The 144,179-nt window shown below is 38.1% G+C and overlaps 5 protein-coding genes, 1 long non-coding RNA gene and 1 other non-coding gene across 8 annotated transcripts; 5 read left to right on the top strand and 2 right to left on the bottom strand.

Moving 5' to 3' along the window:
• The first annotated feature begins 2,572 nt into the window (after positions 1-2,572).
• On the top strand, positions 2,573-28,822 carry LOC104594386 (ras-related protein RABB1c-like). Its single transcript, XM_010254681.3, has 6 exons — positions 2,573-2,856; positions 22,841-22,980; positions 26,565-26,647; positions 27,977-28,181; positions 28,302-28,370; positions 28,489-28,822. Exons 1-6 carry the CDS (start codon positions 2,811-2,813, stop codon positions 28,579-28,581), a joined length of 636 nt encoding a protein of 211 aa, XP_010252983.1. The 5' UTR covers positions 2,573-2,810; the 3' UTR covers positions 28,582-28,822.
• Positions 28,823-33,356: 4,534 nt separating this feature from the next.
• On the top strand, positions 33,357-55,289 carry VCS (Transducin/WD40 repeat-like superfamily protein). The gene is made up of 12 exons (XM_010254679.3): positions 33,357-34,318; positions 37,808-37,857; positions 37,932-38,088; positions 38,272-38,490; positions 41,160-41,288; positions 41,413-43,059; positions 43,331-43,690; positions 44,857-44,976; positions 45,185-45,355; positions 51,675-51,839; positions 51,952-52,077; positions 54,672-55,289. Exons 1-12 carry the CDS (start codon positions 33,536-33,538, stop codon positions 54,978-54,980), a joined length of 4,236 nt encoding a protein of 1,411 aa, XP_010252981.1. The 5' UTR covers positions 33,357-33,535; the 3' UTR covers positions 54,981-55,289.
• Positions 55,290-56,660: 1,371 nt separating this feature from the next.
• LOC104594457 (chaperone protein dnaJ 11, chloroplastic-like) lies at positions 56,661-57,083 on the bottom strand. The gene has a single exon (XM_010254731.3). The coding sequence runs from the start codon at positions 57,081-57,083 to the stop codon at positions 56,661-56,663; it is 423 nt and encodes a 140-aa protein (XP_010253033.1).
• Positions 57,084-66,058: 8,975 nt separating this feature from the next.
• On the top strand, positions 66,059-66,131 carry TRNAA-CGC (transfer RNA alanine (anticodon CGC)). The gene has a single exon. It is a non-coding gene; the product is annotated as a tRNA-Ala (tRNA).
• Positions 66,132-86,951: 20,820 nt separating this feature from the next.
• Positions 86,952-90,934, bottom strand: LOC104594384 (small nuclear ribonucleoprotein SmD1a-like). The gene is made up of 4 exons (XM_010254678.3): positions 90,777-90,934; positions 90,596-90,672; positions 87,380-87,571; positions 86,952-87,248 (listed from the first exon to the last, which is right to left on the bottom strand). Exons 1-4 carry the CDS (start codon positions 90,788-90,790, stop codon positions 87,187-87,189), a joined length of 345 nt encoding a protein of 114 aa, XP_010252980.1. The 5' UTR covers positions 90,791-90,934; the 3' UTR covers positions 86,952-87,186.
• Positions 90,935-116,085: 25,151 nt separating this feature from the next.
• Positions 116,086-117,793, top strand: LOC104594382 (uncharacterized). The gene is made up of 4 exons (XR_734729.2): positions 116,086-116,261; positions 116,354-116,737; positions 116,843-116,901; positions 117,222-117,793. It is a non-coding gene; the product is annotated as an uncharacterized LOC104594382 (long non-coding RNA).
• Positions 117,794-121,870: 4,077 nt separating this feature from the next.
• LOC109113865 (DNA binding / transcription factor) lies at positions 121,871-123,283 on the top strand. 2 transcript variants are annotated; one of them, XR_016081324.1, is made up of 2 exons: positions 121,871-122,479; positions 122,660-123,283. XR_016081324.1 is itself a non-coding variant. In XM_010254675.3 (2 exons), the coding sequence occupies exons 1-2, from the start codon at positions 122,471-122,473 to the stop codon at positions 123,129-123,131; spliced, it is 474 nt and encodes a 157-aa protein (XP_010252977.1). In that variant the 5' UTR covers positions 122,246-122,470; the 3' UTR covers positions 123,132-123,283. The 2 variants fall into 2 exon arrangements, 1 of the variants encoding a protein (XP_010252977.1); XM_010254675.3 differs by having other exon boundaries at positions 122,246-122,479; positions 122,667-123,283.
• The last annotated feature ends 20,896 nt before the right edge of the window (positions 123,284-144,179 follow it).

Below are 144,179 nucleotides of genomic sequence, written 5' to 3' on the forward strand. Positions count from 1 at the left end.
TTACCCACCACCTAGATGAAAAATATGATTTCATTTCTATGTTTATTTAAAAAAATATAAAATTTTATTCTATTAATAATTATTGTGTATGGATTTATTAGTGGAATTTAATGATGATAAACAAAAGTATAAATGTTGGATTCAATGAGAGAGAATGTGATTTATTTAATGACTTAAATATAAGACTTAATGAGTGGTAATTGAATGTACTTAATGGTATTCTTTTAATTACATTTTCTGCCATTTCAATGGAGATGAACTAAATTCAAGATGAGGGGTATTTTAGTAAAGAAAATTCCAGAAGCCAATACCTCCTCATTCACACTTTTATAAGTAGTATAGATTATCCTATTTTTTGAAATAATTAATTATGCTTTTTATGCTTATGACCATTTTGAACCCCGTGTGGACCCCACCTATTGTACCTGGGAGAGGGGTGCCTAACCCCTTTCCCTCTCCTATCTGAGACTTGCCCATACTAGTTTGGCCTGTGCCTCAGGCTATTAGAGTCGCCATTAAAACAAAACGGTTTTGAAAATCATTATCGGATGTCTCATAACTTCCATTTTCGTACTGATGGGTAGGGTTGCTCAAATTCGATTGATGAACTGAAAACTGAACCGAACTAGACCAAATACAAGTTCGGTTCAGTTAATTTGGATATCAATTTGGTTCATTTTTTGTTTTTTTTTTAAATCGATTTTTGGTTTCAGTTTTGTTTGGTTGAGATTTTCAACTGAATCGAATTGAAAACCGAATTAGTGTTTATTTAATGAAGTATATTAATTTTTTAATGTGATCCATCTATTTAATACTTTATGCTAATTAATTATTATATTTCCCAATGACCAATTTGGAAATTTCTCATTAGGCTTTAATTGATTGTGAACAACTTTTAATTAAGAATTGTTAATTCTTAATTGTTTTTGAAAAGTGCCTAATTCGCGAATTCCCCATCGGCATAGGGCTTTGGGCACAACCCTAGTTCTGTTCAGTTGGGCATTGGGGCATTCTAGCTTTTAATTAATAATAACAGTCAATTAATTAAAACCACTGGGTTATGGACTATTTTAACTTTTAATTAATAACATTTATTAATTATAAATTATTTATTACTTGTTGATCAATGTTTGTCATTTATGTGGAATTAGGGCCTAACCAAACCAAATCGAACCGAATTTGGTTAGGGTCAGTTCAGCTTTGAACTCTAGTTCAGTTCAGTTCGGTTTGAGAAAATGGTCAAATCGAATAGTCGGTTAGGTCCTCGGTTCTAACCAAATCAACCGGTTGTACACTCATACTGGTGGGTGGCAACTCCAAATTCAACCCAAGTGAACCATTTTCTGACATTCACAAATAGTCATCATGATTCATGACTAATCCACCTTGAGTTATGAAATGTATATTATTTATAAAAAAGGAAAATAACACTTTGAGAGTTAGAAAGAAACATGGCCACATTCTTGACTTGAAGTTGAGTTTGGAATGATATTAGTCATGCCATAAGCCATTTGGATGAGAGAACATCCAAGACAATCCTTAATCAGAACTCTATCAAGACATGATCTTAGGCTCCTTTTGAAGATCCTGCCATAACGGCCAATGCTGGTTAAGAAGTTGACCCTTTTTTAAAGCACTAATGAGTATGCATGTGGCAATTTTTAATGATGATGATAGTAAATAATATCTTTCCAAAAGTTTTTATATTTTTTCATATTTCTATGTCTATAAAATTTATTATTATTTATCATGCTATTTTTGTTTAATATTTTTAATATATGATATTAGAGAAGTGCCCAAATATTTTGTACATTTTTTTTTGTATTTTGTATACGTTTGTGTGTTTTCATATTTTTAATTGTTGTTGTTGTTGTTATTGTTTAAGTATGTCATTAATAGTTCATACATTTTGACCCAAAGGGTTGGATTATTGACTCACCACTAAATAGGAAAACAACTCCATTTTTAGGTTGATTTTAAATTTGTATTTTATTTATATCAATACTAAAAACAATTATTCTTTGTCACACTCATTTTTCTTTAATATGGTTAATTATTAATATAAGATTCAATGAAGGAATGGGAGTTGATACACTAAATATAAGACTTAATAGATAGAATTGAACTGTAGTTCAAATTATATTTGATGACCTCAAAATTAGAGAGTAAATTCAAAAAATAAGGATATTTTAATCAATAACAATATTTAATAAATGTTTATAATTATATTTCTATCCCTATAATTACAAAGATACCAAACTCAAAATTTGGGATATTTCAATGAAAAAAAGTTCGACACTCTTGTTCACCCTCTTAATAATAGTAATCTATTTTTTTTTAATTAATTCCACAGTTTCAGGTTTGTTGGATTTATGATTGGACCGGTCTTCTCTCTTTACTTTATTTACTTCTCTCATTGGTCAAAATAATTGGACCGGATGAACCGGATTCATCTACTTGGCGCATGCGCTTACAACCTGACCCGATCCACTTGGCGCATGTGCTTACAACCTGGATTTGCACGTGCCACCGCCTCATTATTTACTTTAGAAGTTTCTTCACTGTTGGGGTTAATAACAGGCAATAGCTACGCATCCTTGAAGGAAATACTTTTTTCATGAAACGGCTTTGACTTCAATCAATTAATTAATTTATTTATTTATACAGATAACAGATTCCTATATTATTGCTACATATAACTTGAATTCTATGACCTGTTTAATGTTTAAATTAATTATCATCATACTCTCGTTTTCTGTTCTTCGTGTTTGTTCACACCTTCCTCTGAGCATCTCATTTCATTCTCCAGAATGTCGTACGCATACCTCTTCAAATACATAATCATCGGAGACACAGGTGATTTGCTTCCATCAATTCCTATTTCCTTTTTTTTTTCCATAAAGTAAACACGTTTGAATCATGATTTGTTCTGTTTTATGGGCATATGTTTGATTTCGGCGTGGAACATTGTTCGGGGTTTGGGAACGCCTTAATAAAAATATTTTATTCGTACTCCGTTTGTATGTTTTCTTGTATATGATAGAATTGGCCAGATTTATGAATCTATGATAATTTCATATTCAAAAAATATTTCATGGGTTTAAATGTTCTGTTTTTTTTTCATGAAATTTAGGATCAGTTTTCTGTGTAATCCTAATTCGTGGAATGCTTGCAAGTTCCGTTCATAGTTGGGGATCTTTTTGTTTCAAATATAGAGAACTTTTTTAGTTTATTGTTGTCTTGTAAACCTATCCGTTTTTAATTGAACGTTTTACGGGTTTATTTTGTTACTAGTTGTTTCTTTTCTGTCAATATTGTTAAGTATTGAACTCTGTAAAACTTTGGCACTTTGCACGTTTTCTTCTCAATTTTCTACTCCACTGTCTAGAAACCTTGGTCCTCTGCTTTAGCTTTACCCCTTGTTAATTTCCATAGCCAATTTCCCATACCCTACCATAAATTGGATCTTCTCTCAAAGTGTTCTCAATTTCTGAAACATTTGTTTCTAACTTTATCAGTTCAATTCAATGAAACCACACAAGAGGTACTGGTGTTCTTTTTAATCCACGATAAAATTGTATTCACGATCAAATGAAGATAGAAGTATAAGACTATCAAGTCAAAGAAATGGAGGCAGCGAAAGATCTTAGAGAGGCCAACAATTCAAGAGATGACCAACAAAGATAACCTGGTAAGAATGATCCTCAATCTGGCAACATTGTCAGCCATCAAGTTCGCTACTTGGGGATCAATCTGCGGCAGAAGTGTATTCTTGATGCCTAGGCTTTAGCTTTTCTAATAAGTTGTCTCAGACTCGAGGAATCCTCAAAGCCATCTAGCAATGAGCAAATCACAACCTGAAAGTTCACTTATACACCTCTAAAAACATAATGTATAAACAACTAATTTCTAATAGCACCTAAAGCCAAATTGATGACTTCAATTTCAGAAGTTGCTGTGTGCTCAAAAATTCTATTGTTCCTCTCGTTCCATATGGCCCACAGGATTGCCAAAGGAATGGAAGACCAGCAAACTTCCCCTTTCTTGGTTAATCCAGAAATGTGTCATTCCTCCAACAAAGCTTTCACTGAAACGGGCATGTATCAGCTCAGGTTTAGGACCTTCAAAAAGTGATTCCAAACTGATGTACTGAACTTGCAATGGAAGAATGGATGTCTTGAAGACTTGACCTCCACATTGCAAAGACAACATCTCATGTACCCTTCTTCAATAACATTTCTTTGGTAAGTCATCTCTCCCAAGTTGTCACCCAAACAAAAGACTTGACTTTTGAAGGAGCCACTGTCCCCCAAATGGCCTTACTAGGAAAAGGTTCTTCTTGCTCTCCCATTAGATAATTGTAAAAAAATTTAACAGAGAACTCTCCTGACTTATTCCACTTCCAAGTTCTTGCATCATGTTCTTTACCGAATCTCCCAATCATTAAAGCCCCTTCTAAAGGAAGGAGTCCTGCAAATACCGTCATCAGCCATCAAAAAAGAAAAGGCTACCAAGGCTTCCTTGTCTACTACCACATTGAATGAGGCTGGAAACAAATCTTTAAGAGTGCTGTCACCAGTCCAAGGATCTAACCAGAATCTTAGCCTTCTACCATCTCCAATCTTGTAGCTTATTCCTCTGCTGAAATGTGTGAAAGCTTTATAGATTCCTTTCCAAACACCTCAGCCTTATGTCATTGGGGGAATTCCGGCATCCCAACCATTCTTCCTAGACCATATTTCTTGTCTATGATCTTCCTCCATAGGTTATCTGGTTCAGCAGAAAACCTGCAGAACCATCTTCCCAGTAACCCAAAGTTGAAAATCTTTATATATCTGATCCCCAAACCACCTTGGGACAGGGGCTTATAATCCTGGTTCCAACTCACTTGATGGTACTTGGGAGAGTCTTTCCATCCCAACCATAGAAAATCTCCCATCTTCTTTTTCCATTTTATCTGCAACCTCTAAAGGAACTGGAAACAAGGACATGTAACAGCCCGGAAGGCTTGCCAAGACACTTTTGATGAGGGTTACCTTACCACCTTTAGGTACCTTGCTTTCCAAGTAGCCAGATTTTGGTCCATCCTTTCTAGGATTGGATTCCAAATGACTTTGGAAGTGCAAACCCAAACATTTGGAAGTCTTCCAACTTTGCATCCCAACAAGTCAGCCAGCACCTGAATGTTGGGAACCTCCCCAACAACTATCATTTCACTCTTTGATTAGTTCACCTTCAAACCTGAGACTATCTCAAACCAAAAGAGAAGATATCTTAGGTTGAGAACTGTTTTCTTGGTAAAAAACACAGAAAGGATTCAGAGCAGTGAGAGGAGAGAAGAGAGAAGAGATTTGAAGTCAAAACTGTCATTGGTGGTGCCAGTCTTTTTAGTATTTATATTAGGGCGACCCACTCTAAAAATAAAAGGATAAAATTACATATGTGCCCCTTCAGCACCAAAATAAAGAAAAAGCTGACAGATTCAACACTCCCCCTCAAGTTGGGACATAGATATCAATCATGCCCAACTTGTCACATAAGTCATTGTGCTGTAAGTGATGTAAGCCCTTTGTAAAAATGTCTGTGAGTTGCTCCTTAGAACTAACATATGGAGTACACACTTCCCCATTAACAATTTTCTCTCTAATAAAGTGTTTGTCTACCTCAATATGTTTAGTTCTATCATGAAGAACTGGGTTGGTTGCAATGTTGATGGCAGCCTTGCTTTCACAATACAAGGACATGGGGCTATCAACTGGAAAACCCAGCTCGCTCAACAAGTTCTTTATCCACGTAGCTTCAGCCACTCCATGGGACATTGCTCTATACTTGGCTTTAGCACTAGACCTAGCCACAACACTTTGTTTCTTCTTGCTTCTCCATGTGACTAGGTTTCCTCCCACCAAAGTACAGTACCCACTAGCGGACTTTTTGTCATCAATTGATACAGCCCAGTCAGCATCTGTATATACTTCAACCTTCAAATGCCCGTTCTTTTGAAATAGTAAACCAACTCCTGGAAACTTCTTTAGATACCCGAGGATTCTCTTAGCTGCCTCTAAGTGTGTGGTCTTAGGAGCATGCATGAATTGACTAAGTACACCCAAAGCATAAGCAATGTCTAGCCGGGTCATGGACAAATACAAGAGCCTGCCCACAAGTCTCTGGAATTGCTTTACATCCTCGATAATCTCACCACAACAATCACCCAGTCTATAATTTGGATCCATAGGAGAGTCAGCTGGCTTAACTCCTAGTTTTCCTGAACCCTGTAACAGATCTAGGATATATTCCCTTTGAGAAATGAAGATCCCCTTTTGTGAGCGGGCCACTTCAATTCCAAGGAAATGCTATAATGGACCTAGATCCTTCACCTCAAATTTAGTGGCCAAGAGGTCCTTTAGCCTTTGAATTTCAACTTTCCAATCACCTATGATCACTATGTCATCAACATACATTATCAATGTTGCAATCTTTCCTTCTCCTCTTTTCACAAATAATGTATGGTCAGTTTGACATTGTTTGTAGCCAATTTGCTGCATAGCCAGATGCAACTTGCTGAACCAAGTTCTTGGTGATTGTTTTAGTCCATACATGGACTTCTTTAACCTACACACTTTTTTGTTCTTTGCCTTGGGCACTAAAGCCAGGGGTTGTACCATGTACACCTCTTCTTCAAGGCCATCATTCAGGAAGGCATTTTTAATATCTAGCTGATGAAGATCCCTATCAAGATTTGTAGCAAGAGAGAAAAGAACTTTGATGGAATTCATCTTAGCTATTGGAGCAAAAGTCTTTGCATAATCTACTCCATACACTTAAATAAACCCCTTTTGCCACCAAGCTGACCTTGTACCTTTCTACTCTGCCATTAGGCCTATGCTTCACTATGAACACCCACTTACACCCTATCGGTTCCTTACCCTTAGGAAGATCCACTAACTCCTATGTACCATTTTTATGTAAGGCATTTATCTCTTCTTTCATTGCATCTGTCCATTTAGGTACTGAGAGGGCCTCTGCCACTTTTTTAGGGATAGGGACACTGCCAATGGAAGAAAGGAAAGCACGAAAAGAGGATGAGATGTTCTCATAGAAGATAAAATGGGAGATAGGATGCTTGGTGATACAAGACCTAACTCCCTTCCTTTGAGCAATAGGGATGTATAGGTCATTAGCAGATGAAGTATCAATAGCAAGAGGGTCATAAACATCAATAGGAATAAGAGTACCTGGTTGGATAGGATTTGTCCTCGATGAGTCTGATGATGTTGGTGGTACAACTTCAAGTTGCTCCACAGCTCTTAAACTTGGTTGGCCCTTGCAGCGACGAAGAAAACCACGGAATGGAGGAGGGTGGGGCAAAGGAGGAAGAACCTAGACTCCTTTCTCCTCCACCTTACTCTCCCCCTGAGGAGAAGGGAAAAAAGGATCACTCTCAAAGAAAGATACATCCATAGAAACATAATATTTTTTGGAAACGGGGCCAAAACACCAATAACCCTTTTGAGAAGAGGGGTAACCCAAGAACACACAGGGGATAGTACGAGAATCAAGTTTACCACGAGTAACCCGCAAGATGGCATACGGTTGACAATTAAACACACATATAGGAATGGAGAAGAAGGGAGCTTTGGGAAATAGGAGTTGATGAGGGTCCTTGTACCCTAACAAGCGAGATGGCATACGGTCGATAAGGTAGGTAGCACATAACACAGAGTCCAGTAAAAAATGTTTAGGAACATTCATGTGTATGAATAACCCACGGGCAACTTCAAGGAGATGGCTGTTTTTTCTTTCGGCAACACCATTCTATTGGGGGGTTCTAGCACAAGAGCTATGATGGATGGATCGGATCCACACGAAGCAAAAAACTCCGTGAGATTACTATGAAAATACTCTTTGGCATTGTCTGATTGGAAAATTTGGATCTCTGTTTGAAATTGAGTAAATATCAAGTGTTGGAAATTTTTAATAATTTTGGATAATTCATCTCTAGACCGCATAAGGTACACCCATGTATATCTTGAGTAGTCATCAATAAGTGTAATGAAATATTTATAGCCAGTCTCAGATGGTAAAGTAATAGGACCCCAAACATCAGAATAAACAATATGAAAAGGAAAAATCAAATTTATTATTCCTTGAAGCAAAATGATTTCTACAATGTTTGCTCAACTGACAAGTTTGACATGTGAGCTCAAACACTAACACTGACTTAAACAAGTCTGGAAACAAAACTTTTAACGGCTTAAAAGATAAATGGCCTAAAAGACTATGCCATTAATAGACTTGACTCTTACTAGATGGACTCTTGGACTCAATAACCGTAAGACTAGATTTATTCTCCAGCATGTAGAGACCATCCACCATATGACCTCTACCAATCATCTTCCCCGAGGTCAAATCCTGTATCACACAAGAATAAGGGGAAAATGTTACTGAACAGTTTAATGAATTTGTTATACTATTAAAAGAGAACAAATTTATAGGTAGTTTTAGAACATGTACATTAGAAAGGGTGAGTCCAAGAGGAAGGGAGATGGTTCCTTTTTTTTTTATCAGCAAAAGACAATTTTATTTGAAATTAGGGTTAAAATAAGGTTTTACAACTGAAGGGAGATGGTTCCTTGACCAGCAATGGTGGAGAAAGAGCCATCAACTAGTCTCACCTTGTCCCTACCAGATAAAAGATGATAAGTTTGAAAACAATTTGACTTACCAATCATATGGTTCGAGGCTCCAAAATCTATTATCCAAGGGGAGTTTGAGGGATGAGAGGACACATGGAAAGCTGCGGCAAAATTACCACTGATGTAGACATAAAGGAAGTCGAGGGGGGAGGAGCTGAGTCCATTTGGCGGATTGCCCTCCCATACAGTTCCAAGTGGTCAAGGGAAGAGTTAATGATATCTTCCTTGGGATCAGTCATGGAAGGGAGGTCCTGGCTCAAGGTAGTGGTAGATGATTGAAACTCCTAAGAGGCCAAGTTTGCTACATTAAACTTCTTCTGGCCTTGTTGTCTTGGTTTCATATTTTGGTATGATTTTTTACTCAGCTTCTAGGCTCACTTTGGCTTCCCATGAAGTTCCCAACATGTATCCCGAGTGTGTCTAGACTTCTGAAAATGAGTTCACCATAGTTTATCCTTGTCATCAACTTTCTTCTGGAAATCACTCTTTTTAAAGGAATTACCACCTCCTGTAACTATACTCCCTTTAGCTACTAATGAAATCTGTTCCCCTTTAGAATTATTCATCACATTTCGTCTGCTCTCTTCTGACTGTACTAGGGCATACACTTCTTGCACTGATGGGAGATCTTTACTCCCCAATATCTGAACCCTGATAGACTCATATGTAGATTTCAGCCCCAAGAGGAAGGCAAAAACCCATTGTTGGGAAACCAGAAACTTGTAGGCTTTAGCATCTGCATCTAGGGTTTCCATGAAAAACCGAAAAGCCGAACCGAACTGGAAAATGTGGTTAACCGAACCAATTGATTCGGTTTCAGTTTGGTATTTTTGAAAAACTGAAGGACCGGTTCGGTTTTCGGTTAACCTACAAAAAACCAGCCTTTAACCAAACCGACCGGTATATATATTTATATGTATATTTTATATATATTTTTAATATGTCACATATTTTCTATACATTATATATAAATATATATATTCATTATATAATTTATCAAAAAATAATCTATTTATAAATATATTATATATAATATATATCATTTATTATTTATAAGATAATATCATACATATATTTATATAATATGTATTATAAATATAAAAAACCGAAAAACCGAACCAGTCAAAAACCAAAACCGGTGGAGCGGTTAATCAGTGGTACCGGTTTGGTTTTGGTTTCGGTTTGGAGAAATGGAAAAACCGGTGATACCGGTTTGGTTTGCAAAAAGTGCCCATGGTTCGGTTAACCGAACCCTGGACACCCCTATCTGCATCACATTTCGAGTCTATGTTTTGATAATGGTCAAGTTCTTTTCAAATAGTGGTCAAATCTGAATAGTAGACAGAGAGACTCCTCTCCCCCTGCTTACAAGTTGAGGAGGCAGCTTGCAATTGATAGATTTTGGCATAATGCTGTTGTTCTGAATATGTAGATTTAGCCTGCTCCCAAATCTCATGAGCTGCTTCTGCCCACATGAAGGTCTTTCTCACTTGTGGCAGCATGGACAATAACAGCCATGACATCACCATGTTGTTTTCCTCGTCCCACCTATCATGTTGTACACCTCCAGATTAAGGTTCTTTGACTTTACCATTAATATACCCCACTTTTCCCCTTGGAGTTATGTAAAGCTTGATTCCCCTTGACCATTCTAGGTAATTAAGACCATCAAAGGGGATCACAGCCAGGGGAAAACTCAAGTCAAATCCTCCATTCATTCCACTTTGACTAGAGGTCACACTAGAATCCTCAGAAGACCTGGTATTTGCTCTCAGTTCAGTCACAATTCAGTCAAGGTACTTGTTCTCAGTTCAGTCACAGTCTCACAGTTCAGTCAATATGCTTATTCTTAGTTCAGTCACAGTTCTTAGTCCAGTAACAGTTTAGGCACAAATCAGTTCTTGTTCTCACACAGCAGAGTTATCTCTGACCACACAACAGTACTTTTTCTCAGACTACCACCACACTACAGAACCAGTTTCAGAGGCAAAACAGATCAAGTTTAGGTCTGAACAGTCCAGTCCCTACAAGTAACAATTCACCAGATTTTTACCCCACAATTCACCAGATTTTTTGCCACACAACTACTGCAGTTTTAAAAAATAACAATGAAAAAAAAAACTGCTGTCACAGCAGTTACAGAGCATTCATACCTCAACAGCCCACCTTTCGGGGCACAAAGAAGGATCACTTGATCCACACAGGCTGAGAAAACACAACCTCACAGCAGCCACTGGTCATCAGACCTACATATCGCACTTACCTGGGTACAGAAGGATCATTCGATCCACAAAGATGAGAGAAAAAACAGGGGACCACCTTCACAGCATTTGGCTTCCCTTCCTTTGGTGTTTTCTTGGCACACGACCAAGAGGAAAAGGGAATAAATACACGAGAAGGCTTCTTAGGTCAACCCGTTGCACCCTTTCTTGGATTCAATCCACAGTAGACAAAAAAAATCTGGAGAGAAAAAAGCTGATCGAACTGCTCCTAATCACAGATCTGTCACTCTGATACCACGTTTTCTTGGTAAAAAAGTAAAAAACACAGAAAGGATTCAGAGCAGTGAGAGGAGAGAGGAGAGAGGAGAGAGGAGAGAGGAGAGAGGAGAGAGGAGAGAGGAGAGAGGAGAGAGGAGAGAGGAGAGAGGAGAGAGGAGAGAGGAGAGAGGAGAGAGGAGAGAGGAGAGAGGAGAGAGGAGAGAAGAGAGAAGAGAGAAGAGAGGAGAGATTTGAAGTCAAAACTTCACTGGCAGCACCAGTCTTTTTAGTATTTATATTAGGGCGACCCACTCTAATAATAAGAGGATAAAATTACATATGTGCCCCTGTGGCACTAAAATAAGGATAAAGCTGACAGATTCAACAAGAACCTGGTCTGCCGAGGCATTATTGAAGAAGAGGGTATCATTTGCAAACTGCAAGATAGGAACCCTTGTGCTGTTAGTGCTTACTTTAAAACCTCCCAAACAGTCCAAATCCGAGGCCCTTGCTACCATTTTACTAAGACCGTCCATCACAATTAGAAAGAGCAAGGGTGATAGAGGGTTCCCTTGCCTCAAGCCTCTTGAACTTTTGAAATTGCCTCTTGCTGGCCCATTAAATAAGATCGAGAATCTTGGGGTGGTTATGTAGACTTTCATCCAACTTCTCCATTTTGATCTGAAATGCTTTCTTTCCAACATGTAGTGCAGAAAAGCCCAATTAACATGGTCATAGGCCTTTTCTGGGTCTATTTTACACACAAGCCCATTCCTCCCACTTCTCCTTCTTGAGTCAATAAGCTCATTGGCTATAAGAACACCATCATGGATGTGTTTGTTGTGGATGAAAGCTCCTTGATATATAGAGATCAGCGGGTCCAACACATTCCTTGGTCTTGTAGCCAGAATTTTAGCCAAGATTTTGTAGACACTACCAATCAAATTGATTAGCCTAAAGTTCTTCAACTCTGTAGTTCCAATCTTCTTGGGCATAAGTGAGATTAAAGTTGCATTCAGACTTCTTTCCAGGGCTACAAAGTTATGAAATTCCTCAAGCACTTTTAACAGATCATCTTTGATTAACTCCCAAAATTTCTTGTAAAATAAGATGGTAAAACCATCAGGGCCTAGGGCCTTTTTCCGTTCCACATCATCTCAAGCCTTCTTTACCTCTTCCTTAGAAAAAGGGTTATTCTAAACTTGTTGCTTGCTGCTCAGAGAGGAACCCAAATTGTAACCCATCCAAATTTGGTCTTTGCTTGTAGGGGTCACTAAAAAGCTGTTTATAGATACTTATGAAAGTATCTGCTATTTCCTTTTCTTGCTCCACTATCCATCCTCCATTTTCCATCTTCTTTATGGAATTGACCCTTCTTGCATTAGCTAGCTTGTGGAAGAAAGTAGTATTATTTTCTTCTGCTTTCAGCCACATTGCTATTGATTTGTGTCTCCATTAGCTAGCTTGTGAAAGGAAGTTCCCTTTTACCTGAATTAGTTAAAGCCTAAGAAGAACATGGAAACTTGAAGTAAGGTCATAACTTTCAAGAAGTCAATGTCATCAATACCATTGCTGGAAAATGCTACAAGTGTTAGACAATGTATGCCTTCAACTCCAACCAGATTGATGTAATATGATATTTATTATTGAATGAAATCAGAGCATTGCTATTTCATGTGTGTTTCTGTGTTCTACCCCTTAAGCTAGACATTTATGAGACTCATGTTAACTTAAAATTTTCTTTGCCATTTGATAAGCTCTCTGAGTTTATCATGTCAAGGCTGACACATACTACTGAAATGGTTGAGCAGTTTGTCTCAACTGTTAGGGTTAGACTTAAGGTACAATGAGTGGGTGTTTAGTGAAACATTAAACAGGGACCATTTCCAGTTACGCCCTGGACTTTGGCAAAATTGGAAAGTTGCACTTGATCCCAAACTTGATAGTGATACTTCACTAAATGTTGGATTGAGTTGCTTTTGATATGACAACCAATGAGATCACTTAGGGTCAAATACTTGGGGTATGCTGGAGTAGTTTAGAATAACATTTGAGTGGGTTATCATTTGATAGGATTAGCCACTTTGTCAGACAAAGAGAATATATTGGTTTACACCCTCTCTAATGGAAACCTAAAACTGCCAATAGTGGATTTCAACTTGTTTTGAAATCAGTTTGCAAAATGTCTTTGTATCTATAAATAGTTATTTTATTAAATGTTTGTAAAAAGTTTTAATCCTAGGATCCATCTAACTAGAGGGTGTGACACTACATCTTCCAGTTAGGGAAGAGGTCCTTCCTTGTGGGCAGTGTACTGATATTATGGGCTGAGAGGTTGAGAGCAAGTGTCTACTTGGGTTAAAACCTGATGGGCACTTTTCTCAGCATTGCCCCTTCCCATCAATGCCAATGCTGGAAAATGCTACAATGACATTGCCCTTTGCTTTAACCCACACCAGAAGTCCTTAGGGTTTGTTGGTTCGGCTGATATTTTGTTATCCTCTTGTCTGGGTTGGGTATTAAGTCTTTAGTTAATGGGCCTATTTTTATTTAGTGTCTTATTTGACTGGGTGTCCCATCACTAATCAGGGGCATCCTGGTCCTTTTATGTAACTTTATGTACCATTATTATATAAGTGAACAGGGCCGGCTGATGAACAGTGCCCATTCGAACATTTTTATTTAGTGTCTTCTTCTTCCTCTTCTTCTTCTCTGCTCACTTGACAGGTTCAGTTAGGCAAACATGGTATCAGAGCACTAAAACTCGCCTGGTTACAGCAGCTGCCTCGCACCTCTCTCTCTCTCTCACCTTTCTCTCTATCTTGGTACTGCAAAGAAACCCTAGGTCTGGTCATAGAACCCAGCAGAACCTATATCTAGGGTTTCCCTTGGTTGTAGGGCCCAAGGGGAGTTAGTCCCAGTAGCTGATGCCCTAAGAGACACACACAGCAAGTTGTAGCCATTCGGCTAAGTGAGATCTGTGTAGAACAGATCTGGAAGAGAAGACTGATCTCAGCAGTCCTAGAACAGTTTGTGGGTGAGGGTTCAGCCTGCGATAGCAGTGGTTAGCGCGTGGTAGAAGCCACAACAGCAAGGTCCAGGCTGCGGCAACAGTGGCTAAACACAGCAGAAGGGTTTCAGCAGTTTGGTGGCAGCTTGCAACAGCAGTAGTTAGAGCAGTACAGCAGAGTCGAACTTGGTATTTCAGCCCTGATACGGACCCTCCGGTCTGAGTTTACAGTGCTGCAAGCTCCGTAAGTCTGAAGTGGTTTCATATAACTTGTGTGACAGTTTTTTGGTACTCTTGCAAGTCGGAGAAGATGTCTTCCATATCTGGGGAAGTGTCTTCTAGAGATGTTAGGGCTAGTGGGAGGTCTCCTAATCTGGAGAACCCAAATCTGCACAGCCTACAAATAACAAATGTGTTGCTAGACGAATACAACTTTAGGGAACGGTCTGTTTCAGCCATGCTCTTTATCACATCTCGGGATCTTACCGGCTACTTGGACGGGCAGAAGAAAGAACCCGAAATAGGGAGTGCTGAATATGCTATTTGGAGAAGAGAGAATGCTACGGTCATGTCTTGGCTACTTGCTTCAATGACTCCAAGGGTAGCTAGGACTATTCAACACTTCTCCACAGCTGCCAAGATATGGGAAAAGGTGTCTAAGACCTATGGGCAGAAAAAAAAATAATGCCCGAATCTATAGACTGAATCAAGATATTGCTGCCCTGAGGCAAGGAGATATGAGTGTTGCAACATACTTTGCTACATTAGAAGAACTATGGGAAAAGCTGGATCACCACCTCATCATTGACTAGGAGAATGCTAGAGACAAGGAGAAACATGACAAACAAGTTGAAGAGGGTAGAAAATTCAAATTTTTGGCTGGCCTAGATCCAATATATGAGAACATAAGTTCCCAAATTCTGGGAAGAGATGAGATGCCCGACTTACATCATGTCTACTATCTTGTGAGAAATGAAGAGGTGAGAAGAAAAGAGATGCAAGTTGATGCTCAGACTAAACTAGCTGAACAGTCTATAGAACATTCAGCCCTAATTTCTACAAATCAAAGGGGGAACAAGTTCTCTGACAAGAGACACCTGAAGTGTACTCACTGTGGGGGAGAAAAGCATGTGAAAGAGACCTATTGGGTTCTCTATCCTCATCTGAAACCAGCTGCATTGAGGAAAGATAAGAAGCACCAGAAGGGCCAATCTGCAAGTGGGAACCTAGCAGCAAGTCACAGTGATGGAGGTTCCAAACACTCATCCACAGTTGCTTCCTCTTCCATGGGACAGACTACTAGTTCCCAAGGACATGGGTCTATGGATTTCACAGCTGATGAGGTGGAGGTACTTAGCCGGGCACTGGCCCGCCTAAGGACAAATTCCCTTGCTTCCACCTCCCTTGCCAGATCAGGTATTGTCTCCGCCTTTAGTGCAACTAGTTCCATTGATCCAGCCCCTTGGATTATTGATTCCGGTGCGACTGACCACATGACTCACATGCCTTCTTTATTTTCTTCCTATCATTTAATGTCTGGACAAGACAAGATGAAGGTTGTTGATGGTTCCCTCTCTACCATATCTGGGAAAGGAGTGGTTGACCTAAGCAAGGACATCTCACTCAAATCTGTCTCGCATGTTCCCAATCTCTCTTCAAACCTTTTATCTGTTTCAAAACTTACCAAGAACTTGAACTGTAGCAAAACCTTTTTTCCTACTCATTGTGTTTTTCAAGACAGTTTGACGAAGAGAACGATTGGGAGCGGTCATGAGCGTGGAGGCCTCTACTACCTTGATGCAGACATCAGTTCGGCCCTACAAACATCTACTACTAGTGGTCAATCTAATGTGGAGTCATTAACTAAGCTACACCTGTGGCATGCTAGGCTAGGTCATTTACAGTTTTCGTCATTGGAAATGTTGTTTCCGGAATTGTTCCAAGGTGTTTCAAGTCAAAAGTTAGTCTGTGAAGTCTATCAATTATCAAAACAGTGTAGAACTGTGTATTCAACTTCTAGTAATGAAATTCAAGCACCTTTTGACTTAGTCCACTCTGATGTTTGGGGTCCTCCCATTGTTTCTATTGATGGCTATCGATACTTTATCAGTTTTATTGATCACTATTCTCGATGCACATGGATCTACTTATTAAAGACACGAGATGAAGTGTCGCGGGTAACCATGGCATTTTGCAAAATGATTTAAATACAATTTGGCAAGAAAATCAAGCAATTCAGGTCAGATAATGCTGCTGAATATTTTGAAAGGTCCTTAAACTTGTTTATGGAGGATGCGGGAATGATCCATCAGTCATCTTGTGCTAGTACCCGCCAACAGAATGGGGTTGCTGAGCGCAAGAATAGACACTTATTGGAGACTGCACGAGCTTTACTATTTTAGCACAAGGTTCCAAAAGCCTATTGGTCTCAAGCAATCCTTACTGCATCATATCTGATAAACCGAATGCCATCTAAGGTCTTGGGGATGAAGACTCATTTTCTATTCTTTGCCCTCACCTTCCTGTTTTTTCTCTTCCACCGAGGGTCTTTGGGTGTGTATGTTTCATACATGTCAAGGATCCGAAGAAGACCAAATTGGATCCTCGAGCTACGAAGGGAATTTTCTTGGGATACTCTCCTACTCAGAAGGGATACAAGTATTACGATCCAGTCACCAAGAAAAAATATGTCACAAAAGATGTGGTGTTCTTTGAGTGTCAATCCTACTTTCAATCTTTCCCTGGATCCTCTTCAGGGGGTGACTAGTGGGATGGAAGAGGACCCTCCTATTGATCCTTCTATTCCCTCCTTCTTTGTGCCCCTTTCTGCCTCAAATCGGATCTTCCATCCTCTCCTAGTTGTGGTATCCCAGGTGAATCTAGTGAGGCTTCTATTGGCCCAGCTACTACTAGTGATGTTGCAAATGTTACTAAAGACTCCAGCAGGCAGCAAAAAGATATCAGAATCACCTACAATAGAAGGAAGAAGAGTCCTCCAACTCATGACAACAACCAATTGGATTCGGATCAACCTGTCTCAGTAACTCAAGGTAATCCTATCAATTCCTCTGACTTGGATCTTCCGATTGCCCTTCGTAAGTCTACCCGTTCTTGTACTATCAGACACCCCATTGCTAATTTTGTGTCTTACTCACATTTGTTCCCTCGTTATTGTTCTTTTGTGTCTGCTCTCTCTTCTGTGCATGTTCCTACTAGGTACTCAGAGGCAGTGTCTGACCCAAAGTGGAAAGAGGCTATGAATGAAGAAATGAAGGCCTTAATGAAAGCAGGGACTTGGGAATTAGTAGATCTACCAGAAGGGAAAGGCACTATTGGATGCAAGTGGGTGTTCACTGTGAAGCATAAGGAGGATGAGTCCATTGAAAGATACAAGGCTAGACTCGTAGCAAAGGGATTTACTCAAAAGGAAGGAATTGACTACAAAGAAACATTTGCTCCGGTAGCAAAACTCAACACTATCAGAGTTCTACTATCATTAGCTGCAAATTTCTCGTGGGAGCTTCATCAGCTGGATGTGAAGAATGCCTTTTTAAATGGTGATCTACATGAGGAGGTATTCATGGATCCTCCACTAGGTTATGAATTTGGCAGGAAAGTGTGTAGACTGAGAAAAGCACTATATGGCCTTAAACAGTCCCCTCGAGCTTGGTTTGAGAAGCTATGTGGAGCCATGAAGAAAGGTGGTTATACTCAAAGTGGGGCAGATCATACCCTATTCTTAAGGAAGAGAAATGGGAAACTTACAACTCTTATCGTCTATGTAGATGATATGGTAATTACTGGGGATGATAAGGAAGAGATTAAAAGGCTGAAGGAGGTCCTAGCTGCTGAATTTGAAATCAAAGACCTGGGTCAACTGAGATACTTTCTAGGGATTGAAGTTGCTAGATCCAAAGAGGGCATCTATATATGTCAACGGAAATACATCATTGACCTTCTACAAGAGACAGGCATGTTGGGGTGCAGGCCAACAGATACTCCAATAGAACCAAACCATGGTCTACAGGAGTCGGTAGGAGAGGACTACCCTAATAAGGAAAGATACCAAAAGCTAGTGGGGAAGTTAATTTACCTGTCCCTCACTCGTCCTGACATTGCTTATGTTCATGTTGTCAGTCAGTTCATGCACAATCCAAAAATTCCTCACATGAAAGCTGTAGAAAGGATTCTCAAATATTTGAAGTCTTGCCCTGGGAAAGGGATTCTGTTCAGAAAAAACAATAAAATTGAAGTTGAAGGATATACTGATGCAGATTGGGCTGGTTCTGTGGGTGACAGAAAGTTGACTTCAGGATACTGCACCTTTGTTGGAGGAAATTTAGTTACATGGAGAAGTAAAAAACAGAATGTGGTTGCCAGGTCTAGCGCAGAGGCTGAATATCGAGCTATGGCTCATGGTGTTGCGGAACTGTTGTGGCTTAAGATTCTTCTTGGTGAACTGGGAGTGAAGATTGAGTGTCCTCTCAAGTTGTACTGCGACAACAAGGCTGCCATCAACATTGCAAATAACCCAGTGCAACATGATAGAACAAAACATATTGAGATAGACCGTCACTTTGTTAGAGAAAGAATAGTCTCAGGAGAACTCTGCATTCCTTACACTCCCTCAGAGATGCAGATTGCAGATGTCTTAACTAAATGGCTAACCACAGTGAAATTCTTGGACTTATTTGGCAAGCTAAACATGATTGACATCCATGCTTAGCTTGAGGGGGAGTGTTGGTTCGGCTGATATTTTGTTATCCTCTTGTCTGGGTTGGGTATTAAGTCTTTAGTTAATGGGCCTTAGTTACTGGGCCTATTTTTATTTAGTGTCTTATTTGACTGGGTGTCCCATCACTAATCAGGGGCATCCTGGTCCTTTTATGTAACTTTATGTACTGTTATTATATAAGTGAACATGGCCTGCTGATGAACAGTGCCCATTCGAACATTTCTTCCTTTCTCCTCTTCTCTTCCTCTTTTTCTTCCTCTTCTTCTTCTCTGCTCACTTGACAGGTTCAGTTCGGAAAACAGGGTTATTAACAAACATCCATCAAATTTGAGCTCACTAGTCCCTTGTGTTAGAAGGGATCAGTTCTGCACAGGACACTACCTCCTGTAATGATGTTTATGGATTTGTCTATTTTAAGATCTAAAAGGCTACTCTAATCATGACAAGATTAATAATTTTCTATGAATACTATACTCCGTTGGAGAAAATTTGAGAACTTCTTTCCTCCCAAATGCTCCAAAAAGTAGTATCACCGTGTTTTCTTCCAGTGTGAGGTGATACAAGACCATGCCAGAATTGGCTGGGGTTATTTGCATGGAGTTTCCACCATGAGTGAGCTGAAGAAAGGTATGATATTAACTTCTGGTAGTGAATTCACCGTGAATACTGAGGTGATTAATTGACTCCCTATTTTCTTTTACAAAATGCTAATATGAGAGATGATTTCGAAGTTTTTTATTTATGCTTGTGTGCACCACTTCTCAAAATGAAGCTATATTTGTTGGAACTCTGGTGCTTGAGTTGCTCGACCAAATAGCTTCTACCCAGTCTTTCAAAGGATTAAAATATTTCAAAAATCTTAGTTGCTCAATTGGTTAGTGTATCATCTCATTAAAATGAAAGTTCTAACCTCGTACATTCAAGTCCTACATAGGAGAAACTGTTTAAACTCTGTAAATCATAGGTAGTTAAGTACACCCTGCAAGCTACAATATACTAAATTATGGTTCCAACATTGACTTCAAGGTTAGTTCATCTGAATGTAGCAACAAGTTAGGTAAGGTGCACACTATAAGATATAGGCCTTGATTGTGAGCCTGGGTGCACCCAAGGGACACCCTTTTGAAACACTACTTCTACCAAACACAGAGGACATGGAGAACCTAGAAGAAAGAGGAGAAATATAGGAAACTTTTAGGTTTAGGAGACAGTGGGACATTTTTTAGCTCACTGGGTGGAATTGGAACAAAGTTGTCTTGGTTTGGACAATACAGTGGCAGGGGTTTTCAGCTAAAATTTATGTCATGCATAAAAGCTGATGGAATGAAGAGTTTGGACTGACAACTGAAGTGCCATGTTTAAGATTATTAGGTCAGATTTGTATTATAAATATTAAACAATAAACCTCTACCCTTAGAAGTGGTAAGATGCTGGAAGTGGTGCAGATTCTTCATCAGAAGGGACTATCTGGATTGGCCATGTTACCTTCACATGCCATGTCAACCCATACCCAGCATTGTGTTGGAGCTTTCCTCTAGTGATATTAATGGTCCAAATGTAATTGGTAATTAAAAATACCAAAAAAAGGTCAAAGTTTTTAAGATTTTAATACATGAAAACCAATGAGAAGGGTATATGTTGGACAAGTGTCAAGGACTTGCAGGCTGAAACTTGCCCCCAGAGTGGGTGATGGAGAGTGCAGACAAGCAGGGGTGATAAATCATGCTGCCACATGGAGTACTCCTGTATTTTTATACATTTCTCTGCTCTCTCTCTCTCTCTCATTTATATGGCAATTTTCTAGTTGAATTGCTTAGGGAATTCCAAAGGGCTCCAAATTCTTTGTTTTGCTGCCCTTTATTCATGGGGAAAATTTATGCTCCAAAGCACTTCCCATGTGTTCATGCTAGGTCCTTGTTGGGCAAGTTTCTTTGAATGGCTAATATTTATTAAGGAACTACTAATATAAGTTGGGGTATGGTGCTGATGTGGACCAGAGGACTGGACACTTCCAATCCGGAGGATACCTTACCTATTGGACAGTTATGATCTGCCACACCATTTCTCCTAATGGCAGCAATAGGGTAGGTCAGAGGGAAACTCCCTAGTTGACCTGATTAAGGAGTTGTTTTCACATGTACATAGTTGTTGCATGGTTAATAAGTCATAGTTGTCTCTGTTATTATGTATAACATTCGGTCAACTTCTCAGTTTTGCATTCTCTATGCATTCCTTCTATTCTCACTTTGGCTTCTGGGTTCCATTCTAACCCTGCTGTCATGTTATTTTTCTTTCCTTTTATTATATACTAGAGAATGACCCCTGTACTAAGTGCGGGGTAACTAAATGTGTTTATAATTTAGTTTGAAGTTTATTATTTAGTTATCAAAAATTAAATTAGAAAAACTAATATGGGTCTTACATCTTTGTAATTGACAATTTATTCTGACCTATTTTATTTGAAACCCACTATTAATTTATGCTTTTTTTAATTTGATTTAAGATATTAAATGAGATCTTATTGATAAACAATAACCCACTTTATTTGGTATTTACTATTTATCTAATAGATGTATTTTGAATTATTTATTTTTAAAAGTTAAATTAGGTTGCGTCCTAAAAGTTAAATCAAGTTTGTAATTAATAAAGTATTTTCTTTTTGAAAAAAAACATTTAAAAATAAATGTGGGTTTACGGTAATCTTTTAATGGGTCCTACCATTTGTATTTAATAGACTATGGATAAACATGTGTTAAGCTAATAAATAATTGTCTACGTGAAACTACCCACTTTTTGAATCCTATTTCTTGAATTAATAGGATGCCACGCATCTGAATGGTGGTAGTGGGTTGTGGGCTTTAGCAGCAACTTCTCAGAAAATGCCATGTGTCTAGCTTTCTAGAAAAATGAGAAGGTCACATGTTTGAATGGTGGGGGGCTGTAGGCTGGTAGTGGGCTGTGGGCTTTAGCAGGAATTTCTTAGAAATTGCCACGTGTCTAGCTTTCCATAAAATGAGAAGGCCACTTATCTGAATGGTGGTAGTGGGTTGTGGGCTTTAACAGCAACTTCTTAGAAAATGCCACGTGTCTAGATTTCTAGAAAAATGAGAAGGCCATGTGTCTGAATGGTGGGGAGCTGTAGCCTGAAAACCTTCCTTTAATACATATATATATATATATATATATATATATAATTCTATGCACCCCAACAAAAACATATACCAAACTCAAATTCTCTTTCTCCAGGCTGATATGTCAGTGTCTGGACTTGTACTATCTACCTGAGCATTATCTCAAGCTGTCTTCTTCATGTGTTTATTGTTCATCTTAGATTAGGAATTTATTTGTTTAAGTTATGATGAGAGGAAGAGGCAGTTCAATTATATATGTTTTTGTAGAGATAATGGGTCGAATGGGCCTTAGTTTCTTTGTTTTTCTGTAAGTTAGGTTTATGACTTGTGTTAGTAGGTAGTGGGCCTTAGTTATGGGTCTTATTTGTTTAAGTTATGATGAGAGGAAGAGGCAGTTCATTCATATAGGTTTTTGTAGAGATAATGGGTCGAATGGGCCTTAGTTTCTTTGTTTTTCTGTAAGTTAGGTTTATGACTTGTGTTAGTAGGTAGTGGGCCTTAGTTATGGGTCTGTTATCTCTTTTATTATTGTTTTTTATTGCTGTCTTTAGTGATGGACGCCCTACTAAGTGCATTCATGTAATTGTCCTTATTTTTAACAACAAAAGAATAAACGAGATCATTGGGGGTTGAAGAGAGGTTTTGAACTACTCTCTTCTTCCTTTTCTTCCATCTTCTTCATCCATCACTTCTCTCTCTTCAATCTCCTTCTTTTCTCCTGTTTCTTTTCTTTTAATTCAAATTATTGCAGGTGTGATTTACAACTGTTTTCTTTTCTTTTTGTTTTACAGGAGTTGGCAAATCATGTCTTCTTTTACAGTTCACAGACAAGCGGTTCCAACCAGTGCATGATTTAACTATTGGGGTTGAATTTGGTGCTAGAATGATCACAATTGATAATAAGTCAATAAAGCTGCAAATATGGGACACGGTTTGTTTTCTTGTTTCTTTTTTTTTTGGCTTTTTTTACATACAGAAGCTAGTTGGACTCAGAGACTGATATGTTGAGATGAATTTGTTCATATTGCTAGTTCAATGGTTATTAACTTAAAGCAACACTAACGGGATGGCTGAAGGAACCTGAAACTGTAATTTGGAAATACAAAGAATATATGAAAAGATTTAAGTGGCTGGTCAGAGATATGACAATTTCAGTCCAATGGGAAAGGCGGCCAGCTAACGGGATAGTTGATTTCTTTGCAAAACAGGGGGTGCATAAGTCTGAATTATTCTGGGTTCAGTTGTAATCTGTTTATATGGCCGGGGCTGCATCTTGCACCTCTGCTGGATGTACTCTGTAATCATGTGATACTTAATTATGCTCTAATAAAATTTCTATTATTTATTAAAAAAAACTTAAAGCAACACTAATGTTGGCTGTTGCTTCTCACAATTGATTTTGAGTTTCGCCCTTTTAGTAGAATGTTTTATTTTCTGCTAGTCTGTAATCTCTAGATATATGGTGCTCTTCATTGCGATTATATTTTTGCATCACCATCACCACCATCATCATACTCTTCATTCTGTATTTGGCTAGACCTAATACTTTGTCTGTCTGAATTTGTTCTAATTTGGTCCTCAAGATGTTTTAATTATTTAGGTTCTGATGACAAAAGTTTGTTTGACATGACACTATAGTTATTTCTCAATAATTCATGAATTATATTTAGTCACTTGACAGGCAAACGCTTATTTTGGTTTGCTTAAAGGGCAACATAAATTGATGAAATCTAAAGTGCTTATTTCCACCTTCATCATTTTTTATGCATGTGATATCTCTTGGTCAACATTCTTAGTTGAGTGTTGAGCCTCTTCCAGGGTCCTTTGCTCCTACTACTAAATACTAATATGCTTGGTTGATTCTTCATGAACTAACATTAAGTCAATAGGTTTTGGTAAGGCAGCCATTATTTGGCATGAAATATTATATTTTATAAAGAGCAGTCAGAGTAGTAGTATTTTTCCAGAGCTTGCATTGATAGTTTTGTTGCTTGATAACATGGGGTTTTCATGTAATAAAAGTACTGCATTAGAGCTTGTGATAATGATATCCTCAGAAAATAATACTCTATAAGAAAACAAATTAATTTTCTATCTTCTTGGTGTTTCTTCTTAATTTGAAAGGCAAACCTGGATGGTTGAGATTTGGGAAATATATAGGTGTTGCTAGATACTGTTAGGAAAATGGCATGTGGAAAATAATAAGGAATTCTGTTTTTCCTACAAATACCATGCACTTTTTGGAGAAGGTTTGTTTTCCATGGTCATTTTATATCCAGCCAGGCATGTTAAAATAGCATTTTCTGCAGAAATGATTTATTTACCTCCATATTACATGCAACCAAATGGAGCCTGAATGGAAAATCCAAAAGTTATTCAATATTGTATGGTTTCTTTCTTTCTTTTTTGAAAAGGTAATGTATTGAAGATTGTAGGGATTATTTAAAACCTTATATCTTTCTTTGGTCAATAAGGCAAATGATAATGATGGTTGCTCTTCCTTCCATTATTTCTCCAAATCAAGGTGCTCTTTGTAAGAGGTAGACAAATAATTGATCAAATCCTAATTGCCAATGAGTTCGTGGGGGACTTCAAGAGAAAAGGAAAGGAAGGCTTTGTGTGTTAACTGGATTTGGAAAAAGGTTATGATATGGTGGACTATTCTTTCTTGTTGGAAGTTTTGAGGAGCTTTGGGTTTAGGGAGAGATGGTGCAAGTGGATAAAGCAGTGTTTTAAAAGAGCAAGGCGCAAAGCGATACATGCGCCTTTTTGAAGCAAGCTGCAAAAATACAAAAAAAAGAGCTAAAAAAAAGTCAGAAAAAAGGCAAAAAAATAAAAAAAAATGCAAAAAAAATATTAAACATAGTGTTAATAAAAAAAATATAAACTTAAAATTTTAAAATAAATGTTTTAGAAAACCTATTATCTAAACATTTAAATAATAGTGGTACTGGTAGACATTCATGGGCTTGCAGCTGACAATTGAGATGTTGGAGTATTTGCTAGGGCTACTAGCCTCCCCTTGGAAGGGCATCCATGCTGTCCTTCCCTCTTTCTTGCCTTTGTTAGGGATACAAACAGATTGGATCAGATTCGAATAGGGTATATCCGAATTCGATCCAACATTGTTCATGTCAGATCCGATCTGATCCAAAGATCCGATTGGATCTGATAGTAAGGTTGCAACTTCAGCTGGGTTGGCCCGAACCCAACCCAAAAAAGTTGGGTTGGGTTGGGTTAGGTCAATGCTCGGGTTAGGGTTAGGGTTGAAATTCATGAACCTGACTTTACTTTGGGTTGTGTTAGGGTTAACCCCTCGGGCAACCTGATTCAACCCGAACCCCACTCTATAGTACATGTCATATATAAATATATGTTATATGTAATATATCATACATTGATTTGTTTAGATGCATAATAGTTGTATAGCCCCCACCACATAGTATCATGTATTTCTTTTACGATAATCACTTCACTTAATCCTAATCGGAAAGGCTAAAACCTTAATAACATATTTTATGTTTTTTGAATATTTTATTTGCCACCCATAAAAGATCTATCATAAGTCATTGCTCATAATAAACTATAGTAATTTTAAACACTTATTTTTCTGAATTTTGTACCAAAAGAACCAATAAAAATGTCAACAAACAAATACTAATGAAACATAGGATTAATATATGTAGTGAAAGTTGAGTTAAGATCTGAAATTGAAAAGTTCTACGAGGTTTTAAGGGATGGGAAGAAGGTTGGGTTGGGCCCAACCCAAGCCCAGCCCAAATTGAGACTTCGAGTTGGGTTAGGGTTGAAAGAATTTAGTTTGGGTTAGGATTAGGTCTGGTAGGTCGGGTTGGGTTAGGGTTGGCCTTAAACCTGGCCTAACAAGTTAAAAGTCAATTCCTCCTATATGTCTTGCTCTGAAGATGAGATTAGAATTTTTTAGGCTGTAGGAGTTTTGGGGGAGGGGGGGAGAGGCTTTTTCTCCATCAATAAACCTCACTATGGGAAGCCAAATGTATATTTTCAAGGTCAACCTAATAAACTTATATCACCTTGTTTGAGTATCTGTAATTGGATTGCATTGTATTAACATTGTTAATCATAATTGAGTATCTGTTAGGTATGTAACTAAAAACTGAAGTATTCAACATGATACAACACCCTTGGACAGAGTTTATCTTTGCTCTTTGAATGATGGATGCAAGCATCCTTCTGTGCATTTTACTGACACACAAGTAATCAGGTTGAACATCAGCCTGAAAAAAAAAAACCTTAGTTCAATGCTGGTTAACCTGTCCACTTAGCTGCTCAGAAAGACACTTGCGTCCTTCATTCAAGGAGCAAATTATTTTTTTTTATTGTACAGGTATCTGGGTATGATAGGTTGTGACAATGTAATTGTACTTCTAGAATTGCATAAAACCTTGGTACAATAATTCTGAACTGAGGTTAATTTGTTTCTTATCCACCAAAATTAGAATTTTATGAATGCTGAAGTTCCTATGAATATATCAGGCTGGTCAAGAATCTTTCAGATCAATTACAAGGTCATATTACAGAGGGGCTGCAGGTGCTTTGCTAGTCTACGATATAACCAGGTAACTTTCCTACTTGAATTGTGAAACTATGTCATAGGAGCATCCTATCCTTTGGAAACACAGTTGATATGCATGGATGAATCAAATGGGAAACCAATTGTCTAAGTATTTGTTGTCAGTCAAACTTGTATTGATTGGTCCATTTATCTACTAGCTATTCTATAAGTGGGAGTTTCATCCCCTTCTCATCAACTTTCTCCCTTCTTTATTCCTTTTCTGCTCCAACACTTTTTTTTGGGATTATAGCTGATAAGGGCAACTTTTAGGCCCTAATATCAATAAAAGTAATTCTTTTAATATAATTTCTAAAATAGGTTAACTTTTTAAAAAATATATCAAATAAGGGCAGAAACACTGCTCATCTTCTTCCTCCTCCAAACCACTTCCATCACAGCCCAATGAACCTCAATGACCACCATCCATCAGCGCCACCACCGCCTTTGGCAACCTCCGGCAACGCCTCCGCCTGCACCCACCTCCAGTAACGCCGCCTCTTCCCACCTCTGCCCCAACCCTACAAATCTCAATGACTATCATCCACCAGCGCCGCCGCCGCCGCCTCTGCCCACCTCCGCCCCAGCCCTGCAAATCTCAATGACTACCATCCACCAGCGCCGCTGCCACCACTTCCTTCTCCGCCCACCTCTGGCAACACCAATCTGATGACATGAGGTGGGCGGAGGCGTTGCTGGAGGTTGCCAGAGGCGGCGCTGGTGGATGGTGGTCATTGAGGTTTGCAGGGCTGGGCTGGGGTGGAAGTGGTTTGGAAGAGGAAGAAGATGAACAGTGTTTTTGCTCCTATTTGATATATTTTTTAAAAAGTTAACCTATTTTAGAAATTATATTAAAAGGGTTTCTTTTATTGATATTAGGGCCTAAAAGTTGTCCTTATCAGTTATAATCCCCTTTTTTTTCCTCCAGTTTAGTCCACATTTCACATTAATTTTGAATTCCAGATTCCAATCTTCTACTTTCTATTACCTGTTGTAAAGGGGACAAATATGGGTTCTCCCCAATTTACACCTGCAATGCATGTGGCATGTGGCTACTTAATCTAATTATAGAAACCAATAATTTTTTTTTTAATTTCAAATAGCTAGGATAATAAGATAATTTTAATTTAAAATTTCTAGTTCTGTAGTCTGCAGAATTGTCCTATTGGTAAATTATGGCATGAAAGGAGAGCTGGTTTTGCTCCAAAGACATGCATGGGATATGATTAAATTAAATAGGTGTAGATTACATCCTGATCGTGCCTTAATATTATATATTCTTAAGTGTATATTTTTCTAGTTATATGCATTTTATTTATTGCTCACATTTTTCCAGGAGGGAAACTTTTAATCATTTGGCTAGCTGGCTTGAAGATGCAAGGCAGCATGCAAATGCAAACATGACAATTATGCTTATTGGTAACAAGTGTGACCTTGCTCATAGAAGGGCAGTGAGTACAGAAGAAGGTGAACAATTTGCCAAGGAGAATGGGTTGATATTCATGGAAGCCTCTGCAAAAACTGCTCAGAATGTTGAAGAGGTAGTGGACCTTACTACGTACTGTGAGAGCTACCCGAAGCTTGGTGGTTTTATAATGGTCATTGTAATTTGAGGTTTGCTATTTTCCTTATTTCTGAAGCTGGCAAGTAATTCATTTCAGGCGTTCATAAGCACAGCTGCTACAATTTATAAGAAGATTCAGGAAGGGGTCTTTGATGTTTCAAATGAGGTTTGCTTCCTTAAATCTTTTCAAGTTACAATATAGAATATAAAGATATGATTGAATATTATAGCAGCTTGATGGAAGATGGACCTTCTGATGATCTGGTTGTCCTTTTTCTCTGCAGTCTTATGGAATAAAAGTTGGATATGGAGGAATCCCTGGCCCATCAGGAGGCAGAGATGGCTCTGCTTCTCAAGCAGGAGGCTGTTGCAGTTGAGATTTGAAAACCCACTTACCAAGTCAGATAGCTCTTACTTTTTCCATTCTGATAGTATATTCTCTGTTTGTTGAATCTTATTAGTTGTTTCGACTATAGGAACCAAATCAACGAATTAATCCAATATGGAAATGTGATATAGTTGTATAATTCCCTTTGGTTTGTTCTTGTTAATTGTTACTTGGCTTGTAAATCTGGTATTCCATTTAGTGATATAGTGAAGCTTGTTCTTGTTAGTGAAGTTGTATCTTAATGTCAACGAACTTGATTTTGATGCACACTCAGTTTAATTTGAACCATGAACCTACTTGCTTATGCGGGACAGATTGTGAAGCAAAGAGTCCTGGTTAATGGTTATAATACCATTTATACAGTGCACTCCATTCCAATCTTGATCTATAAGTGGAGCAAATCTCTTGTAGGTTATAGGACCATCGACTCTAATCGAGGCCAAAGTTAGAATGGTTATGAATCAACTGCCAGATTATAATATTTGACTTGGGTTCTTGGGTAGACACCCAGTTCCAGTTCAGCCAAGTTCATTCAAGGAGCCCACAAACATGCAATAAATGAAACATGATAAAATAACTAAGACGAATGCAGTGCAAACCATGCTTGTTGGTCAAACCCGTTTTTGGTGCTTGGTGCTTGAACACAGTGGATCGTAGTATTGAAACAAGTGTAAGATGGGTTGGATTCATGTATTCAATCCTATATTCAAAAGTGGTTTTGATTAACATGTGTGGCTAGGGGTCATTGCATCAGTAATAGCAAATAATTTTTCAGAGTAGGAATCATAACCATTTCTTTGGTAACAGTGGTAGAACAAATCCTTGGGTTAGGTTCAAATCCACTCCTTTCCTGAGACTACCCACTCGAGTCCTTTGTGTTTGGTTGGGATCGTTGGGTGAAAAGTTCTATTTTGTGCCACGTTGAAACGGACATATATTAGTTTCCCTGTCTAAAGTCTAAAGTCTAAAATCAAAAGTTGTCACCATCTCCAAAAACAAGCAAAGGAATTGAAGCAAGCTCGTTGCATCAAAAAAATACATATCTAAAGTTTTACAAAACCCAGATGGCTCAATGCCTCAATCCATTGAGAGCATCAAATGCTGAGTCGAAGGAGTGAAATGCTGCAAGCTTGACCACCTTCCCGAACCGATTTAGAATTTTAGATCCACGACAAAACTCAAAATTGCTTCAGTATTTTGTATCATCTCATCAAATGTTGTGTGCCAAGAGTAATTGTAAGGAAATTAGGTTGTGTTTGGCTTATGGGGTGGAAAGGAAAAAAAATGAATATTCTCGAATATTCTTCTTTTTATATGTTTGCTTTGCAGGATATAGGATTGCAGTTTTCAAATTCTGGAAGTGGAATGACACCATTTTTTTAGTGTGAAAAAAGAGTGGGAAGCTTGTTTAACATAACAAAAAAGTACCTTATGGTATTTTTAATTCCAATCCAGAATGGAACCACTATTCTGTTCAGGTGGGTCATTAGCTCAATCATTTGGGTCAAATGAATTAATCTCATAATTAAGTAAGAAAATATATAATTAATAAATAAATAAAATACAAACAAAAATTATAGGGAAACACAAAATATTGTGGCAAAATTTAGCATATATTTGATAGTATATTAATATGTATCCATTATATTAGACAAAAACAAGTATGATGTATAAGAAATAAGAGTTAATATTAGACCTATGACCTATAAATAAAATGAGTAATCATTTAACAAAATTTAATAATTAATAAATAGAGTAATAATTAATTAATAAAATATTAAATAATAGTAATAATCACTGTTAATTAATTAATTAATTGATTGATTAATGATTGTTATTGGGCTGTTGTTCCCACTATTTTTCCATTTGCAATCAAATAATGGAATGCGAAAATTTTCCTCCAATTTCCCCTTTTTCATCTCACCCCATCCCATCCCACCAAAATATTTTCCCTTGGGGGTGTCCGGGTCTTGATGTTTGTTTCAGGAGTCTTAATAAATCATCTTAAATTCTTAATTAACTACAAAAAATTACAAATTATAATTTGAAGTTTCATAATATTTGCTAGTAATCTCCAAGACCAGCACTTTTAGAAGGCTCTTTGGCTGTATTTGTTTTAAGAAATGCCACAAAATTACCTAAGCATAAGGCCATTGTCACAATGAGCAAAAGTGAAGAGCTCAAGAGGAAAATGGAAGATGAGTTATTCTTTTTTTCATGAAACCCTACGTAGCAAGTTTGTAAACATGAAATTGCTCCTCCACGATGATCATAGTTCAAAACAAAAGTGTGTGAAATGACTTATAGATCCCTAATTTTTTTGGGTATTTTTCTTAATCTATAAAATACATCCGGCTAGTTGTTAAATATATGAATATTGCATGATTTTGAATCAAAGAGGACCAACATTTATTTGGAAATAACATATTAAAAATTAGGGCAAATAGCTAAAACTTCCCCCGAAGTTTTTTATTGTTTCTGAAACCTCCCTTGAAGTTAATTGCAATTACCTCCCCTAAACTTTTTGACACAATTGCAACTAGACATTCTCAATTAGAATCCATTAACAAGAGGCACACAAATGTCCAAAGTACCCATGCATTTTAATTTTGACCAAAATGTTTATTTTTCGAATTTTCTCTTCATATCAATTGCCTATCCCAAGTCCTTACAATATCTTCTACAAAATTAATTTGTTTTTCAAATTTGCCCTTTATATCAATCACTTAAAGGTAAAACTGCAGCTTTAAAAACTCTTTTCTTTTGTTGCTCATAAAGTATGTATTTATTTTTTCTGTATAAAGTAGAGACCAACCTCAATGGAAGATGCATAGGATAACAAAAGGGATCTACTTGCAATTGTATTAGAAAGTTTAGGGGGGAGGTGATTGCAATTACCAAGCTTTGGGAGAGGGTTCAGCAATGGTGAGACCTCAGTGGAGGTTTCAACAATTTACCCTAAAAATTAGATGGAATGTAACATTAATATTTACTTTCCTTTGAAAATGTTCAGGCCATGTTTGGTTCACTGTTATGGGTCTCATTCTTTTAATTCTTACTCATTTTGGGTAAGAATGAATAACATTAGAGTGTTTGGTTACAAAATTCTTGCCATGAACTACATTCCTTTTTAAAATGAAAAATGAACCCATAGCACAACAGTTGAGGTAGCCTACAACATGAAAAATAATCATGCCTTGCTCATTTTCATTCTTTGAGGAAACTCTACCTACAAAACTTTTGCCATAGATGTTTACTAGTGGACTACTGTGGAAGTACTTTTGCGAAAACACTTTTGTAAAAGTATTTTTACATGAAAGCACTTTCTCATTCTGCCTATTTTTACCTATTCTTATCTATTTTAGAATTTTATCTTTGATAAAAATGAGAATTGAACCAAACATGGCCTCACTTCCCACAAGCAATTTACAGGCAAAGAAACATTGTGAAGTAATAATATTTAGGAAAACTTTTGTTTGTTTCCATATTACACACAAGACATTACAGCTAGACATTTAGAACATTCCACCATGAATAACAACAAAAAAAGTACAGTAAATGCTTGTGATGTGTAACTGTAAGGTCTTGTTGTCAACAGACTTAAATTCAACAAATGGAACCCTGAGAGAAGGATGTGGGATTTAAGAAAGGAAAGAATTATGAGAAACATCCACAGTAGTGCAATTATTATTTTTTTGGTATTTGAGTTAGTGGGGCATTGGACAACATGATTAGTTTTGTTTTTGTAAAACAAAAAACAACTGATACATTAGCAAAATTATATTATTTTTATTGATTATTTATAAAATAAACCAACAGTTTTATCTAACACCCCCATTAGCCCTTGCGTCCGTGCATTGGGAACATCTTCATGCTTATATTATCTTTATTTATGGGGAGAAGATATTTGAATGCATAGCTGTAAGGACTGTGAGAATGGTGTGAGGACGAAATCCCAATTACATAACAAGTGGATTAGTGGAATTAATTGGTCACCTCTTTTATGATACCTATTGATTGATTATAAGTTTATTTTTTTCTAGTATCATGTTTTTCCGGTATCATAGTCCAACCCTTGAATTAGATGGAAAAAGAAAATGCCATATAAATAATTAACGACAAATGATCTACCCATCATCACATCTTTTGCCAAGTGGCCCACATCAAAGGTGCATGATGGGGGGAGCCATAAGCATTCTTGATCTTGATGGATCATCATTCTATCGTTTACACGCTTACATGGGCCCTGCACGTGCAATGCTCATCCTAAAACAAAAAGCTAAAAAAAGGAAAAAAACTTGCCATTTGTCTAGATTTTAGGGCCACCAAAAGATAGATGGGCTCAAAAGCAATGCCCAAATCAGATGAAATACTTGATCTACCCTTATTAAACATGGGCCATGTGGAGTGTGGACGTGTTGGGTTTGTGTCATAGGGGGCCTCAAATTTAATCCTCTTCACGGGTTTTGCGGTTTCAGATCCAACACACTGCCTTTTGCTTCCTGAATTTGTCAAGTTCTTATTTTTATAATAGTTTGTTTGACCACTCCATTCAATCATTCATCGTCAATAGCAATTAAACCGGACTTTTGGGTTGGATAAAGGAAAAAACTTAAACCGGGTTCGTGGCTTCTTTAGATTAGTGCTGTATCCTGTATTAATGGCAATGGGAATATTGAACATGGGATGGACCTTGTGAAGGGCATTTTTGTTATTTAAATCACAACTTAGGGTATTAATTAAATTGCCACTCCCTACTCTTTCGTCCCGATTTCCAGCATTTCTCCTTCTCCTCCTTCTCCTTCTCCTTCTCCTCCATTCTTCACTCAAAGTAGATCAGGCCTTAGTGTGCGCTTTGATGCTTAAAATTTACCAGATCTCCACCTGCATACCACCGGCACACGATTACGTCTTGTTCTTCTGACCTTTCATCCCTCCCTCCGATGGCTTCCTCCGGGAATCCAAATCAATCCGCACCCTTCGATATGCACAAGTTCTTCAAACCCTCCTCAAACCCTACACCAGCAAACCCTAACACCTCAACTCCCCCACCGTTCCCTCCGTCTTCTTACCCTGCACCTCCTTCTTCATCCTATCCTCTGCCCACCGGCGCATTCTCGTACCCACCCCCAACTCCTCCATTTCAGCACCATTACCTCCACTACCCACAAGACCAGTTCTCTAACGTGCACCACCAGAGGCCCATCTCTTATCCCACACCCCCTCTACAGCCTCCTCATCTCCCTTCCCCAAACCCTAACCCTGGAGCCAGACTCATGGCCCTACTGGGCACTAACCCACCCAGCAACATCGAATTGCCGCCTCCGGCGGTACCTTCTCCCTCGGCGGCATTGCCGTCTTCGGGCATTTCCGAATTTCCAATGTCCATGAATCCGCCAATCTTGCCTGTGATTCCCTCAGCGCCACCCTTGAATCCGGCGATGTCCCCATCGACGCCTATGCGGTTGCCGAGCAGCAAGCTCCCTAAGGGGCGTCATTTAATTGGCGACCATGTGGTGTATGACGTGGACGTTAGGTTGCAGGGCGAGGTTCAGCCTCAGCTCGAAGTTACACCAATCACCAAGTATGTTTCTGATCCGGGACTGGTTGTGGGTCGTCAGATTGCGGTTAATAGGACTTATATATGTTATGGGTTGAAGTTGGGGGCGATTCGGGTCCTTAACATCAATACTGCATTGAGATCTTTGCTTCGAGGTCACACTCAGGTTTGGTTCTTGTTAAGAATTTCTCAAGCCCTATCTTTCGTGGGTTGAATGAATTTCTAAAGGCTAGTTTGGATTATCTTGCGTTTTAATTAAGTTGCTTATATTTAATGGTGGGTTATGTGCTTTTATGGCTGTGTTACTATTGTCTTGCATAGTTAGTCTGCTACGTGATGATGTTGCATTTGTTGCCATGTAGTTTAAGATGCGAACTTGTGGTCTGACACTGCTGAGGTAATAAGCATTAAAATTGAAAACCTGCCACTTGTGATAACTTAAGAGTCCATAAACACATGTCCCGCCTAAGGAAGAACAGAAATTACTTTTGGACTCACTGACCACAAAAGAGAAGTTAATTTTATCTTATGGAGAGGAGTAAGATAAAATATGATAGCTCATATTGATACTTATACAACATCTGACTTTCATTTAGAGCAGGCATTTTCTTTCCTTTTTTTCCCTCATATGTAGTTGTTAGATGCATTATTTAGAATCTTAGATGCAGAAATGAGGAGGCTCAAACACTTGAGATGCAACTGAGTTTCATTTTGGAATGAAAAGAAGGATCATATGTTAGCAATACTGTACCATGTTTATATTCTCATGGTGTCGGTGTATATGAAAACACAAGTTTGTGCTTGTTAAATTTTACTGTTGTAAGGTGAATATAATTGATCAAATTGAACGTTAACATTATTGCTGAATACTTCAAACTCTTACTTCTGAACATCACTTGGACTGATTTATACAAAGTGATTGCTGATTCTCTTACTCCTGATTGCTCTTCATTTTAATTTCTTTGTCTTTGTAAATTGAACGTTAACATTATTGCTGAATACTTCAAACTCTTACTTCTGAACATCACTTGGACTGATTTATACAAAGTGATTGCTGATTCTCTTACTCCTGATTGCTCTTCATTTTAATTTCTTTGTCTTTGTAAATTGAACGTTAACATTATTGCTGAATACTTCAAACTCTTACTTCTGAACATCACTTGGACTGATTTATACAAAGTGATTGCTGATTCTCTTACTCCTGATTGCTCTTCATTTTAATTTCTTTGTCTTTGTAAATTGAACGTTAACATTATTGCTGAATACTTCAAACTCTTACTTCTGAACATCACTTGGACTGATTTATACAAAGTGATTGCTGATTCTCTTACTCCTGATTGCTCTTCATTTTAATTTCTTTGTCTTTGTAAATTGAACGTTAACATTATTGCTGAATACTTCAAACTCTTACTTCTGAACATCACTTGGACTGATTTATACAAAGTGATTGCTGATTCTCTTACTCCTGATTGCTCTTCATTTTAATTTCTTTGTCTTTGTAAATTGAACGTTAACATTATTGCTGAATACTTCAAACTCTTACTTCTGAACATCACTTGGACTGATTTATACAAAGTGATTGCTGATTCTCTTACTCCTGATTGCTCTTCATTTTAATTTCTTTGTCTTTGTAAATGCTTGGGTGTCAATTGGTTCACCCATCTCAAATATATAATGTGGCATACTATCATGGTCAAGTTTCACATGTTGGCAATTCAGTAGATCTTTGGGGAGCAACTGATTAAGGACATTAAGGAGAACCTGGAAGGGAGTCTTGCTGCACTGTGTCACTGGAAGAAGCTAATGGGGGTTTATGTGTTCATAAAGTGGAGCTGATGGATATTAAACCTCTTGTCAAGAAGGATTTTGACAAAAAGGATGAGGTAAGCTTGTGTAGAGATGGCTTGCCAAAGGTTTACTGGTGTGCAGGGGTGGGTGGTGTTGAAGGCGGCGAATCTTCATAAGCTTTACTGCTTCAGTTGATGGTCTGGGAGGCGATTTGGTCTGATTGTTGCCCATGTTGGCATGGATTCATTGGATGCCCACACTAAATTGGAGCAGACCTCCAGTGCTCATGATGGATCTGGTGAGTTGTGAAAGGAAGTGGAGGGTTTGATGTGAGATTCAGTGGTCGACTCTGGTGAGAAGGGTGGTATATAGGAAACAAATTTGTTTCTAGGAGATATTGGTTTGGGAGTCTTGTCAATGTTTTAAAAGGCATTTGAGGCATACACCTCCAAGTGAGGCACACTTAAAATGCTCTGAGGCTATATGCCTCCTCATCCTCCTCTGAGGTTTATGCTTCTTATGTTCTTAACTACGCCTCATGCCTTTGGGTAGTGGAATGCCTCTGCATTTTAAAGAATTTGTCTGGCTCTTGGGGAACAAATTCATCAAAGAACAAAGAGTTGATAATGATGAGGGGATAGCTTTGGACGATGATACATGTGTTGTATACGGGGGAAGTTAGTCATGGACCAGAAAAGTATGCTTGGATTTGTTTGTAAAATTGAGAAAAGTTCCCCTTTTGTTGGTTTTGAGTGCAAGTTTTCAAGCCTACAAAAATTTTAGAAGTTTGGATGAAAGCAACTGAATCCTTAAGGTGGTTGGATTGCCTGTGGAGGGTGGACTTTGTAGGGCTAAGGTAGATTGAGGTAGATGACGTGCATCTTGATGTAAGGGTAGGGTTTGGAGAAGGATGACTCAACTCAATATCTTTCCGTTGCATTGATTGGTTTTGCCTTGATGGATGTGGGTCAGTGATGGTGTTTCACATATGTCTTTTGTTTTAACAATTCAGTGGAATTTTTTGGATCCCTTCTTGGATGTCTGGTTGTGTTGGAATTGGTGTCTATGTCCTTTCATTTTTGTATTTTCCTTTTGTTTATTTTGTGAGGTTACCAACTATTTGTCTTTTACATTCCTCATATGCCCTGTTAACTTTCTTCTCCATTAATATATTTAATTGCATTGAGAATGTTTATATTGAACTCATCCTTGTGATTAGGTGGACAATTGCTATGACATCACCTTATTTTTCTGGTGTTTTCTAGGATTTTTTTTTCTCATCATTAATTCTGTTTGAAGTGTAGTTATTTATGTCATTTGTGACCTATAGGATTCTACTGCAACAGTTACATCCATCTGGTTCTCTGGTTCTTCATGTTAAAGTTTGTAACTGTTTGGCTTCATGTTACTGCTCCTACTTCTTGGATGGATTTGTCAAATAAAACCTGGATCCCGTGTATAAAAAAGATCCTTTTTTATTGTGGAATTTTTCTATGTTGCCTATATAATGCTAACATTTCTGGTTCTTTAAGTTGGTTAAGGGTTCATTTTTTTTTCTTCGCTGAGTTAAACCCGGTGGTATTGTTGATTGAAAGTGGTTCATTTTTTTTTGGCACGATATTTGCTAATTCACGAAGCAATTCTCTCATTTCCCTTGCTTGCTTCAATGTGATTGATTTATTTAATTCTTTCTGGGCAATTTCCCATATGTGTGAAATCGTTTTTTTCCTGAATTCATGTGAAGTAATGTGTGCACTTTATGTCCTGCACTTTCTTTAAAAATGCTTTTTTTTTCCTATCTTTTTTTCCAAGACCCTATTTTCCTGAACCTTCTCATGGATAAATTTTGTATTGTCCTTTCTATCAGAGGGTCACGGACATGGCTTTCTTTGCTGAGGATGTTCATCTTTTGGCCAGGTTACTCTTTGTTTGTACTCTTAATCTCCTTGATCTGGTTATTATTACAGATATTCTTACTTGCTTTTCTGCAGTGCGAGCATAGATGGCAGAGTTTTTGTGTGGAAGATTAATGAAGGTCCAGATGAAGAAGATAAGCCACAAATTACAGGAAAAATTATTGTTGCAATTCAGATAGTTGGGGAGGGGGAACCAGTACATCCACGAATCTGTTGGCACTGTCACAAACAGGTAAGAATGGGCTCTTAGTATGAACTTTTGAGAAAGAGATTTATAATTTACTATTGGGGTTTCCTTTCAAGGCTTGAAATGGCTGATGTTGTATATCTCTTGATAATAAACTTTCATACTTCATTGAGCTTCTAGTGAACTTATGGAATCTCCTAACATATTATCTACAAACTATGATTGCAGGAAGTATTGGTAGTTGGTATTGGAAAACGTGTGCTGAGAATTGATACAACAAAAGTTGGAAAAGGAGAAGTGTTCTCTGCGGAGGAACCTCTTAGATGTCCTGTTGATAAGCTGATTGATGGAGTCCAGTTGGTTGGTAAACATGATGGAGAGGTTACCGAGTTATCGATGTGCCAATGGATGACCACCCGTTTAGCTTCAGCATCAACAGATGGCACGGTCTGTATACATTGCTCTTGATATTTACTAGTTGTTTTTTGTGGTATGCTTTCGGTTTCTTCCTAGAGCAGTAGCCTGTATTGAGTTGCAAGCTGTATTTACTTCTAATTTAGAAATCATGTGATTAATCAACATCTGATTGATAGAATGGATTAACTGTTAGGCATATTCTATTTGAAAATCTTGTATCATTTTTGTGACCAGGGATGAGGTGAGAAAAGTTACAGAAGGATGTGATAAAATCTGGTTTTGTGAAAATTTCTGTGGGAGGTCTATCATTAGTTTTTGCCATTAATTAAGTTTTGGCATGGGCCATGTCAGTGATTTAATAGGTATCCCTCAAGTGTGCCTTCGCATACAGACGAGGTGCATTTTAGGGTCTGTGCCTTGCCGAGATCCTAGGTGCAGCATTTTCAAAAGGAGCGCACCTGATGTGTCTGGTGCGCCTTGCCCATCAGCCCAGATGTGTGCCTTTTGAAAATCTGTGCATTTTTTTTTCTGTTTTATTTTTGTGCTTAGCAGTTGAGCCCCCGGACCCCCGACCGCCGGACAACAGAGAACCCCATATTTGTTAATGTTGCTAATCCATTCATCCTAATAAGAGATATTTTTAAAAGACACTTAAAATTATAAAACCTTTTTTTATAGGGGTTAAGAATTTAAGACCTTGATATGGATTTGTTTGGTCTTGCCTTGGGGGACTTGTACAATTTTTTTTTAATTTTCATTTTGAATATGTTTTACATGTTTATGCATTTTAGTTCGAGATAATAGTTTTTTTAATATTTATTTTGAAATTTAAGCTTATGTTTTTAATTAATAATGCGTTTAATATTTTTAATATTTTGCATTTTGAAAAATTTTGTTTTTTTTTGAAATTTTAGCATTTTTGTGCCTTGCTTCAAAAGGCATGTAGTTCGCCTTGTGCCTCATGTCTCCCGCAAAATGGCCCTTTTAGAACACTGGGTATCTTAATGATTGTGTTTGAGTTGTAAGCTATTGCTTGAATAATGTTGGATACAAATGAAATGGTGAATTCCATAATGGCAGGTTTTTGCTTTTCTGTTTTTTCTTTTTTTTTTGTGCACCACCCGTAATCTTTGTTAATCTACTAGTAAGGTTGCATGTGTTTTGATGTTGATAGTAAATAATATGTTTCCAAAATTTTCTACAAATTTTTTATATTTCTATGTCTATAATAACTATTCTTATTTGTCACACTTATTTTTGTTTAATATGATGAATAGATATTAGAGATGCACCCAACCCAAATGTTTTCTATATTTTTTTTTTGTGTTTTTTACACTTTTGTGTGTTTTCATCTTCTTTTTTTTTTTAATTTTAGTTATTAACTATGGCATCAAGGGTTGACACGTTTTGACCCAAAAGATTGATTTGTTGACTTGCCATCAAACAGGAAAATAATTCCAATTTGGGGTTGGTTTCAAAATTTGTATTTTATTTCTGTTATCTATTATTAATAAAAAATTCTTTGTCACACTTATTTTTCTTTAATATGGTTATTTAATATATATGATTCAATGAAAGAATTGGAGTTGATAAAACCTAAATATAAGATTTAATGAATGGGAATTGAATGAAGAGAAATGTAGTAGTTCAAATTACATTTTGTGCTGCCCTCACAATTAGAGAAAGACCAAATTCAAAAACAGGGGTATTTAGTCAAGACTTAGGCTTAACGAGAGTTAAAAATTCAAAAATAGGGGTACTAGTGAGAGTTAATGCCTTAGATATTAGACTTAGGCCAAGTTTGAGAGTGCTTATTTGAAAAATAAGTGCTTATTCTAATAAGCACTTACGAGTGTTTGGTGAAAAAGTAGTTATTTTAATTTATCAAAAAAAAGTCGCTATTTTAAGTAGGGATAGTAAAGGTATTTTTAAGATGACATGGTGGGCCAAGATAGGCCAAAAAAGAAATAAGCACTTAAAAATAGCCCAAAATTTGGGCTTTTTAAATGAGTGCTTATTTTCACTTATTTTGGGCTTATTTTCCAAACACAAATAAGTGTTTATTGGTGCGGTTCTGGCCCAAAATAAGTGCTTATTCAAATAAGCACTTGTTTTTAAGCACTCCCAAACTTAGCCTTAATGAGAGGAATTTGAATGAGGAGAAAAGTGGTTGTTCAAATTGCATTTTTGTCCTTACAATTAGAGTGGGACCAAGTTTAAAAGTTGGGGTATTTTAGTCAAACAAAAGTTCCACACTCTCATTTACACTTTTAATAGTAGTATTTATTGATAGATATCAAGGGGTTGTATTGGTTGCATTTAAATATGAAAGTTTAAATGAAGCTGTGAAGCAATGCTGGCCAGAAAATTTCTGTTGTGTCCATTGAAAATATTTAAGAATATGTTCTTTTAATCTAATATAGATGCTCAACTAACTTTTACTTTTTGGGGAAAGTTAGCCTGGAATTTCTGGTACTGTTGTTGAGAAATGCAGTCTTCCTTGGTTTACAGAAGCTTGTCCTGCTAAAAGAAATGTTAAGATTTCTTTATTGGTATTGATAAATTATCTTCTTGACATTTCTTTTTTTTTTTTTCTTTTAAAGCTTTCCATTTATTTCTTTTTTATTTCCTGTGTTTCAGAACCACACAAGCTCTTGATTTTTTTTATTTTGCCTTATGATACCTATCTTGTGTAACAGGTAAAGATATGGGAAGACCGTAAGACATTACCCCTTGTGGTACTAAGGCCACATGATGGGCAACCAGTTAACTCGGTTACATTCGTAACTGCCCCTCACCGGCCAGATCACATTATTCTCATCACAGCGGTACATTCTCATTTCATCTTTTATTTGTTAATGTAGTTCTTAATATTAAGTTTCATACTTTACACTTTGCCTAATTAATATTGATTCACAAATTTTTTTTTTTTTTCTATCTTGTTTTTTGCAGGGACCACTGAACCGGGAAGTCAAGATGTGGGCATCAGCAAGTGAAGAAGGCTGGCTGTTGCCTAGTGATTCTGAATCATGGAAGTGTACTCAGACTCTTGACTTAAAGAGTTCTGACGAACCTAGACTTGAGGAGGCATTCTTTAATCAAGTAGTAGCATTGCCACGTGCAGGGCTTCTTTTACTTGCAAATGCTAAGAAGAATGCTATATATGCTGTACACATAGAATATGGTCCATGCCCTTCAGCTTCCCGCATGGATTATATTGCTGAGTTTACTGTCACCATGCCTATTCTCAGTCTTACTGGAACAAGTGATTGCTTACCTGATGGAGAACAAGTTGTTCAGGTTTACTGTGTTCAAACGCAGGCTATTCAACAGTATGCTCTGGACTTGTCCCAGTGCTTACCACCACCATTGGAGAATATTGGGTTAGAAAAGACAGATTCAGGTGTTTCTCGTGCTCTAGAAGCACCTGCTTCAGATGGGTTCACACTGGAGCCATCGCTTGGGAGTACATCTGTTGAATCAACTGTAGAAGGAAGCACAGGCCCCAAACCTGCCACACTGGTAAGCAGTACTGAGAGTGCACCTGCTTCTAAGTATCCTGTGACTCCAGATTCTACTGAAGTTCATAGCTTGCATGAACTGACTACTCCGAGTATGGAATCTAAGCCAACTTCCTTACTGGCAACAACTTCTGATGCTGATCACATCCGTGTTGCCTCACCACCACTTCCTTTGAGTCCTAGGCTGTCTGGAAAACTGTCTGGTTTTAGAGGTCCATCTAATAACTATGAGCCTGGTCCCTCTCTTGGTGATCGTAGTGGAGACCAGTCAGTTCTTGATTATTCAGTTGATAGGAGAGTGGATAATGTTCTTCCAAGTTTGGCCGATGTTCCTTCCTTGGATGACACTACCAGGAAGGACGAAAATAAAGTTGCACAAAATGATATTTCTATGGTACCTAATCCTCCAATGATGTTCAAACATCCTACCCATTTGATTACTCCTTCTGAGATTCTATCAATGGCTGTTTCATCTTCTGAGAGTACACAGGTCAGTCAAGGCATGAAAAGGGGAGAGTCAAAGGTTCAAGACGTGGTTGTCAACAATGATGTGGAGAGTGTTGAGGTGGAGGTTAAAGTTGTTGGTGAAACTGGACCTAGTCAGAACGACGATTTTAACCCTCAGAGAGAAACCCACATTATTGTTGCAGAGAAAAGGGAGAAGTCCTTTTGCTCCCAGGCTTCTGATATTGGTGTTGAAATGGCTAGAGAGTGTCATGCTTTGTCCACTGAAACTTTTAACTTGGAGGAAACTCGACAAGTTGATGATGCTAGTGTTACTGAAGCCTTGGACCGAAGTTCAAATGCTGGTGAGGAAGAGGCCCAAGATTCCACAAAGGATGTGCATGGAAAAGTTGCTGAATCGGCTGCAGCTACAATCGTTCCACAGTCCCCAGCACCGGCTACAAAAGGCAAAAAACAGAAGGGAAAAAGCTCTCAAGTTTCTGGTCCATCTTCCCCATCTCCAAGTCCTTTCAATTCTACAGATTCTTCTAATGAACCTGGTAGCAGTTCAAGCGTTCCTTCTACAGAGGCTGCCTTTTCTCAGATTCTGGCTATGCAGGATATGCTGAACCAGGTGATTGTTTTGATGTTTCCTTGTGTATTTTGTTCTGCATGCATTATTTTCTAGAAGATTGCATCGTCAAGACTTGTGAAAGCAAATGTTTCTTAAAATTTTCATGGCAAGGACTCTGGTCATCCTGTTAAGTAATGAAGTGATACTTGGTGTACTTGCAGTATGCAAAGCATTGTTTCCCATGTTCGATTTGTATTATTTAATGGGGATTTTTAATGCATTCCATCTTTTCCTTCTACTGTTAACTCTTTACTTTGTTTTTCGTTCACAGCTAATGGCCATGCAGAAGGAAATGCAGAAACAGCTCCCGGTGGTGGTGGCTGTGCCAATTACTAAAGAAGGCAGAAGACTTGAGGCAGCCCTTGGCAGGAGTTTGGAGAAAGTTATTAAAGCCAACACTGATGCTCTATGGGCTCGTTTCCAGGAGGAGAATGCAAAACATGAGAAGCTAGAACGGGAGCATCTACAGCAGATAACCAATTTGATCACCAACTCTATGAACAAAGATTTGCCAGTTCTTCTAGAAAGAACATTGAAGAAGGAAATAACTTCAATAGGACCAGCTGTAGCTCGTGCTATTACCCCAGTTGTGGAGAAAGCAATTTCTTCAGCTATAACCGAGTCATTCCAGGTTATTACTCTTGAAAGAAATAGCTTTTTTACCCAATCCTGTGAAAGCCTTAGAGCAGTGGTCCTGGCTGGTTTCTTAGGTGCTTGCAATGTGGGTTATTAGGAGGCTGGATATTAGGAATTTACTTTGACTCAAAACAAAGTCTATAGTAGTTAAACTTTACTTGCTGCATTAGCTATTTTTTATCAGAAACTTAAAATTTATTTATACTGTTTAAGAAAATACACATGTGCTACAGAGTGAGTCCCAGTGCAGTACATCCCTTGGATCCTAAACCTAGCTATGGAGTCAGCAATTTGATTGGATATGATCTTCTAATCCATTGCAATAGGTAGCTGTTATCTGATTGTGCTTCCCTTAGGGACGCCTTTATATCTGTGGACCTTCATCATACCCCCAAAGGTAACTACTGACACCAAATTTTCCCAGGTTACCATAACAACCATCAAAGTTTCATTTGATGTTCCTGGAAGGGGAGCCCATTGCTGTATCGGAGTGTCCAATTGTTCCAATGATGATGCAACCATCACCCAATTCCTTACTATATCATCAGTGAATAATCTGAGTTCCCTTCTTTGTGCATACCCAGTGAGCTACTCAAACTTTGACAAAGTCAGTCAATGTTTCACTGTCTATTGATTTCCAGAAAAAAATTGGTATTTCATTCTTCCCAAGTAGTGCACAACACCCTTGCCATCTAGCACCTCCATAATATCTTACCCAAGCCAATTTGAATCAAATGATCCAGAAACATATTGTGGTAAGGTACACCCATCTCCAAATAATTGCACATATTTTGCATCTAATGTTATATGATGACTTGATCCATGCAATAATTATACCCTACAAAGTAAATAGTTTGAAAATACTATAATTAGAATGTATGTGTATTATGTAGGTTTGTATGCTGTGCCTGCGTGAATCCATAAGCTTATGTAGGTTTGTATGGGAAAACCATAACAAACTACTTGGTTTCCAGATTTCCCACCTTGACAGCTTTGGTTTTAGGGCCTGGGCTCCGTATCCTAGGTGCTAGGCACTATGTGGTTTATGATCACCCTTTTACTTCTCTCTCTCTCTCTCCATCTAGTTCTCCGTGCATGTTTATGTGTGGTTTTAGTTGGTCGTGTCTGTCTTGAATCTGATAATTGCTCGTTGTTGTGCAGAGAGGGGTAGGAGATAAGGCAGTGAATCAGCTAGAAAAGTCATTTAGTTCAAAACTTGAAGCTACATTGGCCAGACAGATCCAATCACAATTTCAAACTTCGGGCAAGCAAGCTCTTCAGGTAGGTGAAAGTTCACATGGCTGAAGTATTTTCTTTGATTGTACTGGTATACAACAAGTACCATTTTAGGTTCTTGAATGCAGTTTTTAACGTCAGCTTTTTGAATGATAAAATAGTCAGTAGCATTCTATGCACCTAGAGAAAGAGTAAACTGCTATTCTATTTAATTATTTTTACTAGTTCTTAGTCCTTTCTTGTTATTCTGCAGGATGCATTAAGGTCTAATTTGGAAACTTCAGTTATTCCAGCTTTTGAGATGTCTTGCAAAGCCATGTTTGAGCAAGTTGATGCTGCATTCCAGAAAGGAATGGGTGAACATACAACTGCAGCTCAAAAGCAGTTTGAGTCTGCACATTCCTCATTGGCACTTACTTTGAGGGTATGTCGTACTATACAATTTCATGTCTGTTCTATACAACATATTAATATATTATAGATATTTTTCAAATCTAACCTTGTTCTTTCTAGGAGGCTATTAACCTTTTCATAGATTTTTTTCCCCTTGAAACTGATAATGCTTCTTTGTCATGGCAGAAAGCTTCCATGAAAAATTATAGATATTGCAAGAAAGTGAAATTGTAGGTGTATAAAAATAAGAAATGTCTTTCCTAGCATATTTTCTAACAGTGTCATTAACCGTGTACTATGCTAGAGAACTGGCTTCTCGCCTTGCCTAATTGCCAAACAGTTTTATAATTGTGTTATAAAAAACTTTTATATTCTTAATTTTGTTGAGATTATAATTATAAAATAGACATTATTAATCTAAAATATTCATTTTGTGTGTTTATATACTAATTTCTTTTTATTATTTTCTTATTTGTTAGTGTTTAATCAACACAGACATTGCTAAATGCTGTATTGAGCCCTCAAAGACTTCAAAACCTGAACCAGCACAGGCATTTTGTCTAATCAACACATTTTCTTCTTCCACATCTTCTTCTTCTTCTTCCACCTTTTCTTTTCTTCTTTTCCTATAACAAAAATAGGGGTTCAACCCCCATATTTTTTGAATTTTCTTTTCTTTCTTTCTTTCTTCTTCTCATGAATATGTTGATTTTCTACACTTAAACATGAAGTTTATACTTTTCTTATGAAAATTATGGATAATTATTAAGGAAATATGAAACACAGAGAAATTCCATAAATATATTAATAATACCAAATTTAAAATCAAATAACCGCAAATAATGTATAAATACCTAGTAAATGTATATTTTAATGGTATGTATGAAAAAAATATATTACAATTAATATGTCAAGATGCATAAATATTATACAATTTTATAGATAATGCATCAATCAAGAGTTGAAGACACATAAAATATGTACATATTTTATTTTATTTATTATATCAATTATTTTCTATTTTACTATTTGTTACTTTTTTACATTAAAAAAAGTCAACAAATATTAAATTCTCAAATGTAAATTAAAATATCAATTAATAATTTATAAAAATATATAATCTCAATTTAAAATATTAAATATATCAAATTTGTTAAAATTTCTAAGATATATATAGCACTTAAAAATTAAAAATTATATATTATATATAAGTTGTAGATTCTTAATTGCTAATATAATTATTACATTATTAGTATTTTTGTTTTATAGTTTTTCTAAAATTAAAAACCACATTTGGTATAAATTTTAATTGGTAGAATTGATAGATTCTATTTAAATAATATATTCCCAAATATTTTGTAAACATTTTTTTTGTAAATATTTAATATGTTGTTATTTAATGTGAGGTAAATTAAAATATTAATTAATAATTTATATAAATGTTAATTTTAAGTATTAAAATAATTATTCTATTATTAATAATTTTATTTGCATACATTTCTTGAGATCAAAATCATTTCTTGATTTTAATGTGAATTTGATAGTTTATTTATTTGGTTGTTGCATTAGTTTATAAAATAACAATTTTTAATATTATTCTTTTAATTTTTAGTAGGAATTGTTAAACATAAATATGTGTTATTTAATAGGATTACATGTAGTATGTACATGCATTATTTAATAAAATTAATTGTAATTCAATAATTAACTTGAGAGCCAAGTTGGACTAATGGTTTAGGGGTGAATTAGAATTGCATAACGTGCAGTGAGACTCAGGTTCGAATCGCCCCTTCCTAAGGTTCAAAGTATCGATACGCCCCTGTGTATCAGTAGGGGCGTATCGGTACTAAAAACTAACTGCTTAATTTTTTTTAGTTTTTTTTTTCAAAACTTGATTTTTGGAAATGTTTTTTAAGTCTTTTTATTGAAATAAATGGGGGTCCCAAAACACCTGTAAATAGGTGTATCGAGACCAAAATATACGATACGATACGCTCGTATCAGGGTGTATCATATCGATACTTTGAACCTTGGCTTCCTCAAAATCTGCTTTTAATAAAAAGGCACGGCCGTGCGGCGTATCGGTCCGTATTGCATTGTATCGGACCGATACACATCGATATGGGCCGATATGCACCCGTATCGACCCGATACGCATGACCGGAGGAATACACTTACAGTTGTGACGTACCGGGTAGGGTCGATAGCAATAAGATACGCCTCGTATCGGGCGTATCAGATCAATATTTAAATCCTTTGTCCATTCATTTTGGGCTTGTTTGTAATTGCTTTTTCTATTATTATGCTTATCCTTGGGAAGGGTTAAGAGAGTTTACCCCTTCTCTAGGAGGCTGTAATTGATGTACTTTGTTTCATTAATAAAATTTCTGTTACTGATCAAGGAAAAAAGTCCAGTGCCTAGACAACTAGGTGACAAGGCACCCCCTTGTCGCGTAGCTTCACCTTGGTGTCTTGAAAACTATGCCTATGAACATATAAATTAATCAATTTTAGGGTTATACGAATTCTGGTTCTAGATGGGAAAATTGAGTAAAGGTGTGCTTGTATGGTACTAAGGAATGGTGTGGGAATGGAGAATTTGCTAGTTCAAGGGGTGAATGTCACAAAGGGCCATGTCTGATGATTTGTTAGAGGGTTTCATGGTGGGGGAATGGAGAATTTGAATCTGAGGCCATGGCAGTGGGAGAGGTGGAGAATTTGAATCAATGGGCTGAAGAATGTGGCATACGACCAAAATACTTGGGAATGCCTTTGGGGTCCAAGTGCTACAGCAAGTCTGTTTTGGGAACCAGTGGGAGAGTGTATGGAAAAGAAACTAGAAGCATGGTAATCAAGATATTTGTATAAAGGGGGAAAGCTAGCTTTGGTGAAATAATCTTTGTCTTCTCTGCCAATGTATCTTCTCTCACTAAAGCATGGTAATCAAGACTTTTCAAGATATTTGAAAAGTCTTCTTTCACTAAAATATGGATCTGGAAAGTTTATATCTGATTAATAGATTTTCTACTTTTGCTTTTTCTACTACTTTCAGCAAACCCTTGCTTTGCATAAAAGTGGGCTACTGTACAATATCAAATTCAATGATTTTAACACTTTTTTGAGATTGCTTTCAATTGACAGAATTCCATAAACTTGATTTTACATCTGCTGGGTGATTGAGATAGGCTCCTGGGTGATTCGATTGGCCCTTTGTATTCATATGTTTTTTCTTGGCACAAGTTCCATTATTTTACCACCCTCTAAACATGTTTTATTTCTTTTGTTTTTTTCTAAAAACATTCCTTTTATTGTAATTTTGTATCTTTACTGTTTTAGGGTCCTAGTTTGATTAAGAAGTGTCCTTTCATTAAAATATGGCATCTTGGAAAGTTAAGTCTGATTAAGTGATCTACTATTTTTAGTAAATCTACTATTTTCAGCAAAGCCTTGCTTTGCATAAAAATGGATCACTGTACAATATCAAATTCAATGAATTGAATACAGTTTTCTTTGGATTTCATTACTTTCTCTATGAGAATATTTTGGCAAGAGGACAGTGATCTTTCATTGTCTCCTTGCATTACTTGCACCAAAGGGCAATTATCAGATATTATCTTGTGAATTCTTCAAAAGGCTCAGTGCTACATTAACTATCCAGTCAATATAAAGAACATCTTTCTTAACCATAAGGGCCGAAATCAAGGAAGACTATAAGAGCCACCTGTAATTACCCCATGGTTGTGTAGATTTGCAATGAACTTAAGAAATAACAAAAAAAAAAAAAACGAGACAAGAATATGGGGAGTTGCAATCAAATCCCAAAGCTTTTAACAGACTGTGCTTAATGGACATGTGCTTTAGTGCTACTTAGACATCTGCTGGGTGATTTAGTAGCCAGCCCTTAGGGTATTTGAGTTGCAGGTTTGGATTCATTTGCATTTTTTCAGGCCAAAATTTCATTTTCTCGGAAGTCACTTTTCATTGAAATATCATTCTCTAGATAGTTTAAGAAGAATAAAGATGCATAACATTAGTTGAAAGCGGGGGTCTTGTCGAAAAGGGGGCGAAGCCCCCCAACCGAAGGGGTAGGGGGCAAATCACTTTCTTTCCCCTTATCTTTTCTTCCCTTCCCTTCCCTTTTCTTTTCTTTCCTTTTCTCTTTTTTTCTTCTCTTTCTTTTTCTTTCCCTTCCCTTTCTTTTGCTTTCCTTTCCTTTTTTTTTCTTTTTTCTTTTTTTGTCTTTTTATATAAGATGTGCATGAGGCGTGCACCTCTTACACCTGAGGCATATGCCTCAGAGGCATAGTTGTCAAGGCGACTAGGCGACAAGGCGCCCTTGGAGGCTCACCTCGCCCAGTCACCTAGCAGTTTTGTATACTGTCTTATAAAATACTTTTATATTGTTACTTCTTTGAGATTATAATTATTTAATAGACATTATTAAACAAAAATATTCATTTTTTTGTGTTTATAAACTAATTTCTTTTTATTATTTTCTTATTTGTTAGGGTTTAATCAACACAAGCATTGCTAATTGCTGTATTGAACCCTCAAAGACTTCAGAATTTGAACCAATAAGTAAGGGAAAGACTTAAAAAGTTCTGTCTAATCAACACATTTCTTCCTCCACATCTTCTTCTTCTTCTTCTTTTTCTTTTTCTTCCACCTTTTCTTTTCTTCTTTACATATAACAGAAATAGGGGTTCAGTCCCCATATTTTTTGAATTTTCTTTTCTTTTTTCTTTTTCTTATAAATATGTTGATTTTCTAGACATAAACATGAAGTTTATAATTTTCTTATGAAAATTACAGATAGTTATTAAGGAAAGATGGTTATGGAACCTAGGGAACTACCTAGGATATGTATTTTTCACTTAAAAAAATCCATCGCTGTCACCTAGGCGCCCGCCTAGGTGACTAGGCGACAAGGCGCCCCCTGTCGCCTAGCCTCGCCTTGGTGCCTTGAAAACTATGGTCAGAGGTGTCAGCGCCTCTGGCATACGCCTCAGGGCATTTTGGGAGCACCTTGACTAGGCGACAAGGCGCCCCCCTGTCGCCTAGCCTCGCCTTGGCGCCTTGAAAACTATGCTCAGAGGTGTCAGTGCCTCTGGCATACGCCTCAGGGCATTTTGGGAGCGCCTCGCCTGGAGGTGCGCCTCCAGGTGTATGCCTCCCACGCCTTTTAAAACACTGCTTATAACCAACCAAACAAAGAGAAATCAAATAAAACCACTGATTAACATTCTCAATAACTACACACACTGAAACAACCTTTTAAACAAAAAGGCCAAATAAAACAACACAAGTAGGATGCGGAGTACTTGATAATGTACAAAAGATCTCTTAAAAAGGCTCCCTTCATTGACTTATTCGTGCTGTTTGATGAGAAACCAATGGCTGGCTAGCCTCCATTGGACCTCAATATGGCGGGTTCAGTATCCATGGTGAAGATTTGACATTTCTCAATCCTAACCTGATTATTCTCATACCATACCCATCCCAATAGGGGCGTTACGGGATACCTGATTAGCCTACCTTATTGGACTTAGTGCCTCTATCAAAATTTAACTGGAATTAGAAACTAAGAAATGAGTACCTGAGGAGCAAGCTCCCACAACACTGAACTGATGGAGCAAGGTCCTGCAAGTCCATTTACTAAAGTTAACTTTTCAAATTAACTATGAGAGGTCTCTACCTATTAATAACACTATAAGAGGATCGTATTTGTGGACTTAAAATTGGGGTCCGGACCTAAACTTAGGCTCCTAAGTTGTTCCCAAGCAACTGTAAATTACGAAATAAGTCTAATTTATTAACCAAAAAAAAATAAATTACGAAATAAGTATAGGACAAAAAGCTGACCCAAACTATACTAACCAAATATTATGAATCTGCCACTGACTTGGAATAAATGGGCATAATTTGTTTCTTCTCTCAAGGTCTCTTTCCCTTTCTTCACATCTGCATTGGTGTACCTTATTACCTGAATGGTTTTCTGGCCTATCTTATAAAAGGCCATTACTCTATGTTGGTCCCAGCTATCTGGGGTAGTGGTAGTGGGAGTGGTGGACTGGATATAAACCTAACCCCCGAGTCCCTGACATTTTTTTTGGAGCAAAGTGGTTGGTTTTAGACTCAAACCTGCATTCTCATGCTTGTCAGCCCTAGATTCTTCCATCATATGAAGCAATGGTAGGTTCTGCTTATAGATTTACCTAAAATCAAGTTGTTGGTCACTTCCTTATGATAGGTTCTGTTTGTTTGTATGTTTTGTTTTGGAGGTGCCAGGGTCGTTTGATGTGTGTAATGGTGCATTAACTTCATCTTGTATTGTTGATGGTGTTTTGCAGGATGCTATTAATTCAGCTTCATCAATCACCCAAACCCTAAGTGGGGAATTTGCTGATGGCCAGCGCAAGCTCTTAGCTCTTGCAGCTGCGGGGGCTAACTCAAAAGCTGTAAATCCTTTGGTTACGCAATTAAGCAATGGACCTTTGGGTGGTCTGCACGAGATGGTATTTTACTATTTTGGTCCATCAAATAGATGCCTACTTATAGAATTTTGTAAGATTCTGGAAAGCCATCTTATGGCATTTCTGACTTGAACATGCAATGCCTGTGCAACAGGTTGAAGTGCCATTGGATCCAACCAAAGAACTCTCAAGGTTGCTATCTGAGCGCAAATATGAGGAAGCTTTCACTGCAGCACTGCAAAGAAGTGATGTCTCTATAGTGTCCTGGTTATGTTCTCAGGTATGCTTTATATCCACAAACATATTGCATGCACATTTCTTCATAAATTATCCATTTATGCATGCGAAGGATGAGCTAAAAAGCTATTGAGGATGGGGTCAGAAATGAAGACATTAGCAGGAACCTAGGAGTAGCATGTGTTTTCATTTATGCATGAGAAGCATGAGTTGAAATACTTCAAATGATAGGGTCAGAAATGAAGTCATTTGGAGGAATCTATGAATAACTCCAATAGGTGATAAAATGAGAGGAAGTAGACTGAGATGGTTTGATCATGTATGTGGATATAAAGGACCATTGAGAGCACCTATAAGAAGTGATTTGTTGCAAGTAAGAAATGATGGAAATTTAAATGCTCATAATGCAAGGTGTCAACCAGCTGGGTTGGTAAGGTCTCTTGCTGGTTGTAGTGGAGACTTGGGATTGAATCCTGCCTGCACCTGGGTTGGGGGATGGGCTACCCTCCGTTGTATAGCCCTTCAGAAGATATAAAAAAAAATAATAAATGCTCATAATTTAACAATGGATATGACATCAAAACAGAATGGAATGGTGAAACAGGATTCATGGAACCTACCCATGGTTGGGATAAGGCTTGGATGATAATGATGATCCATTTATGCATGAGTTCATGTACACATGCATACAGATCCTAATTGTATTACCACCATGATTTCTTCCATAGATTTGTTGATATAAGATGCTAAGATGAAAGAAGGAAAATTTCAAATGGTCATGGATCCTTGAACAGAATGAACTTTTTGGTGGGTCACTCGAGGATTTGTTAAATCTCCATAGTAGCAGGTAGTGGCGTGTAGCAACATGGCTCTTACCACAATCTTGTTACATTACTTTTCATGTGCATACCTGTAAATTACCTTTAGTTTCCTTTGCACGTGTATTAATATCTGTATGTCCTAGTTGCTAAGGCATCTAGGCAGGCAACAGTGGAGTTTCTAGTCACCTAGGTGCCTAGGTGGGCACCTAGGTCATAAAAGTTTACAAAGAAGAAACTGGGTGTTGAGTTAGTTCCCTAATATCGCATACCAATGAAAAAGTGGCAATGCTATTTCTAATAAGATTAGTTTTCCTCTCAAAACAGAACAAACCGTTTTATCTTAGAGACTGGCATTGTAATGTAGGAGAGAGCAAACTTCTATGTTTTATTTTAAAATTCTTAAATAAAGCATAAATAATATATAATATGTGATAGGATATATTAATATACATGGTAATGAATAATAATGTGTAGCCATAATAATAATTTAGCCATTTATCTGTCTGCATTGTCTCCATGTTTATAACCTCACTGAACAGCTTGGCTGTTTAATAATGCACTCTCCACAGCATCTCCAATCCTAAAGCCCTACGTGCCTCCATCTTTTCTAAAGCCACTTTTTAATCAGTAACTGGACTCCTTGATACTTGCATCCGCTCCTGCACTCACAGCATCTCCAAACCTTGATACTTTCTTTTGGATAACACTATGACTTAGCATCAATGAGATGACACTAATAACCGTCTCTCAAGATTTTTTTGTTAGGGTTTCTTTTAATTTTAACAATCAGATTCAGATATACCTGATTGCTTTTTCTAATAAATAAACTAACTCATGGACAAGCTATAGATGTCAAGGTATCCCCTAGGTGATAAAAATGCACAAGTTGGGCTGATGGGCTCCTTTATTTATTTATTTCTTTTGAAGGGCTACACAACAGGGCTTAGCCCATCCCAAAACCCAGGTGCAGGCGGGATTCAATCCCAAGCCTCCGCTACGCCCAGCAGGAGACCTTACAAATCATGTAAATTTTTGGGAGGTCTATCTGATGAATTGTCGTCAAAGGGAAAAACTTGTGATTTGTATTCTAGAGGAAGTCGGATTGGTGTTTGCTTGACATTGCTGATAAGATCTAAATATATAACCATGACCATCGTTCATATTTTGAGAGTTTCAAGTTTTTCTTTTTTGAATGGTATATTTTTAGATCCCTTGCATGTAATTTTAATCTCACTTCAGAGGAATATGAAGTTGTAGAGTAATAGAGGGATGTATAATTTCAAGACAAGGTGGAAAAGACATTTGGAATATATTTTAGGCAAAGACAAGTAAAAAGGGAAGGGGAGGGAGGGGGCGTGAGATTTATGGTCAGGAAGTTCCTTGTAAGGACCTTTTTGCTCTATTGTCTGAGCACAACAGAACTTATCAAATTAACTGAGGTAATGCTTTATACAAAAGTTGTAGAGCAGTTGCAGTTTAACATAAGAAGCCTTGGATGGAGGGAAATGACAAAATGAACTGTGTTGCTGTTCGGACAGTTCTTGAATATCTTTTTTCAGCATTTTCATTTATTTAGTTTTTTACAGATCAAAAGATGTCTATTAATATGACTCCCACCACTTAACCATGAGCTTCCTTGATAAACATTTTAAATTACTTTTAACCACCGAAGTCCATGCTGCGTGAATAGTTGGTCAAAACAATGCTGCTTTGATGCCTTCCTCGTTACAGTGTTTTTCATTTTTTTTTTTTAAATTTTTATATCAGAATTGCCTATTATAGCATTCATCTATTTTAACGATTTCTGTGTTGTCAGGTTGATTTTAAGAGTATATTGTCGATTGTGCCTCGTCCTTTGAGCCAAGGAGTTCTGCTTTCTCTTGTTCAGCAGTTGGCCTGTGATATCAGCAAAGAGACCCCTCGGAAGCTGACATGGATGACGGATGCGGTTATTGCCATCAACCCAACGGATTCAATGATCGCAATGCATGTAAGGCCCATCTTCGAGCAGGTCTATCAGATACTAGCCCATCACTGCACCATGCCCACTGTAAATGCTGCCGATGCTGCAAGCATTAGAGTTGTCATGCACGTCATCAACTCCATGTTGATGAGCTGTAAATGATTGGTTTTCTTTCTCGGCGTCATTACTCGTACAACGTTGGTTGTGTAGTGGCCTAGTGGGGGGGACTGTAAGAGGGTTGTATAGACACTATAGAGAAGTAGGAATTTCTGAATGGGATAATTTTTACTGCATAGGATTATAAATGTGATTATGTAAAGTAGATTAGTTTAAGATGTGCGTCTCATCTTTTCCTTTTTTCCCCTCTTCTTTTTTTTTTTTTGTTTTTTCCTTCTTTTTCTGTCCGATGTTTGTATTACTTTTCCTATTGAAAGAAATGAATTCCACCAGAACTGGGATTTTCTCTCCCCATCTCTTGTTAATTGTGTATTTTCTCTTTCTTTCTTAGTTTATGAATATCCATAGAATAAGATGATTCATTTCATTTGCAGCCTTCTCATACTGTTGGTAACTTGGTCTGTCACCATTTTAATTTTGATGAAACAAACTAATCAGTTGTAGAAGTTTTCATAAACCTTCATCTGTGAGTGTTATGGGTTATTGTCAAATAGGAATGACCAACGGGGCAGGGCCTGGTTTTGCCTGCTCCATCCCGGCCCGCCCCGTCCCTGCTCTAAACCCGACTGGGGTTAGAAATTCTAGCCCCATCTCCAATCCCGTGGGGAATGGGGATTCTCAAAATTTCCCCACCTTTCCCCAGTAATTCCTACTGTATACTTAAATTTTTTTTTTTAATTTTTTAAAAATTATTTCTCCCATCCATGTCAGATGCCACATCATTCAAAAATAATCGAAATTGGCCTGAAGAAAATCATCAAATTTGCTGATGTCTATTTTTAACTCGACTTTAATAATCGTTTTCTAACTAATTTGAAAAATCTACCAACCAAACACTAAAATAACCAGCTACTTTTGAATCATAAAAACAATTGCTGACATGGCTATGATGTGGTGTCGATTTTTGAATTGACATTGGTCCTGTACTGGTCCTTATTTGAAGAGAAAATTCCTGATCAGTGCCCAGTATTTTGGCTCAAGTGACAATTTAGTTTTCCAACTTTTAAAATGTGATAATTTAGTACCCAAATTTTCAAAATGGGACAATTCAATACCTGACGTTAACAAATCCGTTTACCAGTTGTTAAGTGATATTTGAAAAGTCAAAAATGCACTTCGAGTGCCATCTAATTCTCTTTATCAATCATCTAAACATTGACAATAGAATAAATAGTCCCAAATTCTAAATTCTTCCAAACAATCACCAACTATTTTGAATATAAGATAAGAGACTAGGATTTGGGACTGTTCAGAACATTTAGATGGTTGATATAAAAAATTAGATGGTACTCAAGGGACATTTTTGACTTTTCAAATATTACTTAATGATTGATTAACGACTTATTAAAATTGTCCATTTTGAAAATTCGAGTGCTGGATTGTCACTAGAGTCAATCCAATATTGAATTATCGCATTTTAAATTTCGAGAATTAAATTATCACTAGAGTCAAAGTATAGGATACTGATTGAGAATTTTCCCTTATTTGAGGTAGGACTAATGTTAATCTTGTACAAAAATTTGTCAATTTTCCAAGTGTGGTTGGCAAGACTGTTAATAGTAATATATTTGTACAATAAAATGTAGGGACTAGGGATATGCAAGCATACACGACCACGTGAGCTCACGTGGCTTGGTCCAGGGCCAGGGGTACAAGTGAAAGTACCTACCAGCACTGATCGGTTTCCCACCTTCTTGTGGTGGACATGGTCCGCCCACGCCCACTACCCAAAACACAGGCGGCCTTATACCGTCGTCCTTTCGTTATTGTGAGATCGTAGCAAGCCCTAGTCATGGGATCCGACAACGTGGCGTAGGCGTTTTGAATCTCCATAAAACCCCTTCCCTCGTCGTCGTCGTCGTCGAATCCCGACATCACGTCCGGGTGATACCGCTTTGCTAACCTACGGTACGCGGCCTTGATCTCAACCGGCGATGCGGTTTCCTTGACACGCAGTATCTGGTACAGGTTGACCGCATCTACCGTTCTTGTCCTTGTGGTGGTGTGCTGCGCCAGGGCACGAATCGGACGATGCTGACATCTGATTCGGAGAACGGTGCCGACGGTAAAAGTTAGGGCTCCGGACATCGATTCTATATGGAAAAAGATATTAGTTTTCTTCTAGGGTTGGTAGGGATAGGGAGGGAGATTAGGATTGAAGAAATGGAAGGGAAGACGGGGTTGTAGGAAAGAGGAAGCGGAGAGTCACGAAATTTATAATGAAGAGTGTGGAGAGAGGAGAAAGGAGTGAGACTTTGCCCGCTGATCGTAGACTGGAGGGCGATGAGAGAGAGAGAGAAGTGGTAGCTGTTGTTGAAGACGTTGACACGTCTGTCTGTCTATGGGAGTAGAATCGTTGGGTAATGGCTAATTAATGGGCCTTCTAGAAGCATTTGTCCAATTCTCCTGCATTCAAGTGGTTGTTATTAAATGAATTTGGGTGGGCCAAAATTTGTTTGTGCTAGATATGGCTTTAAATACAACAGACCGGCCAAAGGATTCATGTAGCCCATCTACTTTTAGTTGTGATAAGGCATGGATGATGATGATGGCAAAAATTTGTTTAGATTAATACGTAATTTATTATTTTTCAGTAATTATAAAGACCCATTATAGTTAGCGATAAATACCCTCTTAACCTTCATTTGCGAAAAGAACCTCGTAACTTTTTCTTTGCAATAAATAATTTATGGCTGTTAAGCTGGAATGCGTTAAATTACCAAAATAATTGAACTTTTCTTATTTTTTTTTTCACTTTCATAGTTTGAAAGAGAACACATATAAATATGTATAGTATAAATACATACAAAATAATACAAAAATACAAGGTTTTGCATTCTATATATTTGCATTTGTACTCCTTTCAAATCGAGCCTTTAGGAAAATTTTCCATTAATACCCTGCTGTACTTTGGGCCTAGTGTTGCTTTTGTCTTTGACCTTTAAAATGCAATAATTCAATATCCGAATTTTCAAAATGTACTGTTAACGAGCCATTAACCAATCGTTAAGTGACATTTGAAAAGACATCCTTCGATTGTTATTTAATTTTCTTTATCAACCATCTAAACGTTGATAAAAGATGAATAATCCCAAATCCTTGTCTCTTTTATTCATGAAAGTTGGGGTCACCAGAATGTCCACTAAGATGTGACCCAAATTTTCTTAAATAAAAGAGAAAAGGATTTGGGACTGTTCATTTTTTATCAACCCTTGGATGGTTGATAAAGAAAATTAGATGACACTTGAAGGGCATTTATGTCTTTTCAAATGCTACTTAACAGTTGGTTAACGATCAGTTTGAAAGTTTGGGTACTGAATTGTCATGTTTTAAAGTTCAAGGACCAAAGCGGCACTAGGTCCAAAGTGTAGGGTACTAATTGACTCAAAACTACTTTCATTGTGAAACCAACTAAAATAACAAGAATCATTTCATTGGCATAGAAAAACAAGTTTCTTTAAATTCTTCTTTGGTTTCACTCATATGAATGTCTCTTCATCTTAGAATATAAAAACTATCCACTCCTTTCTCCAATAAATTGAGAAAAGCCAAACTAAACCTTATATTTATATCTATTAATAGGGGTCGATTCGAGCTGAGCTGAGTTGAATATTTGGCTATTTGAGCTTTGCTCGCTAATAAACTATTAGGTTCGAGCTCGGTTCAAGATAGAGACTTGAGCTTGAGCTTGGCTCTAGTCAAAAGCTTAGAAGTTCGAGCTTGGCTCGGCTGCCTCTAGTTGCAAGTCTCCCTCAGCTGCCGAGGTCTTCCTCAACTCTTGAGGTGATGAGCGGAGGCCTCACTCAACTGCTGAGGTGCCAAGCCGATGTCCCCCTTGGCAGTTGAGGTGTTGAGTCGAGGTGACACCCTATTAAATATATACATATGTATATATGTAAAAACTTGATTAAGCTCGCGAGCCTCACAAGCTGAGCTTTGCTAGGTTTAATCTTGGCTCGATGAGCAAACAAACCCATATCTTAATCTTGAATTCGGCTTGAAACTTAATTTAGACTGAAATAAGCTTGAACATCTCATAAAAAACTCAGCTTATGGTCGCCCCTATATTAGAAAGAAGCCTATGCTATTTCATTTGAATATTGAATCCAAATAGGAATTTACATAAATCTATTAGAGCAATCAAATAAATAAAAAATGGTAATTTAAAGATTTTATAAAAATTAAACAGGTGAATGAAAAAATATATATTTTTTTAAAGTTAACTGACGAGGTCTTTGTCGCAAATGAAAGTTGAGGGGACCATACTATAAAATATCTTTGTAATTTATCAATTAGTTTTTACAAGGATTGTCTTTGTCTTTGTTGCGTGTACTGTAGTCGACATAGACGGAGAAGAAAGGTTAGCGCGTGGGATGGCTTCCAGAAAACTAGAACAAATAGCAAACCCATGTATTAGCTGTGGGATGGCTTCTAGAAGACTTAGAACAAACGACAAACCCATGTATTGACAGTTAGCTACACTTGAGAGAATTTAATGCTCTTTGAATTTATTTATTTATGAAAACTGAAAACAGGCGCATGCGGCATGCCTTGCCTCAATTTTGAACTCCAACAAAAATCAGAAATGAGAAACCTTTTACATACGGACATCACCAAAATCTTAAAATCACAATTCCCACTAGTTTCAGGTCCCATTTGGTTTGCAGGATTAAGGGTTCAGAATCGGATTCCAACAGATTGGTTGGGTGAAATCGGAATTTAATTTTCATTCCTGGTGGAATGACATTCCCTTATTTGAAAGAATGGTCATTCCCTCTCTTTCTATGAGATTGAAATTCTATCTTGTTGATTTTAATTTTAATTTTCATTCTGTCTGAACCAAACAGACTATGGGAATAAACCATTCTGATTTCAACGGACCACTAGACTTTTCCAAATATTGTATTATTTATATTTTTCTAATAATCTCTAGTCCAATTGATTGATTTCTTAACAACCCTATAACCTTTACTTCCATTGATTAATTCACATATGGAACCCAATTAGCAATTAGACGACACATGGTATCATGGGGTCCAAACCATGTCCTTTTGCTACTTCCAGTCTTATCCAGCGTGTCTAAACAAGTGGACAAACTGAGAGGAAGACAACAAGTCATTGCGAGAGGTCTAAAATCTATGAATAGGGATTTATTTGCTCCTCAAAGCGCTTTCACACCAACCTTACAGTACATCCCACCCTATATTAAGAACATCTCTATATGAATAACAACAAATAAAGACGAGAAAGATTTCCAATGTGAGATTGGTGTAAGGAGCGCTAGTTCTGTGAGGAATAGATTGGTACTCAAAGTCTAAATTCTTCAACCTTGGCCTGAGGGAAGGGAAAGTTTCAAACACATCCTTACATTAATTAAGGGGCTAGGCTCAAAAGCAGGCTAATAGTTTGTATGGACATAAAAGTACATAATAGTGGGGTGAATGGGTTTGAATCAGCTACCAAAACATCGTTCCAACAATGTCCCAATCAACAATTACAACCGTATATATCTAGAATCATCTCCCATGATGATAAGGGAGAATTTTCCAATGTGAGACTACAGTGGTCCATTGGTACAGTGTTGTGAGTGTTTTATAGTAGTAGACCCCTACTTGGGTGGATGGGTCTGGTGGATTGACCTAACCTAGCCTAGAATTGGAAGGGTCTTATACACCACCCCAACGGCCCATCCATGATGCATCATATTATCAATTCAACATTTCAACATCTACCTTCGGTCTCACGTCTTTCAATTTGCACGTCCCACGAGAAAAAAGTCTAATGGACCTAATTCAATTATCTATATATATATATATATATTTCATCAATAAATAATGTATAATTATATTTTATATGTAATATATGAAATATGTTATATTCAATTTATGTTTTTAATTCAGTTTTAAAATTTTTATTTGTAAAAAATTATTAAAATTTGTAAATTGAGGCCAAAAAAATTTTTTTTTTTGAAAAAAAAAATGGATCAAGGTGCGTATGGTGTCTTGGGACATATAGATCTGAAATAGTTATCCAAAAAAAAAAAAAACAAAATATCTCAATCTGACATCGGAGTACAAAGTTATGGCCCCATGAAATTTGTATACATAGTTAGTATGCAACTTGCGACCCGATCGCTGGGTTGAACGGGTCAATGATCCAACCATCCAGGTCAGACGGTTTTTGACCAAGTCCACGGTCTTTTAACATTCTCTAGGTTTTACTCAAATTGGACCCAAAATCTTAACTGAAGGGTGGTTCTAACGATTCAACTGATCGGATCAATGGTGGGTTGAAAAGACTGGGTCTAACTATACCAAGCCCAACGTAGCATCATATTTATTGCCTATCCATGCTATGTTCCGAAGGCAAGAATTCATTTATAAATAGGATTGCAAATAAGTTGGATCATATTCGATTGGAATCCGAATTTGATCTGATAAGAGTTAGATTTGGATACCTCCCTTTATCCTAATAAATCGGATCCAATTGAAAAAAGTTGATCTGTTTAGTTAATGGATTGAATTCAGAAATACCCCAATCTGATCCATCACGACCCGATTCAATCTGTTAGTTATGAAATATTATATATTGTATATGTATATTTTATGTATTATTTATATAATTATATATTATAATAAATTATTATATGATATAAATATATTATATTATAAAATTTTTTTATTACAATTCTAATTGAATCGGATATCCGATAAGATATTCAAATTCGAATTCGAATCATACTCTTCAAAATTCGAAGAATTCTTATCGAATCCGGATATGTTGGATTTCTTATTGAATCGGGTCAGATATACCTTCCATCGATCCTCAAATTACATTGTCATAATAGAATAAATATAAAAAAAGAGTGAAAAATACAGCTTAAAAATTAGACTAATCTTTTGTTTTTGCTCCATAAGGCTACACAACGGAGTAGTCCATCGCTATCCCCAAACCCTGGTGCAGGTGCAGGTGGGATTTGATCACAAGCCTCCCCAGCAACCAGCGGAAGGCCTTACTAACCAACCAGTTGGTACCTTCCAAAAATTTAATTAAACTTATTATGACCCCTAAGACACGTAAATTGACATGAACAGACTATCATAAGAAACTTCTGCAAATGACTCAAAATCATAAAATGCAAAAAAAAAGAAAAAAAGATAAAAAGATAAAAAGAAAAGGAGTGCATTGCCTCCAACAGAAATCATTCAGAAAGTGAATGACATCCAAACAAAGCCTTCAAAAAGGGGTTAAACAGAATGCAATATTGCCAAGTGGACGGCACCGGATGTGGGAATGGGATCTGATCCTCACACATGGGCGCCTCACAAGCACATCCATGCATTGGGGAACATTTTTCATGAATAATAACTTATAAGCATGGTTGTTAAAACCGACTCGGACATTGAACTAGTCAGGGATTCGGTTACTGGGTCAAATGGTCTGACCGTTTGAACTGAACAATCAGCTTGTTCTGACAAAAAAATAAAAAATTTAAAAACATTAAAAACGATCAAAACCGTTCGGACAGTTAACTACTCGGGTCCGGTTTGCTGACCAAAATCAATGATTTTTTGAGAAATCTTGATTTTGGGGAAAAACGAAATTGGTCACTTGACTGATTCCCAATTTTTCTGGTCCGAACGTCCAATCCGATCCGGTTTTAAAAACCATGCTTATAAGTATGAGAGATGTTACTAATGCATGGTAGATGTGCGTGTAAAGTCGGTGTGAGGCGCCATGAGTGAAGAGCAGATCCAGTCTCCCAGATGTGATGAGGGAATAGCAATGGGACAAAAAACATGATTGTCAATATATAGCTGTCGCCAAAACATCCTTTGGCTGCTGCTAAAATGGCAGGATAACATTCCAAATATATATATATATATATATATATATATATATATATATTTTTTTTTTTTATCTGCTAGAATAACATTTTAGTTTATTTTTTTCACCTACCAGAACTTGGACTTTGTTCCAAATAACCTGAATTTTCTTTCAAATAAATTGTTTTCCCTTCCATCATCTAAACCAAAGCACTTCATTTACAAAAAAACTTCTTCTGCTTGTTGCAATGACCGGTCAATGGTTTGAATCTGTTTGTATTCATATGGAATTTGATTATTGAATTGAAGCATGGAGATTCAATTGGTTGATGGTTTAGAGAAGAAAAGGGAGTAAGAGAGAAACAAGAAAAAAAACCAAATATAGAAATATTTGTAAGATGAAAATATAGAAATATCCATGACAATTAGAATAACTATGGGGGTGTTCTGTAGTGTGGAGGAGAAATTGGTGGGTGTGGATTGGTCAACACTACACCCTATGGTAGGAACCAATCCACATTATACCATAGTCTATAGTTGTTCTGAATTGTGGACAAATTGTGTAGATTGGACCAATCCACACTCATAGTGGCGTTCTATAGGCATGGTGTGGATCAATTCACACCATACTTTTTGATTCCATGTATTTCATATACATTTATGAATGATGTACACCAACATTTTAAAAAATGACTCGGAAATGGAACTGTTTTGGCCACCGTTTCCGGATCGACGGTCCGATTCGAACGGATGGCCCGTTCTAACAAACAAATTAAAAATAAAAACGGTAAAAAATCGTTGAACTGGTCAATGGTTTGACTACTTGGGTCAACAAGTTGTTGACTTTTTCAACAATCTTTGGCCAAAAACCGGGTTTGGGGTAAAACGGAACCGCTTGCTTGGACGGTTCCCAGGTTGAACGATTTGACCGTCCGGGTCAATGACGATTCGAAAACCTTGATCTACACAGTTAATCATAAATATCTAATTTTTTCATTTTATATGATAAATATATTGAAAAATGCATCAATAAATTAATATTAACCAATAAATATTAATTTTTTTATAAAAACAATAGTAAAATAATTAAAAATTTTAAAAATATATTTTAAATATAATTTTATTGATAAAACAATAAAATTAAAAAAAATAAGTAAAAGAATTAATATTTTATTGACAAAAATATTAAAATGTGAAACAAACAATAGGGTAGCCTTTCAAGGAGAGTGTGAAGTAGGGGATAAAAAATCAAGTATGGATGGTCCCCAACCACGAGATTTTATTGTGGATGAGAAATTGGGGTGTGGACGGGACCGGTCCTATCCACACTCAGCCGAACACAACCAAATCCCGTGGACGGGACTGAAATGGTCCTGTACACGAGATTCATGCGATTCCGAACACCGCCTACATTACCCCTATCAGTGATGGAAATAATTTTTCTCAACAGGTAGAATGATTAAATATAAGGCTCCGTTCGCTGTTTGATAAGTTACCTAGGTAAATGCACTAATAACCCGGGTATATGTTTCCTGGGAAAGACTTACCTGGGTAAGTGTATTTACCCATGGTCATTTATTTTCCATGTAAATAAGGCAATGACCATTTTAGCCATAAAAATCCATTATTAAAAGGGGCATTTTTGTCCCATAAACATGTCTACTCCTTTATGATGGCTTAAAATTGGTTGATCGCTAAATTTTTCTACATTAGATTTAATATATTTGAGATAACAACTTGTAAAAATCATAACTTTTAGTCCAAAGTCCAAATGAGGAATTCTACCTATCGTTTTGAAGATCTCGTTAAGAATTATAACTTAGAACAAAAAACCGGACAAAAAAGTTTCTATGAGGCCAATTTCCAATGGCCTAAAGTTGTTGATTTTATTATGCCATAATCTAAAATTTATCCTCACACTCTACCATGCATTAGCTACAAGTTACAATTCAGATTGTAAAATGTGAATTCCTTGGGTACTAGACACCCAAAAAGGCTATTGTTGCTCACAATTTTCCAATGGGGTTACATGTTCTTCTCTCCACATGTTCAATTTGATAAAACTTGCTTTCCATTCTCTAAAGCTACTACTCATCAACCGATCACTTTGCTTGGCCCACCATTGCTGGTCTCATCTCCTTTTAATTACCCAATAAGTGCCACAACACCAATAGTTGCACTTGTTCTTTCTGAAGCATCGGATTATCTTTTACTTCAGGCCTTCTCTGATGTCGATTAGACTGGTTGTCCAGATGAGCGTAAGCCATAAAGGGCTTTCTATGTATTTCTTGGGCCTCCCGCAAGCAAAAACACCGTGTCTCAGTCCAGCACCAAGTCAGAGTATAGGAGCAGGACCATTGCTTGTGTCGCCTCTGAAGTACTTTGCCTATGCTCTCTTCTTCTTGAACTTGGTTTTGCCCCCACTCTTCCATTCTTGGATGAAACATATTGCCATTGACTTTCATTTTGTTCATGAACTGGTTACCAATAGAACTCTTCACATCAGCTTCATTTTCTCTAGAGATCAGCTAGTTGATGCATTAACCAAGCCACAGAGGGACTACCTCATTTTTCTCTTCTCTACAACAAGTTGTGATTATGGTTGCTCACCATTCACTTGAGGAGGTGTTAAGGATAAAGACTTTGAGACCACGTCGTCAGGGCCTCAACAACATGATACACCTCCAATCTAGAAACAACTCTTAGGCTGTATTTCGAAATGATGAAAATGAAGTGTAAATCCCGGTTCAGGGTAAATTTACACTCTGGTTCACTTTTGCTTGTATTTGGTAATATTATATTTATGCATTGACAAATGATAGACCAATGCATATGCTTTATTGGAATTCATGTTTACATCCATTATAACTAAAAAGCCTGTTTGGTAAGAAGGTAAATTTATCAGTGCAAAACTAACCCAATTTTATAATTTATATAAATCGTTTTATTCTCTACATATTTGCATTGTTTTCAAACACAGCCTAAGGAATCATTGAATGTAAACGGCACATTTCAATGAATCCTTTACTGACATGAAGGACTAAGTACTGTGGAACAATTTGTGAAGTGAATTAGGATTTATAAACAAAGACTAGGTAGTATAATTTAGAAACACTAGATTTTCTTCTTTAACAACTTAAAAATGATTGGTTCTAGTTTTAAAATTGTAAGATTTTAAGACTTGGATTGGAGAGATTATGTGATTATGAAGTCAGAGATAACTTTAGGAAACGTTGTGGGGGTGTAGCTCATATGGTAGAGCGCTCGCTTCGCATGCGAGAGGCACGGGGTTCGATTCCCCGCACCTCCAATTTTATTTTCCTTGAAATTTAATGACTTACAAACAAAAACCAAGTGACCAGCCCGACTCCGACACCCAATCAATCAAGCAGAAGAGATAACCCGCCATGCCGGCCCTAAATCAAACTGAACTAAAAAATCTAGGCTCTGTTTGGTACGACTTTCTGCGCGGTCTGCTAGCTATTTATAAGCCTGGCAGACCATAATTCGGTCTTTTCTCATTTGATTCGCGGTAGATTTAGCTGCCAAAAGTTGATGATGCACGGAAAAGATGCAACAAACCTAAAACAGGCGATTTTGAAAAGCTTCAAATGAAGCTTGCTTTTTTTTTTTTTTTTTCATTTGTCTTTGTGTAGAAAAATGTACGGAAAGACATGTCTTAACCAAACGAGCTTCAGGCTGCTCAGATCTTAATGCAAAAGCTCAATGCATCTTTTGACTATCAGAGCTACCAAAAGATTTTCCCAAAAAGATTTATCCAAATGACCCCCTAGTTAGTCTAGTTGATCCCAAAAACTTAATTGAACCGACTGACATACCACACGTGCTTTGTTTAAACGATTTCAAGCAATAGAGCTAGGAAACAAGTTGGGTGTACCTAATTTAAACCCGACCCGATTCAATCAAAGCTTTTGCACAGGTTGGGTTTGAGTTTTTGAAATTTATCACAAAAATACAATAAATATAAATTTTAGTATATATAAATATATAATAAATATAGACAGTTTAAAATTATTATTAATAAATATCAATTTTCTGAGAGCTATTTTCTAGAATTATTAATTGATATAAGTGAAATAATGTTTTTATTATTAGTATGTTAACAATTACAATTATTATTATATTTTTTTATATTTTTAATATTTATTAAAAACAGTTTTTTTGAAATTTATTACCTATTTTTGTTTATTTGAAAGCTTCAATACCTCGAAATTATTTAATCTATTTTTAATTATTTCAATAATATTTAAAAATTTTGAATTTATTTATATTTCATATTCTTATCATCAAATATTATTAAATCTATAATAATTATTTTGCGTTTCTGATAGAATTTTTAAGGTTATTACATAATTTATTTATTTTTAAATAATATTTAAAAATATGATTTAGTTAATAATTTTTTAATATTTAAAATTGCTTATTTACAATATTATTTATATATTTATTGAATTTCATAATCCATAAAATTATAAGTTATACTATTATTACATAATTCGTTATTAATTTTATAAAATATAAAATTAATATTAATTCAAATATTATGAAATCTATTATAATGATTTTCTACTTTTAATAAAATTTTTAAGTTTATTATGTAATTTCGTTTTTTTAACTATTTAAAATTTAGTTATGTTAAATATTTTTTTATTTAAAATAATCAGTTATTTAAATATTTAAATAAAATATAAAATATTTATATTTAATTTTTATTTATTATAAATTAAATAAACTTTATTTGTTTTAAATTTAAGAAACTTTATTTATTTCAAATTAAATAAATTTTATTTATTTTAAATTAAATAAATTTTATTTATTTTAAAATATTTCTGCTTTGGTTCAACAATTTCCCAACCCAAATAAGTTAAGTCAGTTTCGATTTGGGCATTTGTAAACCGACAAAATTAAACTGACCCGACCATAGATATATATATTAATATATATAAAATGGGAAATTTCCCATATTTCTTAGTCTAAAATATTTTATATCATAAATTTAATTTTTAAGTTTTAATCTTTTGAACAGACAAACCAAATCGAAAATAGGTCCAAACTGATACAACCCGAGTTGATAGGTTTTCACTAATGGTTTGTCGGTTTCGGGTGACAAACTCCCGACCTGATCCATCCTACAACCGATCTAAACCAATCCTTGAACACTCTTAATTTCAGCTAAGTTAATTGTCCAATCGCTAATGGATAACAATAGTTTAATCTCCAATACTTATTGAAAATCTATATCAAAAACACACAATTATTAAAAATAAATTTATAATGAAAATATAATAGATATCTAATAAAAATACAATAATTGTAAAAGTACAATAAATACTGAAAACATATTAAATTAGTTAATAAATAGTGTAATCTCTTATAAATATTAATCAATAAATTATAAAAAAGACATAATTACTAAAAATAAATTTATAACAAAAATACAATAAATTAAATTTCAAAAGTTAAATAATAGTTTTTAATCTCCAATAATTATTGATACTTTTGGGTTAAATAACAAAACAAAAAAAGATTTATGAATAATTATTTAAAACATATTTATCAAAAAATACAAAAAATAATTACTGAAAATATAATAAATATTAATTTTAGTATATATATATATATATATATATATATATATATATATATATATTGAAAGTATTACTAATAAATATTATTTTTTTGAAAGTTATTTTCTATAATTATTAATTGATATAACTTAAATTAGTTATTTACAATATTATTTAGTCATTTAAAATTTTAAAATATTAATTATTTATTCAATTTAATAATCCGTAAAATTATAATTAGTACTATTATTACATAATTCGTTATTAATTTTGTAAAATATTAAATTATTATTAATATGAATACTATGATATTTATTATAATTATTTTTCTACTTTTAAGAAATTTTTTAAATTTATTACATAATTTCGTTATTTTAACTATTTAAAGTTTAGTCATGTTAAATATTTCATTATTTAAATATTTAAATAATATGTAAAATATTCAAAAGTTTTCATTATTTGAATTTTAGTTATTTTAAAGTTATTACATAGTATTAAATATTTTGTGATATAATTATTTAAATATTTTTAATGTTTTGTTATTTATGATATTTAGTTATTGAAATATTTAAATAATGCTTTATTTTTAATTTTTATTATTTGAATATAATTTAAATTGAATAATTCGTAAAATTATAATATATATTGTTACGACATAATTCCATGATGAATTTTAGGAATTAGGGAGAGGATAAATAGGAATTAGGGATAGTTTAGGAGAGAATCTTTCTACTAATTTAGAGATAATTTAAGAGAAAAATAGGAGTTAGACATAATTTAGGAGATAAATAGGAATTAGAGACAATTTAGAATAAAGTGGGGGAAATTGGTGCATGGCTAAACATTAGAAAATCAAAACCCCCTTTCTTTATGGTTGTTAGAAATAGTTAAGCCTATATTATTACCTTATTGGTTTAATGGGTAATTATGTAGAATTAAAAAATAAAAATTAAAAAAATCACGAAATTAGGAATGGGGGTTTGGAGCAAGGAGAGGCATGCATATGTGGACTGTTTATATAATATATTAGCAAGGCCCCGTGTGATGCACTGGATGGTGCACTCCTCCCTGTCCCTTGCCCCTATAGTCAAGACACTCTATCCCATCCCCGCCCATCCGCGGTGGTGGGGCGGGTTCAAGGCGAGGCACCCATTCTCTATCGGTGATGGGGGAATCCCCAAATTTTCCCCACCCCGAGGCAATCACCAAAAAATAATATAATTTGTGAATATTTTACAAATAGGATTATGAGAATTTGGGTGTATTTTAGGATTTGGATTATGACAATTTGGGGGTATTTTATAAATGGAATTGTGGGATCTTAGGATTACAAGAATATGAGGAAAACTTAGAGATATTTTAAAATCAATATTAAATCTATTGATATTTTACAAATTTACCATCGGGTTTGGGGAATTATATGCAAACCCCGTCCTTGATTTGGAGAAAAAATATTTTCGTTGTCTCCACCTAGTCTCTTCACCATCCCTATTTAAAATTTGAGAAAACTTGCTCCGTTCGGGGTGGGGCAAGATAAGGCCCTAGTTTTACAAGGAAAATTGCCATCCCTACAATTCTAATAATTTTTTATAACTAATAACTAACAATAAATTACAATATTTTATGATAAATATTTCCAAAAATTAATAAAATTGTTGTTGATTACTTGATTAGCAAAAACATAAATTAATGCGAAGTAAATTATTTACAATAAACTAACACTAAATTAATGCGAACTAATGTAAATTGTTTACTTTTTAAGCCTAAATTATTTACTATTAATCAATGTGATGTAATTATAGTAAATTAATGTAATCATGGTAAATTACATTAATTTTAATTAGAAGTAAATCATTTGTTGTTAATTAATGTAAAACCAAGAGTGGTTGAAGTCAACCAAGTGGTCTAGACCGATGTGGATAGATTTAATAATTTTCCTAAATTATTTCATAATTATTTATTAAAATAATAATAATGGATTTTTATTTAAATAAATATGAAACAATTTTTGATAGATTAATTTCCTAATTTAATTTTCAAATTTTTTTAATAATTATTTAGTTTAATAATAATAAGTGACTATTATTTAAATAGTTTTGGAGAATATTTGTTTGTAAATTAATTTCCTAATTTTTTAATTATTATTTGTTTAAAAAATTATGGATTATTATTTAAAGAGTTTCCTTGAATTATTTGATAATTGTTAACTATAATTATTGATTTTATAGAAATTAGTAAATTACACCAATTAGTAATTTCTTTTATGAATAAATAATTGTTGTAAAAATTTAATGAGAAGTTATTAAATTACAACGATTTATATAAATTTCGCCAAACATTAAAAATTTGAACATTTATTAATTAACCAATGGTTAGTTTTCACTAATGGTTGGTCGGTTTCGAGTGACCAACTCCCTAACTCGACTAGATCAGTTTGGCTAGCCAAATAATCTCCAACTGAACTGAATTGCTTAGTGAACACTCCTAATTTCAGCTAAATTAATAGTCTAATCTCTAACAAATAACAATAGTTTAATCTCTAATAATTATTGAAAATTTATAGCGAAAATACACAATTGCTTACAATATATTTATAACGAAAATACAATAAATAACTAATAAAAATCTTTAATACCTCTCAATTATTTAATCTACTTCCACTATTTCAATAATATTTATTTTTTCATTTTTTATATTTTATATTCTTATTAAAGTTACTACAAAATTTCATTATTTAATATACTTTTTTTGTTTTTTAAACAAAGTTTAAAATATGATTTAGCATTCAATTTTTTATATCAAAAACATTTAAAATTTATTTAAAATAGTACATAAAACATAAATATTTTTTAAAAAATAGTATATAAAACATAAATAATACCCTACCCAACTCGAACGGGGCAAGTTTTCTCGAATCTTAAATAGGGACGGGGAAATTATTTTTTCTCCAAATCAGGGATAGGGAAGGGACGGTGTTTGCAAATAATTCCCCAAACTCGGTGGTAAATTAGTAAAATATCAATAAATTTAATATTGACTTTTAAAATATCTCTATGTTTTCCTCGTATTCTTATAATCCTATGATTCCTTAATTCTATTTATAAAACACCCCCAATTTGTCATAGTCCAATTCCTAAAATACCCCAAATTCCCATAATCCTATTTATAAAATATCCACAAATTAGATTATTTTTAGGTGGTTGCCTCGGGGTGGGGAAAATTTGGGGATTCCCCATCCCTGACGGGGAATAGGTGCCTTGTCTCCAACCTGCTCCACTACCAGGGATGGGGTAGCGATGGAGTAGAGTGTCTTGACTACGGAGGTGAGGAACAGAGAGGGGTGCCACATCCCATGCATCATATGGGGCCCCATTAGTTATAATTACTTTTGTGCTTTTGATAATTTTTTTAAAGTTATAAAATGATTTTGTTAATCTATTTTTTTTTTTGTTTTTGAAATAATATATAAGACATGATTTAGTTATTAATATTATTTAATTATTTAAATAATACCATGATTTAAAATTTTAAAATATTAGTTATTTATTAAATTTAATAATCAATGAAATTATAATTTATACTGTTATTGCATAATTTCATTATTAATTTCGTAAAATATGAAATCATTATTAATTAGAAAGTATGAAATATATTATAATTATTATTCTACTCTTAAGAAATATTTTTTTTAATTTATTACATTATTTTGTTATTTTAACTATTTAAAATTTAATTATTTTAAATAATTCATTATTTAAAAATTTAAATAATATGTAAAATATTTAATATTTTTTTGTTATTTAAATTTTATTCCTTTAAAGTTATTATTTAATTTTAAATATTTTTTACATAATTATTTAGATATTTTTAATATTTTGTTATTTAAATAATTTATTTATTTATGTTTTTTAAATATTATTTAGTTATTAAATTGAATAATCGATAAAATTATAATTTATATTATTATTACATAATTTCATTATGAATTTCATAAAAGTATAAAATTATTAATAATGTAAATATTATTAAACCTATTATAATTATTTTTTATGTTTTTAATAAATATTTTAAAGTTATTAACATAATATCATTATAATATTTTAAATAATTGTTAAATGTTTTAATTGAAACTTTCTTTAGATAGATATAGATGAAAAGTGGGGGAGAGGATAAATAGGAATTAGAGATAATTTAGAAGATAAATAAGAATTAGGTAGAGATATAGATAATTTAGAAGAAAGTGGGGTTAGTTAGTTTCCTAATAAAAAGGAGAGGAATAAAAGGAAATAAGCCATATTAGGTGGCAACTCCCAATGCTTCTAGAGGGAATCTTGCACCCCTCTAGTGAGCCCTTGTGCGATGCACGGAATGGGACTTAAAACTTATTGTTTTATGGAGCTACACAACCTAGGGGTAGGGATGGCAATTTTCTCCATCCGCACCAAGTACCTAGCCTCACCGATTAGGCGGGGATGGGATAGAGATTGCCTTAACGGGGACAAGGTGGGGATGGGATTAATTGGAATACCTGGTCAGGGGCGGGGAGTGAAGTCCACACCCCGCGCCAAACCCGATTATATATATTAAATATATGTGTATATATATTATATTAAATATATAAAATTATTTATGTTATTTATAATATTATGTATATTATATTATATATCAAAATATATTTAAAATATTATTTGCATTTTAATTTTTTCTTTATTTTAAATAAATACCTTTCTAAAAATAAACTTTTAATTAAAAAATTCAGGGATTCAGGTCCCCGATGGGGAAGCCCTCTCTGTTGAGGACCGGGGATGCAAGCTAAAATTTTTGACAGGTATTAACTTAAAACTCGAGGTCGGGATGGGGAGTATGATCTCTACCCCGAACCAACCCATTGTCATTCCTACCTTGGGGGTCATCCCCTAAACCCATAAGTATAGTTCCATTAATTATGGTAATTATAAATGTAGTATCCAATACTTAATGCATTTATTAAAATTTTCCAATTATTTATTTGAAAAATCGGAAGCTTTATAATTTAACTTTCACTAAATTAACAAAATCACTAATTATTGCTAAAAAAATATAGTAAATATCAAAATTACTGAAAATATAAAAAATAAATTTATATTTATTGAAATTAATTTTTCGCTAAAAAATTACTGAGAATTTATTATTATCATTTGATAATATCATTAAATATTAATAATTTGACCAAAATTACTGAAAATATCAATAACTACTTATTGCTAAAAATTACTGATAATTTTTAATTACTAAATTTGTATTTATTAATATTTTAATTATTTATTAATTTTTTAGTAATTATTGATTTCAATAATTAATTTTCAAAATATTGGGAAATTAAATCACCAAAATCAGTAATTTTTAGCAAGTAATTCTTAGTAATTAAAATTTTCAATTTACCAAAATTACGAAAAATTATAGTTTAGATGTTGATATTTACTAAATAATATTCAATAGTATCAATAATTATTGAAAATATAAAAAATATTTCACAAATTAATTTAACCACACTTTTAGATTTTAGATGGTTTGTAATACAGTTCGGGTTTCCTACTAACTCAATTCTACAATCCTCTTTACTAAAACAATGCCACCTGTCTCTATACATGTTTTAGAGTCCTAACTTCTGCAAATAATTAACAACTATTATTGTCCTTCTGTTAGACATCTTTTCCTAAAAAATTCTTTCTTTTTTTTTTCTTGTGCACGGTTTCTTTGTAATTTCTCTCACCCTCTCCTTTCTAGTGTTGCCGGAATTTGCTCTATTCATCGGACAACAAATTTTTGTCCCCTAACGTCATAATTAATTTTTCTCACTGCAATCATTAATATAAGTCAATCTCTTATTCAAGATGTATGGAAATCCCATTGAGTGAATCTTGGAATGCCATTGTGAGCTCACAATTAGTTCAAGAACACCCATCTTCACTTCATTTTTATCCTTGTAGTTAGGTATGGCAATTTCCCCCGTAAAACCGGGGCCTCGCCTCGCCTTGCCCCGAACGGGGCGGGTTTTCCCCAACCTTAAAACAAGGACAGGGCAGGGATGGGGAAAATAATTTTTCCCCGAACCGAGTACGGGGCGGGGACGGGTTTTGTATATAATTCCTCGAACCTGAAGGTAAATTTGTAAAATATCTCTAGGTTTAATATTGATATTTAAAATATCTCTAAGTTTTCCCTAAATTTTTAAAACCCTAGGATCCCATAGTTTTATTTTTGAAATACCCCTAAAGTATTATAATTCAATTCTAAAATACCCTCAAATTCCTATATCCTATGTATAAATTGTACATAAAATAGATAATTTTTAAGTAATTGTCTTGAAACGGGGAAAATTCGGAGATTCCCCGTCCTCGATAGGGAATGAATTCCTTGGCCCGAACCCGCCCTGTCCCTATCGTGACTTCGGGGCGGAGATGGGGAGGGTGTGCCTCGCCCCAAACCCGCCCCGTTGCAATTCCTACTTGTAATCATACCATGGGCCGAAGATAACATCAAGAAGAGAAGAGAGGTAGAATCATGCATATATATATATATATATATATATATATATATATATATATATATATTTAAGGAATATGATGTAGTGCAATCCGGCTGCTCCCAACTGGAGGTGATCTGGCTTCCAGTAGACAACGGACTCAGTTGATCTGCAAAAAGCGAATAAGAGAACCTGGGTTGCTTACCCGACGAGGTCGCTCCGATGCTTAAGTTAGTACTTTGTTGCGAGTTGATGATAGCTTAGAATGCAAGAGGGCTAGAGAACAGAGATTACGCGTACCTTGCACCCCCGGGGGGTGAAGCCTTTATATAGTGGAGTCCTCGCGGGTTTCGCGGAGCATTTCCGGGATCCTTGTTATAATGAGGTCCGTTTCCGCGTTAATTGGGGATAATGCTGCCAACTAGTAAGATTCATCACTTTCGCCCGAATCGGACGGGGGAGATAATGCTAGCTGTTACGGGGCGTGATCCCGTATGGCGTGGAATCTGGTGGCGAGATCTTCGGGGTTTCCATGCAGTGGTCGGTCAGTATTACCCGAGCTAGAGCCCTTTGGATCTGACCTGGTACGAATGCCAAGGTGGACTTGCCCCGAGGTGGTTTGGTTATCCGAGCTCGATTCGTTGTAGACTTGGTGTGTCGGACTAAGTTGTCATCCTGCTAGTTAAGTCATGTCCACATGTCCCCCTATTTCTAGGTCAGGCCAAATCACCCTACATCAATTGCCCCCTACTCCCCGAGCCAGGGGTCCTGACCCGGTGCGGGGAGTTCATGACGAGCCAAGTGGATTTGGTCCGAGGTCCGGGCAGCTAGCCAGATGAATCACGTGTCGGATTTGTTCAGCCACCCAGCTCAACCAAGAAAAACCCAGGTCGCGTTTGGCCTACGTGCGGACGTCACACGATCTATAAATTCCGCGGACGTCGAAATATGCGCTAAACCGATTTTATCCTCGGGGGTCACGCAACTGGTTTTCCTAGGAGTCGTTGGATTGCTTTGATCTCGACCGTTAATTTTCAGACATAGTGGCTATAAATAGGGGGTCCATGACTCGTTTTTCTTGCCACAAATTCCGTGATTGAGCTCTCCCGAGGTCGCGTCGGAGTCTTTCAACTCGCTCTTCTCTTTGTTTTCCGAGGTCGTCTTTCTTTTTGGTGAGTTTGTGTTTTCCTTCGTTTGCTTCTCCTTTGCTTTTTAATCATGTCTAGCTTTAGCGTAGATAGGCTTTTAGGTAGCTCTAGTGAGGTTGAGGGTGAGGGTGCCGTGGTGCAATCCGCGGCCCCTGCAAGTGAGGTCAGCTCGCCGCTGGGTGAGTCCCCTCTTCAGCCTTTAGAGGAAACTTCTGTTCCCGAAGTTGAGCCATTTCGGCTCGGGGAGACCGAGGTTCGGGTGGAGGGTCCGTCCTCTAGAACGGAGGCCCCGTCTTCTTCCCGAGTTCGGGATCCAGATGACTTTGGTCCTTCTACTTTGACCTCAGATAGGCTAATGTACCTAGTAGCTCACTATCGTCTTCCTGATAGCTTAGTCTTTAGTCTTCCTCTAGGTCAATATCTTTGGGCTCATGATCACCATGAGCTCGCGGTCTTTGAGGAGCATCTCGCAGCCGGGCTGCGTTTCCCGCTTCACCCCTTCATCATAGAGGTAGTCAAGTTTTTTAATATCACCATCGGCCAACTACACCCGAACTCTATTCGGAATATAGTTGGTACTATCTCCTTGTTCCACACACATAATCGGCCTCTGTCCCTAGATACCTTCAGCTCGATCTGTGTGATTAAGCGAAATCCTTCTTGTCTGCGCGGGGACGTAAGACAAAGCTATTACATCTCACCTTGGCCTGGGTTCAAAATCCTGTTCGACTGCCCGAACAAGGTTCCAGCCTAGAAGAGAAGGTATTTCATTCCTGAAGGGTGGTCTTTTACAACTCATTGGAGGGTAGCTATCAAGGATCCCGGGGTGAGCTTAGATGCAGAAACTAGGGCAGTTATCAACTCATGGAGGGACCTCGGCCTCGAGATGAAAGATTTCTTTGCTGAGGAGAAGCTTGTGCGAGCTGGTCTGAGCCCTCCTGGTAGGTTTCCACCTTGGTTTTTTACTTTAAGGTTCTTTTTAGTTCGCAGCTAACCTTTTGCTCTTACAGTTACCATGCCGAAGGTCGATTCTGAGAACCTTTTCAAGAGCTCTCAGAGAGGGAAGAAGAGGAAGGCTTCGAAGAAGCTTCGCCGGGAGGCCGGTCCTTCAGCCCTTGCCCCATCCAAAGTCCTCGCCGTGGAGCCGATCTCTGCCAAGCTCCTCGAGGAGGAGGTTCGTCCTCAACCCCCCGTAGTGGACCTGGATGACGACCAGGAAGAGGATGCTTGGCCTCATGAACCGGGGAGCACTTTTGTACCCGAGCAGGAAAGCATCCAACCTCACAGGCTGGAGAGCGCTTCTGCACCGAGGCCCAAGTCCTCCAAGGAGAGCATAATGACTCTTCGGCTCGGAATGCGCAAGAGCAAGGATGCCATCTTTCTTGACGAAGTCGCGGAGTGGGCTGACATGTCTACAGCCATGCTCGGAAGTCGAGCTGCTGGTTTTTGCGTGGTGGTAAGTATCTTACTTTACATTTTATTTCTTTGTCAAATTCAAATGTACTTACCTCGGTTTTATTTGCTAGGTGAACTCTGTCATTCGTTCATTGATGTGTCAGTCCAAGATCCGCCTGAAGCAGGCTCGGGATGCCGAGGAAAAGGCATGACAGCTTCATCGTGAACTCGACATAGCTCGGGGCGAGATACTTCGGGCCAAGAACGGAGCTCGAAGCCAGTAGGAGCTGATCTTGGCCATGACTGAGGAGAAGGAGAAGCAATAGGAACTAATCTCCGCACTGACCGAGGAAAAAATGAAGCAACAGGAGAAAATCTCAACGTTGACCGAGGAGAAGTTAAAGCTTCAACGAGAGATCGAGAATCTCGAAGCGACGATCCAGGAGCGGACTAAGATCTTCGAGACCACCATCCAAGAGGTGCGAGCTGAAGAAAGAAGCCACGCCATCGAACGCTTCAAGGAATCCTTGGAGTTCCACGATCTCTAGGTCGAATATGGATCGAGCTCCTATCGTTCTGGTTTCAAGCTGTGTAGGTACTTGGTGCGGCAGAAGTTCCCCGATCTTGATCTCGGAGTCGTCTCTATGTCGGGCCTTACCCCCGAGGTGGCGAAGGTGGCGAACGAAGAGCCCAGCTCATCAGAGGAGGAAAGTGACGATGAAGTCAAAGAGGAGGGCCCCTCGGGTCAAGTGGACGTGGAAGAGCACATGGAGACCTAACCGGCTGACAGTCCTCATGAGTGATTCTAGCTTTTTCTTCTTTCTATGTTTTGGATGTACCCCGCGAGGCCACCAAGCTCGGGTTACAATGAAATCATTGTACCTACACTCTTTTTATTAATGAAAGACAAACTTTTTTGAGCAATCCTTGTACAAAAAATATTCTAAGTGTAAATGACTCCTGATCTGGGCAACAAGTGTATAGGTTACCCGAATTGTCGAGCAACCGAGCTGGGCAACAAGCAAGGATAACCAAAGTGAAAATTTATCTAAGTGTTTGTTACCCCGAACTGTCTACTTGGACTATTAGTAAGGGCAACTTTACATAATGAACGCCGAGGTGGGAGACATTGCAGGGTATATACCCGAGCTGTCCGCGCACGGGCTACTCATTTAAATGTTGGTTGTCCCTAACGGGCCCAACCTGTTGATATATGCCGAAGTGGGCTAGACATCGTAGGGCTCACACCCGAGCTATCTACGCCTTAGGCATTAGAAGTACTTTGCCTATGCCGAAGAGGCGACTAGGACTTATATGCCCATGCTGAGGAGGCAACTGGGACTAGATCACCCATGCCGAAGAGGCGACTGGGACTAGTTCGCCCAAGCCGAAGAGGTGACTGGGACTTATATGATGCCGAGGTCTTTTATCAGGTCGACACTTTTAGTCCTTGGACATCTGGGAGTGACTCGCAGTCCGCTCTCCAGTTCGACGATCACAGATAGTATCGCATTAAATTGCTGATGTTCCACGCTCGTGGTACTTGTTTTCCTTTTAAGGTTTTGAGCTTGTACGTACCTTCCCCGAGTACCTGCTTTACTCGGTAGTGACCTTCTCAGTTCGGTCCGAGCTTACCGACATTGGGTGCAGGCACCATAACTTTCCGAAGGACCAGGTCTCTGGCATGGAAGTGCCGCTTCTTGACCCGGGCGTTATAGTACCGAGCCACTCTTTGCTGGTAGGCTGCGGTCTGGATATACGCGAGGTCTTGTACTTATTCCACCGGGTCGAGGTTGGTACGGAGCTCGTCATCGTTTGTCTCTTCGTCGTATGCCTCCAGGCGTAATGTAAGCACCTCGATCTTGGTTGGGATTACCGCTTCTGTGCCATAGGTGAGATTGAAGGGAGTTTCACATGTGGCGGTCTTCATGGTAGTTCAATAGGCCCATAATACACTGGGTAGCTCATCTACCCATAGTCCTTTAGCTCGGGCTAAGCGGGCTTTTAGTCCACAAAGTATAGCTCTGTTCGTGACTTCTGCCTACCCGTTTGCTTGAGGATGTGCCACCAAAGTGAAATTCTGTTGTATCCCCATCTCGGCACACCAGTTCTGAAACTTGATATCTTCGAACTGCTTACCGTTGTCAGAGATAAGCACCCGAGGTAGTCCGAAGCGGCATACTATACTCCTCCAAAAGAAGTTTTGTACACTTCGTGTTGTGATTGTTGCTAGGGGTTCCGCCTCCACGCACTTCGTGAAGTAATCCACTGCTACCACCAGGAATCTCCTCTGTCCTATCGTTGGTGGGAATGGTCCAAGAATGTTGATTCCCCACTGTGCGAAGTGCCATGGGCTAGTGAGGTACTTCAGGTTGGCAGCAGGTTGGTGGTGGATGTTGGCGTGCCTTTGGCATTTATCGCACTTCTTGACAAGGTCGAGTGAGTCTGCCTTCATCATGGGCCAGTAGTACCCCTGTCGTAGCGCTTTCTGGGCAAGGGCCTTGCCCCCCAAGTGTCCGCCACATAGACCTTCATGACTGTCGCAGAGAACGAGATTGGCCTCTAAGGGTCGCAAGCAACGCAAGTAGGGGAGCGTATAGGATCTCCGGTACAGCCGGCCGTCTATCATGATGTACTTGGCTGCCTGACGCTTTACCCTTCTACTTGCGTTGTGATCTGCAGGGAGGGTCCCGTGAAGCAGGTAGCTCGCAAGTGGGTCAATCCAGCTTGGCTCTGCTTGTGCAACAGGAGTGACCTCTTCTGCCCCCCCGAGAATGTTGGGTTGAGGTAGGTTCTCTATATACACGGTCTTCATGGTGTTGCTATTTGTGCTGGCTAACCGGGACAAGGCATCGGCCTCAACGTTCTCGGACCTTGGAATCTGCTTGATGAAGTATGATTGGAAGCTGCATAGAACTTCCCTGACCTTGGCTAGATAAGCAACCATGGTGGGGTCACGAGCTTCTAATTGCTGGTGACCTGGTTGACCACGAGTTGAGAGTCGCTGCAGATGACGACGTGCTTCGATTGCACTTCATTTTCTAGAGCGAGCCCGGTTATCAGTGCTTTGTACTCCACTTCGTTATTGGATGCTACAAACTCAAACCGAAGTGCGTACTCTAGCTTCACCCCGCTTGGCCCGTATAGAATGATGCCAGCTCCGCTTCCTTGCTGATTAGATGAGCTGTCTACATAGAGGATCCAGGGCTCTTGGTCCCAGGTTGGCCTTGCTCTAACCGGGATTGGTGCCGCACTGGTTGAAGTTTCCTCACTGTGCTCGAGCTCAATCAATTCGGGGATTGCGGTGCTGAAGGTGCACTCTGCAGTGAAGTCGGCCAAGGCTTGGGCCTTAATCGCCACCCGAGGCTCGTACCGTATGTCGTACTTGTTGAGTTCGATGGCCCACTTCGTCAGTCTACCGGATACCTCGGGCTTGAGTAAGACTTGCCTCAAGGGTTTGTTGGTAAGGATGACGACGATGTGGGCTTGGAAGTACGGACAAAGCTTTCGAGCTGCTATGACCAATGCGTACGCCAGTTTCTCGATCTTTGGGTACCTTGTTTCTGCGTCCTACAAAACTTTGTTGACATAGTAGATGGGTCGTTGAACCCGGTCTACTTCCTTTATCAGTAACGAGCAAACTACCTCATCACTCGCGGAGAGGTACAACTTCAAAACATCTCCCACCTCGGGTCGGGTCAGAACCGGGATGCTAGCTAAGTAATTTTTCAGCTCGTCAAAGGCGAGCTGGCATTCTTCGGTCCATTCAAAATCCTTATTTTTTTAATTGCCTTGAAAAAAGGCAGGCAACGATCTTCCGACTTGGACATGAAGCGGCTCAGAGCGGCTATACGACCGTTCAGCCTCTGAACCTCCTTCAATTTACGAGGTGGCCTCATATCTTGGATGACCTTTATTTTTTTCAAGGTTGGTTTCGATGCCACCTCGGTTAACTATGTAACTTAGGAATTTACCCGAGGTGACACCGAAGATGCACTTGTTAGGGTTTAATTTCATATTATATTTGCGCAAAATTTCAAAAACACAATGCAAATATTTTATTAAACAATTTGAAAATTGGGTTTTGATGACCATGTCGTCTACATAACATTCAACCTTGTTGTCGATCAACGACTCAAAGATTCTGTTTACAAGTCTTTGGAAGGTCACCCCCACATTTTTTAGTCCAAAGGGCATGACCTTGTAACAGTACAATCCTAGTTCAGTTATGAAAGCCGTTTTTTCCTCGTCGATAGGGTCCATCTTGATCTGATTATATCCTGAGTACGCGTCCAAGAAACTTAGCAACTCGTGCCCTGAGGTTGCGTCCACTAGACGGTCGATCTTAGGGAGTGGGAAACAGTCCTTTGGGCAAGCCTGATTCAGGTCGGTATAATTGATGCACATGCGCCATTTACCATTGGCCTTTTTTACCAGAACGGGGTTAGCTACCCAACTCGGGTAATGGACCTCCCTGATGAAATCGGTTGCGAGGAGCTTCCCGACCTCCTCGTCGACTATCCTCCAGCGCTCTGGGGCGAGGTTGAATTTCTTCTGTCTAACGGGCCTGACTACATGATCGGTATTTAACTTATGAGTTATTATTTTTGCATCTATACCGGGCATCTTTGCCGCAGACCATGCAAATATATCTAAATTCTTAATTAAAAAACTTACCAGCTGAGAACGAAAAGGTTCCTCGACCGATGCACCGATCTGGAGAGTCCTAGCTGGATCTTCTGTTGAAACAGGTACGTGGATTGTCTCTTCTGTCGGCGTAGCTCGCTCCTCGGTGTACTCCGTAGGTCGCTCTAGTTCGAGGTCATCCGCTACCTTGGCTTTTCCTTTGAAGGTGGCGACGTAGTATTTGTGAGACTCAAGCCGGTCGCCTTGCGCTACCCCTACTCTGAAGTTCGTGGGGAACTTCATAGCCAAATAGTAGGTGGACACCACTACGCAAAGTGTGTGGGTGATGGGCCGACCTACAATGGCATTGTACGGGGAGGGAGTCATGACCACTAGGAAAGTATGCTTGAATTTTGTGATATTAGGCCACGTGCCGATCTCCACAGGTATTGAAATTCGCCCTAGGGGCCTGACTTCTTCTCCACTGAAGCCTACCAGAGGAGTATTCATGGGCTTGATGTCGCTTTCTTGGAGCTGGAGCTTGTCAAAGGCGTCCTTGAATAAGATATCAGTCGAGCTCCCTGAATCCACTAGAACGCGCTTAACTTCGAAATCATTGATCCTCATCTTTATGACTAGCGCGTCATCATGGGGGTATTAAATCCTGCATGCGTCGTTTCCGGTGAAGAATATAGGATCTTCGAGCCTTGGTCACTTTGGAGGATTCTGTTCTTCTCGTTCTAGTTCACGAACCGAGGTCTTCCCCGCTACTGAGGTGCAACCCGCGGCAATAGACCCACCAGTAATCATATGGATTACGCCGCGAATCGGTCTCTCTTCGGGCAGCTGTCTTTGCAGCTACTCACTCTGTCTGTTGCTGGACTCAGGAGCATCTCTTCTTTGCTCCCCCTGTCGATCTGTTTGACTTTTATTATCTTTCTGTACAAAATTTTTCAGGTATCCATGACGGATGAGTTCTTCAATCTCGTCGCAGAGGTTTCTACAATTTTCGGTACTGTGACCGTGATCTCTATGGAAATGACAGTATACATTTTTATTTCTTGTGTTAGGATCTTCTCTTAACCGGGGTGGCCTCTTCACATAAGAGGTGTCCTTGATCGCCATGAGAATCTCTCCCCACTTCGCGTTAAGGGGCGTGTAGTTCGTCTTTTCAACCGGAGGAGTTCAGGAACGCTGATCTGACTTGTTCCCTCCCCTGGTTGGTGACTTGCTCTTTATTCATTTGTTGTCCCCGCTGTTCGAGGTGTCACCTTCTCGTTTCCTCTTCTCCGCTGGATTCTCACTTTTCTGGTTCATTTCTTCTGTTCCGATGAACTGATCAACGAGCTTGAGAAACTTAGTGATATCTTTGGGCTTGTTGGCTACCACGTGCCACTTGAACTCTCTATGAGTGATGCCTCTCTTTGCTGTCGTGAGTCTTACAGCGGGATCCAGATCAGGAATCTGTAGACAAGTGTCGTTGAAGCGTTTGATGTAGCTTCAAATCGACTCTCCTTCTCTTTGGGCTATGCTGAGGAGGCTTTCCTATGACCTCGGGCACTTCTTACTAGTGATGAAGTGCGAGGTGAACATTTACACGAACTATGCCCAACTCTTGATCGTCCCGGGGGCGAGGTTCCTGTACCACGTACGAGCGACTCCTTTGAAGGTCGTAGAAAAGGCAATGCACATGCATGATTCGCCAGCCCCATCTAGGTGCATCTGGGACTGGAAGGAGTCTACATGATCATTCGGGTCGAATGACCCGTCGTACTTGTCCAGCGGAGGTACTTTGAAGTTCTTCGGCATCGGGGTAGCTAGGAGCTCGGAGGACAAAGGAGATGGCACAGAGAGGAGGGGAGCGGTCTTCGCGGTTCTTGAGCTCGACTCTTCTTTGTCTTTTGGCTGCTCGGGCTGACTTGGTCCAGCGAGCTGGCTTGGAACTGTAGCTCGGCGAGCCTTACGATGCCACTTCTGCTGCTTCTTGACTGGTTTAGCATTTGTGCTGCTAACTTCGGTGTGATCGAGTGCGATGAGGACACGGGGCAGTTTGAACTGCTGGTGCTGTCTGTTATGGACGGAGGGGCCTCGCCTGGAGTCTGCGGCCAAAACTCTGAACTGATTCCCCAAACGGACCTTCCTGACGTGATGGCCTAGGTGAAACGGCCCTGGCAGGTTGAGTGTCTCCCGATCTGTTGACATTCTCTGAAGTAGGAGGAGTAATCTGTCTGTCCTTCTTGCCACGAGACGAGACTTGGCTCCCAAGGGGAAGTGGGACCTGGGAAGTATGTCCTCGGCGAGGAGGGCGAGTGTTCTGATGACGGGATCTGCTTTGCTGTGGGGCCAAATTCCGAGGTGGAACCGACTGTTGATTCTGCTGTAGTGGAGGGAACTGTTGCTGATATTGTTGCTGGTAGAAGTGATGCAGGACCTGCTGTTGGTACTGTTGGAATTGTTGGACCTGTTGCATTTGGACCTGAATAGTCCACACGCAGTGTACCGGGTCATCAAGCTGATTCTGCCCAACTGCAGGGGGAATTACAGAGGGTTCAGCAAAGGTTGCACCCACCGTAGGAGGAAGTGGGGCTTCACAGGTGCTATGACCCGAGGCACGTTCAGTGTTGGAATCCCATCTATAGAGAGAGGCACAGTGAACTGTCCAATGCACATAGCTGGGACCTGAGGTTGCCCCCCCGAGACGTTCATTTCAGCATTCTTTCTGGCGTTACTAGAGGATGCCATGGATGCTTTTCGAGGAAAAAGGCTTCTTGTACCGATTCCCACAGACAACGCCAAATGATGTAGCGCAATCCGGCTGCTCCTAGCTGGAGGTGATTTGGCTTCCAGTAGACAACAGATTAGTTGATCTGCAAAAAGCGAATCAGAAAACCCGGGGTTGCTTACCCGGCGAGGTCGCTCCGATGCTTAAGTTAGTACTTGGTTGCGAGCTGATGATAGCTTAGAATGCAAGAGGGCTAGAGAGCAGAGATTACGCGTACCTTGCACCCCCGGGGGGTGAAGCCTTTATATAGTGCAGTCCTTGCGGATTTCGTGGAGCGGTTCCGGGATCCTCGTTATGATGAGGTCCGTTTCCACGTTAATTGGGGATAACGCTGCCAACTGGTAAGATTCATCACTTCCGCCCGAATCGGACGGGGGAGATAATGCTAGCTGTTACGGGGCTTGATCCCGTAAGGTGTGGAATCTGGTGGTGAGATCTTCGGGGTTGCCATGTAGTGGTCGGTCAATATTACCCGAGCTAGAGCCCTTTGGATCCGACCTGGTACGAATGCTGAGGTGCCTTGGGACCGAGGAGGACTTGCCCCGAGGTGGTTTGGTTATCCGAGCTCGATTCGTTGCAGACTTGGTGTGTCGGACTGAGCTGTCATCCTGCTAGTTAAGTTGTGTCCACGTGTCCCTCTATTACTAGGTCAGGCCAAATCACCCTACATCAGAATACATGTCTAACGGAGGGGTAATAACACCGTCCGTGTTAATTGCAAAGTTAAAGACTCAAAAGACGTTTAGCTACAGGTGGCATTGTTTAACTGGGCTAGTAGAGAGGATTGTAGAGTTGAGTTAGTAGGAAGTCTATAATGTTTATAATATAGATTAAGAGGTGTTATAGGAGGAATTTTAGATGGGAGAGATTCTTTTGGAGAAATTTTAGGAGGGGGTTGAGCCGATAGGTAACACGCGCGAGAGAGAGAGGAACTGTAATGAAGAAGAAAGGGTTGCCACATGGCAATATAGATTAAGAGGTATTTTAGGAAGAATTTTACATGGAAGAAATAGTTTAGGATAAATTTAGGAGGGATTGGCTAAATGGTTCGGAACGGATAAGGAAATAACAGAGAGGTTTGACGAGAGAAGATAGACATGGGACCTAATCGCTTTATAATATATATATATTAAAAAACTGAAACCAAAGAACAATCAAAATCCAAACCGATCAATTGATTGATTTCAATTCGATTTGATTTGTGGTTTTCCAAAAATCCAAAAGGATCGGTTTGATTTGAAAAAACGGCCCACGGTCCAGTCCATAAACACCCTTTAGTACTTGGCTACCGGATCCCGAATTGTAGCAGCTTTACCTTTACGAAAACCAATTTTAGAGTTAAACTTGATTGGGTGGATTCAAGTCATAATTTTGATATCCTTCCAGAATTATTAGGTTACCCTTTAACCCAGTCAATAAATATCCAATGAAAATTTAATTTATACCAAACTTTTTTAAACTATATTCTACCAAAAAACAGAAAAAAAGGAATGGAAGAGAATTAGTCCAGTAGTCCGTCCACTGCTACAAGTGAAGCATGTTAATAGAAAAGATACCAAGCCAATCACAATGTGCCATGTCAGCTTGGTACATGGGCCCCACGTACACGGTGGGTGCTCACACGATAGACCTATACATGTTTTGCTCTTGCTCAATCTCCATGTGCAACTCAAGATCAACTATGTACGATGTGACAAAACACAAGGCCCAGAACCAGAGACACTAGGCAGTAGCAAACTGCGCGTCTGAGTGGGGACTCGCTTTAGTCCGGTGGCCACATTAAAAACGGCAGAGACGTTGCCGAGCATATGGAGAAGGGAGTGGCAATAGCTGAACTGTGATCTTAAAACTTGAATTTTAACATTTCAGCTGAAGAACTGGAGTATGTCACCCAGAATAAATCACACGAGTATAATTCAAAAGTTCCATTATATCTCTGTGTTGAGGCAGGTTCGTTGATCAACCAATAGAATAAAATCCAAGCATTTTGGCTGCCACTGCACATGTCAAGTGCAACAACAAACGGGGATCATCAATAAAATCCAAGATCTCATTCTTTTTAGATAACTAACCATGAAAAGATATGTCGAGTTAACAATGTAAAAGTAGATCTCATTCTAATGGTGTCGCAGAGAGTCTCAAGTACCAAAGTATAAGAGCTACATTCTGAGTAATTGGAATAAAACAGAAAGTTGCAATATCAATCCCACATTTTTATATGCTCCAGAGTCCCAGACACACATCTCCATAAATTCTCCCTCCGCCAGCACACTATTTGTACATAAGCAGATGCTGCAAAAATTCGAAAGAGTGCAACAGGACTAGCGGCCACGACCACGTCCACGCCCACGGCCCCGGCCACGACCACGTCCCACAGGCCTCCCTGGTTAACAAAATAGAAGCCACAACATCATTAGTAAACCTGGCAAAGAACCGAGGAAAAGATTCAAGGAAAGGAAGCACGGTGGAATGAATAAAACACCACAGGAAAAAAAAGCAAAACATGCACAATACCAGCAGTAGGTTTCTTGGGCTTGACCCTAGGTGTCTCTTCCACCAACAACGTCTCAAGGTTCAAGCTATCAGGAAGGATATAATACCGGATGTTGTTACCCCTAACACTAAGATGATCAAGAGTAACCGGGTTTTTCCCCTTCAATGTCAATTTCACCGTCTTCAAATGTGTATTCATGCTAATATCCACTCCTGCAATAGTCCAGGCAAGGCCAATGTTATATTCAGATGTGTGCTGGTAGATTTTTCTACTCACGTCAGCAGTGGCAGCACAACATAAGAATAAACCACTATATGATAAGTTATTATAGTCAAACTATCATCTTTGTTTGCATATACACATCCTCATAAACCAAAAAGAAACAAAGAAACAAAGAAACAAGATCAGAATACCAAGCACATGAAACTTTGGATTCTTTATCAAGGAAATTTGGATTAAATCAGCATTTGCATGTAAAGAAGCCTCTATATAATTAGTTGTTTGGATATGTTGAGTTCCCAGATCCATGGAAACAAACCCAACAAGTCATCATCATCATCATGCCTTATCCCAACTATATGGGGCCAGCTACATGAATCCTGTTTTGCCAATCTGTTCTATTTAAAGTCATATCCATTGTTAAATCATTAGTGTGTAAATCATATCTTACTACTTCTACCCAAGTCCTTTTGGTCTATCCCTATACCTTCTAGCCCCTTCAACTTGTAATAAATCACTTATTCTAACTAGTGTTGTTCATGGTTTTCTATGCACATGACCAAACCATCTTAGTCTTTCTCTTATTTTATCACCTATTGCCTAGGTTCTTATGGATGACACAATTCCTGATCCTATCCTCTCTAGTTTTTTTTCTTCATCCATCTTACCCTTTGCATTTCTGCCACTCATTTTCTGGACATATTTCTTGATTGCCCAAGACTCTGCTCCCTACAACATAGTTGGCCTTACAACTGTTTTATAGAATTTTCCTTTTAGTCTAAGTGGTATTCTCCTATCACATAAAAGTCCAAATGCACCCCTCCATTTTACCCATCTTGCTCTAATTCTAATTCTTTGAGTTATCTCTTAGCCTTCCAATCCTAAGGATAAATTGCAGGTGAATATATGAAATTAAATGCAAAACTTTCACCACTAAAATGAGGGGAAATTGCAGTATAGAATACATTACCCTTTGACTTATATGTTAAAACATTTGTTAAATATATAACATTGGCACATCAAATTCCAGTGCCAAAGACCATATTGAGTTCCATGCAGCAGCAGCAGCAGCAACAACACCACACACACACACACACGTGTATGGACAAACACATGCACACTCAGAGTCTCAAAAAAGGGTTAGATCTATAATTTAGTGCTGGCCTAACATTCTCAGTTTGGTGAACTTGGCAAGAGTCAAGGACTTACGACATCACCTACAAAGCACTAAAGATCCGGTAACCTAAATACTCCAAGGTACAATTAATTTGTCTTTGATCACTTGAACAATGTTTCTATTAAAAAAATCATTATTGAATAAACCATGGATTATGGTCTCAAATGATCCAGTAACCATCATTTATTGAACAAACTCCAGAGAAGCACATTGATCACATTTTCATGGAAGTTCATTAACCACACAAAGTTCCATAAAAGAAAAGATAGGGAAAAAGCATAGATTTCTAAAAAGATATAATACAGATAGTTTTTTTTTTTTTTTACAGTTATGAACTAGAACAAATACTTGGGACCTTTAACAGGAAAACCTTCTTTGTATATATACTTGGTACATGCAAGAATTGCATGCATGATAGATACTTAGGACCTAAAAAATAGGACCTTTCAAGAAACTGCATGTAACAAATAAAACTCTTTTTTAGGGGAAGAAATGCACCAGTGAATACTTTGGACATGGTCCCTTAGTAACTGATTCATCTAGAACCAAGAAATATTCATTCTAGAACCCATACTAAATGTCTGTCTAACATTACTGAAACAAAAATGAAAAAGAGAAAGTGAAAGTGGAAGTAATGTATAAGATATGGCATCCATGAACGAGGTAATCCATCATATACACCACTTCTACTGTCATACAAGTGATGCAAATATATCCTAAATCCATGTATCCTAAGTCCATGCAAATATATCCACCATATCCTCTTCTCCCCTTCTGCAATAGAAAAATAAATTCCCTCAACTCAACCCAATTCAACACAAATAAGCCTTATCCCAACTATATGGGGTCGGCTACTTCAATCCTGTTCCACTATTCCACTATGTTCAGTTGCATCTTCGTTGTTAAAATGTGGGCTATCAAATCATTTCTCACTACTACATCCTTCAATCCATATCCTTTTTGGCCTGCCCTAGCTCTTCAAGAGCCTTCAACTTGTAACAGACAACTTCTCATTGGTGTTTTAGATGGCTTTTTTTTCTTTTTTTGCAAGTGACAAAACCATCTTAGTTTACTTTTACTTATTTTGGCTACTTCTAGGTTCCCAAGTAAAGGTAAAAGGTCCAAGAAGATTGGCATGTTCCCAATTCCTCATGTGGGTCTTTCAATGTTCCCATTACATGTAGGCTTGCCCCGTTCCTGCGTTGCAGAACCCAAAAGGTCCCATTAATATCGACGATAATAAACACTCAGTTCCATTTCAACGCTCTAAATTCTTATCCTGCATTGTACACTATGGTGCTAAAATGAGAAATAGAGATCCTCCTTTCCTCGAAAAAAAAAGAAAAAGAAAGAAATAGAAACCCTCCAGTCTCAATTAAACTAATATCCTACTTTTCAACAACCCCAGCAGCAAAATAAATAAATAAATAAACGAAAGAAAGAAAGAAAGTTAAAAAAAAATGAAGAAGAGAAATGAACGAAATCATACTACGCGAACATGGCATTTACAACGCTCCTGAAAATCTCAAATAAATTCTATTGGGAAACCAACAAAAATATAGGAAAGCTCTAAATTGTCCAATTTGATTCAGTAGCAAAGAGTGCAGAACATCGCCCCAACAGAGAGGGTTACACGAACCCTCTCCCGCCACTGTTCTCTATCAAGAGCATAAGATGAGAATATAAATAAAAATAAAAGGGAAACCCTAGGATTTAGCAAAACCCTAACAAATAGAACAAAAATCTGCAAAATCCAGCGGAACTCAAGAAACCAGAAAGAAACAGAACCTACAAGCTTCAAGAAGTAAAGTTGAGAATAGAGTGAGGTAGAGAGAGGAACCTGTAATGGTGCCATGAACAACAGTCCCGTTCTTGAGTTCGATTGACACTGTCTCGTTGTTCAACTTCATCAAAAACCTGTTTTTTAGATCCCAATCGAAAACCCAAAACAAAAGGGTCAGAAGAGTTCTACTCAAGAAACTTAAACCACAAAAAAAATAATAAAAATAAAGATGGAATACCTAACAAGCTTCATCTTGGCGAGCAGTGGAAACTAGGGCAGCTGAAAGCAAAGCCAGTAAAGAAGCGGGAGGCGAGACCTGGTTTTGAAGCGACAAGGGTTTAGTAAGGGCTGGGCTCCGACACCACGAGATTACGAGGCCCAGGCCCCTTATGCGTGCTTTGAATACAAGAAACATTCTGTTTTTCATCTTCCATCACTTACAATTGCATCGTATACCGTAGATCTGGAATTTTTAGCAGTTTAGTAGCTATTCGATCATACACCTCACATTTGGAATTTTGGAATATGTTGTATACATGCTGAATTATTTAAGGTTGCGTACGATAAATTTAAATTTTGAATTATGATCCGAAAACTCAAAATTATTTGAGTCTTAAATCTGGAAAAAATGATTTTATCTATTTTGGGCATAGTGTCACTTTGGTCCCCAAATTTTAAAATGGACAATCGACTAAAATGTACCAATGTTAATAAGTTGTTAAGTGGCATTTGAAAAGATGTAAATGTCTTTCAAGTGTTATTTAATTTTCTTTATCAACAATCTTAACATTGATAAAAAAATGAACAGTCCTTTATCAGCTATCCAAGCGTCGATAAAAAAATGAATATTTCTAAATCCTTGACTTTTTTATTCAAGAAAGTTGGAGTCACAAGAATGTCCATTGAGGCATAACCCCAACTTCCTTGAATAGAAGATGTAAGGATCCGAGACTATTCATTTTTTGTCAATTTTTGGATGTTTGATAAAGAAAATTAGATGACACTTGAAGAGCATATATGTCTTTTCAAATGCCACTTAACGGTTGATTAAACGGCTAGTTAACGACAAATGTTGGATTGACACATTTTGAAAGTTCGGGTACTGAATTGTCGCGTTTTAAAGTTTGGGGATGAAAGTGGTACTAGGCCCAAAGTACATGATACTAATCGGGAATTTTTCATAATAATAATAATAATAACAAACAAACAAAATCGTTTGAATTGGAGTAATTCTCTAATGTCTAAAATTGTGAAATTTACTATTTTACCCCCATAACAATATCGTTTGATAATATTAAAATTAATAAAAATAGTATTAAATAAAAAACACTATTAAATAATATAATATCATTTTATTTTTATTTTCACTACTACTACTATTATTATTATTATTATTACTATTATACACCTCTAAAATGTGGTATGCAAGACCTTGTCAAATGCTTCCAAGGGTTAGGCCCAATAACAGGTAGAGCAAATTTCTTAAACTATCCTTATGGTTCAACTAATTGATTAATTCTATATTTAGTGTTTAGATATTGTCTCAGAGTATCTCTAAGTTTTTTAACAATCGTCTAATTCTACCCATGTCCTTAACATCAGTTATTGATCCTTTGTCAAAATCCATACACATGTGACACGTGAGTTATAAAATTATTTTAAAATCAAATATTACCCTCCATCCCTCTTCTGTCGGGTAAGAATCACCGTTAGAGTTCTCCTCCACTACCTTCACCTTCACAATGTTCATCGTCCTTTGCACAGTTCTTAATCAGAGCTAGGCTTTTCTCTAAAGGCCATGAAGCAGTGGGGAGATTTGGCAGAATCCGAGGGATCAGCGAAACTATTGAGTTTCGATCTTTCTCGCTCTCTCTCACACTCGTAAACGGGATAAGCCTCCAGCCTCCTCTGTGTTGGGAGGTAGAGACCAGAGAGCAGAGAGTGTCTCCATCCGCACTCTCAAAGAAAGAAGCAACGAAAATAAAAAGAGATAGAATGCAATTCTTTTTTTGTGGATTTTAGCATTTACGGTGAACCCCACCTCTGAAAACCCTAAATTTTCTCTGTTTCAAATTTACCTACCAAATTCTTTGCTGAGAAATCTTGTTTAATGGTGGACATTTCAAGCTCTTTGATTCCGACAGATGTTGAGGATCAACTGGCCTTGAATTGTGTGTGCGTATGAGAGAGAGAGAGAGAAAGAACGGATCTCCCCCTCCATCACCACACCCCATTCTCTACGCACCCTCAAAACACCCCCATAGCTATAGCATCACCTTCTATTTATTAGCCCATTTTACTGCGGGCTTCTCCATTTGGATGATTGAGTAAAGGAAGAAGTATGAATTGGACAATTAGTTCACTACACTCCATCAACCAAAAATGCTGTCTAGGAACCTCCACACCATTTCCAATGACCAACTGACTTGTATTTTGAATCCTGCCGTTGTCTCCTCTCTACAGGATACGTAAAGAAAGACACTTGGGAAAACCACGTTGACACAAGGGATCCGATCCATCATCTTCCAAGCGCATTCGCCTTTTGCTAAAGAGATTCACATAATATCACTTCATCCTTAGCCAATCAATCTGAATTATGTTTTCCCAGTTGGTTCAATCTCTCGGAAGCAAAACCAGTGTCCTAAGGGCTACATTAGAGGTAGGTTCTCTACCTCATTTCATGTCTACAATTCCCATATCAGGATCAATGTTGGGTACGTGATGCTGAAATATGTTCGTTGTCCTTCACTTTTTTTTAACACGAGTTCAGACTTAATCTCCGTTCCTATGCATGAATTGATGGTGAATTAGATCCCCAAATGCTCTTCAATTATCTTGAACCAATTTGCTTTGCATTAAGTTATTGCATGTATTTTTGTGTCTTCAAGATGTCTGCGTTATTTTATTGATTTTTCTTCAAGTTGTGTCATCAGCAGCTGCCATTTTGTTTCCTATTTGACAGCCTAATGAGAAAGGTAATTGGGAGTTGGAGAGATGGGTGAGAGTGTGAGATGAACCTCAATATCAGCACCACCTGCGTCGTTGTTGGGTTCTGGTTCAAGGTTCAGGCCAAGTTAGTTTGCTTCTATTTCACAGTTTTCTATGTTGCTGCCTTTGTAAATGAGTACAGACCCGAGAGCACGCGTGCTGCCTGCATATTTGGGCTGCCACTAGCCATATCTGTAGATAGCAAGAAGCAATTGGCTCTTGCTTTTGTCTTGACTAATGCTAGATTTGCTGCTTTCCTTATGTCTTGCTTTCTGGGTTTGTATTTGGTTCAAGTGGTGGAGGAAGAAGGCAGCTTATTTGGAGGAGAGTAGCTATTGCGACCCAATATTCAAGATCAGGGAGCTTGAGTGGTTGCACCGACTTGAAAATTTTCATCACATGGGTTTTATTTTGAAAGCTTGAACAACAATGAAGGGTAAAATTGACATTTTATTTTTTCGTTACTATTTAACAGTGATGTCAATTATCAAAAAATTTTGGGAGTATTTTAAGATAATATATAAACAGTAAAGGTACAATTTAGTCAATTAACTAAACAATAATGATAGTTTAAGAAATTTGTCCTAATAGGTATGAATGAGCAAGCCCACCAACTTGGGCTCTCAATGGGTTATACTAATCAGGGGGATGGGTTATGGGATCCACCCAATATAGGGTAAATTGTTATATAGGGGTATTTATGTATTTTAAACTTGCATATCTTAATAGTGAGCCTCATTGATTGGTAATAAGCGGAACCCACTATGTTAATTTAAAAGTGGGCATGGTCCATTTTAATATTTTAAACTTAAATATTTTAACACTAGTAGGGGTGCAAGTCGGGCAGATTGGGTCGGGTTTATGGTCAATCCAGGCCCAGTCCTAAAATTTGGGCTTAAGGCCCAAACCTAGCCCGAGCCCGACTTTCCAATCCGAGCCCAACCCGCCCTGTAATTTGATGCACTCAGGTTAGGCATAGGCCCGGGCTGGGCTCGAGTTGGTCAATGAACTCTCTAAAATTATAGATATATATAAATGTATTTATGCAAATATATATACATATATTTATGTATGTATGTAAATATGTATGCAAAATATCTATACAAATGTTATATATACAAATATATATGTATATATATGTAAATATTATGCAACATTTACATATATACACATATAGATGTATAAATGTATATAATTGGGCCTGGCTCGGGCTACCTAAGGGCTAGGATCGAGCTCGGCTCAAAAAATAAAATCCGAATTCTTGGGCCCAAGTCCAGTCTGAGGATCGAAAATCCAAGCTCAACCTATGTAAAATTCCGGGTTGGGTTGGTTTGGGCTCAGGCTGGGCCCACCCAAGTTGCACCTCTAAACATTAGGCCCCATTGATAAGTGGGACCCACTATGCTGATTTTACAATGGGCATAGTCCATTTTAATATTTCAAACTTAAATATTTTAACAATAGTTCCCACTGATAAGTGAGACCCACTATACTGATTTGATACTAGGTAAGGCCTACTTTGATATTTTAAACTTAAATATTTTAATGGTGGGCTCCACTGATAAGTGGGACCAGCTATGCTGATTTGATAGTGGGCATGGCCCGCTAATAAATGAGACCCACTATGCTAAATGAGTCCCACTAAATTAGATTACTTAAAATTGGTTATGGTAGTGGGTATGGCCCACTAAAGCATTGAACTATGATCATTAAACTCTATTTTTGTTTATGGTGGTTAGCACCTACCAAATCAAAATAATTTACACCTATGATCTTTCTTTTGAGGTGGATAAAATCCATTGAATATGATAGTGGACCCCAAAAAATATCATTAACTTTTGATCATTAGATCTTGTTTTTTGTTTATAATGGATTAGACATGTTTATGGGCTGAGTAGCCCGACACTTGTACATATTATTAGGCCCGTAGGCTCGGACTTGGGCCCAATTATCTAAGCCTGACTTACTTTCGGACTAGGCTTAGGATTTCACAAAAAGCCCGACCCACCAATATTTTATATAATAAAAATATTAATAATATATTATTAAAAATATAATAGTATATATTTTTCCTAACCCTAATTCATTTTTTTCATTCAAATCGATAGTCTTCCTCGTCTCATCCCATGTTTTATTCGAACTTCGAACTGGAACTTCTTCCCTTTCACAACGACAGCCGGCGGTAGCGCTAGTATCTGGACTAGACAAGTCTGCAATGTATTCAGACTTAAAAATGAATTTTGAACCCAGAAATGTATTCAGATTTCAGGCTGGACAAGTCTACAATGTATTCTAGACTGGACAAGTATGCAATTTTTGATGTCCTGATCAAAGTGGCCAATTGGCCATCTTAAATTCTTAAATTTTCTTCTTTTAAGTCTTACATTTACATGTAAAGAGAAGTGGAAACTTTGTCAACTTTCTTGCTCTAAATGCGTAGAAGAAACTAGAATTTTTGCATGTTCTTTAGTTTTGGTTGATACTTGGATTACTTCTGTCTTTAGCATTGTGGTTAAATAAGGGGAAGATTAGATAACTGTTATTTACTTTAATAGTCTTGGATTGTTATGGAAATGAAAAGAAGAATCATTAAGGTAGCTGCTTGACTGTTTGTATATCCAAATATGAATCAAGTATAATAGTTTCACTTATCTTTACACTGTATAATGTTGATAGCTTGATACTTTTCTTGGCTTTGCAACCATGCCATCATTCAAAAATTTTAGTACGTTTATTTTCTTATCAACACTAGATTTAGATACAAGAATCCATGTATATTATCATTTAGCTACGACATACATATAATTAACATACATTAAGTTATATCCATTTACAATGTTTTACCCTCTTGAAAAGGTAATTGAATGTTATGCACTTTGAAATGAAGATTTATAGTGTAGCTATTTTTGTTTAGTTTTTTTTTTTTATATTATATATGCTTGACTTATTTGAAAAATTGAAATATTTCATGTAGGTTATTTGATAATCTAAATGTTAATGGCAAGTGAAAGTTGTAGCTGTAAGAATGGAGGTCCCAAACCAGAGGATGACTATGGAGAGTATGACCAAAATTCTACTAAGAAAATATTGATACTCAAGGTGTGGGAAGAAATGGAAAATATTAATTCAGAAAAGACACAGCGCAATCACTATAAGATCTTAAAAGCTAAATCAAGTAAGGAAACCACTCACTTAAAGCATCATTTAACATATTGCCATAGATGTATATGATTTGTGACACTTAGTAGTATAAGGTAACCACATAATCAAACAATGATGTGAGTACATCTTTTAAAAATTATGAATTTGACCAACAAGTCTTGTAGGGCACTTTCTATTTTTCTTGTGTGTGGAAAACACCCTTTTACCATTACTGAAGTACTTGGTTTTAGATTTTTTATACAATTTATAAACATTGAGTTTAAAAGTGTGATCAAGCATACTGCTAGAAGAGATATCATGTCTAACTATGTGAAAGAGAGAGAAGGTGTGAACAAGGATCTAAGTATCGGTATCGGGTATCGTATCAAACAGTTTGGATATGGATATGGATGCGCTTTAGAAACGCATGGATATAGACAAAAGATATGAAAACACATGGATATGCTAGGAAAATGATACAAATTTCATAAATACATCTATTACACTAATTTTAAAAGTCAAAATAACAACAAATAAAGCATAAATACATAAAAGAATATATTACTAATTGTGCGTGTCAGAAAAACCGGCTCACTTGTCGCTTGGGCTAGAAATGGAGTCGCCACCCATCAGATTAAGAAATGGAGGTGATGGGAGCTCTGAGAATGATTTAAAATGTTTTATTCTAATAGTGACTCCAAAACCCAAGGCACCGATCCAAACCAATCCGGGTAAGACTCGGAAGGGAGAGGGAAGGGGTTAGGCACCCCTCTCCTAGGTCCAATAGGTGGGGCCCACATGGTATACCAACAAACATTTATCTAATTGATTAAAGCATAATCGGCAAACTAAACTTTTAGGTCCTTCTCCTTTCCATTCCAAGAAACCGACTTTAGTGATCATTCAATGCCATTTACAAAATTGAACTGAACATTTAGAGTACTCAGATCAAGAAAACTTAAGGAAATTAGAACAACATTAAATCCAATCCTAAGCATGCAAGCATTTAATAGAAATCCAATCCAGATTCAGAGTTTCCCACTCTTCTATTTACGTAGAACATAATATACGCAGAACATAATATGTTGAGCACAAGCGCTAGCAGTAGCAACAACAAATGAAAAAAAATTATAATCAACAAAATGAAATACACGATCAACAGTTCATTGAAACTCATGGTAAATAGGATAGAAAAACAAAACACAGGAAGCAACCTAGTAACTAAGAAATATACCACTAGAGTGGGATTACCAGGGTTGTATGTTGGCCTAAACTCGACGATGTATGAACAGGGGAATCGACTAAACTAACAAATGTGCATCACTGGTCTTCAGACTTCAAGGATTTAGATCAGGGGATCAAAAGCATATTCGAGAGTGAACTTTATTGATTGGGAAAATGGTGATGCCAAAGGGACAGGTTGCGACCGAAAGATTTGCACTATCGATCTTGGGCTGAGATCTACCACTACTGTGGTTCGGTTCCAATGGTGGACAGTTTGAATTCGAATCTAATGATTAGGGGGATTTGATCCGATGGAAGGGAGAAAGAGATGGAAAAGAGAAATGAGAAAGAGAGAGGGAGACAAAGAGATCCAATGGGATTTGTCGCTGCTTCTGGTTTGGTGGTGGGTTCGACGGTGACAGGGGGCGGCAACTGGTTCAGTGCAGAAATAGAAAAAAAAAAGAATAATAAAAGAAAGAAAGGAGAGAGAGAGAGAGAGAGAGAGAGAGAGAGAAGGAGAGGGGCCAGTGGTGGAATGGGAGATTGCTGAGCTGGAATCCGCCGTTGTAACAGTTGCAGTAGCAGAAATGAAACAAAGAAAGGAAAGAGGGGGAAGAAGAAGAAGAAGAAGAAGAAGAAGAAGAAGAAGAAGAAGAGGAGGAGGAGGAGGAGGAGGAGGGGGTGCTGCTGCCGCTGCAACTCTATTCGAATGCTCGAAGGGGAGAGACGATGGATGGTCAATCCTTCTAATTCTCGGATTTTTGGATTAGGGCAAATGAAAGCTTAGGTTAAATTTATATGGGAGGTAGGGCATTTTCATAATTTTGGGGACTCTAAGTGACATTTTTGTAATTTCAAAAAGGTATGGTCAAACCAGGTCAAAGGGTGGTCAAACCGGGGTTCTGGATGGGTGGCTGAGATTTAGGGTAAAAAATGAAGGGTTGAGATGGGTCTGACTATAGAGGGAGGTTTGTGTCTATGGGCTAACGAGATTGGTCGAAATGAAATCTTTTTAGATGGAGGGGTAAATGAGGGTATTTTGGCTGAAATTTTAAAGGGTGGGGTTTTCAAACATTCTGGGTTGATTGGTAGGGTTGGATTGGCCCAACTGAGCCTGGATTGGATAGATCTAGAAAGGGCTCAATTCGATTAATTTAGGGGCTCGAAATGAGATCTTTGTATGATCAAAGGGTAAACAAGGTTTGTTTTGGGTGAAATTTCACAAGGTAAGATTTCTGGGTAATCTGAGGTTAGAATTATTGAACCTAAACATATAGTATTTGTCTAGGTTCATGTTAATGATAAAGTTAATAAGTTTTATTTTATTTCACTTAATATCACAAATTGAATGATGGTATAGTGGCTTAGAATGTTAGCGCACAATGACATTTGTGCCAAGACTTAGTTCAAATCTTTGTAAGAGTGCTTTTTAAACAAGACAAGAGATGCATACATATTATTGTGTATCGGAACGTATCAGTCTGTATCGATCGATATGATGTGATACACATTGATATTGATCTGTATCTTGTTGATATGCACAATTGGACACCGTAGCGTATCTCATATCCATTGGAAATTATAGAAAGGGATTATTCATTTTAAATCTTTGGCACCTCCTTTTGATGGGTTATTTTTATTAGATGAGGTGGCTATGTGCTTAAGTGAATGGAATATTAATTAGAAAATTTTTAGCACCACATTAGATAATGCAAGTTATAATAATGTGATGGCTAGTTCTCTAAAAGTCATATCTTCAATATATAAATATTTGGTGTGTGGTGGTGATTATTTTAAGATTCATTGTTGTATCCATATTTTGAATCTTGATGTGGAAGCTAATTTGAGACTTGATGATGTTCTCGCTAAAAGTCATAATAGTGTGAGATTTATAAAGAAATCGGTTGCTCGGAAGAACAAATTTAATGAAATTGATTAAAAAAGTTTTCATTTGAACACAACCAAAAGATTGAGGATAGATATGTATGTAACATGAACTTATTTGATGCTTGACCACGCCATTTATAATAAGCAAGTTTTACAACATTAGGGGCAAAGGAATAATATTTTTAAAATATTTATGCTTTTAGAAGAAGAGTGGGGAAAGGTGGATAGAGTTCACAAATTCTTGAAGATATTTTATTATGTTACTTGCATGTTTTCTGCTACCAAGCACCATACTTCACACATTTATTTTAAGGGAGTGTGGATGGTTCATAAACATTTGTTGGAAATGAGTAAGGAACCTAGTAATTTTATGTTTGACATGATTAGAGATATGAAAGAAAATTTTGATAAATATGGGTTGAATATAATATGATTTTGTCTTGTGCTGCGGTGTTGGATCCCTGTTGCAAGATAAGGTTAGTGGAGTATTGTTTTAATAAGATTTATGGGGAGGTGCTGGGGAGTGTGTTAATTTTATTTCAAATACTCTTCATGCATTGTTTATTGAACATAAGGAAAAAATTTCCTCTACCTCCATGGTTGGATCTTCTAGTCAAATTAACGTGAGGCATATGATAATGGTGATGGATTTGAGGATTATTAACAGTTTTTAAGTTAAAAAAAAGTCTCAAAATGATAAAACTCAATTAGATCTTTACTCGGTGGAGAAAAGCCTTGATATAAAGGCAGATGTTGATGTTTTGTTATATTGGAGTAAGAGTTCACTTAGGTACCTAAGTTGGCATCAAATGACTTGAGATATTTTAGCTATTCCTCTTTCCATAGTTGCATTTGAATCGGCTTTCAGCACTAGAAAGAAGGTAATCAATCCATGGAGAAGTTCACTTAAACCTAAGACAATTCAAGCAAGCTTTCATTTGTCTTGAAGATTGGCATCATGCATAAGGCTTTGCAATAGGTGATTATATCTACTATTTATTGAAATTAGACCTGTTCACGGGTCTGGTCGGGGCTTGCTTTGCCTCTATATTAATAGAATATGCTCAGGCCTAAAGCCGACCTAACCATCGAGCCTAGGTCTTGAGTCCGGGCCTGGCAGAAATTTGGAGAAAATATTTTTTTACTTTTTAATTCAATTAAAAACTATTTATTTATATTAAAAGACCTCAAAACCTAAAAAAATAATGAAAGATCCTCACTATTACTTGAAAAAAGAGAAGAAAAATAAAGAAAAAAATATTTTCTATATATATACTTTTATTATATAAAATATATTTTTATTATATAATACATTAGCAAGTCGGGCTTGAGCTCGGGTTAGACTTTTTTGAGAAAGCCCGAACTCGACCCAATATTTTAGGCCTGAGCCCAAGCCTGCGGCCCTAAAATCTTGTCCAAGTCCGACTTAGATCGAGCCGGGCCAAGCTGACCCGTTGTGCTACCCGGCCAATGAACAGGTCTAATTCAAATATATTATTGCTTATTTTATTGAATCTAATCTAAGAGTTATTTTCTAATTGTATGTAGGGGTCAAACTTGTTGGGCACTTCTATAGGTTTTTTAGAAAAGGAGGAGGGATCAAAAGTAGTAGTGATGATGTTGAGAAGATGCTAAATTTGATATGTTTTAGGTATTATATTACCATATCTTTCATTTATTTGTTTGTAATTTGACATGAAAATGATAATAAATTACTTATATGATATGAGCAATGACAATGACTTTACCTTTTATTTCTTTTTTCAGGTTTTGATGGCTCAAGAAGTTGGGATATTCAAGCTTGTTAGTGAATTCAAGAATAGATGGATGGTTGGAACATTTTATTTTTGGAGGAACAATATGATTTTCTATTGATGGATGGTTGCTTTCAAGAATAGATAGATGGCTAAAAGCCTAACGCATCTTTTGGAATAAGATTGGTATTGGTTATGTTTTAGTGTGTTATGAGATACTTGTGTCAATGTATGTTTTTAGGTTAACTTTATGGGGATGGTGCTAAAACATTTCATTTTTGGAGGAACAATATGATTTTATATTGATAGATGGCTGGTTAACTTGTGCCAATGTTTGTTTTCAGGTTAGCCTTGTTTGGAATTGAAAGGACGCTAGAACTTAGAATTTATAGCTAAATATAAAAAAAAAAACACGTTACATATGCCAAAAAAAATATTATTTGGAACTTGGAAAATCATGTTGGGCTTTAGGCTCGGGCTCGAGCCTAAGTATATTGTGTTGATAACAAGTGAACCTTTGGCTTTAGCTCGGCCCATGAATAGGTCTATAGTGGATGGGACCTACCAAATCAAATAATTTATACCTATTATAGTGGATGATCCACTGATTATCTTGTTTTGTGGTGATAAAATCCGCTGAATATGACAACGGGTCCCAAATATCATTAACTTTCTTTTTTTGTTTACAGGTGGTATATCTATTGTAAGTGGATAACCATTGATACTTTTATTATTTTTTTCATCTTCCCCTCTCCTCCCTCCTTTATATAGAGCAAAGTAGTTATGGGAAGGGGAGTTAAGATAACCTTCCCACTCTTCATAGATGGGATGGTTACTTAACTCTCTCCCATAACTAAATAATTTGAAATTCAACTTTAGATGAGGTGGGCCAGTTGTCAAGTATGGCCTTTTTTTATGTTTTTATGATGGGGAAGCCTGAAGCCATAGGACTCCCTAATATTTCAAATACTAAACAAATTGCTCCCTCAAGCTTTATCTCCTTATCTAGGAGATAAGGCTTGGCTTCTTTTTGCATGGGTTATATGATTCAAACTTGAATCATTCTCCTAGGTAAGGTTTTAAAAACCGGACCAAAAACATAACTTTTTGGATACTGGTTCTCGGGTCAAATGGTCCGACCATCTGATTCGAATGGATGGCTCATTTTGATTTAAAAAATAAAAAAATAAAAATAAAAAAGTTGACAATTTTTAACCCCATCCAGTTCAAATGGATGGCTCATTTTGTTTGACTTTATTATAATAAGGGATTAGATTGAAATTTTTAACCCCATATATTTTGTTTAATTGGTTAATAACCAATTGAGAATTGTCAAACACTTGTAAATGTTCAAGATTCATTTCTCATGCTTTTTTCTTGCGAATTATAATTGCTTCATATTCTATAGTGTTATGCGAGCATAATGATGTAAGGGAGAATGAATAGAGAATCAATTCCCCTGATGGCATGATAAATATGATGCCTACAAGGCTGCACCTTGTTTTGAAGAGGCTCCATCAAAATAGAGTTGCCACGGTTTTGCAGCTTCTATATACAAGACTCTTTCGTTTGAAAGATCATCTAATAATTCCATAGGATTAGGCACAGGGTAAGCTGCCAAAAAGTTAGTTATTGCTTGACCCTTAATTTCTTTTAAAGGCATATATTTTATTTCAAACTCTAAAAGAATTAAGATCAACTTGTCTAGTCTTCCTGTTAAAACAGGTGAGGAAAGTAAGTATCATAAGGGACAAGCTCTTGAGATCAAAGTATTAATTGGGTGTGCAAGCACATTATTGTTCTAATTTTTACACAAAAAATATTAGAGCTAGGCACACTTTTTCAATTGAGGAGTAATTAAACTTTGCCCCCACTAATGTTCTACTCAAATAATATAGGGCATTTTCTCTCCCTTTATCATTATTTTAGGCTAGAATGTCCCTAGTAATTTTATGAAGTTGAAATATACAAAATTAATGGTTTTTCCCTTTATAGACAACACTAGCACTAGTGGATTTAGCAAGTAATTGTTTTTATTTTGAAAATCATTTTGGCATGCTTTATCCCATTCAAAAGGTGTATTTTTCATCATCAACCTTGAAAATGATTGACATCTCCCAAATAAATTAGAAATGTATCTTCTTATATATGCCAACTTACCTTGTAAAACTCACAACTGTCGTAGATTTCAAGGAATAGCATCTCCAATATCTCCTTGATCTAATGGGGTCGATCTCAATTCCTCAATGTCAAACAATTAATCTGAGAAATTTTCTTGATGTTACCCTAAATGCATATTTCAAGGGATTCATTTTGAATTAAGGTTTTCAAAGTCTTTCGAAGACTCTTTCTAGATCACCTATATGATGCTTTTTTTTTTTGTTTTTACAACCAAATTGTCAAATAATACTCTATAGTGTTATATAACATGTCATTAAATATGACTGTCATGGCCTGTTGTTAGGTTGACCTTACATTTTTTAAACCAAAGGGTATTACTATGTAAAAATATATCCCTTTTGGGGTACAAAAAGCAATTAGTTCTTCATCCTTTGAGTTGTTTCAATTTGATTATGACATGAAAATCCATCCATGAAGGATAATAATTCACACCCTATGATAGCCTCCACTAATAATTATGTGATAGATAGTAGAAACTCATCTTTAGGACAAACATTATTGAGATCCCTAAAATCTATACAAATGTGTATCTGTCCATTTTTCTTTTTAACAGGAATAATATTGGCCATCCAAGTGGGATATTTAATAAAGCCAACATTTATTAGTTTACCAACCTTAGCCTCAATTTGCACTATAAGCTTAGGCATAAAGCAACATCTTATTTTATAGGACACTTATCCTTTGAGATCGTTAACCGATATATAACTATTTTAGGAATAAGTCCTAGCATATTCTAATACCCCTAAGCAAATACATCTTGGTATTCTTGGAGTAATGCTTCATAGACCTTAAATTCTTCTTCAATAAGTGAAGCACTAACAAAGATGGGCTTGGGGTCTTGAACAATGCCGAGGTTGATTTTACAAAGATTATCTTCAATTTCTTAACTCCCATCTTCAAGCTTCGATAGAGCTGGTTACATGTCTTTGATTTCTTTAACTACATGATCCTCATCAAGAAGATCAATTAACTGAGGAGCTTCTTCAAGAGGCTCTACCTATTCAAAATTTGTAAAATTAAAGTGTATATTTTAATTTTGTGATTTTTTATATCCACAAAATTCTATAATAACCTTTATACCTTGATCTTGAAGACTTATACTTTGATTTCCTTGGATAGAGATGTAGTTGACTTCAATCTTAAACTCTCCATCCATTTCAAGTTTCTTAATGATGATTCCTGGTTGCTTCTCTTTTTTTCATGATCTTTTGGGATGAAAAATATGAATCTATTGAATACATAACTTGCTTCTTTAGCTCATCTTTCAAGACTTGAGTTGTTTGAACATAGAAAATCATGGCTTTAATTCATTTGGGCTAAGAATAGCCTTCTCTCGATCTGTAAAGATCAACGCCTCTAAAGCTGATGCCACATCACTACATGTAGGAATGTCATTGCCTTTATTATTTACAAAAGAAAATGGTTTAAATTTATGAAAGACAATCCTTTTATTCCTTCTATTACTGTCTTAAAATGAAGTTGACATAATCAACTGAGCTTGAGGAATAGATTGATCAATCCTCCTTAATGGGCAAGTGTAACTTGTTGTAAGCGCTGGCATCATGCTTTGTAATGATGTAAGAGTCTTTTTTTCCCAGCTTTCTTTGACTCTTTGGAATATACCTAAAGATAGGTTTAGGTTTTGAGTAAGTTTGTCAGCCTTGTTTCCTTTTTACTTCACTTTGAGGGAGCATAATAATCTTCACTTTTGGGGCCATCAACGGAGCCTTATCTATTGTGATGGGTCCTCTATAATGTCTAAGTTCTTCGATGAACATAGTATATTTCCTCGGCTTAAAAAAGATCCCAACTTGTTTAATTAGCTTACATATATCCTGATATTAATGCTCATTTTTTTGCTTCCATATCTGATTTTGACTTCTGTGATTGTTTTGCCGCAACACCAATAAGTGACATAGAGATTTCAACTCGAAATTTTATAGTCTTTGAAGGTCTTTTAGAATTAGGCCTTCAAATAATATTAGAAGACTCTTTCAAAGCCTCTTTTGTAAGGGAAGAAATTTAATTGAAAACAACTCTCTTTCCATGAAGAGTAGAATCATTTCCACTTGATGACATAAGTTCTACAACTCGAGGTTTCATCTATAATGAAGTAGAAGCATTTTCATTATTCTCCTTTGAAACCTTGGTAGATATTTTGGAGATAGATTTTTCTACAAAAATGGCCACCATCATGATTGGAGTTGTTTGAGGAATGGGTAAATTAAGTGGAATGGTACCAATCGTAATATGGGTAGGTGGAATTGTCCTAGCCCTAGGTTTGGTGATCTTAATTGGAGAAATTGTTCTCAGTGTTGAGATATTCAAGGTTGTAGAAATAACCTTCTTGAGCGGATTAGTTTTAGGAGGCTCTAACCCTATAGCTTCTATACATAGGCTTCTTTTTACAGGGGGTGTCTTAACGACCTTTTTCTTTTTCTCATTCTTGATTTTCTTCTCAACCTTAGGAATTGAGGGAAAAGTAGCAGCGAGGGAGTTTGTTTCCACAGTAAATATTGCTTTGTACAAAGGTTTCTTTGAACTCTTCGCCCTTCCATTGTTTGTTGTAGTAAGACATTGATAATACACAATTACTTTGGGAGCCATGCTTGTTAACTTGTAATTTATAAAAAGTCAGAAATTTTTTAATAATATCAAAGATGAAAGGGAGAATAAGGTCCAACCAGGCATGCGAAAATTATGTTTTGATCATAAAGAAAAAGCTTGAACAAAGTCTGATTTACGTATTCAGGGCACATGATTTTGATTACATTCCTTGGAGGAAATACACTTTGATTTTGATTTTATGTGAAAGAAATATTTTTTAAGGGTTAGACTCAATAACAAGTATAAGAAGGCCCATCAACTTGGGCTTTCAATGGGTTATACTAATGAGTGGATCCCACAATCTGTGGATGAGTCATGGAACCCACCCACTATGTAGTAAATAGTTATATATTGGGTATTTATGTATTTTAAACTTGCATATTTTCACCACTGATTGGTAATAAGTAGGATCCACTATATTGATTTAATAGTGGGCATTATGCACTTTAATATTTTAAACTTAAATATTTCAATAGTGGGTCCACTGATAAGTGGGACCCATTAATATTTCAAACTTAAATATTTTAACAATAGGCCTTGCTGATAAGTGGGACCCACTATGCTGATTTGATATTAGGCATGCGCCACCTTGATATTTTAAACTTAATTATTTTAAGAGTGAGAACCACTATGCATTGGCATGACCCACTTTAATATTTTAAACTGAAATATTTTAACAATGGGCAGTGTTTATAAGTGGAACCAACTGTGTTGATTTAAATAAAGCATTTACTCTATTAATTATTAGGGGCGGAGACAGGCATGTAAAATTCCATATTTCCATTCTCCCAAGTCCCAACCTGAATGCTTTTTGATCACAAAGAGAGGTCCGACTTTTCTTGTTAATAAAGCCTGATAATTCATGCAAAGTGCCTACCATTGAGAATTGGGCCCTAGTTAAGTGTCCTATGCTATATATCTAAAGGGGTATTCTACAACATGATTGCACCTTACATGCATGTTAATTGAATCGGGTTGTTGCCTATTGCGTTGAAAATCCAAAAGCCAAGGCCTCAGACCCAAATCAGTCGATCAAATTTACAATTGAGAAGATGTAGAAAATTGTTTAGCCAAAGTTGCAGAGTGGAGCTCTATTTGATCTCCTTTAATGCGTCCAAACTTTAACATCACCATTAAGATATCATCAGAAATCAGGGAGTATCTTTTAAGTTCTTTTTTAAATTTATTAGTTAATACATTGATACCTATTCTGAATATCTGTGGTTAACTACATTCATGTTTAATCTTCTTTGCTTTAATGATTAGAACAATATTCATTTACTTCTAGTTCTATTTTCTTAAGTTTTCCTTCTAGTTTCAAGATCTTGTTTTATCTTAGCTGGAAATCTCCTTCTAGTCAATCTTGTTAGGCTCCTTTTCCTTTTAGTTTAGTTTTATTTCTTTTCCTCTCAATAACCGCTCTCTAATAGTCTTTTTAGTCTATCTTTTCAAATATCATAATTATTTTATGACGGTCCAATTTTCTACTCTCTCTATCTGTAGCCACTTGGTATCGAAAATCCTCCCTTCTTAATTACATGTCTTTTCCAAAAAGCTCTTAACCTGTTGCCTTACTAATCTTCTTCTTGTTTCTTCCTTCTTTGGTTACTGACTTTTCACTTCTCTATTACCTCCCCTTTCTCTCCTCCTGCGTTCTTCATGGATGATCTAGATGCCCTGAATGTTGTGTTTCAGTCTATGCTCCATACTAACAATATTCTAGGTATTGAACTTATAGACATCCACCCTCATATACCTGAAAATCTCCAAAATGATTGGGCCTTTTCTTTCATTTGTCGATTATTTTCGTGTCTCACAGATCAATTTGATGAACTAGAGCAAGGTCTTTACTCTCTCTGGAATTTCAACCATGAACACTTGTTTACGTCACCTTTCCAACATAGTCACTTTCGTCTTCGTTTTTGTTATGAAGACGATTATGTTAGAATTCATGACAATGGCCCTTGGATGTTAAATGGGCAGTGGATTGTTTTAAAACCCTAGATACAGAGTCGACCTCAATATGAGTGACAACTCAACCAGATTGATGTTTGAATCCAACTCCATGATCTTCCCTACGAGATTCTTTCAATAGAAATATGACAGCCCATTCTTGAAAGCATAGGACCTACCCGTCATATTTCAGTTATCCAAAATTATATTCGTGCGAAAGTTACAATCACCATTGATCAACCTCTTAAACTAGGTTGCTTTCTTAGTGTCATGAATTGGGTTACTTATCGTTATGAAGATCTTCCTTCGACTTGTTATGCTTGTGGATATGTTGGAGATTTGTTTCATCATTGCTCTCAACCTATTCCCCAAGTTTTTGGACAATCTTTTAAACAATTTTTCAACCAAATATCCATGCACCATCCTAGACCTTGGTTAAGAGTAGAAACTCCTATGAGACACAACTGGAAACATCCTTTATTTTGTGAGCTTGTCAATCTCCCTACTCCAAAAATTATTCCTCCCTCTACCCCTTCACCTTCTTTTACTCCTTTATAGCCACAACCTTCCACTTTTCCAATTGATACTACTCTAACTAGAGTCACCTCTTCTTGTTCTACTTCAGTTCCTTCAACAAGTAACCCTCCTACTGTGAGAGTGACCCCGAAATCCTTCTGTCTAGCACAACAAACTCAAGTTGTCCAATCTTTTCTCTCCCGATCCTTCTAATCCATCATCTTCTAGAGGAAATTGACCCCGCATTAATCTACTTCATCATTTGGAGGTTGAAGATTCTACCAACCTTCCTATCTATGACCGACCTGAATCTTCTTCTTGTAGTAACCAAACAGAAAGAATTTTGTCCATTATTCCTTCTAACTTAAATGATGACACAATTCTGACCAATCAGAACCTGACTTTATTGACCGAGAGCATATCCGTGCAGATACAACTAATCTGGTTAGTTTCTTGTTTATTTATTTTTATTCATTAAAAAGGGTGGTGGTGGCTGGCCCCAATAGCCACAAAGTCGCTAATGTTGATTATTAGTTGGAACTGCCGTGGGGCAGAACGCCCTAAGGCAATTCAATGACAAGGGGTTTTGGAAAAAAACCATAACCCATACTTTATTTTTCTATGTGAAGCCAAAATTTCTTCTGACAAAATGGTTTTGTTAGCACATCGATTTCATTATCCTAATTTCTTTTTTCTACCACCTGAAGGACGAGCTGAAGGATTAGCAGTGTTTTGGAAAAATGGTATTAATGCCTCTGTCTTTTTGAGCCATCCAAGGTATGTCCTTTTCAAAGTTTCTTCTCCCCCATTTCTTGATGACTGACTTTTAGGCTTTGTCTATGGACTTTCAATTAAAGCCCACCATAGTAATTTCTGGATTCATTTAAATCAAAGGTTCCAATACACTAACCTGCCTTTCTTGTTAATTGGAGACTTTAATGAGGTAGACAATATTATTATTCAAGACCCTTCCATGTCTGGCAACCCATACCGCCTTTCTTCTACTCAATATCGCAATCTAATTTTTTTATCATAATCTCATAGAACTATACATTCAAGGCGGTAAACTTAGTTGGTCCAACAAGCGTTCCATTGGTCTCATTAGTAGAACTTTGGACAGAGTCTTAGCCTCACCCGAATGGATTTCAGTATTTCCTCATGCCACTCTTACTCTTTCTGCAAGATGGGGATCTGACCATCATTCCCTAGTTCTTGATATGTCTCATCTTAAAAACCAACACCCAAAACCATTTAAATTCTTTGAAATGTGGTTATCAAATGATTCTTGCAGACCAAAAATTCTAAATGGTTGGAACTCTCAAACTAATAGGTATGCTGCTTCTAGAATTTCCTCAAAGATTGATAAAATTAAGCATAACCTAATTAATTGGAGGAAATCTAAGTTCACCGATCCCTATCATAAGTTAAAGGATATTGAAACTCAAATTATCTAGGTGGAACAATCTACTCCTTGGGATCATCCAAATATCATGGCTTTATATAAAAAGTTTGATGAGACTTAATTACAAATTGAAAGTTTTTGGAGACAAAGATCAAGACAACTCTGGCTGAATTTAGGAGACAGAAACACTAATTATTTTCATAAAAGTACAATATGTCGCTAGAGAAGAAATGAAATACAGGGAGTCAAAAATCATCAAGGTACTTGGATGACTGACCATAAAGACATTGGAGCAATTTTTAGTGAGCACTTCTCATATCTTTTTTCCCAAAACCCACCTTCTGATCTGTCATTTATTGATAATCTTTTTTCTCCTATCATTACTGAAAAAGATATTGAATCGCTAACTGTTATCCCCTTTGATGAAGAAGTCAAATCAGCCCTCTTTAGTATAGATAGTCTTAAATCCCTAGGACCTGATGGTATTCCTACTTTAGTTTATAAAGAGTTCTGGGATCTGATGGGTTATGAAATTATTGAATTTGCCAAGGAGTTTTTCCAAAATAAGAAATTACTAAAACGTCCCAATCATACTTTTATTTCTCATTCCAAAAAAGGAAAATTGTACTACAGTCACATATTACCATCCTATCAGTCTCTATAATGTCTTGTATAAAATTATCTCCAAAATTCTAGCCAATAAACTTCGTATTGTCCTGGATAAATGTATTTCCCCCACTAGTTTGCTTTTATCCCAAGAAGATAGATGACAGACAATTGCCCATGAAATGTTTCACTTTCTAAAACACCAGAAACGAGGCACTAGTTTGTGGCTATTAAATTGGACATGGCTAAAGCCTATGATCACCTAGAGTGACCTTTCCTCCTCAAAATCCTCAAAGCTCTAGGGTTTAACCAAGACTTCTGTCACATCATCTTTGAGTGTATTTCTACTATTTCCTATTCTATTCTCATTAATGGTACCCCAAAAGGAAAAATTTTGCCTACCAAAGGGATTAGACAAGGGGCTTCTTTATCTCCTTATTCATTATAGCTATGGAATGCCTAACCAAAATGATTACTAAAGCTGAAACTGATAACCAACTTCAAGGTGTACAACTTTCAAGACAAGCTCCTACTATTTTTCATTTACTTTTTGCAGATGATATTTTATTATTTCTAAGAAGTCATAGAGATGAATTAGATACTCTTAAAACTCTTCTGCAACAATTTCAGGATGCTTTAAGACAGCTCATAAACCTAGTAAAATTAGGAATTTACTTTAGAAAAAATACTCATCCTAGACATCAACGAATGATTAGGTGACAACTTTAGATGAAAAATCTTCCTAAAAATTCTAAGTACCTTAGTCTTCCTCTAATCTAAGATTGAAATAAACACTCACAACTTTCCTTTATCCTAGATAACTTAAAGAGTAAACTTAACAATTGGAAAGCCTCTTCTATTAGTCAAGCAGGAAAAAGAATTCTTATCCAATCTGTTTTTCAATCTATTCCTTCTCATGCTATGATTGTAGCCCAATTACCCAAAAAAAAATCAACAGCGTTGATCAAATTATAAAAATTTTTTGGTGGGATAAATCTGATACAAATCCTTATCCCTATCACTGGGGACCTTGGCATAAATTAACCCTTCCCAAATCTTCTGGTGGCTTAGGATTTCGACAAACAAAATTGGTCAATGTAACTTTCCTCAAAAAACTTGCTCGGAGATTCCTCAATGAACCTCAGAAATGGTGGGCTCAAATTTGGAAATCTAAATATTTACCTCGTAATACTTATTTTCCTTATTCCAATCCTAAAACCAGTTCTTTCTTTTGGAAATCTACTAACCCAAACTTCATAAGCTTTCCCAAGAAGTAGGCTATTTGGTTTTCAACAACTCTATTGAAAATATTACTCAGTTTCCATGGATCCAAAATGAAGGTCGCTTTTTAATGATATATCTATTTCTCCTCATTTAATAAATATCACCTTTGCTGATCTTATCAATAATGGACATTGGCATATACCTGCTATCCAGGCTACTTTTGATCCTACTCAATTTTTCCAAATTCTTAATACTCCTATTCTTCCTAATAATACTACTATTCAATGGATTTGGACCAAATACTGTTCGGGTAGGTTCAAAACTTCTTTAGCCCATAAATATTTAATTCAGGAATACATCCCTCAAGTATCCCCCCAATTGAATTGCTGTAACAAATGGATTTGGTGCTTTTTCTATCCTCCTCAGTATCAACTTCTTTTTTGGAGAGTTATTCATGATTTCATCCCGATCAAAGAAAATATTTTTTCTAATCATCAAGACAAATATTGTGTTTTCTGTCAAAATGGCTCTGAATCCTGAACCATTTATTTCTTAATTGCCCTTTCACAAAATCTGTTCTCTTTGCCTCTCCCTAGAATATAATCTCTTTTGACACTTCTTATGACTCTTGGATTAATTATATTTTTGGACTTGATCATAAGATTTCAGATAAATATTTTTTAAGGTAAATTCTTTCTTGGTATGCTATCTCATTATACTATCTTTGGTTTGCCAGGAATGAAAGTTTTTAGAGATAACGCTGTTTCAAATATTTGGATCATTCGAAAAACTAATACTATTTTTCAAGGTATTTTGTATTCTTATTTTGCTACAGACACAACTGTAGAACCACCTCTGCAATTATGCCTACAAGTTAAAGAAGATACTGATTGCATTATCTTCACTGATGCAGGGAAAATTAACCAAATCTCATTTACTTATGGGGTTATTCTTTTGAATATTCAACCAGAATGTCTTCAAATTACAGGAGGAAGGAAAAGATTAAAATCAGTAGAGGAAGTAGAAATTTTTTCCATCTATCAAGGGATCTCTATTGTTCAAGAACAGGGGAAATCTCATCTTTTGATATGCTCAGATTCCCAATCTATGATTCAAGCACTCCCGGATCTCTCTTCTTTGCATTGGTCTAATCTAGGACTTTTAACTGAAACGAAAAACCTTTTATCTTTATTTAGGTCTTTTAATCTCTTATATATTAAAATGAGGTACATTATTCCTGCACACCAATAACTAACTTGAGCAAACAAACTTTGCAGGAATCTTTTGTATTATCTCAGTACCCTCCTTATCCTACTGTACAAAACTTTGTATTTTGCTCTTTCTGTTAATATAATCTCTTTACTTGTCAAACAAAAAAGAAAAAAACTGGGTTGATTTAATAGTGGGCATGACACATTTTAATATTTCAAACTTATATATTTTAACAATCAGCCCCATTGATAAGTAGGACCCACTATACTGATTTGATAGTAGGCATTACCCACTTTGATAATTTTAACTTCAATATTTTAAGAGTGAGCCCCACTAATAAGTGAAACCCACTATGTTGATTTGACAATGGAATTGACCAACTTTGATATTTTAAATTTAAATATTTTAATAGTAGGGTCCACTAAAAAGTGGAACCCATTATACTGATTTAATAGTGGGCATGACCCACTTTGATATTTTAACTTAAATATTTTAATAATGGGCCTACTATGATGAATGGGTCCCACCAAATCAGATTACTTAAAACCGGTAATGGCAGTGGGTATGGTCCACTAGGGCATTGAATTCTGATCATTAAACTCTGCTTTTGTTTATAGTGGATGGGATCCACCAAATGAAAATAATTTACTCGTATCACTGTGGGTGATCCACTAATAATCTTATTTTGAGGTGGATAAGATCCCTTTAGGTGAATCCAAATATCATTAGCTTCTGATTATTGGATCATGGTTTTGTTTATAGTGGGTAGGACCCACCAAATTAGATAATTTACTTGTATTACATGGGGGATCCATTGATGATCTTCTTTGGGGTGGACTTCTTTTTTTTTTTTTTTTTGTTTACTAGTGGCATACTTGTTGTATTAATGGGTAACCCATCGATAATTTTGTTCTTTGGTGGATAAGATCTACTGAATATAATATGGTCAACCATTAAAAAAGGAAGAAAATTGGAGATGAGATTTAGAATTTTAATGGAACTCTATAAAGAGAGGATAAGGATTAAAACTAGAAAATGTTCAAGGGGAGAGAAGGGAAGAGATAAAAGGGAAAAAATAATAATACATTACGTGTGTATTTATCCTCTTCTTGTTTACTCAATAGAGTTGTAGTTCTTCTCTTCCTCTCACTCTTTACTCCTCTCTCCCTTTTCTTTTTTTTTTTCTTTTTTTATATTCTTATCCTTCCCTCTCATAAGTAAATAATTTGAAGTTCAACAGAAGAGGTGGGCCAACTGTCAACGTTAGGCCTTTCTGTTTTATATATATTTTTTCTCTCTTTCATTTTATGTTTTTAAGATGGGGGAAGCCTAAAGCCACAAGACTTGTCAATATTTCAAATACTAAACATTTCCCAATAAATGCACTGCCTCTAGCACTCTTTGGTTACCATTTGATGGATCTTGTCCAACACATTGCCTACATAGAAGATAGAACTTGGGCAATGGGTAGTTGGGTTGCTTTTTTTCTTTTTAATTTCTATCAAAGTTCATTTTTGGCCCGCTAACTTCCACGTCAAGGGCATACCTTTTTTTGATAAGCTTGCCCATACTTTGCTCAATCTACTTACTAAACCATTTTTATTTGGTAGCTCCAAATGCCAGTTTTCACATTGAATTTAGTTGATGTTTGGCAAGTCTTTCTATCTAGTTTTTTAGGCTTTAGAAAGTTTGAAAGACCAAAAATCGGTCTATTCCCATTTGATAACAAAAAATTGGAAAGATAAGGAGACGTGTGCATGAAAAGACCCAAAAGGACCAAATAGGCTGAATTTCGGAAAGCTTCAAATGAAGCTTTCTAGTCTTTTTGCATGACAAATATCCTCTAAATGCATTTTTAAAAGCTCGGTACACTGAGCCACTTACTAAATGCTCTTTGTCTTTAAAGACAAGACTTCAAAAGCTCAATATGTCTTTTGGCCATTTGGGTTGTTAGAAGATCTTTCTAAAAGGACTTGCCAAATGGCACCTTAGAGTTTTTAGATGATCTGATGAACTTTAAATATTCTAGTTGAAGATTTGACTTGTTCATTACTTCTCTTCCTTTTAGGCCCCATTCGTTGTCGATATCTCCTAAGGGGTAAATTGGTTAATCAGGTAATTTATCATGATCCTTGTGTTCATATGATGCTATATTGGGTCCTACGGTAATCCATTATTTGGAGAGTTTTAGTTACCCGAGTAACCAACCCTCCTTGAGGGTGGGTAAATTACATATCCATGCGCTGATAAGGGTCTCTCCCTCCCACCTCCCCCTTTACTTGTGTAACTTGTTGAGGCCAAGAACACTTGAAACCAAACTTTCTTGGGCAAGTGAAACCTAAGAAACACTTGTTTGAGTAAATTCACGTACCCAAATAAGTGAAACCAAACGAGACCTTATATATATATGCTCCATTAGGCTATATCATGGGCTTAGCCAGGATGGATTTTTCTAGATTTTAAACAGTATTTTGAGACTTCAGCTGTTCATCTTTGGTTCATTGGTTCAGCCTACATCTCTGGCCCTGATAATACTTGGCCGGACCTGGTTCTATGCGGGCCGGGTTGGGAATCTAGGCTTGTCTTTATAAACTAATGAAACTATTTTTTAAACTCAAATTTTAAATTTATATTCATTTTTAAAAGCAAATAAAATTATAATATACATATATTATTAATTTATATATTATATTATGTTATATTATATTAGATAAACTACGGATAGGTACCCTGAACTTAGGTTCAAAAATAGACACTTGGGTTCATTTCCATCAACTCATGTTACATTCTATTATAAAATTACCGAAATGGCTTTATATATTTTAAAATCATAAAATTTAAAGTTCTATTCGGTCTGGGCATCACTGTTGCTCATCGTAGGGAAAAGAAACCATTGCTGCTGCCATGGGCAGAAAAAACTTTTGTCGCCGCGCCTGAGAAGAGAAGAAGATCAACCACGCACTGTTGTCACATGAGAAAAAGAAAGAAGCACCAACCATTGCTAACTGCCGCTTGAGAAGAAAGCAAGGTACTAACCCTCCCCCTTTTGTGTTTCCCCTTTTCGTGTTGTCTGGGAAGAAAGAAAACAACATTGTTTGAAGTTCTGCCTCCGTATTGCAGGAAATCCCCTTCCTAATTGTGATTAAACCCAATGAAAGGCGAGAGACATTTGAACTTCCAAGACGTCTTCTGCCCCCTTATTAATTCGTTTAACAAGTTGGAATGCCAGACGTTTGGACGTGCCAATCCTTCTTCCAATTCCAATTCTTTATTTAGATTTTGTTATTTTCATTTCCTGAATTCATTTGGGTTTTGCAAATAGATTGGGTTTTATTAGCCATTCTCCAAGATAGAGGCTCTAGCTCAAAGCTTTGATTTCACTATCAAAGCTCCAGTCGTTCTTCAAGATAGGCAAAGTACAAAGCTTTTCCTCTGCTATGTATATGAGGAACTACACATCTTGGATATGGAGGTACAAGAAACATACACAAAGACTGCGTTCAGGTTTGAAGTCTTTCTTTTGGATACCAAAACAGGGGCTCCGCCCCATTGTCCCTTTCAACCTATCCTTGAATGACGAAGATCTTTTAATGTTTTTTACATGAACAGGTTATTCAAGTGGTAGTAACAACTCAGTTCATGTACCATAACACAAACCTTCGTTTCAGGTAAACTCTCTGTTGGAAAATCACATTTTAGATGGCAAAACAGGGCTCCGCCCCATTCTCTCTCTACCTATCCGCGAAATATCATTTTATTTTAGTGTTTGAGAAACCATCTCAAACAGTTCATCTATTTCTTCTAATATCCTTTTTAGGTTTTTACCTCTATTTTATGCATTGCATTCTTCATATAAACAGTTCACTGCTTTTGTTTGAGAAACCAAGTCTCTTCAGTTGAAGCCAGACCCAGTTTTGTGCTATGCATTATCTCTTTCTTTAGTTAGTAGTAGTTCAAATCATACAGTATATATCTGCTGCAATTGTAGATTTTAGAAGCACAACACCATCAAGGCCTTTAAGAGGATTGGGAGCTTTGTCTTTGGTCACCTGGCAATGATACCAGAACAACTATCGACATCGATAGAAGAGCCAAGGCAAGGGAAGATAAATAGACCCCCACAACGACTTACCTGAGTTGGAGAGACGAAGATGAAAATTTCCCTGCAAATGTAACCTGACACAAACTGTCCAAGATGGATGAATAGATCGTAATGAGGACTTGAGGATAGCCTACTGCCTACCCAATTGAAGATGAATAGATTGTTGTCGGTGTTGGTACTTGGTAGTTCCATTAGAGAACCATAGAGATGGGTTTCTAGATAGATATATATATATATCCACCTGTTACTGTTAGGATTTTTGCTTAGACAAAGTAGGAGTTTCTACTTTCCTTTTTAACGTCCCTTTTCTCACTTCTCAATTTTCTTCTTCGGTCCTTTACAAGCCAACCAATGACTATGACTGGAACAACTAGATTTCGTTCAGAATGGCCACTGGCCATTTTCCGATTAATTGGGGTTGGGCAATTGGAAGTGATTGATTGCGCGTATAGACCGTTTATACATTCGGGTAAGGACGACAAAGTAAACATGTATTGTTCATCCGTTGTCAATCCATGTAAACGGGTTAATAACTTTCTATTGGATAGACCGATCCGTACTTCGATCTAAACCGTTTTTCAAATCCATGCTCCATGTTTGAGTCAATTAAACAAAATTTTAAGGTTCTTAGATAAAAGATTATGGTTTTAAAATTCATTGTTACATATAAAATTAATTTCCATTAGAATCAATGCAATTTATTTAATAAAAATGTTTTTATTAATAAAAGTTAGTACGTCAAAAAATCTAACTTCATAATTAATATACTTACAAGAACTAATAAAATTTAATAAAAAATAATCAAGCAATATTTAATAAAACAAATTTATTAATATATTACTAAATAAAGTTCAATGGCATTTATTAATATACTTACAAGAACTAATAAAATTAATAACATTTAATAAAAATAATCAAGCAATATTTAATAAAACAAATTTATTAATATATTACTAAATAAAGTTCAATGGCATTTATTAAACAAAATTAGTATTTAATAGAAAATAATAAAATGTCAATTTATTATTATTCCAAAATAAAGTTAATATAAAATAAAGCTAAAATTAAAATTATTATTAAAAATTTTTAATAATTAAAATTATATATATAAATAGGTTTGTCCATGTAAGCATGTCTCTCCTTTGAGAGAAGCTATTTATCTATTTTCTCTATTTTTTGTATTTTTTTCTTAATTTCTTTTGTTTTAAAAATATAAAACAGTAATATAGATTAATAAAGCTATACACTATTAGAGAGAGACTTTTGAGTTTTCCAAGGCCTCTTATTTTAATGCATGTTATTATTACATTTAGAGAGAGAGAGAGAGAGAATAGGAATAATAGTATAAATCAAGGTTTTTAAAACCGAACTAGACAACGAACCAGTTAGAGGTCCCGTTCCTAGGTCGAATGGTCCGACTGTTCAAACTGAACGGATGACCCATTCTGACAAAAAAAAAAAAAAACGGCCAAGATCGTTGGACGGTTCAAACGGTTTGACCGCCAAGGTCAGCGGTTTGCAGACCAAATCAATAGTTTTTGGTGAAATAATGGTTCTGGGGTAAAATGGAACCAATCACCTGACCAGTTCCTGATTTTTCTGGTATGGTCCGGTTTTGAAAACCATGATATAAATCAAATAATATAAATAGGTTGTGCTTAAACAATCAAAAAATTATTAATTTAAAAATCCACTAAACTTTCACTAAAAATAAATATTAATTAACCTTAGTAAATATTAAAAATGTGTTTCAATTCCACTTAAAAATCCAACTTAATAAACGCTAAAAAAATAAGAAATTTAAATATAAAAGTATTAATTGATAGTTATAATAATATTATTAGATAACTTATGAGTTGAGACCTTAATAAATGCTAATAAAAATATTAATTGATAGTTTTAAAATACCAACAATTAATTAAAAATCAGAAAAATTCTGAAAACCTAAACATAATTAAACTACTAAAAATAATTAAAAAATATTGAAAATTAACAATTTTATATTAATAAGGGTATTTACTTAAAATAATTAAAATACTAAAATACAATTAATAGTATTTTATTATTAAAAAATAACAAAAATTATTAAAGAATACCCAAGCCATAAATTATTGAAAAATAATGAAAATTAGTTGTATTTTTAATAACTATGGTATTTATTTAGTTATTTAATTATTTTTACCGAAAGCAAATGCAAATTAATTTTGTAGTGACTAATATGCAAAAATAAATGATGAAAATACTAGAAATTATTGAAAAATACCCATATGCAAAAAATACTGAATAATAATAAAAAAACACCAAAAATTGATTAAAAATCCAAAAATTATAAAAAACCTAAAACTTAATTAAAATAATAAAAATAATTAAAAAATAAATTAATTGTATTTTATTACAAAAATACTGAATAATAATTAAAAATAATGTATTTTCATTATTAATGGTAATATAATTAACAACAATTATTTTTACACTGTAATTAGCAGTAATTATAATTTAAGCTATAAGTAGTAGAAATTACATTTAATAAGTTTTAGCCAAGAAATTAGCAATATTTCTAAAAACATGATAATTTCCATAAATTACTATATTTTAAATAGATACAGTAATTTAATAATTATAAAATTTTAACAGCTAACAATATTTTAATAATTAATAATAAAAAGTAAGAAATCATTTATAACTTAGCCTAACCCGATTAGGTCTATAAATTTGCAAGCTCAAGCAAATATTTTCTTTTGAATTAGCTGAGATATGCACCATGCCCACACATTGTCAGGGATAATTAGATCCGATGTCTAATTGGGTATCCAACTTTTGGAGTCCAATGATAGCTTTAGCAGATAGGGCCCAAGCTAAACAACCCCTAATAAGCTCAATTTGGAAGTTATATGCATATATGGTAAACATTTTTATATATAATTTAAATAACAAATTTTATATTAATATATATAGAAATGTTATATATTTTTATACTAGACTAGAATTAAGTAGAAAATTTAATTTGTAAAAAATCATAGTTTTATAATTAACATGAGCCTCTTTATCAACAGAAAATGTGCAAGCCCGAGCCCGAGCCCAACTTGACCATCGACCCTAGATCTTGAGCCTGAGCCCAACCCTTATATAAAAGCCCGAAGCTCAAGCCCGAGCTTGAGCCCAAAGCCCGATTTGTACACAAAATGTCTTATTTTCAGTATACTTTTATAAACTAATATTATATTAATTTAGTAATAATTTAATAAATTAATAAACTAATTTATATTTCCTAATAGTAAATTGATATTTATTAATAATTTAAGAAATATATATTATATTTATTATATATAACATAAGTACTTTTTTATATATATAATAGTATCGGGCTGGGCTTATTTGAGAAAGCTCAAGCTTGAACCCACGAGCCTAAAATTTTGTCCAAGCCTGAAAAATAGCGGGTTAGGCCAGGCCGGGCCATCGGGCTACCTGGCCCATGAATAGGTCTAATTGTATATATAACCAATTGTATACATAAAAAACCATATGAAATAAAAATTTAAACATCTTTTTCATTTTTTTTAAATGGACATCTCATAGCTTGGCTCAGTTTGCGGCCTGACTTGGCCCAAGGCTTGGTCCAACATGACCCGATTTACACCTCTACTTGAACTTGCCCAATACTGGGGACAGGGTGGGGAAATTTGAGGATTCCCCATCCTTGATGAGGAATGGGGTCCCTTGCCCCTGAACTTGCCCGACATTGAGAAGTGGTTGCCTTGCCTTGGACCCGCTTGACATTGGGGACGGGGCGGGAATGGAGTAGAGTGTCTTGATGATGGGGCAGGGATAAGGATGTCGGTGCCCTGCCCTGAATCCACCCATTGTCATTCCTATATAATTGTTAATTATTAGTGAAATTAATAAAAATGTTAGTTTTTGTAATTATTTTTATTTATTTAAAGTTAATCAACATTTCATTTAAAAATAATAATTATTAAAATTACTATAAATTATTAATAAAACTAAATTTATTAAGTATTTATTCATATTAAATTAATAATAACTATTTTCCATAAATCAATATTAAATAAAAACCCAATTATTAAAATTTTAAATATTAATAATAACTTTGAATAATTTTGGTTAATTAACAAAAAAAAATTAATTATTAATTTAATATTAATTAATATTAAATAAATTATTAAATCTTTCAGACTTTCTCGTACATCACACGGGTCCTGCTAGTATTATATGTAATTTATTATATTATATTATATTATATGGACCAGGCATTTTGGACCTAAGATTTTTAGTACTGGAACCGGTCTGCGTTATGTGCGAGTTTGATGCAGGCTCGGTTCAGGCAATGTAGGCCCGGGCAGAAATGATCATTGATCATTCCTACGTTTGATAAATTATAATTATAACTCCTACCCGAGGCCCAATATGCAATACTAGGTCAGTAGGTCGTGCTTAGCTTAACCCACTTCAAGCGATGGTGTGCGATTGATGCAATAAACACACAAATTAAACACGGTTGGGGATGGATTCTTATACCTAAAGCCGATTTTGACCCAGTTAACATCCGTGCGGGACCCATTGACTCGTGTGCACCGGTTCTCCAACGTATAACACGTGGCAAATACTGTCCCAGGAAGGAGGATGATGTACGAGACACGAGAGTTCAATTTCTATCCTTCCCCTGCATGACGCACCTCATCACTGATGGCCAACCAAATTTTCTAAAATCCCGAGTACGTGTCAGTCAGTGGAGTGTGCGTCATGCTTCATGCAATGAGGCTTTTATGTTTGCCACGTGGCAAATAGTGAAACCGACGTACTGAAGTATCTGTCCACATAACATAAGCCAAGGTTTTATTATTAAAAGGAAGTGAACGAAAAAGCCGTTGGTTTCATGCATTTCTCCTTGCTGGTTGATGTATAAATAGAGACGAAGTTAGTGGAGGAAAAGCGAAAATGCAAAACAGAACGAAAGTAGAAAACTAGAAAGTAAGAGGAAGAAAGGAGAGAAAAGATGGGTAAAGGCGTGATGAGAGTAATGGAGAGCGTGGGTCGTTAAGACGGTTTCGCTTGGGTTCGCGTGGCGTGCGAGCTAAGCCTAAGCTCTCAATCGATTATCCTTCTCTCGCCAGCGAATGGAAACGGTAATCATCAATTCATCATCACAAGTTTTCTTTTGCATTTTCACTTCAATTTTCCTGCATTAATTTGATTCCGCTTTCTGATCCGCCTCCCAATGCAAGCTTTTTCTTCTTAATGTGGTGCATCTTTGTTCCTTCATTCTTTGACAGAGATTTCTCAGTTTATTTTCTTTTTCTTTGGAGGGTAAAGGCTTTTTCTGAAATGGAGCGCGACAGCAAGAAGAGAAGAAGAGACGACGACGACGAAGAGAAGACGGACTGGGATGTGTGCATGAAAAAGCAAGAGCATGTCGGCGTCGGCTTCGAAGACTCCGATATCTTCAAAGTATCAGATCCGTTTCGGCCATTTGGAGTGTTCGATTTCCCCTGGCTTAAAGACAATCTGGTGCTCGAATCGGAAGACTGGAAATTCGACGACGTCTTCTCTGCTTCTCTGGGCGACGTATCGGTCTCTGTTGGTGGGGGAGTCGATTTTGGGGGTCAGTGTTTGTGTCAGACTCCGGCGTTGGTTGAGATTCTTCCCGGCGATACGTTGGATGAAGAATCGTGGCCATGCGAGGGGGGCATGAATGATATCGACGGTGGTGATTGCATTTGGAGCTCCGTACTGAGTCAGCCGCTTTCCACCGGTTTCAGCAAGGTTCCTAACGCGTGACCACTGATTATAAAAAGGGATTGAATTCGTTTATGATTCATCTTCTCTTTTCTTCCAATTTTTTTTGTTCTTTGTCTCTGAATTTGTTGACCATACGATTTTGATCCCTGAACGATTTGATTCAAGGATGGTGGATTAATGGGTCCTACATACGTGTGGTGGTGAACTGGTGATTGCTGCAACTAACAAACATTGTACCATCCCACGCATAGCTCTTCTGAGACTGTTTGGATTGGAATTGATGCGAGATCCAAATTGGGACCCATCGCTCATTTAGCATGGAAATGGAATGAATGCAAGAAAACAGTGATGTCGTATGTTAAATGCAAACATGGGGATTTGGGCGTAGAACGTAGAAGTTCTGGGCTTTTCGGTTTTAGCTTAAAACTTAAAACCCATACTCCTGAGTCCTGACAATAAGAACTGTTTTTGTAAAATAGGAGTTAGATCAGGTTTAATTAATTGGCAGTGGAATATAATTTCAGTCAGTTTGGAAACACTACCGTATTGAACTTAACTGACTTTAGAATAAGAAAACGCACCAATTATATGCACAAGAAGACAATAAATAAAAGGTTTCATGTAGCTCCGTTTGCTTTTTGGGTAAATGCAGTTAGCCGGTTACGTGGGTAAGTTCATTTATTCATGTCTTTTTTTTTTTGGAAATTGTCTGAGTTTTCAACATTTTCCTTAAACTCATCACAATTTTTTAAAATGTCTAAAACTCATCATATACCTTCCGTTAGTGCACCAATGGTCTTTTTAAGTTTTCAATTTTTTTGTTTTTTTAACATTTTTAGTATTTTTTTATAATTTTTAATATTTTTTATAATTTTTATTTTTTTATATTTTATATTTTCTACAATTTATAAATTTTCCTATATTTTTTGTTATTTATTTATAATTTCCGTGTTTTTCTATAATTTTTATTTTTTGATTTTGTTTCTCAATTTTTATAGTTTCTATAATTTGAAAATAATTTTTTATTTTGTTTGCAATTTTTATAATTTTTTATATTTTTTGTAATTTTTATGTATTTTATATTTAAAAAGTTTTTTGAAAATTTTCTTTTTTTTCATGTCTAAATATTAAAATGGTAATATATTAACACTCGTTAATTTAACTTGAAGTTAGTGAAATGGTGAGTTTTAGATAAAATGTGATGAGTTTAAGAAAAATACCAAAAACGACAGTTTTTCTTTTATTTTTTAGTTTTAAAAATTCATTATTTTTAAAAAGGATAATTTTGTCTCATTCAACTAACGAAATTAAGGGTATTTTGGTTAATGGGGGTTTCGCTTTTCATTGACCAATTTTCTTCGATTCAAAATAAATAAAGAAAAAACAAATAGTCTTTAGGCTACGTTTGTTTTCGGTATAATTTTTTATATAAATTCTATCGATGTAAAACTCAATTGATGGAGTTCAACATGGATGGGTTTAAAATTTTATGAACTATTGATAATTGATGCGATTATATATGGGGCGGAGTTTTACATCGGTTTGAATTTATATAAATAAATTTTATGTCAAATACGTGATTGATGGTGCACGATCTGGATGTTACTAGTTGGAAGGTAGCTCGAACGCCAATTCTGAAGTAGACTGGTCGAACTGCAAGATAGATAGATCAGAGAACCTGGGGTGACTAACCCAGCGAGGTCATTTCGATGCTCAAGTCAATATTGGATGTAAGTAGCGAGCTGAAAGTAAGTAAACTTGAGAGCTAGAATGCACTGTATCATGCGTATCATGTGTTAGTGAGGTAGATGCCCTTATATAGGCGTTGTTTGGCGTGGATTTCACACATCATATCCGAGGTCTCCGGGAAGATGTGCCTAACCGGCCCGATGTCCTCAAAGGTAGCTGTGCATGTATACCAGTCTTCGAGCCTTGTTCGGTTTCCTCCGGAACATTCGGTACGGGGGCTAACTTTCGAGAAACCCGGGAGTGTTGGGATATGCATGCCAAATTGGTTGGTGAACACGTTTTGCAAGTCGCCACGTGGACCTCAATCAGGTTGGCAAGCCCTCAAGGGAGGTTGATCCTCATCGAGGTCACTTTGACTATACTAACGAGGTGCCAAAGGTCGGCCCCTGGACGAGGTGCTACAAGCCACTCAAAGTTGTGGATAAGGTTGTTAGTTAGGTTTTTGCTAGGTCGGCGATGGTGGCAGGTCGCCAGGTCGAACTCCAACTCTTTGGCTAAGGCAAGTCATTGCCTAGGTGGTGCCGAGGTATCATTCAGCTGTTTTGAGATGCCATGTGTCATGATGCCACTGGAGGGCCAAATCCGTCCTCATCAGTGACCTCATTTTTTTGAAAATCTAGATATGTATTTTTTGAGAAGTTGTTAAAACCCACAATTCATTGCCACCATTTAGACAAGTGGCATTCTCATTTTCTAGAAAGTTAGACATGTGGCAATTTCTGAGAAATTCTTGTTAAAGTCTGCAACCCACTACTAGGGGCCCCCTACCTTTTAGACATGTGGCCTTCTCATTTTTCATGAAAGTTATACGTGTGACATTTTTAGAGAAGTTGTTGCTAAAGCCCACAACTCATTACTACCATTCACACACGTGCCATCCTATTAATTCAAGAAGTACAATTTAAAAAGTTGGTAGTTTCACTCCTGAACATTCTCAATAGACAATTATTTATTAGCTTAGCACATGTTTATCCATAGTGTATTGAATACAAATGGGGGAACCCATTAAAAGATTAGCATAAACCCATATTTGTTTTTAAATGATTTTTTTCCAAAAAGAAAATACTTTATTAATTACAAACTTGATTTAACTTTTAGGAAGCAACATAATATAATTTTTAAAAATAAATAACTCAAAATAGATTTTGATGGAGGGAGATTTGGCCCGACCTCGTAGCACGGGTACACATGGGCATGACCTTGTTCAAGCGATGACTCAGCGTGACAGCACAGCAAGCGTAGCCGCAACTCGAAGGGAAGGTCTCACCGAGTTCAGCCTGGCAACTCGGCGGGATAGGCTACTCGCCAGGAGTTGCCTAGCCTGCACCTCCTCCCCGAGGCTAAGGCACCCCAAGCTACCTCCGAGCTCGGGGCCCCCTGGCCTTTCCTAATACCCGAGCTCCTCCCAGTGAATCTCAGGCCACTCCCAGACAGGAACACCCCGATCCGCCTCTAGGTACCCCGAGGTGAAGACACCTCGGGCCAGACAGCTCGGCATAACTTGCCACAGGCAGCTCGCCGCTTGCGGGATAGCCTGGCACAGGGTAACTCGCAAAAGAACAGTTCGACATATCGCAGGAAGATCTCCTGCCCGACCACCGTACCCGACAAATCTTGGAACAACAACCACGTCCCTTGTCAGACAGTGTCGTGCCTGTCACCTTTAGAGGGTGCCTTACACCTAACAGGCACGTACCCTGCAATGATGGCCCCACGCGTGCCACCTCAGTCCTGCCTGTAATGGCTGCGGTAGGCTGACAGTGGCGGTTATACCTGCCTTGTCAGAGGCCAGTGGACCTGATGCAACAGAATTTTGTTATAAGGAGCCTACTCTCAAAGAACAGAGGTAACTTCTATCACTCGCGCTATCTGCACTCTTAGCCTTGATCCTCTCCTTGCTTCTTCCACAGAATACTAACTTAACCGTCAGAGTGTTCCCGCCGGGCAAGCCCCCGGGGATTCTTCTCCTTCTCCATCTCAGGTACCTTTCAGGAGCCACGCAAGTGCCAACTAGGAGTGACCGGATTGCACACCATCATTTGGCGCCGTCTATGGGAACCGCTTCTAAAAGCCTTCTCTAAACCTTCACAATTTTTCTTCTCTAAAAACTCAGCACTCATGGTTTCTTCGAGCAACGTCGGACGTAGCATGGAGATGGATAACGCCAGGGAACAACCCTAGGTTCCCACGGTCTGCATTGGGCAGTTCATCATTTGCCTCTTGGTGGATGGAGTCCCTAGCCTGAATGTGCCGCGAGCAGTGGTGCCTGTGGTGTTCCCCTTCCCTCCTCTGTTGAAACAACCTTTGCTGAACCGACTATCATCCCTCTGGCGACCAGCCAGAACCAGCTCGACGATTTGATGCAATGCATGCGGGACATGCAAGCCCAAGTGTAGCAGCTCCAGCAACACCAGCTTTACCAGCAGCAAGTGCTACACCATGTCTCCCAGTACCACTACCAGCAGCAATTCCCTCAGCTGCCTCAGCCTCAGATTCAGCCACAACTCCCTCCTCGGTACCCAGCCTCACAGTGAGCTAGGTCCCGCCGCCAGGATGAACGCCCTTCTTGCCAAGGAGAAGCCTCCCAAAACCCCCCTAAGAGCCAGGCCTCCTCTCGTGGCAAACAAGAAAGACCGGTCACCCCGGTCTCACCGCGGGCAGTCAGGTTAGGAGGACCCCAGCTCACTAGGTCTACGTTACCTCGGCAGTCAAAGTTCGAAACCCCGCTTCTGGAGAACCGGTTTGAGATCCTGGCTACAAACTCCAAGCAGGATCCCTCTATCTGCAGCCATCACTAGCGGCCCGAGCTACTTCCTGCACAAACCATTCCTGATAGCACGGAGGTGAGCAGCACAAGTGCGGAGCCCGCCAAGAAGCAGAGACGCCGCCGTCGAGCTCGCCGATCTGCCACCCACAACCTGCCTGAGCTCAGAGGAAGAGAAGAGGTATGCTTGGGCGAAGTTAAGGCTCCCCTCCTTTCAGTTCCATCCCCCTATCTCCTGAGCTCCTGGTTGTTCCAATGCCTAAGGACTTCAAACTCCCCCCTCTCGACAAGTATGACGGGTCGTTCGACCCAAATGAGTCTTGCATGTGCGTGGCCTTCTCCACCACTTTCAAAGGAGTGGCCCGCACATAGTACCGAAACCTAGCACCCGGATCGATAAGAAGTTGGGCGCAGTTCGCGCAAGCCTTCACGTTCCACTTCATCACCAGAATGCGGTGCCTGCGAACTGAGGAAAGCCTTCTCAACATAGTCTAGAGAGAGGGAGAGTCCATCTAGGGCTATATCAAGCGGTTCAATGATGCATGCATGCAGATACCACCCCTGGACTCCGTAGTACGCCTTGTAGCGGCCAAGAAGGGCGTGACGCACAAAGAATTCAAGTGGCACATGGTAGTCAACCAGCCGGGAACCATAATTGAATTTCTCAAGCTTGCGGACAGGTTCATAGCTACGGAAGAAGAGATCAACCAGAAGGGTGAGAGTGCGCCTGAGAAAAGAAAGAGAGAAGGAGAACCTTGCAGCCAAGGAGACAGCCGAAAGAAGAAGGACGTAGCTCGGGGGGCAAAGCCGGGTCAGCCGTTCCGAGGTCCTGTAGCAGACTGAACTGATTACACCCCACTGAATGCGAAGCGGGCTGAAATCCTGATGGCAATTAAGGATGCCCCGTACGTGAAGTGGCCACCCCGCCTGAGGGGAATCCCAATGAAAGAAATAAGAATTTGTATTGTAGCTTTCACAGAGATCACGGTCACAGTACCGAACCAACAGGGTAGCGAAGCCGGAATAGTTCTGCACGACCCAAGTGGCACAAAATTGGAGTACACGCTACGCTTCGAGTTCACGGCATCCAACAATGAAGCAGAATATGGGGCGTTGATAGCTGGACTAGCCTTGGTCAGAGAAGTAAAAGCCAAGCATATCGTTATCTACAGCGACTCCTAGCTCGTGGTTAACCAGGTCACTGGCAAATACGAAGCTCGCGAGCCAACCATGGTCGCCTACTTAGCCAAAGTCAGAGAGGCCCTGCTCAACTTCTAGTCACACTTCATCAGGCAAATCCCGAGGTCGGAGAACGCTGAGGCCGATGCCTTGTCTAGGTTGGCCACCACCAGTGATATCACCATGAGAACCGTGTACATAGAGGACCTACCTCGGCCTAGCATTCTCGAGGGAGCAGAGGAGGTCGCTCCCGTCGTTCAAGCAGAGCCGAGCTGGATTGACCCGCTCGTGAGCTTCTTGCTACATGGGACCCTCCCTGCAGATCGCAATGTGACCAGAAGGGTAGAGTGCTAGGCAACCAAATACGTCATAATAGACCAACGACTGTACCGGAGATCCTACACGCTCCCCTACCTGTGATGCCTGTAACCTACCGAAGCCAAGCTCGTACTCTACGACACTCATGAGGGTCTGTGCGGCGGACACTTGGGGGGCAGAGCCTTCGCCCAAAAAGCACTACGACAGGGGTATTATTGGCCAGCAATGAAGGCAGACGCCATCGAGCTCGTTAGAAAATGTGACAAATGCCAGAAGCATATCAATATCCACCTCCAACCTGCTGCCGACCTCAAGTATCTCACCAGCCTGTGGCCTTTCGCACAATGGAGTATCGACATACTTGCACCGTTCCCGCCAGTGGCAAGCCAGAGGATGTTCTTAGTAGTAGCAGTGGATTACTTCACCAAGTGGGTAGAAGCTGAACCTCTTGTAACAATCACAACCCGGAACGTCCAAAACTTCTTTTGGAAGAACATTGTGTGCCGCTTCGGGTTACCTCGGGTGCTGATTTCTGACAACAGCAAATAGTTCGAGGACATCAAATTCCAGAACTGGTGCCAAGACATGGAAATCCGACATAATTTTACTTCAGCCGCACACCCTCAAGCAAATGGTCAAGCAGAAGTCACAAACAGAGCCATCCTCCGCAGACTGAAGGCACGTTTGGACCGAGCTAAAGGATTGTGGAGAGACGAGCTACCCAGTGTTCTATGGGCTTACCGAACCACGGAGAAAAATGCCAAAGGAGAGACTCCCTTCAACCTCACCTATGGCACCGAAGCAGTTATCCCGGTAGAAATCGAAGTACCTATGCTGCGACTGGAAGCATACAATGATAAGACGAATGAGGACGAGCTACGTACCAACCTCGATCTTCTCGACGAAGTAAGGGACCTCGCGTACATCAGGACTGTAGCTTACCAGCAGAGAGTAGCTCGGTACTATAATGCTAGGGTCAAGAAGCGGAACCTCTGCGTCGGCGACCTAGTCCTGCATAAAGTTATGGTACCTGAGCCTGGCGTTGGCAAGCTCGGGTCCAACTGGGAAGGACCTTACCGAGTGAAACGAGTGCTCGGGGAAGGAACATATGAGCTCGAAACGCTCGAAGGAAGACATGTACCTCGGGCATGGAATATTGTCAACTTAAGATAGTATTACCTGTAACAACTGAGTAGGCTACGAGCCACTCCTAGAGACTAAAGGCCAAGATGCCAGGCTAACATGGTTTCGACACTATAAGACCCTGTCGCCTCTTCGACACAGGTGAACTCTAGGAGAACGGACCATAAGCCGCTCCTCCAGCCTAAGGGATAAAACGCCGAGCTAATGAAAGACCCCAGCCCCACATAAGACCTAGCCGCCTCATCGGCATAGGCTAAGTATTTGTAATGCCTAAGGGGCAGGCAGCTCGGGTACGAACCTTGTGGTGCATAGCCCGCCCCATAATGCAACAGGTTGAACCTGCTAAGGACAACCGATGTCAACTCAAACCGGGCACAGACAGGTCGGGCACATACCCTACTATGTTACTCACCTCGGTATACAAACTCAACGCGTGCCTTCTTGGCTACGTGCTTCTTTCTCTTCATTTGGCAGAAGAGCCTCTGACCGTCAATCTTCTTCGCCTCCATGGGACCTGCAGTGAAGCTCGGCGTTAGTAATCCCGAAGTAAATATATGGGCAAAAGAGCCGAAGTGAAGGAAAACCTACCCGGGCTCAAGCCGGCTTGGATGAGCTTCTCCTCGGCTGTGAAGTCCTTGTAATTTAACCCAGCTGAGCCCATGACTGGAGTGACTTCTTGGTCTTCCCATCGAGGATGACACTGGGGTCTTAAACGGCCACCCTCCAGTCAGTAGGAAAGGGCCACCACGTGCTGCTCTGAACTACAAAGTAGTCCCGCTTCCAGATCGAGACTTTACTCAGGAGCTTGTGCATGAGTTTAGAACCCGGGTGGGGAGACAAGTAGTAAGTGTGTGCTCTGATGGAAAGCTGCCGGTAGGGGTGGGGAGACAGGTAATAAACCCGTGCTCCCATGGAAAGCTGCTGGTAGGAAGACTGTAAGAGTACTCCCCAGGAAGTTTGAACCTCTGTATGAGGTCCTGGAGTCTCTCCAAAGTCATGATGGAAGGGCCGAACTGATCTGGCGCTCGACCTCGATGGGAGGTGGAGGCCAGATGACCCAAAGTCGCCCGTACATCGGACGGCTGGGCGGTAGAAGAGCCACCCTGAGCCGAGGTACCCACCTCGTGCTCGTTGATGAGTCTATCTACGCTAGATGACATTACAAGGCGAAAATGAAAGAATATTCGGAAAAGAAAAAGAAGCTCGGAGACTCAACATTGACGTTGGGGACTTTGTAGCGAAGAAATGACCAAGGGTCCCCCACTATTTATAGCCGCTGCACTCAGGCGTTAAGGATCAAGATGGAGACGATCCAACGACTCAAAAAAAAAACCGGCTACGGGTTCCTCGAGGTGAAATCAGTTTAGCGCGTTTTTTGGCGTCCGCGAAGTCCGAATCGTATGACGTCCGTGCGTAAACTGAACGCGACCCAGGTTCCCTTTGACTGAGCCGAGAACTAGACCGGTCCAACTAGGCAAAACGCGTGATGAAGCGGCATGGGTACCGAAGCCAAATCCACCCGGCGCAACATGAACTCCCTGCGCTGGGTCAACACCGCCAGCACAGGGAGTGGGGGGCAATTGATGGAGGGTGATTTGGCCCGACCTCATAGCACGGGTACATGTGGGCGTGACCTTGCTCAAGCGATGACTCAGCGTGATAGCACAACAAGCATAGCCGTAACTTGGAGAGAAGGTCCCATCGCGTTCAGCCCGGCAACTTAGCGGGATAGGCTACTCGCCGAGAGCCGCCTAGCCTACACCTCCTCCCCGAGGCTAAGGCACCCCAAGCTACCTCCGAGCTCGGGACCCCCTGACCTTTCCTAATACCCGAGCTCCTCCTAGTGAATCTCAGGCCACTCACATACAGGAACACCTCGATCCGCCTCTAGGTACCCCAAGGTGAAGACACCTCGGGCCAGACAACTCGGCATAGCTTGCCACAGGCAGCTCGCCGCTTGCGGGATAGCCCGATACAGGGTAACTCGCGAAAGAGCAATTCGGCATATCGCAGGAAGATCTCCTACCCGACTACCATACCCGACAAATCTGGGGACAACAACCACGTCCCTCGTCAGATAGTGTCATGCCTGTCACCTTTAGAGGGTGCCTTACACTTAGCAGGCACGTACCCTGCAATGATGGCCCTGCACGTGCCACCTTAGCCCTACCTGTAACGGCTGCGGCAAGCTAACAGTGGCGGTTATACCTGCCCTGTCAGAGGTCAGTGGGCCTGATACAACAAAATTTTGTTATAAGGAGCCTACTCTTAAAGAACACAGGTAACTTCTACCACTCGCGCTATCTGCACTCTTAGCCTTGATCCTCTCCTTGCTTCTTCCACAGAATACTAACTTAACCGTCGAAGTGTTCCCGCCGGGCAAGCCCCCGGAGATTCTTCTCCTTCTCCATCTCAGGTACCTTTCAAGAGCCACACAAGTGCCAGATAGGAGTGACCGGATTGCACACCATCAGATTTATTAGATAAATAGTAAATACCATATAAAGTTGGTTATTGTTTACCAATAAGATCTCATTTAATATCTTAAATCAAATTAAAAAAAAACATGAATTGATAGTAGGTTTTGATGAGGGGCATTTTGGTCACCCCACGCAACTACTGACATGTGAACGTTGTAGGAAACACAACATCTAACTTAGCAAGACAGCTTGACAAACCAACACATAGCAATTGACATCAGGCGTGCAACCGAGCTGGGGCGAGCTCGGTCTACCAACAACACCAGCTCAGCCAAAACCATTCCGTGTGCCACGCTCTTGCAAACACCGTTACCGCGACCATAGGAACAGCTTGCCGAACCGCCCACCACAAGACCCGCGGGTGACCAGTAACCGCCACGCGAATCTAGCAACTAAATGTCCAACACACCCCAAATTGCGGAAACAGCTCTGCAGAAGACTTAGAGACGTTGCTTGATGGCACCTGAACCTCAGATAGCTATAAAATGACCCCAGGATCACTTTGAAAGGTATAAGCACAAAAGCTCTTGAACTCTCGCACATATTCTCACTAAAATTTCCTTACTACGTAAGCATTGGAGTGTCTTCCTGGGTAAAACCTACCCAATCACTCTAATTCTTCTCTCTTTATTGTCCTTCTCAACTCAGACTTACAGTTTACAACTTGGCAGTACAGCTCAACATTGCCAGATCAGAACTTGGTTTAGAGCCCAGTCACTGACATGAGGGAGTGAGCAAATAGCGAATCATCAATTGGCGTCGTCTGTGGGAAATGCAGCAAAAAGCTAGTGTTCCCTTCATTCATTTCTCTTATTCTTCTCAAAGAAATCCTTCAATGGCATCTTCCAGCAACCCATCTGCCAACAATGTCAACGACCAGATTCCTACTGTTATGATTAGCCAAATAGACGTTCTGTTACCACCAGTCGAAGCACAAGGCAACATGAATATATCGCCCCTAGTAGCTGACCATGCGGTACCTCCTGCAATAGTCAACGTAAAATAGTTCAACAACCTAGTGCAGAGCGTGCACACCATGACCGAGTAGATTAGGTCATGGGAAAACATATTCATCTTCATTGCTGCACAATAGCAACAACAATTCCAACAGCAGCAGCAACAACGCCAACAACAGCAGCATCCTGCAGCACCCGATCAACCTATGTCACGAGATGGCCAGCAGGTTCCACATAACAGCCTGCAACAACCATTTAACAGCCAGCGTGTGCCAGCCAACGATTAGCAGGTCCCATACAACAACCAGGAAATTCTGAGAAGCATCCAACAACTACCTCCACAGAACAATGGCCCGAATAACGGAGACCCACCTTGCCCACAGGTATGTAGTCAGATCTTGGTCCCAGACAAAGTGGACCCAGTAATCCGAAATGAGTAGGCCCTTGCAGAAAGCCAAGCTGAGGTTCTTGATAGGACCAATGTCGCAAGTTCCACTGAATGAACCAAGAAGAAGAGCAAGAAGTAAACACACCATGCAGGAAGAAAAGTACAGCTCACTCGTGCGAGCAACGAGGCCTAACCTGAAGAGAACAATGTAGCGACCAGTAGGATGGTATCCCTCTCAGAACCGCCTAGTCTAGCACGTGAAACCCCACTTGCACCAAAAATCTTTAAAGCATCGCGTTTGAAGAACTTTCAAGCCCTAACTTTGGAATCCTACAGGGGAAAGACAGACATGATGGAGCATGTGAACAACTTTCAAGCCCTCATGCTCCTCAGTGGAGCAAACGACGCTGGCTTTTGCATTGCATTCCCCACAACACTAAAGGAAGAAGCTTGGCTTTGGTATTCTAGATTGACACTAGGATCCATAAAAAATTGGGATCAATTCGCCACCAGTAAGACACTCCAAATCAGCGACCTGCTTGTTCAATATTGTCCAGAAGTCAAATGAAACGCTTAGGGAGTATATTCAAAGGTTCAATATGGAGTGACTACAGATCTCGAACCTAGATTCCGCCATGCAGCTCATAGCAGCGAAGAAAGGTGTCAAGCACCGCAAACTGAAATGGGAACTCGAACTACACCCACTAGCTACCATGGAAAAATTCCTTGACGTAGCTCTCCGCTTCATCAAGGCGGAAGATGCAGTAGGGACAGAGTCTGATACAACAAGAAAGAGAAAGCGTATTGAAGAAGAGGCGAGTACAAATAGGACTAGGCGAAGGGCCAAGTCGCCGAAGAGAAGCAACTCGTGAAGAAGAAAGCACAGCAGCTCGCCACACCGCAAGAGCAAGTCACCAGCCAAAAGATTAGGTTGGATTTCAGCGATGCCACCAGCATACACAAGAGTGTTTACCTCGTTGAATGCTAAAAGGAATGAGATCTTGATGCAAATCCAGTCTAATGATTACGTGGAATGGCCACCAAAGATGAGGGGGGATCCTACTACTCGAAACCCAAATAAGTATTGCCATTTTCACAAAGGTGTTGGACATGATACTAAGCACTGCTGGAACTTAAAGAACAAAATTGAGGACCTCATCAAAAGAGGCTATCTGAGGCGCTTCATCAAAGACGAACGATAGTCCAAAGCAGAAACTAGCAGGGAGGTGCCCTAGAGTAGCAGATAGAAAGAGCAGGCCCTCAAAAACCAGCAATCACAAGAGAGGTAGGTCTGAGGGACCATAAATGTAATTACCGGAGGCTCGATAATAGCAAGTTGTACCGCATTAGCAGGAAAGAATGTCGTACGAGAAATAGAGCAAGAGGATAGTCGGCCATGCAAGCACCCTTGGAAGGAGGAAGTAATTTATTTTATAGAGGATGACATGTGTGGGGTCCAGTACCCCCATGACGATGCCCTAGTGGTAAATCTACTAATCAATCATTTTAGAGTGAAGAGGATTCTAGTGGATTTAGGTAGCTTGGCAAACATTTTGTTCATAGAAGCTTTCAAGCGGATGAAACTTAGTAAAGCCGACCTGTAGCCCGCAGACATACCATTGGTGGGATTCAGCGGTGAGATAGTTCACCCAATTGGTAGGATAAGGGTTCCAATTAAGGCGGGCTCACTGCCCCACACGGTGCGCTTCGAGCATGACTTTCTGGTGGTGGCCGCCTCATCGCCTTATAGTGCAATCATGGGATGAAGGATCTTACATGCATTGCGGGTTGTGGTCTCAATGTACTGCCTTGCACTGAAATTCCCAACGGACACAGGTATAGGAGTTCTACGAGGGGACCAACTAGAATCTCGGAAGTGTTATGTAGCTTTGTTGAAGGCCAAGGGCAAGATTAGTTGAAATTGACCTAGAACCACCGCCAGAGGACACAAAAGAAATAGCTCTCCCAATTGAGGAAACCATTGCAGTACAGGTCTCTAGAACTGAACTTGAGAAAATGCTCTAGATTGGAGCTTGCCTGAAAGAACCCCTGCGATCCGAACCGGTAAGCTTCTTGTTAAATAATTTAGATGTTTTCACCTGGTCAGCAACTAAGATGCTGGTATAGACCCTAGTTTAATAACTCATAAACTTAATGTTGACCCTACAGTTAAGCCCGTTTGGAAGAGGAGGAGAAACCTCACCCCAGAAAGGTGGCATGTAGTGGACGAGGAGGTGGGGAAGCTACTAGCAGCAGACTTCATCAAAGAAGTCTAATACCCGAACTGGATAACCAATCCAGTCCTAGTAAAAAAGGCAAACGGCAAGTGGCGGATGTGCATTGACTTTATGGACTTGAACCAAGCTTGCCCAAAGGACAACTTCCCCCTACCCAGCATAGATTGCCTGGTGGATGCGACCTCAGGATTTGAGCGACTCAGTTTCATGGATGCCTACTCTAGCTACAACCAAATACTGATGGATCCGAAAGACCAAGTGAAGACCGCTTTTATCACTGAAACATGCTTGTACTGCTACAAGATCATGCCTTTTGGTTTAAAGAATGCTGGGGCGACCTTGTGATTAGTCAACTCTGTTTTTTCTGATATAATTGGTAGTAAAGTGGATTGTTATGTAGATGATATGGTTGTAAAAACACTTTTTTCAAAGAATTTGATTTTTGATTTAAATCTTGTGTTCGATGTTTTGAGAAAACATAATTTAAAATTAAACCCTTACAAGTGTGTTTTCGGTGTGACCTCAGGTAAGTTCCTAGGCTACATCGTTAGGTAGTGTGGCATAGAAGCTAGCCCTGAAAAAATCCAAGCTATCCTAGACATGAGACCACCCAACTAGGTTAAGGAAACTCAAAGACTAACTGGACGAATAGCAGCTTTTAACCTATTTATGTCTAAATCGGTTGGGAAGTGTCTTCCCTTCTTCAAAGTTATAAAGAAAAACCAAGCTTTCGAATGGATTGAGGAATGCCAGATTGCCTTCAACGAGTTAAAGCAGTACTTAGCTCGCCACCCCTACTGACCAGGCCAGAGATTGGAGATGAGCTTAAACTCTACCTCCGCGAGTGATGAGGTGGTTAGCTCAGTCCTTATAAGAGAGGTATATAAAATGCAATGATTGGTGTACTACGTAAGCAAGGTTCTCCACGCTACTGAAACAAGGTACTCCAACATAGAAAAGCTCACCTTCGCATTGGTGCTAGCCGCTCGAAAGCTAAGACCCTACTTCCAGGCCCACACCATTGTGGTCTAACCGATCGACCTCTGAAGCAAGTTCTTCAGAAACCTAAGGTCTCGAGGAGACTTACCAAATGGGTGATCGAGCTCAATGAATATGATATCTAGTATGAACCGCACACAACGATAAAAGCATAGGTCTTGGCAGGCTTCATTGTCGAGTGTACCTTTAGCTCGCCATCCCCAGAACTAATAGAGCTAGAAGTAGAAGCCTCATCCAGCATGGCACCTCCCCCAGCTCGTGAGATAGCAGGTTGGGACGAGGAGCCCGGGATACTTCATGTGGATGGGTCATCCAATCAAGGCGGAAGCAGAGCTGGGTTAATGCTATACAGACCTAGCGATGTAAAGTTGGAGTTTCCTATTTTGAGCTTCGAATAATGAGGCCAAATACGAGGCTCTGCTAGTAGGCTTAGCACTAGAAAAAGAGGTGGGAGCTAAACACATAATTGTCTACAACAACTCACATCTCATTGTGAATCAAATAAATGGGGACTATGAAGCCCGAGAACCCTCCATGGCCGCATACCTGGCCAAGTAAGAGAACTCCTTCCTAGTTTTGACTCTTGGTATCTCCATCAAATTCTGAGATTGGAAAACATAGAGGCAGATGCCCTTTCTAGACTAGCGAGCATGATTGACTCGACAAAGCGAACTATCTACATTGAAGAACTACCTCGCCCTTCAATAGAAAGAGGAGGTGAAGAGGTCAGCAACATAACTGACATGGAGCCAAGGTGGATTGACCCAATCTACAATTACCTGAAAAAAGGAATGCTACTGATAGAAAAGAACGCAGCTCGCCGAATAGAACGACAAGCAGCTCACTACGTGATTGTAGGCGAACTGCTATGCCGGAGATCCTTCACACTACCTTACCTACGGTGCCTAAGGTGAGTTGAAGCGAGCCAAGTTCAACAGGAGATCCATGAAGGCCTCTGCGGAGGACACATGGGGGGCAGAGCCCTTGCTCAGAAAGCTTTGCGACAAGGATACTACTGGCCAACCATGAAAGTAGACGCAACCGAGCTAGTCCAACGATGTGACAAGTGTCAACGGCACGCGAACATCCTACATCATCCCACTACCAACCTGAGATACTTGACCAACACATGGCCATTCGCGTAGTGGGGCATAGATTTGTTGGAACCCTTTCCACCAGCTAAAGGACAAAAGAAATTTTTGGTGGTAGCCATGGATTACTTCACCAAATGGGTGGAAGCTTAACCTCTAGTGACAATAACAACTCACAATGTCCAGAACTTTTTTCTGGCGAAGCATAGTTTGTAGACTCGGCTTACCTAGAGTACTAATCTTAGACAACAGGAAACAATTTAAGGACATTGAATTTCATAATTGGTGCGCTCAAATGGAAATAAGGCAAAACTTCACCTCGGTGGCACACCCTCAAGCTAATGGACAAGCTAAAGTCACCAACAAAACTATTCTACGAGGACTCAAAGCTCGACTTTCTCGAGCTAAAGGTTTGTGGGTGGACGAGCTACCCAGCGTGTTGTGGGTGTTAGACAGTTTATGCCCTTAGCTCCAATCAGAATTATGTACATTATGACATTTATTGTAAATGAATAAAGTACATATTTGATTCATGTTATTATGGTGTGTTTCTATGTAATACCCTTAAACTGGACACATATGAGACTCGTGTTAGTTTAGAATCTTCACAGCCATTGGATAGATCTGGGGAGATTTATCCTGCCAAGGCTGACACTGATGTGCTGCCAAGTTGGTTGGGGTGGCTTGTCTCGGCTGCCAGGGTGAGACCTGAGGTACATGCAGTGTGGGTTATTCTTGAAACCTTGAACCGGACAAGAATTCTAGTATTGCCCTGGACCTTGGAGATAGATGGGCAAAACTGTACTGCACTAGGTGTCGGATTGGGCTGTCTTTGATATGCCAATCAGTGAGATCCTTAGAGGGGGTCAAAACCTAGGTATGTTGGGACAGTCCGAGAATTCATCTGAGTGGGTGATCATAGTGATAGGATCAGCCCCTTTGTCGGACAAAGTGAATGATCGGGGATGCACACTCTCTGATGGAAACCAAAGCTGCCGGCAACCGATTTCAATCGTTGAAATTTGTTTTTGCAAAATATATTTTTATAGAAATATACATATATATATATATATATATATATATATATATATATTACGGTTTTAAAATGTTTGCAAAAGGTTTTAATTCCCAGGATCCATGTGAGTAGAGAGTGCAACACTGTTCCTTGCAGTCGAGGGAGAGGTCCTCTCTTGTTGGGCAGTGTTTGATCATTATGGGCTGAGAGGTTAAGTGTAAGACCATTGAGGGTAATACCTAATGGGCTAATCTTACATCTGCCCACATTAAGAGAGTCCAGATCCAGATAAGATTTTGATTAGGAAACTCCTAATAAGATTAGGAGGGTTGATCTTTATCTGCAGATAAGATAAGGGTTTATCCTTATCTCTTAAAGAGAGTCCAGATCCAAATGAGATTTGGATTAGGAAACTCCTAATGGGATTAGGAGAAGCTCTCTTTAAAGCTATAAATAAAGGAGGAGGGCGAACCCCAGCTCATTCTTCAAGATTACAGATTCAAGAGAGAAGACAGCTCCAGTTAGACTGACGCGATCTTCTGCTCTTGCCTCCCTCTATTTCTTCCGCCATAGCCAGTTCATTCTCCACCTGTAGGAGCGATCAAGAAGCATTCTTGATATCAATTTTTGGTGAAAAACTTATATGAAGTCGTGCTCACTCACCCTCCAACGAATTCTTGCTGAAGAGTTCGGTTCTTGCTGAAGAACCACCTGCTGATTCTGCTCCACACTATGTTGTGTCATCTTTAGTGGGAACAGTCTTTGGCGTTTTCCTTGGGCATGAACACCTTCGTTGGGAGTTATTGTTACTCTGTATCGGGTACATTTCTCTCCTACCTTTTGGTTTCAGATTTGGTCCGGTTTAGGTTCAAGATTGATCATTGAAAATGTAGTTTTCTAAAATAGGGAATGTGATTCCCTTATGGAAGAGAGAGAAATTTTTGAAATTTCGCCCTACCTACCTGTAGGGTTTTGCTATCCATATGATGGATCTCTCATCCCTTCAATGGGCATACAGGACCACTGTCAGGACATCAATAGGCAAGACGTTGTTCAACCTGACTTATGGGACTGAAGTAGTATACCAACCGAGATAGAGATTCCAACTCTACGATCTGAAGTATACGCCAAAGACTCAAATGTGGAAGAGTTGCGAGCTAACCTTGACTTGATAGGAGTTAGAGACCTCACCTACATTCGGACTGTAGCATACCAGCAGCATGTAGCTCAGTACTACAACGCTAGAGTCAGGAATTGCAACTTCAAAGTTGGCGACTTGGTGCTCAAAAAAGTTATGGTACCCGAGCCCGGTGTAGGGAAGCTCGGCCTGAATTAGGTAGGCCCTTATAGTGTTTCTAAAACCATAGGTGGGAACACGTACGAGCTCGAGACGCTTGAGGGTAAGGTAGTACCCAGGGCATGGAATGTGGACAACTAGAGCCGATTCTATGTTTAAGCAGTGTTTCAGGCAGCTTACCAACTGATAGCCTGCTCAACAATGATAAATCAATAGTCACATGTCGAGCTCGCTAGAGCCAGCTGACATCCCGTTTAGCGGTGATAAAGAAAAGAAAAAGTATCCCCGAAATGAAAGGCATCTGAACTACATTAAACAAGCAAGCATAAAGTACTAGAAGAAACAACTATTTCTGTTAGCAAGAAGAGGAAGAGGGCCAAAATGACCTTACAAGAAGAAGGCCAAGTGCTCACTTAAAACAAAAAAAAAGAGAAGAGGAAAAGGGAAAGTTTAAACAGGTTGGGACAACACGGGGCACGCATGCCCCAAAATCTTATAGGAGCATGAAGCCCCCATAACAGTAGAGAAAACCACCAACACCACCATAGAGCTGCTGGCCGAGCTAGAGAGCAGACTACTCGTCACCACCGGTATCATCCCGAGCCTCCTCGTTGCCTTCTCCTTCGACCCCCTCTTCGTCATACTCCTTCTCTTCTGGGCTCAAAGGTTCCTTGTCCACCTGCGTGACGATCTCACGCGGGACCTTCCATGAAGTGACAGAGCTGATGTCAAGATTAGGAAATAGGGACTTGAGATAGCGGTGGCACAGCTTGAACCCCTTCTTCATCGAGGGGATACCATCTTACGGCCACTGCTTTCCATACTCGGGAGACTCCAAGTAAGAAGCGATGGCCTCCTCCCTAGCTCGCTCAGCTCCTGGACATACTTTCTTGGCACACTTCGACCTCGACTCCGTTAGCTCACGCTGCAGATTCAGGTTTGCGTTGTACAAGCGTTGGCGCTCCACGTGCTCTTCCTCCGAATCTAGCCTAAGTTTCTGCACCTCAACATTGAGCAAACCGACACTAGCCTGCAAGTTAGCCCTCTCCTTCTAACTAGAATGAGCATGATCCAACAAGGCTTGGCCATAGGAGTTCACTTACGAAATCGAAAACAAAAGTAAGACACCTTGTAGAGAGAAACCAAGAAAACCCATAGAGAAAAATACAACAAAATCTGAATAATGCATTGGGTCATCTGAGCCCCAGCTTTCGCAAAATCCATCTCGTTGATTCGATGCATATCCTCGAGAAGAAGTATGCCCCTACCAATCCGGAGTGCCACTTGATTGTCGCTTGACCGATCTATCACCTTCACGTCTGGAATGCAAGGAATGAAAGGGAGGATGTCAGAAACATAAGGGCCCACCTCTTGTGCCTCCTCGGTGAGTTGGGGATCAGAAGGGCCCTGCTCAGTACTCATTGGGTCTCTCTCCCCCTCCAGGTCAATGACAAAAGTCCCAGACAAAGAGACTCTCCCCCTTGACAGCCTGTGCTCAGCTCGGCGCTTCTTACAGGAAGACCTCATCTCCTCTTCAACAGACATGAAGCCAAGCTTGCCATGCCTGTAGAAACAGAAACGTCAGTTGTCGAACTAGCAAAAAGGAAAAATGAGTAGATATGCGATCTGAACAAAACATGCAATGTGCAACCTGACAACCGACCCACCTATACAGCTTAGTCCCACCTGCACGAGCATCGACTCGGCTAAAAACTCCTTCCTAACACGTTCCTAGGCGAGCCACTAAACAATGGCCCATAGCTTGTCATCCTTGCATTCAACAACTTTCTGAGGACTACTGTACCAGGCAGAATTGACATCCCAACTGGCTTCCTTCTCAAGAGAAAAGAACCTATGTCTTCAGCCCCTAACCTTGTTAGGGAAGTTAAAAATTTTCCTCCCGTTGCAGAAAGGAAGGTGGAAACAGAATGGGCCAGAAACTCTTTTCATTTGCACCAAAGCCGAGAAGGCCTCGATACCCAAAGGGAAGCCACGGTGATGGAACAAGCTGATCAGCCCGACCAGCGTCCTAACCCCATTACGGACAAGCTGACCTAGTGAAACCTGGTAACATCTCAATAAAGTGATGATAAAAGGATGGAGGGGGAAGCAGAGGCCAACTGCCCAGGACTCCTCATAAACACACAGCCCCTCACTACCATGGTCCCAACGATAAGGACTAGAGGCAGGTGCAATCCATTGGTACTCATCAGGAATCTCGTATCTACGGCACAACCCAATTATCTTTTCCGGAGGAACTAGACTCCTCTTCCGACCCACTACCGGATACCCTATCATCGGTAGTGTTATGAAATATGACGAGGAGACAGTAGGAATACTCACCAGAAAATGCAAAAAGGGACCCGTAATGACAACAATCGAACTCGAGAGAAGAAGGAACCAGAGCTCGCCGGTGAAAAATGGAGCTTGCCTTAGAAGACCAACACCAGAAACTCACTTGTAGATCACTCTCCTCTCTCCAGAAAAATCCAAAAACAGTGATAGAGTGGGGACCTCGAGGGGTGCCATATTTATAGCTCATGGGTTAAAAAATCAACGGCCTAGATGAAGAGCTACAACTGGCAAGAGCACACTATCAAGAATCCAACGGTTCTAGTGTGTGACAACCTGGCTACAGTAGGAATTTGACACACACGCCTAAGCCATTGGCGCGCCCATTTAGAAAATTCAAAAAAAGGGGGGGGGGGGGCGCCTTCAAAATTCAAAAACCCACCATCCCATGCGTGCGAAACCGCGTCATTTTCTCCAGAACATTCCAAAAAGAGCATTCCTAACCAAAACCGAACTGGATGAATTGAATCGGCATCAGAAACAATCTAGTCTAGCGACAGGAGCGAATTGAACCGGTAGAGTTGGGGCGACCATTGGAACAACTCACCAAACTGCCCGCCACAAGACTCGTGGGCAACCTGTAACCGCCACATGAATCTAGCAACTAATTGTCCAACACGCCCCAAATTGTGGAAACAGCTCCACAGAAGACTCAAAGACGTTGCCTGATGGCACCTGGACCTCAGATAGCTATAAAATGACCCTAGGATCACTCTAAAAGGTATGCACACAAAAGCTCTTGTACTCTCTCATGTATTCTCACTAAAATCTCCTTACTGACTTGCATTGGAGTGTCTTCCTGGGTAAAACCTACTCAGGCACTCTAATTCTTCTCTCTTTACAGCCCTTCTCAGCTCGAACTTATAGTTTACAGCTCGGCATTGCCAGATCAGAACTTGGTTCAAGTCCAGTCACTGACACGAGGGAGTGAGCAGATAGCACATCATCAAGTTTCAAATAAAATAGGTTATACTAGATTGTCAATTACAAAGATGCAAGACCCATATTAGTTTTTTTTTTAATTTAATTATTGATAACTAAATAGTAAACTTCAAACTAAATTATACATACATTTAGTTACCTCCTCTAGTTTATACTAAAAACAAACCCAACCTTAAG

The sequence above is a fragment of the Nelumbo nucifera genome, chromosome 1 (assembly GCF_055504915.1).
Source record: "Nelumbo nucifera cultivar China Antique chromosome 1, China Antique-T2T, whole genome shotgun sequence".
Classification (NCBI taxonomy): domain Eukaryota; kingdom Viridiplantae; phylum Streptophyta; class Magnoliopsida; order Proteales; family Nelumbonaceae; genus Nelumbo; species Nelumbo nucifera.

What these genes read in the sequence shown, in the direction of transcription:
- VCS (XM_010254679.3), top strand. Translation starts at nt 33,536, where the DNA reads ATGGCTTCCTCCGGGAATCCAAATCAATCCGCACCCTTCGATATGCAC. An exon ending in TGCTTCGAGGTCACACTCAG is followed by an intron (nt 34,319 to 37,807) that starts GTTTGGTTCTTG and finishes CCTTTCTATCAG; the next exon opens with AGGGTCACGGACATGGCTTT. An exon ending in ACATTATTCTCATCACAGCG is followed by an intron (nt 41,289 to 41,412) that starts GTACATTCTCAT and finishes TGTTTTTTGCAG; the next exon opens with GGACCACTGAACCGGGAAGT.
- LOC104594386 (XM_010254681.3), top strand. Translation starts at nt 2,811, where the DNA reads ATGTCGTACGCATACCTCTTCAAATACATAATCATCGGAGACACAG. An exon ending in CTAGTCTACGATATAACCAG is followed by an intron (nt 26,648 to 27,976) that starts GTAACTTTCCTA and finishes ACATTTTTCCAG; the next exon opens with GAGGGAAACTTTTAATCATT. An exon ending in CTGCTCAGAATGTTGAAGAG is followed by an intron (nt 28,182 to 28,301) that starts GTAGTGGACCTT and finishes AATTCATTTCAG; the next exon opens with GCGTTCATAAGCACAGCTGC.
- LOC104594457 (XM_010254731.3), bottom strand. Translation starts at nt 57,083, where the DNA reads ATGTCCGGAGCCCTAACTTTTACCGTCGGCACCGTTCTCCGAATCAGA.
- LOC104594384 (XM_010254678.3), bottom strand. An exon ending in TGTTCATGGCACCATTACAG is followed by an intron (nt 87,572 to 90,595) that starts GTTCCTCTCTCT and finishes GGACTATTGCAG; the next exon opens with GAGTGGATATTAGCATGAAT. An exon ending in GCCCAAGAAACCTACTGCTG is followed by an intron (nt 87,249 to 87,379) that starts GTATTGTGCATG and finishes TTTGTTAACCAG; the next exon opens with GGAGGCCTGTGGGACGTGGT.